The sequence below is a fragment of the Sylvia atricapilla genome, chromosome 16 (assembly GCF_009819655.1).
Source record: "Sylvia atricapilla isolate bSylAtr1 chromosome 16, bSylAtr1.pri, whole genome shotgun sequence".
Classification (NCBI taxonomy): Eukaryota; Metazoa; Chordata; class Aves; order Passeriformes; family Sylviidae; genus Sylvia; species Sylvia atricapilla.
This window is the reverse complement of record NC_089155.1, coordinates 13155760-13297404: the sequence shown is the minus strand read 5'-3', so window position 1 is coordinate 13297404 and position 141645 is coordinate 13155760. Positions and strand designations below refer to the sequence as shown.

The following is a 141645-nucleotide window of genomic DNA, read 5'->3' as shown; positions in this document are numbered from 1 at the left end:
TCGACTTTCGTGTGTGACACAGGAATAGGCCCAAGGTAATGTGAGTTTGTGGGGCTCTTAAAAAACACATTTTGTAGGAGCATCTTAGAGTCTCACTGAAAGCTGTTCATAATTTAATTAAAATCAGAGATGGCCACAGGAACAAAAGAAATATCGATGTGTTCACACCTCCACTGTACAAGCGGCAAGGCATCACCACACCCGATTCAGGGATGGAGAAAGTGCTTGGAAAGACACAGGATTTTCCCCAAGACACAAGAGTGGGACACAACCACTGAAGGCAGGGAATAAAACCTTTAAAAATACCATACAACAGCCATGTGACAGCCAATGAACCAAAGGCATGGATCTGGCAGTAATTAACCCAAGGAGAGGGAGAATGGGAAGATGCAAACCCCTGGGATTAGCAGGGCTGCTCCGAGCTTGGATATTTCCACACACCTGGAGAAAATGGAGAAAGTAATTTTTTGTCCTTCTTTCCTCATTCAAGAAAGATCCAAGGGCTGCCTTTGCCCCTCAGCTGGAATTTCTGGGTAAAGGAGCAGCACAATCAGAATTTCTGTGCAGTGACGTTGGGTGAATTTCCACACACCCCGAATTCCCAGATCTGTGAACGGATGTGGAGATCTCGTGCCGCTCTCTGGGGAATGTTGGATGTGTTTTGAGCACAGGGTGCTGCAGGGTTGGTTCACACAGCCCAGGTAGCTCAGGTGTATTGTGGGGTTTGTTCCCGGGGCCATCCCACAGCACATTTCCGTGCACGAGTTTCTGTGCAGGGAATCCCAGGCAGAAATCCATCAGCTCCTGAGCCAAGGAGGGGCTGAGTGGATTGGGGAGCTGCTGGCTGGCAGGGATGTATTGACTCGTGGCTTTGGAGACAATACCTGTCATCCTCAATGCCAAATCCCACAGGGAAATTGCAGAAATTTCCATTAACCACTCTGCTTCATTTTCCCCCCGTTCACTGTCCTGGATTTCTCAGACTGAACATACCCCAACCCCTTCATCCAGCAATATTCAGGAATCCCCAGCCAGGCTGTTTTCCTTGGGAAAAGCACAGTTCAGGCCATGGCAGTCAGATGCAGACAACCTAAATCCAGATTTTTTAAGCTAAATGAAACAAAGGAATCCTAATGCCATGAAATATTAAACTCTTATCTGGGAGTCTCTCATTTACAAGCCAAAGGTACTCAAGGAAATTCCATTATTTAAAAAAAAAAAAGATCCTTGAACTCTCAACTTTACAGGAGCTGCTCATTTACAACACAACAAAAATTGTCTGTAGCATTCCCAAAGTCTGCTCCAAGGATGTGTCTTGAACTGAAATATTTGTTCATACAAAAGTTCAGCCAGTCTGGACATGAAATGAATCCCAATGAAAATGTAAACCCAAGTATTATTGATATCATGCAAAACAATAGAAGATAGAAAGTGCAGAAAAAGCGAGAAATCACTCAGGAAAATATCTGTTGTTTCAGGACTGAGGTTGTGATGAATTCCTAGAATCTCCATCTCTATCTTGTCAATAGACAAGCGGTGAGCAGCACTAAAGCAGGTGTTAAAAGCAGTCACAGGAATTCAGGGCAGTTCACTCCAGGAGCTGAGAAGGATTCAGATGTACTTTGTATTTGTATTCCTCTGGCTCGCTTGGGCTCACTTGTAGAATTTTCTTCCCCTGTACCTTTTAATTTGCTAAATGATTCGAGAGAATCCAACGCACCTCCGTTTAATTAGCTTTATAAATCAAAGGTGACAATTCTTCAGGAACCTGTATTATTTCCCGGCGTGGCCGGCTGGAAAAACGCTGACAAACTTATTTCTTGACCTGTTGTGCTTTGCAAGGACGGCCAACGTGGTATTGATCCAGCCATCCCAAATCCTGTGGCACGGGCAATAACATCCCTCCACATCATCATTGTTCTGATATCCCCCACTCCTGAAAATGCAAATGCTCCCATCCCCCTCCTCTGGTTTGGGGAAGGATCTTTATTGTTGGGAATTAAAGGAGAGGAGAGCAGGAACCTTCACATTTCCTCGGCAGAGTTCGCCTCTTTCATCGGCAGTGCTCGTTTGGAACTCCGCTTGCAACTTTTAATTATTTCCTCGGTGAGCTCCCCCAACCCCCAGCACTGCCTAAATTCCCTTTGTGTCACCCAGGAACCCGATCCTGCAATCCTTCATGGGAAAACCTCCGCTGAAATCAGCGGGCTTGGCTCCACATTCCCTCGGGTCTCCTCCCTCCTGGAACACGTGGGGTTAAGGCAGATTTAAATATAATAATAATAATAACAATAAAAAAAATCTTAAAAGTCTGAATGCACAAAAGTCTTTGGGAGATCAGCATTTCCATCTGTAGCTCATGGCAAAACGAAACAAATAAATGAAGACTTCAGCATTTGACCTACTGGGATCCCTCACTTGACAATCACTCATGAGTCAGGGTGACAAGGTCACGTTCCTTATTCTTTATTCATTTAACCGTTTGATAATTATAAGTAGCGATGGAAAGCCAGCAATCCTCGCAGTTAATAATCTTCCCAGACCCCAGGGTACGGGGCTGGGAGATGGAGGGAACAATGGGGAAAAGTTAAAAATTGTTTCCATTATCTATTACCATCAGGTAAAGGAAAAAAAAAAATAAAAAAAAAATAAAAAGTATCTTTGGAAATACACATTCATTTACATTTCTAGCAAAACCCACCCTGAACATATCAGCCAGCTAAAAAAAAATTGAGAACGCACTGAAAATAGTTTGGAATATTATTACGACCTAGCTGATGTTCTCATTTCCCCATGTGCATTTTTATGCAAATGCTGTCGGTTTCACCACCTCCAACCATCCTGAATTCCCACTGAACCTTGGCAGAGCTGAAGATCTTCATCAGCACGCAATTTCATTCTGTATGTCCACAATTAATTTAGAGATTAAAGCACCCAGGCCAGGAGGTTTGGGTGCCAATGACAAAGGCCACGAGTCAGAAATCACTTTCCCTCCCCAAGACCACAGTTAAGTGCGTGACCAACTTGATGCATTCCCAAGTGTGGGCTCCACCAGGGATGCATTCCTGAACCCAAATCAATCTCTCCAAAATAGCTGCAGGTGAAAAATTCTTCATCCTCGCTGGCTGTGCACGCAGGGGAAAATGCCTGGTCATACAAGCACAGGCCTGTGCTGCCGTTTATTTCAGGCCAAAAATGGAAGTATTTCGGGTTTTTTTTTTTAATGTGTTCTGCAGTTTGAAAGCTGCCTCTGGAAAAGCAGGATATTCTCCTGACTGTTAGATGGGCTGGATCTGTAATGCTCTGAAAGGCCAGCAATTAAGAAGAATAAAAAAAAAAACCCACAACAACAAAAAAATCCCAAACCACCATTTCGAAACTAAATACAATTTTTGTATTTCAGACTGATATTTTTGTTTTCTAGGCCATTTCCTCATGAAGCCTGTCTCTGACTAATATGTAAATTTTCAAAGAGAAGAATGTTTGGATAACCTCCTGGTTTGAAAACAAGCAAAGCGAGGCGAGATCCACGCTGGGCACCCACAGATGGATAATATTTTGTTTTTCTTCGTTGAACGTCTTTTGTCTTGAAGCTGGTGTGAAAATCTAGACGAGGGCCCCACATGATTGATCGCCACAAGCATCAGAAGGAAATGATTCACCACAACACTGTAACTGAAACTGCTTCGACACCTGATTGCAAACTTCACACTGGGGGACTAATTAACTGCTGTACCTGCTCGAGATTGCCGGAGCCTCAGGACACCTCAGCCAGCAGAATTCCAGCTGTGAATACCCACTGCTCTGCCACAGAGCTACATGCCATTCACAAATGAATAAAGAAGTTAAAAATACAGATTTTATTTTTTTTTAATGATGATATGAAATTATAATATCATTAAGGTATCGTTAAAAAAAAAAAAAGTGTAACCTCAATATCTACCTAAAGCTAAATGTACACAGCTTTTTTCTTTCTATTTTCAGCTTGAGGGTTTCCCTACTTCTGTGCCATGAACTTCACTTCAGGTACGCTGTGAACATTTGTGAAGCATTTTCGATATTAGGACCATAAGGGTCATATTGTCTGAATTTAGATATAAAGCAGTACATGAAATTTCATCCAGCTCCTCGTGCATCGTGCTCAGAGCTGAGCCAACGTCTCGGCAGATTTATCAGCAGAAATACAGTCTGCAAGCACAGTGATGCATTTCCAGCAGAGCACTTAGAGAGTGATGAGAAAGAATGGAAAAACAGCCGGCTCTGAGATTTTTTTAGGGAAAACAAACCTATTAAATAATTGTTTTAACCTTACAAGAGTGATGTGGCTGCAAATGAATCTACTAAAACATGGGGTCTGATAACCAGTGTCCAGAAATGTGGTGTTGTTTTCCGCTACACTTGACAAATAAAAAAATTCTTCCCTTTTGCTTCATGTTACCACCACTCAGTTGAAATTGAAAACTATTTTTGAATACACTTTCAAGAGATTAAAGAAAAAATAGAAGTCTCACAGTTTGGCAAGAGTGTGGGATGGTTTGGCAATAGCCAAGACCCTCCTTTGTTCTCAATTTCTAAAGGATTGTGAGTTTGCCCTGGAGAAGAAGTTGGTGAACTCTTCAGGAAAAGGGACATAAAACCCCCCAAATTCAGAGTCACAGGGACATCAGTTCCACTAAAATAACCCCGAGCCCTCTTCAGCCTCAGCAGCAGCAAACTCCTGCAGCACCTGGAATAATTCCTTGCTCATCCTTGTTATTTTCCCTGCAAATCCTGTGGATCCATCACTTGGGATTCTCTGAGGGAAGATCTGGGTGTTTTTGGAGCTGCCCAGTGAAGGATCGTGGCTGGAAATTGAGATTTTAGCACTCGATGGCCTCTCCTCTCCCAACCCCTCCGGATAAATTACAGCTTGCATTGCAAATTTGCCCTAAACTGCTGAAATCTGGAGATGTTTCCCAACAGGCATTCGGCTGCATATTTTCCATGTAAATGAGGCTCGGAGCGCACCATTTTCTGTTATTTTGCCTTCTGAATTCTCAGCCACCCCGAGCCCAACAGCAACTGCTCATTTCCTAGTGGGGAATTCGTGTTACTGTGCAGGCAGTTGGTAATTTCATCTCTGTGTTCCCAGTATTAATCAGGAATTTACTCCCTATTGCCAGTGCTTCCTCAAGATTAAAAAAAAAAAATGCACATCTGAGATAGGACCCCTTCAGAGTCCGCTCTCACAATTCTGGGTCACACTTCCCAGCTATCTGTAATCAGATATTAAAGTTCTGCTTCATCTACTGGGAAGAAAAGCTAAAAAAAAAAAAAAGCCCTAGTACTTATTAAAACATCACAACCCGAAGAAATAAAGTTCTTCTCTAAAAATAGAGCAAGGAGGAAATGCCTCCTAACACTGAACACTTTCAGCTTTGACCTGCAAACAGCAGCTCTGGAAAGGTCAAATCCTGGTGGGTTTTTTTTTTTTCTGGATCTCCTCTCCCAGATTCCCTCTCCAGGTTCTAGCAGAGTTGGCCACACTGACGCAACAATTCCTGCAGCCACTAAATTAAGAGACCAATTCCAGCAATAGGTGACAATTTTCAATCAGAATTCCTCTGGGTTAGATTCACATGCGGTTCTTTTTCCCCAGCAGGCTCTGCCTGCCGTTGATGGTAAATGTTACATGACTCAGATGAAATGAAAAATAAAATCAATCAAACACAAAGCCAATAGCTAAGTAGTCAATAAAAGTAAGAGGAAAAAAAAACCCAAAAGATGCTTCGACAAAAGTTTTCTGAAAAAAATTATCATTTCTCAGGATGTGATTTTACTTTTTTTTTTTTTTTCTTAATCTCCACTATTTTTAATAGCTGTTAATCTACTGAAAGAAAAATGAGTTAAGATATCCACAAAATTACTAAGTGTTAATCTTCCTTTGGGTGGAGAAATACAAAATAAATTCTCACTGCTCTGCTTTGACCCCCCAGAGATGGAAGGACACAGGTTAAACACAGTGTCAATATTAAGAGGGGGGTTCAGCACCTGAACTCGGGCACATCTCAGTGGAGTTACTCTGTTTTGAAGGTCTCAGACTCAGTTTATGAAACCCATGGCTTCTGATGGCAGAGGGATATAAAATAAGGAATAAAAAATAAAACTGTGTGGAGCTGAGAACAGGGAGTGTCTCACCTGAGTGAGGAACGTCAGGAGGTGTCAGAGGAGCAGCTCCACAAACCAGAGCACTGCTCTGGGCACCAGATTCCTCCCGGGGAGGAGAGGGGAGCCCAGCACACACCCGGGCAGGGCACCAGGCTGGAGATCCCCGTGCCCTGGGAGCGTGGAAAAGGTGGATACCACCCCAAAATTTACATCTGGGGCAGGGCACACAGGGAAGAGGCTGATGGAGGGAAGGTGGCACCTGGCTCTTTGTCCCTGCAGGGCTGTCACCAGCCTCCTCGTGCCCTCCACTCTCCTCTCCATCCCTTCAGGGCTGTCACCAGCCTCTTCCTGCCTGGAACCAGCCTCCTCCTGCCCTCCACTCTCCTCTCCATCCCTTCAGGGATGTCACCAGCCTCTTCCTGCCTGGAACCAGCCTCCTCCTGCCCTCCACTCTGCTTTGTCCCTACTGGGATGTCACCAGCCTCCTCCTGCCCTCCACTCTTCTCTCCATCCCTCCCAGCCCCTCCTGCAGCTGCAGGTGCCCTGTCTCCACCCGCACAGCACCTCCTGACCACCCCTGGGCTGTGTTCAGATCCTTCCTGTCCCCTGTGTCCCTCAGCCCTGCGCTCCCTCACCCCCAGCCCCTCTCCAGGACGTGGTTTTCCATGGACTGGCAGCACACAGAGCCCCTTCTCTGTCTGTGGGGCACCTCTCACCCCTGACCCTCTGCAGATCCCGGGCCAGTCCCAGCTCCTCGCTGGTGTTTTACACCCAGCCCAGCCTCCAGCAAAGACCAAATAAATGGGAGCCCACTTAATGAGCTTTTCAAAGCTGTTCAGTGAATTCTTCATCCAGGGAAGTGCAGCCACTTCTGGAGCCGAATGCAACAGCTCATAAATAACAGGCAAAAAGATTTCAGTGCCATAGCAGAGGAAATTCTGGGTGACTGCAGTGTAATTTGTCACTCGTGGGCTAATGGAGATTGGGTGGTGACACACTCCTGCTTTTCTGCCCATGTTTGAATGAGCATCTTTGTTTGCCACGAATCCTCTCGTCTAAAATTGGTGTTCTCTCTAACAGAGGGTGACTACAGGAAAATACAAAAGATAAAATATTTAAAACCAAACCACAAAAGGACATTGCTGCATCTCAAAATGTCGTTCTAAATATACACAGGCAAAGTGCAGAAAAATCAAAGAAAATTGCAAAGAGCAGGTGGAGCAATGTCAAATTATTTGTGCCGCTCAGCTGATAGGTGTGCCAGGGTCAATAATTTATGAATAAGTGAATAAAGAATTTTTTTATCTGTCTATTTCCCGTATGAGCATTTTCTTGCTGCTAATGGTTAACTGTGGCTACTGGGACTTAAACACTGAACATTTTCCAAAATCAGGAAAAAAACCCATTTCCAGAAAGGCCAGGAGGAAATGGATATTTTCTGTATATTCTCATTGCAGAACTGTTTGTACATCTCTTTATTATTTTATAAATAATATTTCAAAGGCAACAGAAGTGATGTTTTGCACAGTGTGTCAACTCCAGGAATTTCACCAAGCCTGATAATATTGGTTTGGGTTTGTTTTTTTTTTTAAGATTCAGTTCTGGGAGGCAGAAATGTTCTCATGTGTTTCCATGAGAACTGCAAGTACTTTCTGGAAGTTAATTCTTTATTTCTCTTGATCTTTCTCAATGAAAAACAAAAGCTTGGAAACCATGAACCGAGAATACCCAAAATGTCAAAAATCCCACACAGATGAGATGGGGGCAGTATTTTTAAACCCCCAAGGCTTCGGAGAGTCACTCCCCTGACTATTTGCACCACCGTTGTCTGGCAACACAGCCCTGGTGGTGTGACACAAATAATGCACAGAGGCAGCAGCATTCCCAAATCTCTCCACGTGTGTCCCGGCAGCTCCAGCGTCTGCAGGTGGGGATTTGAACAGAGGAGAAACTCCTCTCCTTGAAACTCATCTTTACAGGAGATTAAGGTGGGGAATCAAAGGCAGAGCCCTTTCCTCAGCACAGGCACACACACAGTTGCAGGGGGCTTTGATTTTACATATCAAGGTGTTTTAGAGATATATATATATATATATATATATGGTTTTTTTCACTCTCCAAATATAATTATTCACTGGAAAACTGAATGCAACAAAAGAGCTTATGAGACAGGCATGCAGTGCATCTGTTCTTTTTTTTTTTTTTTTTTTTTTTTTAATCTAAAGAAAATAGAGCAAAAAAAAGTCTCACTCGGTATCTTGACAAAACACATTTCATCTTTGCGTGTGTGAGATCTTTCCTCCTGTAAAGAAACCTCTTCCTGCCTCCCTCATTCTCTTCTGGTATCATCTAGACATCAGCATATTTGTATCACCTACTTTTGAATCATCTTTCCCCCACTCTGCAATGGATTTTTCTTGTTCCCCTTTGCAAAATGCTCTGCTGACATCACATCAAAACGAACTGAAATCTTTTAGGTGGCAGAGGAGGGGCAGCTGAGGCTGGCTGAGATTATCCATAACAACAGTTTTTATGGGGCTGTGTAGGTGAGTGGATAAGGGTGTATTTGTGGATGCATTCTGCAGTTTGATTTAACAAAATCGTGATTGATCAAGGCCTACGAGTCAATTATAAAATCCCAGTTGACTTCAGTGGGGTTGTACCCATAATAATCAAGTTATGAAACACCCCAGGAGTGAGGCCAGAGCTAAAAGCTGCTGCCCACCCTCAGTGCAGGAAGGGTGAGGGCACCCAGGAGGACGTTCCATTGAGCACAGAGTCCTCGGGAGGATGCTGCAGATAAGAACAGGGACACTTAAGGAAAAATGCAGAAGTTTGGAGCTGTGAGGAGCAATGGCAGACCCTTGTGAGGGGAACTGTGAGGGGCTTCACCTCAGTGCCTGAGGAGGTGGGAGTGGTCACAATGCTCTGCTGCTGCCTCCCCATCCCAATCTCAATTCCATCCCAATCCCAATCTCAATCCCAGTTCCATCCCAATCCCACTTCCAATTCCAATCCCATCTCCATCTCCCTGGGACCAGCCTGGCCCTGTATTCCTGTCTAGGGCAAAACCAACCTTGTCCTTCACATTCCAAGTATTTCTGCAGCCTCAGGATGAAGCCCTGATTAACGGGGTCTTTCACAGCCGGATGTTTCCCAACTGAGAGGGGGAGGTTTAGATGGGATTTTGGGCAGGAATTGTTCCCTGGCAGGGTGGGCAGACCCTGGCACAGGGTGCCCAGAGCAGCTGGGGCTGTTCTGGATCCCTGGCAGTGTCCCAGACCAGGTTGGATAGGTCCTGGAGCCACCTGTGACAATGAAAAGTGTCCCTGCCATGGCAGGGGTGGCACTGGAGGAGCTTTAAGGTCCCTCCCAACCCAAACCATTCCTCACTGTGGGTCTGTCCTGACCAGGACACCCAGATGTGTCCAGGAGCTGCACCCAGAGCCTCTCCCAGGCTGCAGAAGGATGGACACAGAGCTGGACCAGCACCTCCCTGATGCTGCTGGCGCAGAGGCAAAGGCTCTGCCTGCCCTCAGCTCCCTGACACTCCACCGGAGACTTTCACTTCTCCCCAGCAAAGCTCCTCTCTTATAGGGGAGGTTTTCCCTCCACTGTAATTAGATTCCACGGATTTAATCCCCTGGGAATGCAGCAATTACCATATACCTGACAAGTGCTAAATGCTGCATTCCGGGGGGATTATCACCTCCGGCTGAACACTGAGAAAAGGGGAGGGCGGCAGAAATTTCCCCTTCCTCACGGGCTGCGGGGTGGGACGGAAAAAAGCTGATTTAATGCAGCTGCCGCCTGGGCCCGGGGAGATCGGGACACGGAGGGGGAAAGGCATTCCTGAGAGGGACCAGACAAAATGTTTATCTCTCATAAAAAAGAACACGGGTAACGCTGCACATCTGGGGAGCCCCCGCTCAGTTCCTGTGGCGCTCGCTCCAGCTGGTCCGTGTTTACAGAGGGATTTTTTTATTAATGCTGCTGCTGCGCCGAGCAAACGCACGGCAGAAGAAGTGAGATTAAGACAATTGCTTTAATAGGCTTCAGAAAGAAGTGCCATTAAATCGAAATCGTATGCGCCAGGGAGAGGCAAAGGAGAGGCGTCGGTGTGAAGTTTACGCACCTTTTTGAGAGTGATGCGCAATTTATTATCACAGCTTGTTTAAATAAAAAAGCACGGGGTTGGTATAAAGCTCTTTCTGCTCTTTTTGTATTCTCTCAGTTATTTACGAGATGCTCAGCGATGCTGTGAGGGCATCCTTCAGCGCTGGTAAACTTGGGGTGAGCAGAGGAAAGGCAGAATTCACCGGTGTGATGATGGCAGAGTTTACACGCACATCCACTCCATTGCCATAAAGAGTTTTGCTGGTTTTAGCAAACTGGAATTAAGGCAGATTTCTCTCTGTGGTCTAACCATAATACATTCGATCGGGATTAAAGGTTATCAAATAAAAGCATTTGATTTTGCCATGAGCGCCCTGCTATGGCAAAAATTGGCAGGATCAGCTCTGTGTTCCGTGGCAATGACAATATTCTGTCCCCAAGAGCTGGCTCCAAGCACTTGGGAGGAGGCACAACATGGAATGGTTTGGGTGGAAAGGGACCTTAAAGCTCACCCAGTGCCACCTCTGCCATGGACAGGGACACCTCCCACTGTCCCTGGGTGTTCCAGCCTGGCCTGGGACACCACCAGGATCCAGGGGCAGCCACAGCTTCTCTGGGCACCCTGTACCAGTGAGGAATATTTCCCTAATACCCAATCTAAACCTTCTGCCTGTCGGTTCGGAGCCATTCCTCCTTGTCCTGTCATTATGTGCTTTTAAAAAAAGTCTCTTTCCATCTTATTACCCAGCAGCGTCCTCAATTCCTGTCTGTGGCATCTCTATAATATCGGTATGTTATATGGGAGAAAACCCAGCCCTCTATATACATTTCCCTGTATTCCAAGGGCATGCGTGGGGGCCAAAATGGTATTTTGAAGATGTCAGGATATTAAGCCAAGCTTTTTGTTGTTGTTGTTGTTTTTCCTGAGATCCAAGGTCACAACGATATCCATTTACTGCAGGCTGGATCCACGAAGGTCGTGTGACACCATCTGCATTCTTCATCACATCCCAACCCATTGTAAGACTGGAATAAAGCAGGAGCAGGGTGTGGTGTTTCTGCATTTCCTAACTCATTAGCGAGTCGTTCGAGATGACTCCTGCCTTTCAGTGGCACACGGTAAACCAGTTTCAACAAACAGAGAGAAAAGAATTATTAATTGGCTAACAGCAATAACAGGCCGCTCAGATTTTCTTGAAGATCTCACTCCCAGGACAAATCCCTTGACAGCAGCAGCAGCGGCGGCTCTTGTGAAAATTTCATTCGGAGGAGCTAATAACGATTGCTGTGAGTGTTCCCAGGGACATGTCCCTGTTCCATCTGCTCTGGACACAGGTCCTCCTGCTCCTGCTCCCTGTGACACCGGCTCAGGGCTGCAGGGGACCGAGCCCTGAACGGGGCTGCTGGAGGCAGTGAAGAAATTGGATTCCCAGTGCTGATGTTCCTGCTGCTCCAGGAATCCCTGCCTGGTTTAGGCACCCGGGAATCACAAACCCCACCCAGAGCTCTTCCCTGCTCTGCTCAGTCCATTTCCACCCTCACCTGTCCTTTATCCTGGCCCTTCATCCCTGCAGCAACAAATCCCGGGCTAGGCTGTGCTGCTGAATGGCCCTGCTGTGATTTGGGGTTTTTTGGGTTCTCCAGGAGCAGGAGCCCGGCGGTGCTGTGGCTGCCTGAGTTCCCCAGCTGTCAGCAGGACACTGAGCCCCATCTGCTGCTCTGCAACCCCAGCTCTGCCTCTCCCCACAGCCACGACTGGTGCCTGTGGAAATCAGCCTGAAAATCAGCCTGAACCCTTTCAACTTGACTTCACCAAAAAGGAGGGTTCGCTTTGGTGGATAACGAGAGAAATAATAATAATAAAAATAAATTAAATTTAATTTAATAATAATAATAATAATAATAATAATAATAATAATAAAAAACAAACACACACACACACACACCCCCAAAAAAAAACAAAACTAAAACTAAAAAAAAAAAAAAAAAAGTAGGAAGAGCCCATTGACAATTTAATCCTCTCAGTGGCTCCGGGCTGACATTAAAACTGTTGCAACCAAACGCAAGTGGTTAATGGCACTTAAAAAACCTGTTCCTGTCTCTGCAAGCTGTCACGGGGCTTTGTCTTCCAACGGGGGGAAGAGACTCAGTGCTGGGGCAGTGAATGAGCCTCCCGCATGTGATCAGGGCGATCAGAGCATGCAAAACACATCGGGACAAAACACACACTGGGGTCAAAGCGGCAGAAAAATGAAAGCGTTTTGTGTTCCTCATTTGCCTGACTCACTGAATCCCCGGCCAGGGACGTGCCTGAAGCAGAACTTGGCTCCTCTGCTTTACAAACTCCGAGGTTGGATGTTCCACTCGGCACCTGTTCTGCAGTAATTCGGAATTAATGTCCCGGCCAAAGCCTCAAAGGGCTGAACAAGAATGCGAGCTGAAAACTAGTTGCTTCTAATTGTCATGAAAACAAATGTCAAAAGGAACATGTGGTTCTGCTTAGCTAACTCTGCTTACTAAGTTTGAAGCTGTTTTGTGTTAGTTTCTAGCGTTTAAATGAAATGTTTTGTCTCTGACATACTTGATGTGGCTTTAAGAAGCTGTGCTTTCCCCCCCCCCATCCCCCTTTATGAATCTTAATGTTTGCCTGGATTTGTTTGTAACATCAGACAAAAGACTGGCAGCCTGTGCCAGAGTGACATAGATTTTATGTTGAAACAAAGCAAAGCCGAAAAACAGAAAAAAAAAATCAATTAGGGGTCATTACAACCCAAAGTTGGTGTTGGTTGTTTTTTTTTTTTTTTTTTTTTTTTTTTAAATGAAAGAAATACTGTAATGGAATTGTAACACTTTGGGGGTTAGGAGTTCTTTTAATTCCTGAAAGAGCTCTTTTGCAGCGCCCCTCCTCCCGCCGGTGCCTGTGAATCTGCTGTGTTGCAGAATGAGTCAGCTCTGGAGCATCCCAACTCCACAGCTGTGCATTAGCATTTGGGGAAGAGGATCACTGCGAGTTCATCTTGGACATGTGGCACGGCGCTGCTGCTGCTTCCCAGCCGTGCGGGGAGAAGGGCTCCGAGCTCTGCCCGTGTGGATGCTGCTCTGCCCTCCCAGCCACTCCCCAGTGCGGGTTTTCCATGGATTTCCTTCATGGAGATGGAATGAGCACAGCAGGGGCTGTTAAAAAATTGCAATTTAGTGTTTGATGTAGTAAAATGTGGATGGCTGTTTTTTTTTAAAAAAAAATATTTTGGTTTTTTCCCCTCCTATTCCTCGTTCCTGAAGGCCGTCTCCTCACAGAAGGAACACTGCAGCTTTGTTTCCTAAGGAATGGAAGTTCAGCTTCAGTTCTTTCCATTGCAAGTGCATTATTAGAAAGGAAAAAAAAAAAAATCCTGCTAATCACAGCCCTTCTCCAGAGCAGGGCAGTGGGGTTCTGTGCACACCTTAAATCAGCATTTCCCAAGGCTGAGCCTGACACCCTGCTGGGTTCACGACCTGGAAGTGCAGGAGGAAATGGGCACACGAGGCTAGAACAGGAATCACAACCTGAGAGCTTGGCAAGTGCTGGTGTGCATGAACCCCACGGGAATCACAGCCACATTTTGGGTTTCCAGGTCCATAAATCCCACAGGACACAGCCACACTTTGGGTTTCCAGGTACAAAATCCCATGGGAGTCACAGCCACATTTTGTGTTCCCAGGTACAAAATCCCACAGGACTGAGAGCCACATTTTGGGTTTCCAGATACATAAATCCCACAGGATTGAGAGCCACACTTGGTGTTCCCAGGTCCATAAATCCCACAGGAGTGACAGCCACATTCTGTGCTCCCAGGTCCATAAACCCCACACTTGGTGCTCCCAGAGGATTCTGTCCCAGCTCGGGGCAGGCAATGGGAGCAGCACCAAGAGCAGGACCAGCGCTCTGGAAGGAGCACCCAGGGAGCCTGAGGGTTGGAGCAGAGCTGGGACAGAGGTTCTGGGGCTGGGGTTGGGTCTGGTGCAGCCCTTTGGGGTCCCACAGGCACCTCTGGCCCAGCCCTGGCCACTCGAGCCACGGGGATTTGGGGCAGGGAATGCTCACATCTGGCCTGCAGCTGGCCCTCTGGAAGTTTAGGCTCAGAAAACTCTCAATTTCTGAAACCTGTGTTGTGGCCCAGAAGCACAAGTCCTTTAGGATGGGCTTTCAAAGGAGATTGTCACATTGCCATAAAAATATCCTGCACTTAATAGGGGAATGAAGATTTGCAGCCATGGAGAATATGCAAATAACTCTTTTAATTATAGATCATTAAGATATCCAAATGTATTAAGATGTTCTATGCCCAGTTTGCGTTTGGGAGCCAGGAACCTGCTCCAGGCTGAGTTGGGAGCTCCCAAAACACTCATGGCAAACACAAATCCTCATCTCTGTTTGCTCAATAAATTTATTTGTGCGAAAGCCCCCCCGAGGAACCTGCAGGAAAAGTGGGAAGATCCCATTTTGAATGTGAGGGGACAGAACAACTCCACTACCAGCTACAATTGTTAATAATTAATATCATTAAATCCCTTAAAGCCTGGCTTATGCCACCTCCCTTTAAGGACCAACATTAGCCCGTTCTGCATTGGAAATTTTTAGTTCAGCTGGAATTTGATATCCTTAATTTGCAATTTATTAAGTTCTGATGAATGTGGTGCAAACCCACCCCATTTTATCCAGTAGGAGAACCACTCTGAACAGATTTTGCCTGGCTTGGGCTGGAGGATCAGATGTGCTCACAACATGATTCCCACCCGCCCAGAAACCCTCACACGAAATCTGTAACACCACCCACAGGTCAGGCAGCCCTGGAGTGAGTATACCTGTGGCAGGTGTCACCTGAAAGGATCCGAGAGAAAAGGGGAGATTTGGTGGTTCAGGCTGCAGGAAAGCTGCCTCCTGGGAGATGACACAGGTGAGGACAGGGATCTTCTGTGCACCTTCATGGCGTGAGCAATACTGCAGATGTCAGGTGGATTTATTTGGATCTGCAAGGGATAGATTTGTCTCACAAAGGCAAGAGGATTTAGCTCACACATCGAATTTGTCATGAGGGCTTGGGAGCCATTTTGAAAGTGGAACTGTGCTCTTTTTTGCAGTGTCTTCTTTTTTTTTCACTCCTCCTCCTGCCTCCTTGAATCTGGCACTTCTCCCAAAATGCACACCACATTCAGGAGAGGGAAAACACTAACCCTGTATCATCTGAATAAATGAGCTCTACATATATCACCACCACTTACGGTTCAAATTATGCAAAATATCCGAGATAAATGAGGCTGAGCATAAAAGGCCCTTAGTGTGTAATTATAAACACTAAAACGATGCGTTTTTCCACAACAAGAACTTTTTTCCTTTACATTTGCATACTCTGTCGACTTTTGACCCGCAATAAAACTGCAGCACAAGTTGGTAGGTGACTGAGTCAGAACAGGACCTTCTATTTGCATAATTCCTGCTGCCTTCTGGAGTTTCAGCCCTTAGCAATTGTCTCTGATTTACAGTCGTGGATGGAGCAGCTCCAGTGGGTGACCAAAAGCCCTCGTCTTGAGCCGTGTCAGCTGTTAGATTAAAATTCCTGGACTTCAGGATATATGCAGGAATTCCGTGGGTGAAGTTGTAGATAATAATGAGTGAGGATCAAACCTTGAGGTGCCTTTGCCTTGGCTGTGTTTTCCAAGCCCAGCTGGACCAAGCAGCAGGATGGCTCTCAGGGAAAGAGGGAACAACACTGGGATAAATCCAGGACTGAAGTTGTTACTGAGCTTAATTTCTGCTCCCTTCTGTCTCTATCCTGATCTCTAAACTCTCTGGATTGTTGCTAGAACAGGGAGATGCAGCGATGTTCCAGGGAAGTTGATGCAGACTTTGCCAGTTGTTAATCTGCTCAGATAGAAATGCTGAATCCTGCAGGATTTCAAAGCATCCCAGTTCAGGTCACAGCTTACACATTGGGAATTACTTGGATGATCTGGGACATTTCCAGGGATCCAGGGGCAGCCAGAGCTGCTCTGGGCACCCTGTGCCAGGGCCTCAGCTCTCTCCCGGGCAGGGATTCCTCCCCGATAATGAAAATAATGCAAATCCAGCACTCAGGAGGAGCTGAGGTGTGAGTGCGCCTGGAGACAGCTGCATTTCACCTGCTCACATGAGGGGAAAGAGCAGCAGAGTTGGGGTTGGAGCTGTTGCAGATCTGGAATCACCCAGCTCATTTCAGCACATTAATAACACCAAAATATGAAGGCTACAGGTGAGCTGAAAATTCAGCGTTTCTCTGACCTGCCCTGTTTCAGTAAATCATGCAAATGGCCCTGCTCACCTCAGTGGGTCCTTTTCTACAGCACAGGTCCCTGTGGACTCAACAGTAGCACCACCAGATCTGCTTCCAGTTTATATTTAAACAGAAAAAAAAACAACAAAAAAAAACCCTAGAGATGTCTTGTTCAAGGCAAGCCTGAGAACCACAGAGATGAAAGAGGGAAGGGGAAATGCTGCTGCAGCAGCAGCTGAGCACTGCTGAGCAGATTTTTCAGCCCAGCCAGGATTGCTTCAGCCCTAAAAGCCCATTTTTGCTTGCCCAGGGTGAATTTGGCTGCGCCAACAGAGCAGCCCAAGGGTTTTCTTGGAGCAGCCAGAAATCCCCATCCTGTGGCTGCAGCCTGGCCAAAAGCTGCCCCTCTGGAAATGAGGGATGAGGGGTGGCACAGGGCGAGGGGAGCCTGAGGATAAACCCCAGGAGCACAGGGGGAGGAGCAGGAGCTGCTCTGCTGCAAGGGCAGATCCCCTGAGAAGGCAACTCCAGAGTGGAGCAACCCTTGCAGTTCCCACTAATCACATTTCTGGCTTGTTTCCACAATTACAGAAGAGGTCAAGTGGATCCTCCATTTTAATGGGTTGCCTAAAACCTGGCAGTTTGTCCTTAATTTGTAAGTGCTGTGTGTTTTAGATCTCATCTTCCTCCCCCTTTGCATGGTGATAAACCAGCACCTTTCTGGGCAAATGCTGCCTCTTCTGAAATGTTGGTTAATTTAATTTCTGTTTGCTCTTATACGTTGTGGCTGTTGCCTTCTCTGCCTGTACATTGATTTCATTCTCTGCTATTCTCAGTTTAACTGATTATAACTGAGTGGGAAAGCCCAAGACCTCTGGTCGAAATTCAAAAGAAAATAAATGGATTTTTTATGGCCTGAGGAATCCATTCATTACTAAACCATTTATCTTTGCAGAAGGAGTGCCTATATTCAATATGCCTTCCTATTTCCCTAATTTCATTTCTCTCTCTAAGTACGCGCCGTGCTTGAAAATAAATCTCCATTGAACTTCCACGGAGAGGCTTTGCTGTTGAAAGCCACGACAAGAGCCTAATTAACCAAATTAACCACATCTCCGAGGCCGTGGGTGAAGCCTGGCCATTGCTGTGTCTTCCCTAAAAATGAAAACTTGGATGAAAATGTAAACCCGGAGTTTGGAGGGATTCTCAAAGGCACATTGGAGCAGCAGAGCACACACACACACGACCTTTAAACACACTGCTCGTGCTTTTTGGCTTCCTTCAAACATTTCTTAAGGGGACGAGAGTCATTAAGCAGGAGGGGAGGGAGGAGAGGCATTAAAGTTGTTTAAATTGCTTTTTCTTCATTCCAAATCGTCTTCCTCTGGTGAATCCTGAACTTTTATTGCTTCTCTCGCATCTCGGGGGCACCGCAATTACATTCTTACCTTCAACAAAGGCTGAACTTTGGACAGGGTTTCGGAAGGGTTTACAAATAAAGTAAACAGTTCTGCTGCATAAAACATATGTATGTGAGCAGGACTTCCTCCTTCCCAGATGAGGCACATTCATGTAAATTCATTTGTAAGCTTCCTCAGCTGCTGTTTGAAAACGTTTCCTTTCTCTCCGCAACAAACACAAGGTTCAAATTCACAACTTTCCCTCCCCGAATCGTTAAACTTTGGCGATTCTGTTAAAGTTCCACCAAACGCTGCCTTTTACCAGCTCAGATATTAAATATTGGCTTTCAGTTTCAACTTGAACTGCTGCCTTTGTTCAGGCTGGATTAAGCCCAAATAGGTTATCGAGTTTAGTTATTGCTGGATGGTTCTAGTGGGGCTTAACTGGGTGGTTTTATATTCGAGTGTAGAAAGCAGGAGGGGGGTGGATTTGCTAATTTTACATCTCCATTTCAAAAAAAAAAAAATTAAAAACAAAATCAGAGGGTTTTTCATGCCCAGGTTAAAAATTAACAAATCAGAATGTTGGACTTTTAACTCCCCAGCCAGACAATGCAAAGCTGGGCCAGATTTTAACTGCAGGATTGAAAAGGGAGCTGGAAATGGGCCACGTCCAGGTGTGACACCTCAAAGATGCCACGTTTATTGGAGGTGGCTTCTGCCCTGGCATCTGTCACCTCCCTGTCCCTGGCTGCTGCACACTGGGATCACCCAGAGCACAAGGAAAGGCTCACAAACATTTACAAAGTGCTTTTTTTCTCCCTCCACTGGGAGCTGTGCCCCATTTCAGCGCTGCCCGTGGCCGTGACCGAGGGGCTGTGAGCACAGACACCAGCCTGGGATGTGTCCATAAAGGAAAAATTACTATTTACTCTTTATTATCCTTTCACACTCTCATTATCCAGCCCCCAAAAAAGAGCCTTGTCATCCCAGCCGGGGCCCTGGGGACCGATTGTACGTCCCCAAAGAATGAATAGTGCAGGGGGGAAAAAAATAACTGGGGAACAATTAACTGCTTGAATTTGATTTGAATCAATAGTTCACTGGGAGCTGCTGATTTGGATTCTGCATCTGCACGTGAGCAAAGGCGAGAAGAGCCGTGCCCTGTGTGCAGCCCTGGGAGCCGGGCACAGGCTCTTCAAGCTCCTGCCTCATGGTTTATTGACTGGGAATGACTTTCCCAAGTGTTCACAAGGCAGGACCCTCTTCACCCTCACCCCCAGCTGGCCCAGGGATCATCCTGCTCTGTGAAAATACAATTCTTCGTTTGTTTTTTAAAGCTCTTTGGCAGCGTAGAGGTCTTAGTTTTGATTTTTACTTTCCTGTAACACCTGCAGAAATAGAAAAATATAAATATAAATATAAATTAAATATATATATAAAAATATATAAATACATAAATGAAATATAAATATAAATATAAATACAAATATAAATACAAATAGAAATATAAATAGAAATAGAAATAGAAAGATGTATTTTTTTAAAGGAACATAAAACTTTTATACTGATCTGCGGAACACTGATAAAAGGGGATTGGGGGAAAAAAGAAATAAAATAAAATAAAATAAAACAAAGTAAAATAAAATATAACAAAGTAAAATAAAATAGAATAAAATAGAATAAAATCAAACAAAGTAAAATAAAATAAAACAAAATAAAATAAAATAAAATAAAATCCAGGAACTTGTCAAGCACTAGGAAATGGGGAACACTCCTGCAGCTGGGGCAGGAGCTGTGCTGATGCTGCCAGTGGTGGTCAGCAGGATTATTGGCAGCACTGGACAAGGAATCAAAGAAGGCACGGGGAGAAGATGAGCAGGCAGGGGTTTGGGGTTCCTGCTCCCTGTGCACTGCCTGGGCTCTCTCTGCTCCCCACAATTCCCTGCAGGAGTAACTCTGAGGAGCCTTTGGCACAACCCAAACCCTTTCGTAGGTGTGAATTCTGCAGCTGTGCCCCAAGCTGAAGGAAACTCCTGTGCCCATCCCAGCCCCTGCCACAGAGTTCATTGGTGGGGGAAAAATAAAAGGGAAAAAAAGAGAGAAAGAAGAAAATAAGGAGGGGGGGAAAAGCCCTCAAAATTCCCCAAAAATAAAATAAAAGCCCCAAAAATTCCCCAAAAGCGGCAGAGCTTCTTCTCCAGAGCTGGCCTCTTGCAGAAGGTCACTCTGGATGTCACAGGTGCTGCACGTGCAGTGCAGGTCATTTTGTGGGGTTTATTTTTGGGGGGAAAATCCCAAAAGGCAGAGGAGGACCCCGGGCCAAAGGAACAGCAGGATGATGCTTTTAGGGACATTAAGGACCATCACTGGGCACCAAAAGCAGCAGAGCCCAGTCCCCAGTGCCCTCTGAGCAGATCTAATGCAACACTGGGGCTTCAGCAGTGCCGCCTTCCTCCTCCTCCTCCTCCTCCTCCTCCTCCTCCCCCAGCCCTAATTAGGTCTCTCTCCTTCTCCCTCCTCCCCTTGCGGTTGTTCCCAAATTTGCTGACCTCATGTAATTCCTAATTTGACAAGCTGCCTCCTTTCATTATATATATTTTTTCCTTTTTTTTTTTTTTTTTTTTTTTTGCTATTTTTTTTTTTTTGCTATTTTTGTCATGAGGAGTTACAAAAAAAAAAAAAAAAAAAAAAGACCCAGAGCAGCCCCTGCCCTGAGCAGCCTCCACTGACAGGAAAGTTGGGAGGTTTCACAGAGGAAACCCAGCTTTGTCTCCCTGCAAATAAACTCCTGCAAAGACAGCAAAACAACGGGAGGGGAAACTCCTTTCTTTGTGTTCCAAACAAATTTTTGCCAAGAGCACACACACACAGAGGGGGGAAAAATAAAAAAAGGGAAAGAAAAGAGAAGAGAAGAGAAGAGAAGAGAAGAGAAGAGAAGAGAAGAGAAGAGAAGAGAAGAGAAGAGAAGAGAAGAGAAAAGAAGAGAAGAGAGAAAAAAGAAAAGAAAAAAAGAAAAAAAAAGAAAAGAAAAGAAAAGAAAAGAAAAGAAAAGAAAAGAAAAGAAAAGAAAAGAAAAGAAAGAAAGAAAAGAAAAGAGAAAAGAAAAAAGAAAAGAAAAGAAAAATAAGGCACCTTGAGGAAACAAAAGATGAACTTGTTAAGAAGAGATAAGTTATTGGCCTTGCATTTCCGAGGAAAACAAAGATTCTTGGATTTTTGTTTGTGCTTTTATTTGTATTTGATACAGTTTTTTATTTGTGGAGCTGGGGCATTTCCTGCAGGAATATGAGCTGGCTGAGAGGCAAGGGCAGGAATTACTCCGATGCTGATGTGTTGTTTTGGATTATTCTGAGTGAAAAGTCTTGTTTGTTTTGGAGTTGGTTTTGAAGTGATTTTTTTTTCCTCCCGGAACAACGAGAACTCTGCTTTTGCTTTACTCATATCCTTGTTTTCCTGCTGACACTCATCCCCTTTCCCCACGTTAGTTGCTTGGTGACTGGTATTAATCTCCACATTCAACAGCATTTTTACAACCGCCCTGATACAGAAACAAAATTAGTCAGAAAATAACTGGGAGATTTTTTTTTTTTCTCTACTTATTTTCTTCTTTCTCTCTTTTTTTCCCCCTTTATTTTTCCCCTACTGTATAAAAATTAACCAACCAACAAACTCTGTGGCAGGGCCTGCCCAGACCAGTGAAATATTCTCTTTATCTTGCTAAAATTTACCAGGGAAAAAAGAACACAAGTCAATAAATATATGCTAATTTTATGAATAATCAAAGTTGGTTTTTGTTGGGTTTTTTTGTTTGGTTGGTTGGGGTTTTTTTTTTTGGTGTTTTTTTGTTTTTGTTTTTTCTTCGGGATTCTGAGAAGCAATATTTGAGCCCAGCAGGGTTTTTTTGCAGCTAAAACTTCAGCTCTTTAAGTTCTGCATCCAGCCAGTCCTTCAGGAGGGCAGCAGCTGCCATTCCACGGGGAAATAAAACCCTTTGGATGATTTTTTGTGCCTGAGGTGGTTTTTATTAACGCATTTATTAATGTCACTGTCCTGCTGCAGAGTTTGGGTGGCACCACAGGAAAACCCAAAGCAAAGCTGGAATCACGTTTCCCTTTAATCACCAGAGCTGGATGTGCCTGGAGTTTCCATGGGAATTTTGCTGGGATGAGATGGGATGGTTTGTATGGAGGAAAAAAAAAAAATAAAATAAATATGCTTTTCTCTCAGCTTTTCCCTGCAGAACAGATCTGGCTTAGCCCTGGCAGAGGAACTCCCTTGGACTTTGTAATTACTCATGTCCTGGCTTGATTTTCCCCCTTATCAACTTGTCCAGGAGATAAGAACAATGGAGAGAAGAAGGAGGAATGCTGAGTCCCTCCTGCCCCCTCAGCAGCACTGATTTAATGATCAGGGAGCAAATGACAACTGGCTGCATCCCTGCAAACCCAAACACATCCTGGGCCGTGCTCTGCCTTTGAACCTTTGCCCAGTTTCTGTTCGGGTTCTTCTGGTAAAAGGAACAGATTTTTGTATCGGTTCCAATCTGCTTCGATTTATTGGCGAAAATGGCTTTTTAATTCCAAAACATAAGCACGCTCTATTTTACAGCCCCGTGAGTCTGCAAATTGCAAATCATGCAGCCCCTTGGTGTTGTAAAGCCACAAAATAAAACTCTTAAATCCTAAATAGAGCCTCGAGATGCTGCAGAATTCCTGTCCCATGCTTCTCCCAGCTGCTCTCCTGAACCCAGGACCGGCTAAAACTCAGAAATCAAAGGCCAGAATAGTTCTGAAACCCGGGGAAATTGTGGCAAGGCTTTTGGAGGCTTGTTTTGGGGTTTTTTGTTTTTTTTTTTTTTTTTTTTTCCCCTGCTCCTGAGGAAAACTTTTCATTGATGTTTTTAACAAGTAGATGAATAACTTAATGGGTTTAATCCACACGGTTGGAGCACAGAATTGGAGTTTCACATGCCTGAAACTTTGAGTCTGGTTTATCACAAGATAAAGGTGGATAAAGATGATGCTGCCCTGCTGGTCAGTCTGTACAAAGCCAAATTTTTGCCCTTTATTTTAATTACTGGATGAAATTCCTCCCTGTGAGGGTGGCAGGGGCTGTCCAGAGAAGCCGTGGCTGCCCCTGGATCCCTGGAAATGCCCAAGTTGGAGCAACCTGAGATAGATCCTGCCATTCCCAAAGCTGAGGTGGCACAAAATCCACATAAATCAGGATAAAAAGCAGAGCATTCACCAAGCTGCTCGTTCATATGGACACTTTTCCAGGGGTTTTCACATCACACCTCCAGCTGCAGCACAGGGAATATCCCCGAGTATAAACACAAATTCATATATTCAGCTCTTGGTTTCTTGGCAAAAGGTCCATTTAAAGTCAAGTTTTCCTGCAGTGTTTTTGATTTACTCCTTCAACAGGGTTTGCTAAAGTGTTTTGGAAAACCTGCTTAAAAAAAAAAAATTAAGAATTTTTGCCAGCTGATGGTAATCTGCAGCATTTGATATTTGAAACGTGGCTGGCAGTTGGTTCAGTAAATCACCAGCATGGCAGGGCAGCTGGGATATGTGAACCACGGAGGTTCAAGAGACAAAAAAAGGCAAAAGAGCCAGAATTCATCATTTTAAATATAATTTTGCCACAATTCTGCAGGTCCCCACTTCAAGATTTTTGAATCCTTGAATTTGCAGCGCTGGAGCAAAGCCCCATGAAACTGTTTGTTGTCTGTTTGCCTCATCCAAAATCCTTTAAAATCCAAAGGGACAATTTCATTGACTTTTCTGGATTTAGGGGAAGAATTAAAACGCCAAAGATGCACCAAAAAAAAGTCATAAAGGAGAATAAGAGAAGGATTTTCCCCATCCAAACCCCCTGGTGCAGGCAGGGATTTACCTGAGCTGCCAGTTCTGCCCTGGGCAGGAATCCTGAGCTGGGGGGTCAAAGTGCACAAATCTCTGACACAAATACAAATGTGGGCCACTTTTAGAAACTTTGAACTTCTTCTCCAAACATTTGTCCTCCAGCTCAATCACACATATGTTCCCAGAAAGCAAAAAAGAGAGCCGGGATCCGAGCGCTGCCAAAGGGAACGTGTTCAAAAATTTCAGCAAATATTAACAGAACGTATTTATTTATTTGCAGTTCCTGTCTGTCTCGAGCATTAGCAGCAATAATCAAGAGACATTTCAAGCACAGCCAGCTCCTGATATCATATCTGCTTATCCTAATGTTTATTTTTTCCCATCCTTTCCAGCTCAGATTAATCACTCTCGCGTAGAAATGCAAAATGGACTCGAAATTACGCTCTGCCAAGAAAGCGACTATTTAAGGCACTTCTGTTACCTGTGCTTCACTTTGTTCTGGCTGGAGTGAAAACAAACTAGGAGAAGGAGCCAAGCTTTTAAAAATCCCCTTGTGCAGGAACAAGAAGGAGGAGTTCCCCCAGCAGTGGCAGCACGCTGTTTTCGTAATTGGGTGCTTTGCATACTGCCAGCAGTTCAAATCTGGTTTCAAGGAGGAAGAGTTTTTCTTTTCTTCTTCTTTTTTTTTTTTTTTTTTTTTTTTTTTTTTTTTTTTTTTTTTTTTTTTTTCATTTCCCTGCCATGTTTGGGGCATAATCTGCTTTTTTATTGATTGGTCATAGTGCTGCCTGCAAACTTGCTGCTGGCTCACCTCTGGGATTTTTCTTATGGGCCCTTAATCCCCCATAATTAACTCGTGGCAGCCCCGATTTTCCCAGATTTTAGGGTTTGTCAGGGGCTCTTCCCCGTCTCACCAGAGGGAAGCTGCACCCTCAGAGGGGCACCTGGAGTTCAAGGGGGTTTTATGAGTTCTGGAACATTGTAATTGGGTTTGGACTTGACCTGAGGGTTGTGTGGAACCAGATGAATTAATCCCCCCTGATGCCCCAGGTCTGAGCCTGGTGATCAGCCAGCAAATCACAAATCACTGAGTATTGATCATCAGGCAGAGGTTTCCCTCACTCCAGCCCTTTTTTATATCAAATGGATCAGATTCTGTGGGCCCAGAGAGGGATGGGCCCAAACAGCTGAACTGTTATAAAAATACACTTTTGTCTAAGGAGCTTCCTCGGGAGGGTTTTCCACTGAGCTGCCCCAAAGAATTCCTCCTGGGCTCATCTTGGGACTCGCTCTGTCCTCACATTAAACCCCCAAGAGATCTTGGAAATTTCAGTATTTTCCCCTCTTTTGTGAGCCTTTTCCTTAACATTACTAAAAAGAATCTGTTCACTCCTTTTTTTTTGTTTTGTTTTGGTTTTTTTTTTTGTTTGTTTGTTTTTTTGTTTTGGTTTGGTTTTTGGGTTTTTTTGTTTGTTTGTTTTTTTGGTTTTTTTTTTGTTTTGTTTTGTTTTGTTTTTTGTTTTTTGTTTCTTTCCCTGGACTTGCCCCTTCCCACCAAAGCCCAGAGGTGTTGGGGTGTCCAGGAGCCCTGAGCTGCCCCCAGAGCCCCCTGTGACCCCTTGGCAACTTCTCAGAGAGACCAGACTGTGGCTGATCAGCTCCCACAGCTCGGTGATTCCACAGAAACGGTTCTGGGGTACCCCAAAACTGTCCCAGGGTGTGAACCTTCCCCAGCAGCATCCTCATGCCAGCACAGCCCTGGCTCTCACAGATAACTGTGGTTTGCAAAATTGGTCGGGTTTGCTGATAGCTAATTGCAATTATTCATGGAGTTAAAAGAGAGCAGAGGGGATCCTCTGCAGCCATAAATATTCCTGGATTCCCTGAGTACCAGCCAGTTCTCCTTGCTGCCACCAGCCCAGGCAAAGAGCCCAACGCAAGGAAATATTTCCTATGGGATAGCAAAGCCTCTGAGAGGTGCTGGGGTGATCCCTGTGCCAGGAATAATGCCAGCCCAGGGTCAGACTGGGCTCCCAGCACACCAGGCCAGGTATTTGGTGTAAAAGGAATAAAATCGTCTTTTGGGAATAAAGAAAGAAAAGAAATAAATTAGTCTTTTTGTTGTTTTTTCCAGCACTGATCAAGCAAAAGGAGCTGGAGGTGGAATATTCCAACAGAACCAGATGCTGCTGCCCTGAGGGTCAGGGGGTGAGGAAGGAAAGGGAGGAGATGCCAGGAGGGTCACCTGGCACAGAATGAGCCAACAAGGCACAGGCACCTTGTACCCTCCAAAAACGTCCCCAAAACTGAGTGTCTGCCCCACGCTGCCCACGGACACCTCCTGTGCCTGGGTTTCACCCACAGACTCCTCTCCAAGCGCTGCCTGGGGCTCTCCTCTGGCTGCAGAACCTGCTGGGGCCATGGCAAGTCTGGAAACGACCCCGAGTGTGCCCCAGCTGGAGCTGGCACGGGAAAAGGGACGGTCACTCCTTGTCCCAGTGTCACCAACAGGTAAAACATCTCCTCTTGGGCAGCTGTGGGCTGCCAGGAATTCCAACCTGGCTCTGTGCTGGGACACAGCAGCCAGCTTATTTCGGTTTTTTCCTAAAAACCATAATTTTTGCAGGAGGCTGTGTCCTGTCTAATGCCAGCACGGGGTTTGCTGTCATGATTAAGCCTCAAGTTTTCTCACATCTGTGAGGAATGCTTAGACATTCAAGTTTAAAAATAAAAATATCACTCTGGGCAGGAATTTTAAATTTTTTTTTTTTTTTTTTTTTTTTTCTTTTCTGGAGTGTGGGATGATGGGTGGGTGGATTAGATAGTAATCAGTTGAATAAACTCAGCTGAGCTTTGAAAGTTAAACTTCAAGCTCTACAGGAAGATTTGCATGGTGGGACATAAAAAAAAAAAAAAAAAAAAAAAAAAAGAGTTTAATTGTGCCTGGCATGATGTGGCTTTATTAAGGTGTACCAGTAGAAGTGCACTTTCCTGCAATCATTTTTATGAGATCTCCAAGTGCTTTAAAAACACATAAATGACTTAATAATAAGCCTGAGAATTCAATTGACAGACAGGAAACCACAGCACAGAAGGGCTGGGTTCAGTGGGACTACGAGGGAGCAAATTCCACTTTGGGGAACGGAGGGAATGAAATTTGTCCTGCTGGTTATTGCCAGAGGAGGAGGAGGAGGAGGCAGAATTTCCTTCCCAACAGAAATGTCACCAGAGAACACAAATACAAAAAGTCGTATTTTGATGTGCTGAGGCATGTTTGCCTTTGTTGCCCGTTTTGCAGACAAGTTCTGCATTTGTGCATTCAGATGCTGCTGCTGCTGCTATTTTTAGCTCTCTTTTATCCTCCGCCCTTTTCTGCCTCTTGCCGCACGTAAAGATTCAAAGAAACATCTTTCCAAAGCCTGTAAAGAAGCAACTAATGATATGCTCTCGAGGAAAAGTGTTCTCCTAGAGGAGACAGTTTCCTTTCAGAGGCACTAAAACAAAACCTCTATTCAATTCTTGCTCGTTGCTTTTTTCATTATTATTATTATTATTATTATTATTATTATTATTATTTTAACCACGCTGAAAACGGCACATTCTGACGCCAGCCGTGCTCCAGCATTTCCACAGCCCAGCCTGGCATTTATTCCTGCATCATGGGCACAGATCCTTCCCAACCCCAGTGCTCAGAGCACAATTCACTGGGTCACTCCTCGGCAGGAATTTCTTTGTTCCGAAGGTTTTTTTTTGGTCTTGGAACTCCGCAGATGCTCCACAGTTCATTTCTCCCCTCCCATGAATATGAATTTATTGCTGAGGCTTCCTCCCTGCCACTGATGCATAATCAGGGCTGGTTAAACCTTCTGGCGGAGACAAAATATTCCAGGAATCTTGAAAACATTCCCTAGAAAGACAGAGGCTGAAAGAGCTTTTCTGACAGCGGCGAGAGGGCGGGCTGAGCTGATTTATAGAAAAATAAAATAAATTAAATATATATATATATATATTTGGGGTGCACGAATTAATAGAAATAATAATAATAATTTAAAAAAATAGAATATTTGTGCTGCCTGCAAATGCTGCGTTTCCCCGTGGCCCAGCCTTTGCTGGGGAAATCCAGGTGATGCTCGCAGCTGGCCAGATGTGGCAGGGCTGCTCTAAATGTTACAAGGCTCTGTTACAAGCCCTGCCTCGTGTGAACTTGTGGGGTTTTGAAGGCAAATTGGCCAGCGAGCGGAACCCGTGTCCTCTGTCTGTCAAGAATTCCTCGTGGCACTCCACAAAAAGTCGTGGCTCTCCTTTTTCCCCAGCCCCCGAATGCGAAGGGCAGTAAATCCCTCTTTAGCATAGAAAGCAGGGGACTTCAAAGCCCGGCAGCCTTTGCTCTGCACCTATGAAATTCCAGAGCACGCTCCGAAATCCAGGGAAATCTCCCCGTCCCTTTCTCCCGGCAATTCATGTGCATGTCAAAGGGATGCTGTCAGCTCGCTTGGTTCAAAAACCTCCTGATTAAAAAAAAAAAAAAAAAAAAAAAAAAAAAATTAGGGAAGCGCCTTTCGCACTCTGTGTGAGAAACTCCCCCGGAGCTGCAGCCCCAGAGCTGAGAATCCCTCCCCAGCCCCAAATGGGGTTATGGCTACATTTTCTGAATCCTAGTTCAATATTTTTCCCTTTTTTGCGAGCCTTTTCCTTGCGGTTACTGAAAGGAATAATTCCCACCTCTGTTCACTCCCACTTCCTTCTTTCTCTCTTTCTTTCTTTCTTTTCCTGAACTTGCCTCTTACCAAATCTAGCTTCGGACATTTGGAATCCCCACCGAAGTTATTTTTCCTCTGAAGTGCAGAGGAAAGGTTGTCCCTGTTCTCAGACTACAATGTGCTAATATTCATCTCATAGAAGATAACGTAATAATATATTATAATATATAAATTAATAATATAATGATAATATAAAATATATAGTTCTCCTTCTGTCAAAATAAACAAAGTCATAATTATTTATCCCAAATACACGAAACCCCAACTGCCTGCCCAGGTTAAATGGTGCTTTTTTATCCGTGTATTTGCTGGGGAAGGTTATTTGAATGTTTCCTTCAGCTGGAGCATTCACAGGACATTCCCAGCCCTTTGCCATCCCTCTCCTCTTTCCTGCCAGGCTCCACCACTCTAATTTCTGTAGATCCAAGTGTCTGTGAGATCCATAAGGTCGTGTTCTAACTCAGATCATCCAAATTACCATTTAAAGCAAAATTTCTCCCCTGAAATCCTCGCACTGTGCCCTGAATCCCCCCAGTGCTGCCAGAACCCACCCTGGAGGAGGAGCTGCTCCATCCTGGACTGAGAGATGGCTCCTTTCTGCAGCTGAAATGAATTTCACCCAGTGACTCCTGGTGATATCAGATTCCTCCACTCTGATTTTATCCAGTTCATTACCATGAGTCCCCTCCCGTGTGCTCAAGAGGCCCGGGGAGTGGAGGCAGCAAGAATTCCTGCAGTTCCACCGCAGGATGCTGTGAACTGCCCAAAGCTGGGCTTTTTTTTTTTTTGTCTGCAGTACATTAACCAGCCTCTCCTCTGGGTGTCCTGCCCTTTGTTGGATCTCCCCTGCAGCTTTCCCCAGGCCTTTGGGGAATCCCAAATCCCAAAGCCACCACCGCTGGAATCCAGAGGAAAACTCCCTTTGGGCTCAGGGATTTTGGAGCTGTGTGAACTGAGAGGCAGGGGAAAGACGGGATCATCATCACAGGGATGTGCTGCAGGACATCTTCTCCTGATAAAAATCTTCACTTAATTAAAACCCTTCCAAAAACAGATATTTAACAGGACCTGAGCTCAGCTTGGTTCAGCCTTCACCCGGATTTACTCAGAGACAAGAGTGTGATGTTAATTGTGGTAAAGAATTCCTACTTTTACTCAGGGGTTACACACAGACTGCTTCCTGAGGTGACCGGGCAGAGCAGTTTCAGAAGGATTATCACTTTTATTCACAAGTACCATCAGCAGTATCAGAACCTGGGCTAGGGGAAGGTCTCCCTGCCCAGGAGAGCTGCAATGAGACGATTTTTAATCCCTTCCAGCCCAAAGCATTTTGCTGTGGCTGCGTCCCAAGTGTACAGAGATATTTGCGCATCAGTGTGTGTGAAAGCGGAGCTCACAAGTTCACAAAATCGGCGAGTTTAAAGGTGCAGCAATCAGAGAATTCTCAGCCTTTCTCATGCCTCTCAGCCATCAGGCCGGCTTAAGTGCAGCTTAAATTGCGCTTCACTCGCTGCATATTCCAGTGGTGCAACACAAAGGGAGATGGGGATGGCATTTCGGCATCTCAGCATTTCAACAGCAGCGCCCTTCCCGCACCTCGAGGATGCCGCAGAGCATCTTTACACTTTACAGAACCTTCACAGCTCTCAGAGCCCCAGTTACCCAGTTTAAGCTCGGCTTCGATGTGTCAGTACGGGCTGCAGCAAAGCCCCGGCCCGAGGGGTGATGGTCACACAGATGGGGCTGCTGCAGGGGCAGGATCCACACGGGATTCACACGGGATTCACATGGAATTCTCACAGAATTCACACAGAATTCTCACAGAATTCTCACAGAATTCACATGGAACTCTCACAGAATTCTCACAGAATTCACATGGAATTCTCACGGAATTCACACGGAATTCTCACAGAATCTACACGGAATCACAGAATCACCGGGTTGGAAGAGACCTCCAAGACCATCCAGTCCAACCCATCCCTGACACCTCAGCTAAACCCTGGCCCCAGTGCCACATCCAGGCTTTGTGTAAACACACCCAGGGATGGGGACTCCAGCACCTCCCCGGGCAATTCCAGTATTTTATCAGCCTTTCAGTAAAAAGTTTTTCCTAATATCCATCCTGTGTTTCCCTTGGGCCAGCCTGAGGCCGTGTCCTCTCCTTCTGTCAGTGCTGCCTGGAGAAGGGACCAGCCCCACCTGGGCACAGCCACCTTCCGGGGGATTGTACAGAGTGACAAGGTCACCCCTGAGTCTCCTTTTCTCCAGGATAAACACCCCCAGCTCCCTCATTCCTCACAGGGTTTGTGTTCCCAGTCCTTTACCACCCTCGTGGCCTCCTCTGGATGTGCTCAGCAAAGTTCCTGCCCAGTTTGTCCCTGTCCCCAGGGCCCTCCCAGCACGGCACAGGTGACACAGGGTGACACAGGGTGGCACAGAGCACAGCCAGCCTCCCACATCCACCTGAGGTGGGCTTGGGGAAGGTTCTCCAGCCCAACCCAGCAGCTCCAGCTGCAGGAGAACATCCCCAGGTGCTTGCAGCAATGTTTGTCATGGACTGCCCACACTGAGGGTTCCTTTACGTGTTTGGGTCTGCTGGCAGCTGTCACCAAAAACCACATCCAAAAGGTGCATTTTCCAAGTGCACCAGCCCCGAGGTGATGTGGAGGCTCGGAGTGCTGTCTGGTGGGAGCAGGCTGGGGGTGACTCACTGGAGGTGTCCTCCCCAGGCTGCTGCTGCCGGAGGAAGGCACCAGCTGTGACTCACGGTGTCTGTGGGGACAGCTCATGTCTGTCTGTCTGTCTGTCTGTCTGTGCCTGAATGGGGACACAGCTCCAGCAGCACTCACTGACAGAGGCATCGTGGCCAAAACACTGAATTTCCATCCAGGATTTCAAATCCGAGAATTTCAATTCCATCCTGCTGCCTACCAACTTTTATCATTTCGCCAGGAGCCAACATCTCTTTGTAACCTCCATCTTCCTCAGCTACTCTTGCATTTGCTTTAGGGGAACTCTGAATTCAAAAACTCAGATTGTCTTTTTTTGTTCACCATCTCAATGATGGCGAAGATTTTATTCTCTATCCTATTATCTTCATGGTGTTTTTTTTAAGCAATAAATGTTTGCATTAGCAGATGGTGATGTTTTATCTTTCATCACAGGTCCAGGTCAATGTTATCAAATATTGATCCAAGATCCAAGATCAGTTCTAACCTGATCCTTCCCCAGACTGGGAGCTGAGCTCTGGGGAGCTGCTCCAGAGTTTGTGTCTGGGTGGGCACTGGTTGCCTGTTAATTTTATTTTTTTATTTTACTATCTTCTCACTGGGAAGCTGGGAAAGGATGCCCAGAAAAATCCACGCACACAGAGACCCAGAGTGTGTTCCAGCCTCTCCCATGCCAGATCCTGGTTTTTTTCAGCCCTGCCAAGGTGGTTTTACAGCGTTTGTGCTGCCTCAGTTTCCTCACAGGCACAGAACTGACAGGAGCAAAAAAAGCCAGGCAAGACCCTGGTGGGTTCAGAGAAGGATCTGCTGTTGAGTTTGGGGGATGGATGGCTTTGAGTCAACCCCACTGCCCACTGCCCAGCCCATGGGGGCACATTCCTGATCCAGGGGCTCTGTGCCAGCAGCTGAGGGTGGGCAGGGCGCTCAGAGCCGGGGGCCTGAGAGAGGAAATTTCCTCTCAAATCTGGATGGTGAGTGGGGCTCTGGAGCCACCTCGGCGCTGAAAATCCATGAAGATCCCAGCAGACCCTGAGGGAGAGGCCAGGTAACTGCAGCAGGTGGAGGAAAGCGTTACCTCTGGAGCTGCTGGTGGCTGGGGAGCTCAGGGGACAGTGGCAAAGGCAATCAACATTTTAGTTTCTGCGTGAAGGGAGATCAGTGCCGAGGAATGAGGAGACACAGGGCGCTCCTTTTTATCGGGGGCTCTTTGAGTTCTGCACAAAAACACCTTCCAAACATTTGGTTTGAGCTCGGTCCCCGTGGGAGAAGGGCAGATGTAAATAAAACCTCCTCAGAAATGAAAGTGTCTATTGGGGTGGTATTTGTAGCTGGTTAAAACACTTCTTACGTCGGTGTTTATTTGACTCCGACTCCAGGTGGATTACCAAGAGGAGCATTTAAATGACTAAAGCATTTGCAAAACAACAGCACAATTGCTGTAAACGCTGGAACACCTAAACTTGAATTTCTATTCTAAAATATCGGATTATTTTCTACTAAAATGTAGCAAGATCTTCTAAGGAAAGGTTCTCAAATAACAAAAAGCTCCAATAGCTGCGTTGGAGCTGCTTGTTCCTCCACACTCTCAGACAGGTTGTGCAGCTCCAGGGGCTCCCACATTTAAATATTCTCTGCCCGTGGTTGGTATTTCTCTGCCTTCGCAGTGTTGTAATGCTGCATTCTTTGGGGCTCACTCAGAGCTGAATCACTCACTCCATCACTTTCAGCAAAAGAACAACCCGGTGAAGTAAAAGGTGCCTTTGCCTTGTTCTAGACAAACAACTGCCGTGGAAGGATGAGAGGTTCAGAACACTGAGACAATGGAATGAAAAAAAGAAAAACAACTAAGGAGTATTTTTTTTTTTTTTTTACTCCTCTACATCGTATTTCACAAAGGAAAACAATCTCTTGTCCCTCCAAAACCCGGGCCCTGACTGTACACGTCCTTTCCCGCAGGAGCAACAGCAATCCTGGCATCACCCGAAATGTTTCTCATGCCGATCGAAACCCTCCGAGTTACAAGAGCTGAACAAAGACAGAGACTCACACTCTGACCCCTTTAAAAAACATCAAAGTGCCCCAACTATCAGCCCCGAGTCTTCCTCCCAACCCAAGCCTCGGCGATCGTGTTACAGCCCGGCCGGTGATTCATAATCCGGCCCCGAAACTACAAATTATTTCTTGATTTTGCTGGAATATTATCGACTTCTAAAGAATAATTACTGGTGTAATAGTTAGGCGGGTTGTTATGAGAATTGTAAGCCCTTTTGGTTAATGCACGGCATATGTCTGAGGCATTCAGCTAATTCACATATCTGTCTGCACTATTAATAGAGAAGGTTACATGCCAATTATCCAGGGTTCAATCAGCCTGTTAGGGCACAATAGCTGCAGTGTTCACACACTTGATGTGCCACATTCCTCACAGACATTATAAGCAGCTGGTCCAGATAAGACCACGGAGGATTTAATATTTAGGGATCACTCCTTCACCCAACCTGGATTGAGATTTTTTTTATTTTTTTTTTAATTATTGTTACTGTGGTTCTTTTATTACTTCTAATATCTGTTTATGGATTATTTTTAGATTCAGCTGCGTTGAAGTCGGCTGAGGTTTTTAGGAGGGGGAAGCAGATGGAGCAAAGCCAGGACACAATGGATTCAGGAGTTCTCCAAATTCCCAAATTCCCCCGAACCAGCAGCATTCTTGTGTGAGGAGGCATCACAACACCACCCCATCACCCAAACCTGCCAAAAGGAGCACGCTGCAAAGGCTGGCCCGTGCTAAAAGCTTCATCTCATTTAATTATTTAGCCTGCTTTGCTTAAAAAAAAAAAAAAAAAAAAAACCCACCCAATAAAAAAAACCCCACAAAACCACCAAAAAACCCCAACAATAACAAAAAAAATCCCACCAAAATAAAATTCAAAAACCAACAACAGGACAAAACAACCGCGTTCATTCGGGCTGTGGCTGGCTCCGTGTTTTTATCCCATTATTGGCATTTGGGAGAGGGAACTTCGGGAGAAGAATTCGGGTTCAGTTTAGCCAAAGGTGGGCAGCAGCGCTCCAAAAGGACCCAGTTCAGAGCGGCACCTTAGTGAAGACACCCTGAGCCCGACCGGGGATTTCACCACGGGAAAAGCAGACATTCATCTGTTCCCATGGAGATATTCCTTCTCCCAGTCAATCAGGGAGCTGCTCGGGTCACACAATAGGCAGTGGTTCCTTTTCTCATCTTACAAACAGATTCCCTCCTCCCTCCTCCCGCTTCTATTTGCGCGGAGTCGTGATAACAGTGAAACACCTACAAACCAGGCAGAAATATTGCCCATGATCAACGAAAAGTGTGTTGGCTGAGGCTTTTTTTTTTTTTTTTTCCCTCTTTTTTTTTTTTTTTTTCTTTTTCCCCAAGCTTGCAGAAAAACGAATTAAATAAAAATTAAATAAAAACGAGGCTGTCCTGCACTCTCCCACCCCACGTGTACCCTGAACTTTTTTTTTTTTTTTTTTTTTTTTTTAACCACTATATTCACAATATTTAAAGGGAGATAAGGTTATTTTCACAGGGCCTGGAGCATCCTTTGTTGCCAGGCCACTCCAAAAGCGCGTGGGATAATTACGTGCAACTTTTTTAATTGCCGGAGCAGAGGGAAGAGAAAAGCACCGCGGGATGATGCTGGGGAAGATGCAAAGTGCGATTTCTTCCACAGCCATTAACTCGATCCTAAAAATAAAGCAGCACGTGGAAAGCAGTTGAACATCACAGATCAGGAGGTGGAAATGATGTTGTTTTTTTTTTTTTCTCAGGTGCCCAGAGCAGGCTGAGGAGCACCACCCCAGGACATGTGGGTGGGATGGTTTAGAACCGTATTTTTGACAATTTAGAATCAGGTTTTTTGCCTCCCTGGCCCCAAAATCTGTGTATTTAAGTGTTATATAACTGCGTTTGTAAAATTTTATCTCTTTAGGCATGCAACTTAGGAAAATACAGGTGCATTTTCCGCTCTTAAAAAAATTCTTACCTTGCACAAGGTCGGGGGCTGCTTTTTCCTCTCCCTAAATATCTCTGTGTTGTTCAGCTTTGGAAATTCCCCAACACTTAAGGGGCAAACTCCTCCACCCCATGAAACCGAACTGTTGAACACCTTCCTATCCCTTACGGACAGTTTCAGACCCTTTTTGGCAGAGCTGCTGAAATTTCTTCATTAATTTTTGATTAATTCACCACAGCGATGATTAATCTTTTGGGATGTGAAATGGCCCCGAATTTGGAAGAGGGGAGAGAGAGAGAGCACCCAAACCCAGGGAAAAGGAGGTGAAATTCCAGTTTTATTTAACCATTAATCAGCACTTTCCTCCTGCAGATGGCAGATGGCAGAAGGGCAGACACCAGAGGAGGGATTGGGGTTTATTCCAGAGGGGGAACTGGAATCCTGTCTGGTGTCAAATTGGCAGAATAAAGGGATAAAATTGGTTTTTTTATGTAAAACTGAAGTTCATCAATTCTCCTCAGGAAATAAATCCCTCAAACGAGGGTTGGCGCTGAAGCTGGTGCCTGAAGGGCAGAGTTAGAGCTTGTCCCTGTTCAAAAGTCAAATTTCAGACACCAAGCCCCTGACCTCTGCCTGTGCCTGGTCCAGGTGATGCCAGGAGCAGCGCTCACTGAATAACCACTGATGCGTTAATGAACTCCCCAGATTAAAAAGGAGAAGAGAAACACGGTGATGCTCCCAGTTCCTTCCTAAATCCCACCTCTGCTGGGGCTGGGAGGCACCAGCCTCCGTTCCAGGGCAGGAGCAGCATCCCAAAACTCCGGCTGTTGCTTTTCCCTGCTTTTAGTCACCAAATGTCCTCTCCTTGGAGGAGGAATTCCTGAATTCCTGATTTCCTGCCCGGCCTCGGGGTGTTGGACCCCAAAGGAGCATCAGGCACACCAGAACTTCATTGACACCAGAACACAAAGTGTCTTTTTTCCTCTAAGCATCGTTTTGTGTTTTTTTTTTTTTTTTTTTAGTTTTTTTGGAGGGTTGGGATTAATTTTTCTTTTTGTGAGGGGGGAATTGGTGGGATTTTGTTGTTGTTTGTTTTTTTGGGTGGTTTTTTTTTGGTTGGTTGAGGGTTTTTTGGGTTTAGTGAAGGTGTTCTTTGAGTTTTTTTTGGGGGGGAGGTGTTTTTTTTGGTTTGGTTTTTTTGGGGGGAGGTTGTTTTGGTTGTTTTTTGGGTTTTGGGATTTTTTTTTTATTATTTTTTTCCCCCCAGCGTGGTCGCTCAAGAAAAGGACGAAGAAAAACCAAAAGAAAGAAGAAGATTTTTGATCCGGGATAAAACCTCCAGAAGTTAAAATAAGAGTTAACCTTCAGCTGACTGAATAAGAATAGAAGAGGAAACTGCAGATGGATGGACGCGGAGTGGATGTACGAGAAAGTCACTTTTTAATGAAGTCACTCGAGTAAAACCGAATGGGGAAAAAAAAAAAAAAAAAAAAAAAAAAAAAAGGCAGGAAAATCAACAGACTCAAACTCTCCCAGCTTTAAACAAGCCGGGCCAGTTTTGCGACTTCTCCCCAAATCACCTTTCCAGGGAGATTCCTGCCCCCTGAGCGATGGGAACAAAGAAAGGAGAGCTCAGGAAACACCCGGGGAAGGGGCTGTAAATGATAAAATGGGAGATGGTTAATAAACAAACCAAATAAACGGAATTTTCTGGGCAGAAGGAAGCCCTTTGTGGCCGGGCAGCGCCGGCTGCTCTCAGGGATTTCTCACCTTTGCAAGGTGTTTGCGGCGTTTGCAAGTGATTTTAGCCTTTGAAAGTCTGGGCTGCAGAAAGGGGACGATGGGCTGGCACCTGTCCTCACAGCGCTTTTATCTGTTCACCCAGGGCCCAGAGAATTAACCCATTGAAAGGCGAGTTCTGGAGCAGCGCAGTTGACCCAGGGAAGGAGAGATATCCCCGAGGGCTTTACATGGATTTTATTAAATTTATTTTTATTTATTTATTTATTTATTTTAAATTTAAATTTTATTTTTATTTTTATTTTTATTTTTATTAAATTTATTTTTATTTTTATTTTTATTTATTTTAGTTTTTATTTTAGTTTTTATTTTTATTTTTATTTTATTTTTATTTTTATTTTAGTTTTTATTTTTATTTTTATTTTTATTTTTATTTTTTAATTTTTTTTAATTTTTAATTTTTTTATTTTTCTTTATTTACATTTTTATTTTTCTTTTACTATTTTTAAATTATTTTATTTTTATTTTCCCCTTTGCTTTACTTGTAACTTCTGCCTCTTTACAAGAACCTGTGAGAAGCCCCAGGGCTCTGAGGAACATCCCGGAGCAGTTTATTCAAAGGCAGCGGCGGGCACTGAGCAATTCCTGCTCACATGTTCCTCCTGAATGCACAGAAATCAAACCGTGACCTTTGTCTTTGGGCAGATCCTGTGTCTGCTCCCACTGCCTGCAGCACCAGGGAAAAACCCGAGAAAAACATCAATTAACGATATTCGAGGAGATTCCATGATCAGATCAATGAAAAATACAGATTTTTTTTTTTTTTTTTTTTTTTTTTTTTTTTTTTTTTTTGGTGAAGGATTTCAAGTACGCGACGGTTTTACAGACAGCAGAAAGTGTTTAAGTTGTGATGGCAAAGCAGGAGGAGCTTCCAGCCAGAAAAAGGAAGTTGCATGTCATATTAAAAGTGAGCTAGAACTGTCTGGGGTATTAATAGACAGAACAAGGGGAAAACAGCAAATAAAACATTATCCGGAAAAAGGAAAATAAAAAAAAAATTACAGAGTTCTCAGACCAAAAGCAGAACTTTTGAAGGGTTAGATCCTCCATTTGTGGCTGTGGCTAAGAAAAGGCGAAGAAATCAGTGAACTAATGGATCCTAGAAGCAAAGTGAACCCTTTTTAGGGGCTTCAGGCTGCAGAGGAGGGTGAGGGAAGTCAGGCAAGGAAAAGCAGCAGGAGGAAACTCTTCCCCTCTCACAAAATCTCTCATCAGGGCTGAGGTGAAAATCATAAAAGAAACCCTTCTTCCACTTCAGGAAATAGCAACATGATTTTTTTCACTAAGATTAAGATCTGGACTCATTTCTGTAGGTCCTGAGGCTTTACTGCCTCTAGCATAGGGAAAAAAATAGTCATTTGTCTGCTACAAGTTGAACTGCTGTAATTCTTAACACTCAGCAGAAAAGGTTCTGTTTGCTGGAAGGAAACAGGAGAGACACCGAGCTGGGGTTTTACAGGTGCAGCATCTCAAACCATCAGTGATGTCCTGATCTAAAGTCACAGAAATGCAAATTCCCAGCCTGGAAACGTGCTCAGGGCACCCAGACCCCAGCAGGAGCCACAGCGGTGGAGCCACAGCCAGAAGAACACATGGATCACTCCAAAATAAAATCTGCATCTTTGTTTTGCCCCAGTGCAGCAGAAATGCAGCAGGAGGGTGGGATTGCAGCAGGGGTAAAACGGGGTGTGAACTGCAGAGCCCCCAAACCTCACACCAGGGAGTCACAGGAGTTAATTCCTGATTTCAGAGTTCCTGATTTCTTTATTATTTTATATGAGAAATTCTGGGGAAATCCTGGCTCCTTTGGTATCAGTAGCAAAATTCCTTCGTTTCCAGAGGACAGGGAGAATATTCCCACCAAAGGCCCACCCCCAGAGTTGGCAGGTTCCATCCCCCGGGCTGCATTTCCAGGATGATGACATTTCAGCTGAATTCAGACACGTGTGATATTTATTCGAAGCAGATGCATCCAATCCCTTACAAATGCTCGCAGTAACTATTAATCAAGTGTTCATAACTGTACACTGTAATCAAGTGCTCACTCTGCTTCACGTATCAAGAGACAGGGATTGGTTTTAAACTTCCTTCACCAAAAAAAGGGACCAAAGAAAAGGATGGTGAATGACCATGGAGCTCCCATGAGCCGTGGCACAGGATCAGCCTGGAAAATGCCCATGTAAAAGGAAATATTAGTGGTGAAACCTTCCGTGACTTGGGCAGTACAGAGGAATCCCAGAGGTGAATTATAGATGGGTTTGGGTTGGAAGGGAATTTAAAACAATCCTGTTCCACCCCTGCCATGGGCAGGGACACCTTCCACCAGCCCAGGGTGCTCCAAACTGGCCTTGGATTTGGAAGAAGGGAGAGAGAGAACACCCAAACCCAGGGAAAAGGAGATGAAATTCCAGCTTTATTTAACCATTAATCAGCATATTCCTGCCCAGGGCCTCCTGCAGGTGCCCGTGCCCAGATGGCAGAAGGGCAGACACCAAAGGAGGAGTTGGGGTTTATTCCAGAGGGGCAATTGGAATCCTGTCTGGTGTTAAGTTGGCAGAATACAGGGATAAAAGTGGGTTTTTTTATGTAAAACTGAAGGATTCCAGGGATCCAGAGGCAGCCACAGCTTCTCTGTGCTTCTCCCCACCCTCCCAGGGAAGGATTCCCTCCTGACATCCATGTTAAACTTCCCTTTTCCAGTTTTCCAATCAGGAGCTGGTGAGAATCCTGACCCAGATGAAAGAGCTCCTGGCCAAGAGACACCAGAGTTCCCAAAGCTCCAAATATAAAACTGCTCGTTGGGCTGTGCTTTCTTTAGGACACAGACAAGGAAACAACCCCTACAGGACCAACCACGCGCTGTCCTCACCCCACAGCTCCCAGCCCCATCCTGGAGGAAGCTGTGATGTCAGGAGCTCAGCTGAGCACTGTAGATACACCCTGCAAGGAAAATCAGGGCTGACACATCCCTTACTCACACCCCTTGTGCAATCCTGAACTTCACCTGCCGTGCCAAAAAAACAACACCAGCAAAGGGGAGAACGCTGCCAGGGATGCAGAGCACGGGCAAACAGCAGAGCAGGGCTTGGGCTGGGTTTAGAGGAAAATGTCATCAAAATGGTCATGAAGCCCTCAGTTTATATGTGTTATAAATGACTATTATAAAGTTGGCTTTTCGCAAGGTGTGTGCTCTACGATTAATAACTTTGTGGTAAGGATGTAAGTTTTTATTTCTGCTGTTAGTAAAGAAAATTCGGCATAGTGGTAGTAGTGATATAGTAATTGCTTAAACTGTCTCTTTGGCTAAAATAACATCCAATAAACATATAAAAAAGACTCTGCTATTGATACACCAGCTATCAGCATCTCCCATCTGAAGAAAGCACAAACCAAAGCCCAAACTGGAGGTGATAATGAGGACACAGCCAAGAAACACGCAGCTCTAAAAAGGCGGACCCAAGGAGGGGCCATGGAAAACAGTCCCTAAAATATAGAAACTAGTTTATGGAAAAATATGAATATTCAACAGACTGATACAACAGAAAGGGTATTTAAAGAAAGCCTATGAAATAGCAATTCGTGGACTTGGCTAAATGCCAAGTCACCCAACCAATCGTACTTTGCGTTTTTTTTCCTTATCTCCTAATTGTCTTATCTTTTTATTAAAACCTACTTCTTAAAATCTACCAAAAAGTAAATCTCATTTTTCACACGTGTGTTACCTATTTGCCTAAGCACCTCTTCTCTGTGCAGCAGCCCAAAGTTCAGAGCATGCAGGAAATCAAGAGGGGTTTTTTGGTTAGTTTTTTTTTTAAACAGGATGTTATCAGAAGGAAATAAAAGAACTCATTTGGTAGCTCTACATACTGCTAGCTGCTGTTAATTTTCCTGAATACAGCCCAGGAAGGTTTCGACACCATCCCTCAACAGGATGCTCTGACACACTCCCTGCTTTACTTTCAGGCAAAACAGGTAGTAAGTCTATAATGGGGCTAATTAGTGAGCTTAATTGTAAAGCAAGCTGTTTACATAAGGGCACGCTCACCCCGAAGTATAATGAATAATTGTAAATGATATCCACCAATTCTTTACAGCCAGACAAAAGCCTAAAGAAACTGAGGATACTGAAAAAAACCTCTGTATTTCCTCCCAGGCCACGGCCTTCTGGTTGGAAATGTGGAAAAAACCCCAATTTCTAAAGGAGTGTCTGTTACTGCAGCTGATAATGTGATTTTAGTGGTGCACAAGCACGGGAGCAGAAAGAGGAGGTGCCAGTGTGGGCTGCCTTTCATCACATGCATGAAAGTAATTCTTGGAATATAGCTTTGCATGAAGAAACGAAGATATTTCAGATGTGCCATTGATCATTTCATATCTGAATCCCAGTCGTTGCACCAAGGGATTTCTTTATTCTGATTAATTCGTTGCCTCATTGTTACTCCTTGGTTTTGTACTAAAAACAGAACAAAAAATATTATTGTTCTGCTGAGTTTTCTCCAGGTGACTCTTCACCCTCTGGGAGACGATTTGGATGGGTGATTTCTATTCAGTGGCTCTGGGGTGGTTTTTTTTGTCTAGTTTCTTTTTTTTCTAATTTACACAACTGAAACTGAGTGCATGGGCTGGTGCAGCCTGACTCAGCTGCCAGGTATGCCACTGTACCTTGGGTGTGACTGCTCTGCAGCCAATCTGGCAGAAAATTAAAAATTAACACCAAAGTGAGTGTGAAGGGCACTGCTGGGGGGGGGCTGGTGCAGAACGAGCCCGTTCCCAAGGGTCTCATCCCTGATTTTCCAGCAGTTTCCCCCAACCTGGCAGAACATCCCACTGGGCTGTGAGGAGCCAGACTCTCAGATCAGAGGATTTCACCAATAAATAACCACCAAGGGAAAGGAGCAGAGAGAACAAAGCCTGTTGAGGTGAAGAGGAATAACCTGCAGAGGCTCAGGTGCTGCTGTCCAGTGCCACACTCTGCGTTTGGGGTCATTTTTAGCTCCTTCCCCAGCAATGCCCCCATTCCCTGTGTCCTGCTGGGACACGAAGGATCTTCCCCATCCCCACCCAGAGGAGTGGGATCCAGCTGAGGTGGGGCTCAGAACATCCTGGGAGAGGCACTGACACCCTGCAGCTCTTGCAAAACAGTGAAGGAAACTGTTCTTCCTGTGGGGTTCACTCCTGGCTGTCAGAGGAGAATTTTAAAGTTCATTTCGCGGCAGAGAAAAGCGAACAGAGTCAAATAACCCTGGAATTACTTTACCTCAGACCTGCTTCGAAAGGCACAAACCCCAAATGGGATCACGACTTTTCATTAGCTTTGCTGCTGAAATTGTTCTTGATTTCTGGGCTGTCATTGCTTGGGCCCCTGAAAATTTGGCAGCAGGAAGAGCTCTCAAGGATATAAATTCCCACTCGTAGCAGGGCTGTGTGTGCTCCCCACTCAGAGCCCAGCCCAGAGCTCAGAGCACGCTCTGGATTGTCATTACTCTGTCATCAGGGCCTGCCCTGGGAGCTGCAGAGGGGAGACTGTGCCAATTATTCTCTTTTTTTCTGTTATTTTATTTAATAAAACCCAGCGAGCCATGTGCTTAAAGTTAAGCACATGTTTCAAGTGCTCAAGGCTTAGCACACGTCTTCGGAGGGGCAGAGCTGATAAGACAGATTGCAGTGTTACCACAGGACTGACACAGAAATGGACTGTAAACTTCCAAAAATGTTTTTAAACTCCAACCAGCTACAATACAATCTCTGTCCACACCAATGACTCCTGGTTTTGGAACAAGCAAACGGGGTTTTGATGATATAAATTTCCCCCAGAATGTTCAGCGTGCCCTCGTACCGTCTTTGCTCTGCTGAAAGCAAATCACAACATTTAATTTATATGGTTGTGACATCCCTGGTGCAGGGCGAGGGGTGACTTCAGCCCCTCATATCAATGCTGAAGAGTCATCGATGACTCTTCACTCTGGAGAACACTCAGCTCAGGCCAGTTGTGTAAAGACGTTCAGTAAAGCAGAAAAATTGCCCGTGGAGGCAAATCCAGGGGATTTCCATCCTGGCAAATCATCCCCCAGTGTTGGCAAAAGGCTTCTTGGGGAAAGGACTCATCCTTTGCTTTCAGCATTTCGCAGTGTCTAACTCATAAACTCCTGATCCGTGATGTGTGGATTAACTGGTGTTAATAATTCCATCATTAAGAAGGTCATTAGTTGGAAAACTGCAGCCAGTCCCAGATTATTTTCTATTATAATCAGTCCCAGATTATTTTCTCAGCCTGGAGCTTGGTGCTGGCACCTTCCTGAGGGGCAGCACTGTGGGGAGAGGGGCAGAACACACAAAATGAGGGATCACAGGATCACTGAAGTTGGAAAAGACCTCCAGGACCATCGAATCCAAAAGAGGTTCCCCCAAAAGAGCAGTGAAAGGAGAAGCCGTGATCCAGACCGAGCTGTCCTGTGTCCCTCACTGTCATCCAAAGCAAAATAGGAATTTACAGCACATCCTGGATTTCCTGAGCTCAGCAGGGCGTCTGGGGGGGCAGGTCTTCAAATTCCCTCCCCAAATATCCCAAACTGACCTCACCTAAGGAAAGAACAAGGTTGGGAGTGGCCACAGGAGCTTTCTGTGACCAGAAGAAAAGGAATAGCAGCCCCTGGCCAGGAAATCCAGCAGCTCAGCTCAGCCAGGGCAGCACATTTGTCCCCAGCCCGAGTCCTCCTCTCCTGCCAGCCCAAAGAAAAAGTCAGTAATAAAATTAGAGGCTTTTAAGCAACTTGGCTAAATTCATCCCCATCCCCAGCACTCTGCTGCTTCCTCGAGGGAGCCGTTTTCCCCTCGGAGGCTGTTGGTCTCCATCCATCACTCCACATTGGCCAACACCTGTTCAGGCAGCAGCTGATGGGACACCGGAGAGCTGTGCAACTGTCAGTGGTCAGCAGCTGGAAATGGTGATCCAGATCAGGCCTGGAGGAGCTGTCCGAGCCTGCTGTGAACCCTCTGCTCTCCTGGTGTTTCATCCCTCAGGAGCCCGGCTTTGGCTCGGCTTTGGGGCTGGAAGTGCATTCCTCATCAGATCCCAGGATCTGCAGCACCTTATGGCTGTGGTTAAAGCTGGAGGGTGATGCCCTGATCAGGATTACCGATCCTCTGATAAGGATTGCTGGAGGCTGGCTGCTGGCCCAGCCCTGCCCAGGGCACAGACACAGGTTGGGAGTTGCAATGGTTGAAAACCAGCCGCGGCTGGAGGAGGATGGTGAAACTGCCTGTCCTGGGTGAAAACGGTGCCCAAAACATCCGTGGGAACAGCAGGCAGCAAAATCCTGGGAAGAGATGGATGCAGGGTTCAATCCTTCCCCAGGAGGGTTTGGGCTCAGGGCTGGCTGTGCCAGAGGAGGGAACAGCCTGGAGGGAGCACATCCATCCCTGCTGGGCACAGCCAGAGCAGACAGGAGGGAGCTGCTCCTGCAGAGAAATCCCTGGAGCAGGGGCTCCTCGGGGAGCTGCAGCTGTGCTACAACTCCAGCTGTGTGCCCCTCTGGGGGAAAGGGGCTTGGGGAGGGTGGTGAGGGGGCAGCCCTGGCTCCCTGGAGTTCTCCTGACTCCCTGGATTTCTCCTGACTCCCTGGAATTCTCCTGACTCACAGGAATTCTCTTGACTCCCTGGATTTCTCCTGACTCCCTGGAATTCTTCTGACTCCCTGGATTTCTCCTGACTCCCTGGAATTCTTCTGACTCCCTGGAATTCTCCTGACTCACAGGAATTCTCTTGACTCCATGGATTTCTCCTGACTCCCTGGATTTCTCCTGACTCCCTGGATTTCTCCTGCCTGCAGCTCTGGCAGGGATTTTTGTCCAGAGCTGCTGAGGCTCACAGGAGTTTTCCAGGCAGTTCCTCAGCCCTGGCTGTGGAATTCAGCTCTGCCAAATCCCTCTGATGTGGCAGCACCCGGAGGAATCCGTGCCAGGGAATGCTGCCAGGGAAGTGACCCCGGGGCTGGGAATGGGGACACCCCTTCCCTGTCCCTCCCTGTCCCTCCCAGCACTGAGCCCACCGGGGATTTGAGGATGAACACGGTTTTGTGCCAGGCTAAAACACAGCCCAGAGCCTCACCTGGCATTGATGCCACCCAAAAATGTCACCACCTGCACTGCCAAATGTCCCTCCTAAAGCCCTGCCCCAGACCTTGCAAACAGCAAACGTGAATTAACTGAATTCATCCAAATCTGGAGATGGTGTGTTCTGCACTGTTCATTGCCCAGATCAAATATTTATGAGCAGGGATTTTATCACTGCATTATCTGTTTTTATAAGGCCTAATTTGAAGAAAGCAACCCACAAAAATAGGAAATTACATTTTTAAGCACGCTCCTTTAGCAAGGACAGTAAAGAATTGAGGATTTTACCTTTTAACCAATGATACATTTATCTCTACCAACACAAAGACATAATTACCAGCGCAGCATTGCTCGCCGTCACTTTCACACTAAATATTGTTAATTTAAATCCTGCCTAATTAACTGAACGTCATAAAATTCATGCTCCAAATAACTGTGTTGTCTAACATCTTTAAGCTGCACGTCTTCTTTCTTTCTGCCTCTCTCTTCCCTCCTACTCCAGCAGTGTCAAATTGCATTGAAGTCAATTAAGAACTGCTCATTTATTATACACACCTTGTTAAAGCAAGCAGGATAATTGAATGCCGAGCCTCCCTTCCCTTCATGGCCACGACTGAAAGTAACACCAGAGGTAATAAGGATTTTTGAGATTAGGTGGTTTATAAATAGATGCACAGGAGGGTTTTTTTTATTTTATTTTGAAACTGCTCCGTTGCTTTGATTTTAACTATTGAAGTGTGCCTTAACCTTGTGTGGGGCTGATGTCGCAGGGGGATTAAAGACTTTTATTTTATTTTTTTTTTCTGAATTTGTCTAAGTGAAAGGTTTTATTGGTGGGGGGAGAACAAGGAGGGTGGCAGAGGCAAGAAGGCAGCTGGGGGCTGGAGGATGAGCAGAGCCCCTTGTGCCACCATTTGGTTTCCAGCACGGGGCTGCTGTGAAATGGTGGCTGTGGCAGCAGGAAAAACTCCCAGCTGGGATCCCTCCTGCTGGAAAAGGTGCTGGGAAAAGGAGAGAGGGATAAAATAATAAAATCTCCAAATCAGCTTTCTGATAATAGTTTCTTTACTATCAGGAATGCAGAATGAAAAATGGACTTCTCCCTTTCCATGGGCATGGCTCAGCCCATCAGGAGCCAACCAGGGTGAGCTGTGGAAAAGTCTCATCTTGTTGCAATTCCACCTCAATAATTCGATTATTATTATTCAACAGTAACACTTCAGGCATTCTGGAGTGCTGTCCTGGGCCCAGACAGCCAAACTCACGTTTTGTTTTAGTGGGCAGCAAAGGCACAGCCCTGCTGAGATGGAGGAGAGCTGCTCGTGGGTTGGCAGGAGGAATTACGAAATTTTGATTAAAATCTCCTTTTATCAAAATCTATTTCACAAGTGCCTTTTTCCAGAAAAGAGGAAGAATTTAAAAATATAAAATATAGGCACTTCCTCCCCCTGCCAGTGCCTTTTTTCATTCTGCCCTTTCAGACCATTTTCCTGTAAAGCAGAAATTGCCCGGTCCCTTTTCCCTGCCCAGGAATGTCCACCCCGAGCAGATCAGGAGATTCCATGGCTGAAATCTGCACCCATAAATCACAGTGCACACAAAAAAAACCTCTCTGAAAAAACATCTCCTTAAATGTTCCTTCCTTCTAAACAGGAGCAGCCCGGTTCACTCCAGGTGACTCATTTAAATACATATTTAAGGGCAGATGTAATTCCTCTGATTTATTTATTAGCTGGACACAAAGTCCTGAAATAGAATTTTAAATCCCCAAACTGGAGGGGTTTGTGATGCACTCAGCACAGATTTACTGTGTTGTTGCTGAGAGTAGAAATGTGCTCCAGGTGTGGTAAAAATTAAATTGAATAATAAATGGGATGAAATGATAAATGGAATAAAAGAATAAAATAATAAGTGGAATAAAATAATAAATGGAATAAAATAGTAGCATAATAAATGGAATAAAGTAATAGAATAAGAAATTAAATTAAATAATAAATGTAATAAAAAAAATTGAATAAAACTAACCAGAACAAACCAAACTAAACTGAACTGAACTAAATGAAACTAAACTAAAATAGAATAAAATAAAATAAAATAAACCAACTTTCTTGAACAACCAGTCACCATTTCTGCATATCAGCTCTTCGGTAAAGTTAAATAAGTTGGATTTTTTCCAACCAATAAGAAGCAATTAGGCCCGATTGCGGTTTAATGATTCTCCAAATGCCTTTTTTTGTTGTGTCTCTTTGTCCTGAGGGTTCTTCCTCTCACTTCAGCCCCAGCCGAGGGCGGAGGATAAAGTGCCCAGGTTTGGTTGGGAGATTTGAATAAAAACTCTTTCCTAGCAGCTTCTTCTGCTCAAGGAAAGAAGGGTATGAAACAAATTTAAAAAAGAAAAAAAATAAGCAAAGAGTTTAAAAACTGATTCTAATTTTCTTGAAGACAGTAGAGCTGGTTGTTGTCGTTTGGGGAAAAAATAGTAATAATAGTAATAGTAATAGTAATAATAATAATAATAATAATAATAATAATTTTCCTATGTCACTGATCCCAGAGAGCCCCTCCTGGGCAGCAGGACGGTATTAAAGGTTTCCAATGCTGGTATTTAAATGTTTCCAAGGAATATTTTAATTCCAGTGGCCAAGGCTCCTGCACTCTGCCGAACGTCGTGCATTCAGCAGATCCTGTGAGGTGATGACAGCTCACAAGGAGTTGATAAACGCCATTCCTCGGGAAGATAAATGTAAACCAAACCCTCAAACCTCTGGCAATTTATTCACAGATCCAATTATTTTACACCAGCGTTGTGAACTGAAAGGGATGGGGGATTTTTTTTAAAGAGCAGCAAGGTCTTGGGGCTCGACTTTTATTTATCAGCACTGAAAAAGGTGAGATATAAAATCCAAAAAAATGAAATAAAAGGAGGTGTGGAGGAAGGTGTTAATATTCCCGGGTTGTGTGGATGCTGGAAGGGTGTCCCTGTTCGGGCTTGGAATACCCAGATCCAGAAAATCCCGATTTTTTCCCAAGGGTGGCTATAAAAGATGTGCAGGGCAGGATGGATTTCAGAGGTGGTGCAGCTCCAGGGGCGCAGCACAAAAGCACTCACACAAATCTGCTCCCAGATCCCCGGGTTTGGGAGCCCAGGGAAAATCCCACTTGGTTGGGATGTGGTTTTGTCACAAGTTTGGAAAGAGCAAACACTTTATTTTCGGGAATATTTTCAGGAATATTTTCCCTAGGGAAAAAAAAAAAAAAAGGCCACTACATAAAGTGATCTTGAGAACGATGTTCTTAATTATAAGAAGGATTCCTGTGTTTGGGGATATCAGAAAGGAAACTGGGGAGAATTAAGACTCGAGATATCCATGAGTGAGTCTTGAGCCACAACGATGCATTAATTTGATGAAATTAAGGAAATTACAGCCCAGATACACTTGGCTCATCGTGAGGATCCCTGCAAACTCTCCCACTGGTGCTGAAAGTTCCACTTGGATGTCAAACACACCATCCCAACACCCTCAAATCTGCCCTGGGCTCTTTTTTATTATTTAAAAACCACCCCTGGAGCTACGCCTTGTCCATCAGAGCGTTGGGAAATCTGTGACACGGCGCTTGGAAGGGACAGTGCTGCTGGAGCCCTAAAAAACTTCCTTCATCCAGGGGATTAATCCCCCAATATTCTTACCCCTGTTGTCCCAACCAGCAGCTCTGTTCTCGGCTAAAATTCACTTTTTACTGCTTCCCCGAAGGAAAAACTCACAGAACTGCCTCTACCCCTAGCAGAAATGCAGAAGTGCTCAGGCCGGCACCACGTGAGGCTCCGACAGGGAAAACTGTGGGAATTGATAAACTCAGCCAGGAGATCTCTCGCCCAAAGCAGAACCACATCTAAGGCGCAAACATCTCCCTGTGATTTGGGGAAGGGGCATGTGACAGAGCATCACTCGCTCCGCGGAGTTTGAGCTCCTTTGGTACCAAACTCGGCCCTGGCTGGGCTCTGAAATGGTGCAGGCTGAAATAGGTGAGTGCTCCTGCCTCTGATCCGTGCCACACATCGTCTGAAACCCCTTTTAGACATTCAAAACTTCCTGCTTTAGACATTCAAAACTTCCTGGTTTAGACATTCAAAACTCCTTTTTTTTTTTTTTTTTTTTTTTTTTTTTTTTTTTTTTTTTAAATTCTCCACCTCTCCTCCATCAGCATCATCAGCATCATCATCAGCATCCTAATGACTCACTCGGAGCGCTTCTTGCACACAAAAGCTGCAACAAAACCCCCTGGAGCCACCACTTACAGTAAAAATGTTTGGAGTACGTGTCAACGATTGCAGCAGAATGGGCTCATTGAAATTCGTCAGAAGAGCCGGGGCAAGGTTTCTGCTATTGCTGTCTGAAATATTTTTGGGGGTATTTTTAGCTGGGAAAATCTGAATTATTTGTCTTATCGTCGCCCGCATCTGCCCACGGGAGGGAAATTTCGTCATCGCCGCCGATGTTACAATTCGTTCAGCTGCGAGTGTGAAAAGTGGGAGTTTGGTTTGGCCGGAGCTCCGCTGAATTTCAGCGTTTTTATTCCACATCAGCTGCTCTGACCGCTGCAGTTCCTCAAAAGGTGCTGAAGCGTTTGTGTCCAGGAAGGCACCGCTGCTCCAAAACCACCCGAGAAAAGTCGATTTTTCCCAACCTCACCGCTTCACTCAGGGTCACAGAGTAGGAGAAATATTTCCCAGCTCTAATCCAACTCTGCTGGAGCGGTGTATTACTAATTATTTTTTAATTTGGTGTGTTCCAGGCGAGCATTTTAAGTTCTGAATTGGGTGTTGTCCCAAATTCCAGCTGAATATTTTGTCACACTCAGGGCACATCTCCCTAAACCCCGAATTTCTGCTCAGATCTGCTCCACAGGGATCCGATTCCTAAATATCCACCCTAGTTCTTCGTTACAGCACCCAAATGCTCTGCAGTTGTAACCACCCTATTTTCTGACTAATTATTCTTCTCCCCCACATATTAACACTTCAAACTAAGGGAACTTCTAGCAAAAATTAACATTGATGCCCTGATTTATATCCTATTTTATTGTAATATTGGTAGAAGAATAGAATAAGAAATAGCCATATAAAGAAAAATTAAAGAAAATAAAGAAATAGCCACATGACAGCTGTAAATTTTACGCTATTTTATTTTATTTTATTTTTCATAAAACCCTTATTTATGATTGCCCCAAAAAAACTCCTTCACGCGTAAATATTTCTCAGCCCAACTGCGCCTCCAGAAAATATTTATGGAAAAAGTTCTGGTTTGAACTAGGAGCGATCCATGACTTTTGTTTCCTGGCATTACTGTATCTAATACTGTGGCTGTTTAGGTCTCAGGCCACGGAAAGGAGAGAAAAGGAGATATTTCCATATCAATGGAACGCTCTCCTCAGGAGTCAGGCGACGGGAACAATATTTGCATCTCCAGTTTGTTAACAGCACGGGCAAAACCGCCGGGGAAAAAAAAATCCTTAAATTGGGGTTTAATGGGATGGTCTGTGTTTGCAAGAGAGAAACAAAAAGCCACCACGAACCGCATGCGCTCAGGAGTGGCTGGGTCTGTGTAAATACCACCGTAAATCACCAGCGAAGAGCTGCACCCCTTTTGGCTGGGCAGAGAATAAACTCCCTGGATAAAATAAAAAAAACTTCTCCAGAGCAGTCCCTTTGCAATCCTCCTGGGCTTCCAGAGGGGAATCAAGCAGCTAAACGGAACCAGATTGCTCAAAATGCGCTAAATTCAGTGTATTTATCGAGGAAATCGCTGTTTCACAGAGGTACAGAAGTCAGCATCCCGAATAAAGCTCAGCAGATAAAAATCTCCCCCGGTTCAAAGCTCCAGGATCCTGCAGCAGATCCCATCTAGAGCAGAGCTGTTTCCAGTTATTATTTTATTCTTTTATTCCATTTATCATTTCATTCCATTTATTATTTAATTGAATTTTTACCATACCTGGAGCACATTTCTACTCTCAGCAACAACACAAGAAATGTGTGCCTTGGGAAGCTGCAATTCCTTTTCTTGCCCCGTGGCTCTTTCTGATACACATCTAACTTTTTCTCTTTGGCTTCCAGAGCATCTCGTGATAACGAGTCCCGTGGAATATTTGCCTTGCACTACAGAAACAAATTCCTTTTAGCCCGTTTTAAGCACTTCATTCCTCTCTTAGCCACACTTATTTCACAGGTATTCCTTGCTGAAATAGGGCTGAACCCAGCATTCCAGCTGACATCACAGCATCACCATTTTCTGCTTTATTTTCTAGCATACAGTTGAACATTTTAAAGAAGAAGTTGGAAATCCTGACTGCTGAACACAGGTCCCATCAAAAACGCCTGTGTGTTTTTTCACACTTCAGAGCTCACTGGGAAAAAAAATAAAGAGACCTTTTCAATGGAATTGTGAATGTATTTGCTATCACTAGTCATATTTAGAGATATTGTCAGAACGAAAACAAAAATCAGAGCTTTTCACAAAAGGGAATTGATTTCTGTAGCACCTTTGTCTTCCAAATCGTGATCCCCTCCTTAGGGCCAAAACAAACCCAGGAGCTGAAGGAAATTCAGTATTTCTGAAGTCATGGCCACAAATTCAGGAAAATAAATATAGAATTAAGGGACTGTGCATTGCCAGTGGTTTCTGAAATCCTTTAATTGGGTGATTTTATGTAGTGCCAAGAATGCAGCTAAAATTTCAACTTTCAAAGCACGAGTTCAGGGCCCAGTGCTCAGAGTGATGAGCACACTCAGGTTCTACAAAATCCACTGTGGGCTATAGCACTTAATAAAAATCAGGCCCCTTGCTGTTTATTTTATTCATTTTTAAAAAGATTTTCTTTGCTTTAGTCCACTAACAACTAATTAGGCTGCCTCCAGATTAAGAGGCCGAGCCAAGAATTACAGGATATGCCACATGCTTTCTCAAGGCAAATATTTACAGTTGTTTGTTGGGTTGATGTCTTTGACATCCATCTTCTACACACACACACACAAAAAAATATATATGTAAAAAAAAAAAAAAAAAAGACATCACAAAAATCACCACATGACACGATGTGAAAGATTTGCTTTTTGAAAAGCAAGATGCACTCGACGCCAGCCCCACAAATTGTTTGGCAGATGCTGATTTCTCTAATGCTGGCATGGCTCCTCCCAGAGAGGGGGGGCTGAGGCGAGAGCAACATAAAAGACTCCAGATCAAAGATTCTTTTTTGGTAGGCAAAAGGCTTCTGCCTTCTTTTTTTTTTTTTCCTAATAGGAACAGTTTGTGATATCAGAGGAGACCGCACATCGAGCAGGGTTGTGCAGCCCAGCTTTCCCTGATTCCTGCTCTGCCTCTCCCTCGGCGCTCCTGGGGCCTGGGTGGGATGGAGCACAGGCTGCAGAAATACACATTGGGGGATTTGTTTATCACTCCTGCCTCACAAACCACACACAGGCTGGCTGGCCTTGAGGAGAGCCCTTCCTGATGCTCTCAGGAATCACAGATTTATGTCAGAGTGTCATGAAGGCAGCTCTGAGTGGGAAAAGCCCTGCCTGTGCCTTCCAAAATCCTGTCTGGATCCAGAACTCAGCAGGGAGTGGCTCTGGGCAGAACCAGGCAGTTCTGGGGGGAGCAGGGACAGAGGGAGACCTGCCCAGAGCATCCCTCAGTGTGGAGTGGTCCAGTTTGGGATAAACCTCCCGTTTTCCCAGTGTCCATGGAAGGAGTCGGAGTTTTCCCAGCAGGTTGCAGCCCTGCAGGATGGGACAATTCCCAATCCCCTGGGACTGCAGGCAGCTCCCCTCACAGCCAGCCTGTGCCTCCCCAGCCAGCCCAGCACATGGAACCTGGCAAATGATATCAAACACCAACTTCAAAATCCCTCCCGGGGAGGTGGTGACAAGGGAGGGCACCAAGCAAACACAAGCTGACAGTGCAGACCTGCTCAAGGGCTGGAAGAATTGTGGAGAAGATTTTTCTCTCGCTCAACCCCGTGATTTTCAAGTGAGGGTCTTTGAACTTCTTTTTCTGAGCGCTTATATTTTTATTACAGGAAATTAAGAGGCAGAATGATGTGTGATGCAACTGTGGATCCCTGGACATGAAATGGAGCCATAATAAAACATTTTCACATGAAATCAAAACCAGAAACTGACTCTCTCCTACTTCTGACCTCTGCTCTACGGCCATGGCAGGAGCCAACAACTGCTTCTTGGAGTGTTGCATTAATAAGTCTTTAGATGGGTTAAATGCTGCTTTAAATTATATTATTGACCATGGAATCCCAAAGAGCAGAGCCCTGGAGGCCTCCCAGGGATCCCTGGCAGTGACAAGGCAGGACAGGGATCACCTTTAGCACCTTTGTGCCTGGCTGGACTTCAAACCCAAGGCTGTGAGTCCCACTCTGTTTGTTCACTTGGCCTCCTCCTGTCACAGTGAGATACAGATTTTGGTCTGTCCTTTAGAAGGGCAAAGTCAAGAGATGAGGCCAGGCAAGAGAAGGTTGCTTCAAAGGTGGTTTTGGCTTTGAAAATTGCTACTCAAGAAGAACAAACGCAGCCACTCGGTGTCCTGCTGCTGCTGGCTGAGCTGGCAGGGGAAAACCTGTGAGAACTGGAAGCAGGAGGCAAAGGAATCAAACTGATGCTCTAATCAAGCACAGCTCAAATCTGTAATGCCCAATAAAAGACAATCAGCACAGTTGGGACCCTGCCAAAGAACCCAACAATGCAACTGGAGTTTTCCAGGGAGGGCCTCTCCTATTAAACAAGGAAAATGAACAAACAGTGCAGTTACAGCTAAAGCAGCCCAGGTCCCATCCCCTTCCCTGTGCCAGCACCTCCAGCCACAGGGATGTGGCTCAGGAGCTCAACCAGCCAAACCCAAACCCAAACCCAAACCCTCAGGCTCCATGAAGTGACGGGGATGAGTCTGAGGGGAAGGAAAAAGCAATGATTTCCTTCAGCTCCCTCCTGCCAGTTAAACAGGACACCGTCTTCCTGCTCCTCACTCTTCTTTTGGCATCCCTCATCCTGCCTTTCGTGCCACATTTCTGCTCTGCTCTGCTCCACACCCAGCACCAGATCTTCAGGGCAGCCCTCTCCATATTTTGATGTTGAAATGGGATTAAGGGGGAGGAGGAGCACCAGTGTTAAAGCAGCTTTATGCCACTTGTGCTGGAGTCAGAAAATCCTGGTTCCAAACGCTCAGGACAGAAGCCACTGCCTGTCACTGTGAAATGGAGCAGTCACCTGGGCACACCTGTAAACACAGGTGACGTGGGGACAGGCTGAGGGACAATTGTCCCTCACACAGCTGAGTGTGCACTGCCAACACTGCCTGGGCTTCGGGGAGGCCACAACACCAGATGTGTCACACCTGGGTGACAAAGGTCCCTCCCCTTGATGCCTGAGGTTTGATCTCTCCTGTGTTTCGGGTTCTGTGGTGCCCAGAGGTGAGCTCTGAGCTCACAGTCAGTGTCACTCAGCTCCGCACACAGCAGGGACACAAAACAAATCCTTCTCCTGCTGCACACCAAGGACAACTTTCAGCCCCAAAGCACAAACAAGGGTGGGCTGGAGGGAGGGACAAGGATGGGACCTCACAGCCTGGGGCTGGAATGGGACAATTCAACCCCAATGCACCAAAACTTATAAAAGTGTGAGACCTGGTGACTGTGTGTCTATTTTGTGACCATTTTGGGTCCATTTTGTGACCATTTTGGGTCCACCTTGGGTGCAGCCCTGGCCAGGCTCTTGTCCTGCCCAAGGTGGATCCTGAAGGCCTTTTAATAAATTCTTACTTTATTCTCCAGCTCTGTCCAGTCTCTGTTCCAGCTCAGCATCACCCTGTGCACGAGGGACACAAGTGGATCAGCCCTGGAGAGTGGGACCCAAACAAGGCAGGACCAACACAAGGAGAAGTGAAGAGACACAGAGACAGAGGAAAACAAAAATAAACCACAAAACCCCGAAGGTTCTTTGTCTGCTGCTCAAATCTGAGGTGAAGGATCTGTCCTGGTTCTGTGTGGTCACACAGAAGTGTCTGGAACACTCAAATTTGGGTGTCTACTCAAACACTCAAACACATCTGAGCGTCTGGAACACTCAGGCAGAGGGTGAGAGGATGACAAGGACATGGGGACAGGGACACTGGGCTGGGGCAGCACCTCAAACTGGGTTTTCCTGGTTTGTGACCGTGGATTTGATCTTCCAGCACCCCCAGCACCAGCTCCAAACCTGCAATCCTTGGCTTTTTATTTCCATTTAGAAGGATGTGAAATGCACAGAGCAGTGTCAGAGCAGCAAGGCCGAGGAGGAAACCAAAAGGTTCTGCTCGGATCCTTCCAAAATAGGAAGTGAAAGGCTCAAATAAATAAAAAATAAAGGCATAGCATTGGTGTCTGCCAGTATTTGATGAGATATTCGAATGGGAATGGTGCAGTTTGAGTTTTCTCCTGAGTGTGGGGTCACCCACACCTCCACTGAGGAGAAGACAGCAGGATGCAGGATTTGCTGGAGCTCCACTTGGAAAAGGCTTGGCCATCACTGGTGGTTACAAACTCACACCTCAGGTCACAGCTTTTGCCACAACAGCCTCTAGAAACCCTGAACTGGCTCGAGCACAGTCTGAGGCATCCCAAATCTTCCACACTCCAGGTGAATGACTTGCAGAGAAAATCCAGACACCAAATATTGGGGCAAATCTTCTCAGTTCATCAGCAAAACATCTCCTCACCTCAGCCCGAGTTATTTGGGTTTCCAGGTCCCTGATCTTTCCCAAGCACCTCTAAATCTATTTGCACACCTCAAGAACAAAACAATGAGGATGATGAGAGCTGAAATAAGTTATTTTTCCTGAATTTTCATGGATACATGCAAGATACACGGGCTTTTTATCTATATTCATATAAATATTTACATTTGTACCAAGGGCACCTCTAATTTTATTTACAAATGCAGCTCCCAAACACAGACACTGATAGGCTCAGCCTTAGCAAAATAACAATGTCACAATAATCAAAAGTTTAAGTCGAGAAGGGACTTTTCCATATGCAAAAAAACAAGAAATGGTGGGATTTTTTTGTTAAACATTAAAAAGAAAAATAAGTCATCAACTTACATGTCAATGGTGGGATGTTTTGGCTCTGCCCAGACTTTCCTGCCTCTTCGAGTGATGCAAGAAATTACGGGAAAAGTTTTCACCCTTCTTCAGAGAGGATGAAATCCCTGTTCCTGTTCAAAAGAAAATCAAAACAAAACCAGAAAAGATCAACAATTAAAGGCAAAATGCTTCTTAGAAGTGCCTGTTTCTCAAAAGAGACAGAAAGTAAGGCTCGACTACCCTCCTTTTGTCACTTCCAAAAAATTATTCTAATTGTAAAATCACTGATCTTATCAGAGTATTTTCAGTCATACAGTATAACCCCCCTGAGAAATCTCTTCCATCTTTACTTGGGAAGCATTTCTGAGGTTATTTCTAGGAAAAAGAAACTAGGAAATTACAATATTTGCTGTTGTTTCACTACTGGTTTGGGGTTTTTATTTTTTGTTTCCTCCTTCTCCCCGTGTAGTCATCCTGAGATGACTGGAATGTACAGGAACACCCCAATACTTAGAAAAATAAAGTCCAGAAATAATTTTATTACAAAACTCAGGGGATAAAAAAAATAAAATAAAAATAACAAAAAAGCAAGGCTGGTAATTTTTCCTAATTCCTCCTGCCACGAAATAGAAAATGCTTTCTGGTTCATTGAGCAAATTGGTGGGTCTGAATTCCAGAAATTCAGATATCCTCACAAAGGCAGCATTATGAGCAAACAGGTTCTGTGTTGGTAACTCTGGCCCGGCGCCACTTTGTTAATAAATACAAGTGTTGAATTCAGCTGGATTGAAGGATTGTGTTCTTGGCTTGGGCAAGGCTGAGAGTGTAAAGGAGTTGTAAAATTATCGTGGAGTGGAGCTTTGAAACTTCAAGAGATAGCAGAGCAGATAAAAAGTGTCTGATGCTGCAGGGAGAGGGAGAAGGGCAGGGCCAGCAGTGACCAAACTGCAACACAGGGATTGCATCCCCTGGAGCAAAGGGATGGCTCAGATCACCTAAAAATATATATTTAATTTGATTTTTCATGTTTTTAATTCGAGTTTCTGTGTTAGACGACAAAGCAGCAAAGAGCTGGATTAGAGATCAGAGCTGGAATTGTTCCTTTTTGGGTTTTCTGTGCTCTTCTTCATTAGAAAGAATTTAATTTCTTCAATAAAATGGGGAATATTCCATTATCAACAATGGCAACCAACCAGAATGTCAATAAAAATGGCCCAGCACCTGGGGCTTTGGGGGTTGTTCTGTTGCTTTTTGGGTTTTGTTACAGTTGATTGGCTGCTTATAATAAATCATGTCCTAATCACACAGGATAACATTTCTATTTTATAGATACAATGGTAATTATCAGAACTGAGTAATTCCAGGCACATGATTTTTCTTCCTGTCTGCTCCAGTTCAACACAAAATTAAAAAAAATAAAAAAAATAAAAAAAAAAAAAAAAAAAAAAACCAAAAAAAGAATTACTCAAAATACATTTATTTTTCCACGCGAGCCAGGGAGCTCAGTTTTCAATCAGTGCTTCCTAACTAGAAAGATGTTTTTATTCCTGTGTTCACAGATAAAAAGCTGGGGCACAGGGAGGCACCTGAGGCAGCCCAAAAGCAGCAGCAGTTCTCAGCAGAGGGTGGGCAGGGTCTCTGCAGGTGCCTGTCACAGGCATTAAAATACAGCCACACGCGGATTTTTTACAAACACCCACCTCGATCTCTGCCAGCACTCAGGGTTTATCAAATTCTCCATGGGCAAAACTGTTCCCAACCCACATTTGGGTTCATTTCCTTTTTTAATATATAAATATATATATTTTTAATATTTATTTATTTTTTTATTTCCTTTTTCTTCTCACAAGTGAGACCCAAAGAACTCTGTGCACTTAAGGAATTCTTCCTTCAGTCTGCAGGTGGGTTGGTCCTGGCTGCTTTATTCTACTTTTCCTGAACATTTGAGACTGAGCTGGGATTAGCAAGAAAGAGAAACTTCTCCTCTTCTCTCCCACTTCTGGTACAATTTGAGATTTAGTCCCGAGTGAAAGCCTCATTTCATGAGAAAAACAATGATTTGATTTGAGATTACTCAACTGACGAGTCGGTTTTGAGTGGCTTTGGGGACAATTCTTCATAAAATCTTCTTGTTACTGGCAAAGAGAGTGCAGAATTAAAACAAAACAAAACAAAAAAACCCCCCTAAACCCCTCAAAAAACCTCGAAAACACCAAAACCAAACCAAACCAAACCAAAAAACCCAAACAAATAAAAAAAACCAAAAACAAAAACAAACAAAAAAACCCCAACCAACCAACAACAACAACAACAAAAAACCCAAAAAAAATCGACAAAAATCCCAACAAACACAAACAAGCAAAAACCAACCAACCAAAAAAAAAACCCACCCCAAAAACCCAAACCAATCAACGAAAAAACACCCTCCAAAAATCTCAATAAACCCCCGGGCTGTCACTGTCTGCCAGGGATGTTTGACACGTTTGCCTCTGAGCACAGAACCAGTTGGGATGGTGGAAGGTTTGAAGCTCCATGTTCCATCCCAATCCTGGGATTCATCCCGGGATCCACGCCCCGCAGCTGCTCTCAGTGGAATCTTTAGAGGCCCTGAGTGGAAAATTCACAATTTCCCTGATTTTTCCAAACCTTTGGAATTCTAAAACATCACAAGAAGAGATACTGATCATCTCCCAGAAGAATAAAATAAAACCTCCAGCATGGAAAGGGCTCAGTAATAAGGATCTCGCTTTAATATTATTATTATTATTTCCTCTAAAAGTGTTGGAAGGGTTTTAATTGCAGCAGCCTAACGAAGCTCTGCCGTGTCCCTTTGCCTCTCCCCAGGGCTGGGACACTCGGGGCTGGGGCAGGAGGAGGGAAAAAAGCAGGAAAATAAAACTTTGTGAAATGCTTCTCATGACACCGCGCTGGCTGATGGAGTCGAAATAATCCAAAATATCCCCTGAAAGGGATGAGAGGCTGCACAAGGAAACCTGGCAAGGTGTTGGCTCTCCTTTCTCCTGCCACCCTTTGGAGATTTCCAACTCTTTTCCCCCAAACTGAGCATATTTAAAGGCATAATTCCTCTGGCTTAACCGATGCTCCATGAAATCCACGCGGGTTTTGTAAATAAAAGCGCAGGAAATGCCCCTGTGCCCAAATTTCCACACCCCTCGAGCTTTGCAGAAGTGCAGGCACGTGTTTGTTGAGGGTTTTTAAAATTTTTTTACCAACTTATTTTACTTCTGTATTTGTACAGCTCAAAAAAAAAAAAAAAAAAAACTAAGAAAAAAAAGGAACAGTGCAGCTCGAGCGGGGTCGTGTTTATTATTTCCATTTACTTTATTTCTTTATTTCTTTTACTTTATTTCTTTTACTTTATTTCTTTTTTTTTTTTACTTTATTTATTTTATTTGTTTACTTCATTTATTTACCTTATTAATTTGCTTTATTTCCTTTACTTCACTTGAGAGATGCGTTCTCACGACTGAACACGTTGAAAAGGCATTTTTATCCTCTCAAACCTCACCCCCGAGATCTGTGTCACCCAAACGTTCTGTGAGATCAGTCACCAATAATAACTGCTCTGATATTTCATCGACGTCGAGGTGCCCCCTGGATGTTGGTGCCTGTTCCACATCGGGGATGTAATTCCCACATTAAAAATAAATGGAGAGAATTGCTCTGAGCTGGAAGAAAAAAAAAGCTTTTAATTGCTTTACAGATGACTTGACAGCGCTCACCACATCTGTGGGCTGAAAAAAAACCCCTTGGTGCACTGACAGCTCCGTGTCTATTTCTGGTCTGAGACACACCTGAAGCTACAGGGCAGAGTTTCAGCTCTTGATTTCCGTCTCTAAATTGGCCTTGTGCTGCTCAGCCCTCGCAGAACTGAACAAGGATCCAGATATTCAAATATTCCCGGGTGGAAGAGTTTCGCTGGGTTGTGCCTTTAGATAGAAGCTTTTATGGTTAACCTTCAAAAAATCTCTCACTTTCTCCCCAGTTCTTATCCTAAAGGACGTTTTCAGTCTGAGCACGGCTGGTTTAATTGCTGTAGTCAAAACAGAACCACAAAGACCTTAACAGGGAGCCCAAAGAGTGGTCCTTGTTCCTCCTCTCACCTCAGCATCTAAGTCATAAAATGTCCTTTTAATCTAAAATAAAACTCCTCAAGGAGCATTTTCGGGGACCCAAAAATGTCCTGAGGTAGAAACACCTTTTGCCCGCTCTCGAATTGAGAAGGTTTGGATGGAATTATTTCAATTCACTGTGAGAAAAACGGGTTTTGCAATGAGTGCACTCGTGTCAGAGCTGAACCTCTTCCCCAAAGAACTCTCTCACCAGAGCAACCTCCCAGCTCAAGCCTGACACTTCCTTCTATTTACTTTTTGCTCCTTCCCTCCACTTTTCTGCTGAAATTTTACCCTCTAAACCCACACAAAAGAAACAAAATGATTTAACTTTTGAGACTTTTACCAAATAGAATATGAGATTAACCTGTTTAATATTCAACCTGTCTCCCAGCTGAGCACCAAACTCATTTTCTGCTACTTTTTTTTTTTTTTTTCTTCAGGAAGTGCAGATTTTCAGCTCTGGCAGATAATACACAGAGCCAGGGTTGAGTTGGTTTTTTTTTTTTCACCCAGTGATAGAAAGGAAGTGGTTTGGCTGCTCACAGGTACCTTGCTTGGGATATTAAGATAATGAGAGTTTCATCACTGCAGACAAATTGTAACTGCTGCCCGTCGGATCTGACCCCAAACCTGAGAGAACTGCATTTCCTAAGCCTCCAATAAATCAACCCCACCTCCCCTGAGCTGTTAGAACTTCGACAGACACAGATTTAGAGCAGGAAGCAACATCAACAACAAAAAAAAATCTGTAAGAAAAAGAGGTTTCAATGGCGCTATCTGTGTGCAAATCAAAGGCCGGTTCAAACTTTAATCTCATTCAGCTTTTCCTTCTTCCAGCGATTTTAACAATCTGATTTTAACAATCTCACTCTAGAAAAGAATCCCTGGGGAGAGAGATATCAAGAGGTGAATTTACCCCAAGAGATAGGAAAAGGTCACACACTGACCCCTAATTCTGCAATTTCTGCTGGGTCTTTCACCAGATTTTAATCCGGTATAAGGAAATATCGAGATGTGAGCACGTGTTTTAATCATAACAACTGAATAAACACCAACAAAAGGCACTCCTGGCTCTTGCAGGCACACCTATAAAAGGTCTGCTCGACAGGTAGTATTTTTGGAGTTCTTTGGCAGTGTTTAGTGCCTGTGAGTGAAACAGCATAACCGGGTCACCTTGCTGAAGACACTTTCCCTGGAAGCTGCAATAGACACTTTTCCTGATTAAAACAGGTTAAAAAAAAAAAAATAAAAAGAAGGAAAGAAAATAATTTATGTCAGTGGTTAGAGATTAAATAGCCTGCAATACTTCAAAAGCCTGTTTACCTGTGATTTAAAACCAGCACCGTGTGATGAGGGAGATAAGCTGTCTCCACTGCTGTCTGCTGATCGCCCCTTTCCTAAGGCTTTTCCCCCCTGGAATCGGAGTTTTCCTCGCGTATGAAAAGTTCCAAGTCTCGGCTCTGTCCCTGCACATTTCCACACGGGTTTTTGCTGGGCTCCATCACCCTGCACGGCAGATAATGTTTCAGCAATTTAAGATTTAACAGGAGCTGCACTTGGATAAGCTCAGGGCTGCTGCTGCTTTGAAGTTGCCAAGTGGCAATAAAAGCCCAGAGCTCTGAGTGCTGCCTTTGGGGTTATTACCAGTTAATGGGAGATCTTTTTGGAAAATATTGAAATATATATTGAAATATTGGGGTAGATTTTGGCTCAAATCAGCTGGAAGCAGCCAAAGAAAATTTTATCCTTAAGGGCAGCGTGGAGTAGAAAGGGAAGGGATGAGTTTGACCTGACATCCTTTGGGGTTTGGTGCTGCAGAAAGAAGCTCAGGGCCTGGCAGCCACCTCCTGAGAGCAGAGAAAATCACCCACATTCACTGCAGGTGGTGTTGGGACAGGGGATGTGAAAAACAGAGCTTACTCTCTGGGTAAATTTTGAAGAATATGTTATAAATGAAATTATAAATTTAACTTTATTTTTTAAAAAATTTAATTTAATAAAAATCAGAATTTTTAATTTTAAAATTAAAAATTTAAAAATTTTAATTTTTTAAAATATATCTTAATATAAAAATTATTATTATGGTTATAATTATATATTATATAATATATTGTATTTAATATTTGATATATTAAATATTCTATATATTATATAATATATGAAGTTTATTATATATATTATAATTTAAATTATAAAGAATAGGTTTAATAATAATAAAAATAAAAATAATAATAAAAATAAAAATAAAACTAAGACAATTAGGAGACAGACTAAACAAAAAGGAAGTATGGCCAGGCTGGATGACGTGGCATTCAGCTGAGCCCACAACCCGCTATTTCAGAGGCTTTTTTGAAATACTTTTTCTATTGTATTAGTTTGTTGAATATTCTTTTTTTTTTTTTTTAATAAACTAGTTTTTATATTCCAGGAACTGTTTAGTGTGGTCTTTCCTGGAGTCTACCTTTTTAGAGCACGTGTGGTTTTTGGCTGTGTCTTCATTATCACCTCCAGCTTGGGCCTTGGTCCATAATTTCTTTAGATGGCAGATGCAGATATTTGGTATATCAATACCAGAGTCTTCTTTACATGTTCACTGGATTTTATTCCAAACAGACATTTTAAGCAATTACTATATTAACACAACATAACTTTCTAATATAACACATACAGTATTTATTTATATCATATAACACATACAGAATTTATATCAATATTTGCAAAAAGCCAACCCTATAATGTATATTTATGACAGAGGAGCTCTGATATCACAACTCATTTTTCTGCTCAAGTGCTAAAGAAGAGCTGGGAGAACCTCCCCTGCAGGACAAATCCCAGCAGAGGAGACAAGGAATCCAGAGCTGGGGGAGGATGATGCAGTGCCTTATTTCCTCCTCGAGAGAAATACTTCTCTCTGAGAGCAACCAAGAATTTGTTAAATGGAAAATGCTGAAGCTGAGCTACTGAGGGGATGGGGGAGCATCGACACTGCTAAATATTTACTTGAAAATATGGGCTGAGTTGAAAGTTAATTGAAATGCTGAAGCTTTGTTTGCTCCCCCCCTTCAGCACAGCTGAAACAACAAAACCAGTCAGGCAACTTTTATTTTTCTTTATTTTTCTTTTTTTTTTTTTTTTTTTTTGGTCAGGTATGTGCCGAATTACTGAAAAAAAAAAAAAAAAAAAAAAAAAAAAGCTTTGGGGTTCCCAAAAGAGCTGCGACACTCCCAGGATTTCGGATTTCTCCCAGCTCCAGACAGAGTGACTTCATTAAATACCCTGGGTGCTCTTTGTGTGCAGCTGGTTTGTGGTCAGACACAAAATTCAGGGTGAAAACGCGGCTGGGACACTCTTGCCCCAAACATTCAAAGCTTTACAAATGGGAGTTGAAGGTTCTCATTTGTGAGGCTGAAGGGCCTGGGTTTGTTTTTGCTGCACAAAATGAGGAGATAAAAATTGTGTTCTTTTTTTTTTTTATTTTTTTTTATTTTTTTTTTCCCCTCCACTCCCTGCTCTGTTTGTCTTCCGGATAAAATGAAATCGCTGAAATTCCACGGTGGGTTGTAACGTTTTGTAGAACGCTCACGTTTAATAACTTGGCTTTTTTACATATTTAAAACCTTTTTTTTGGTTTTTTTTTTTTTTTTAAGCTTTTCAAAGAGCTGCTGTTAATCCCATGAAAGTAATTCCATGAAGTGCTTTCACACCTCTTCTGCATAAGGTTTTAGTGCTAAATAAGTGCCACTGCCTTCATTTTACAGCTGGAAAACATCCCCAAAGAGCCCTGCAAGGCACCTGGACATTGATGTTCCCACCCACAGCCCGGGCTGTGAGCTGGCAGTGGGCAGGAAAACCGCCCTGAGCTCATCCCATCCTGCCCTGCCTCTTCCCTGGGGTCTGGGGCAGAACCCCCAGGACACAGGCGGGAGAGGAGGTGGGAAGGAGAAGGAACAATAAATCAGAATATCCTGATTTTTCTTCCTGATCACTCTTCAGGTTAATGTCATTTTACCTGAGTCACCTGAAGCAAAGCCAGCAGCAGCTGCTATATATATTATGCTATAATACACATAATACCGTGTATTTTATATAGATATATACATAATACCATGTGTTTTATATAGATATATACACATAATACCGTGTATTTTATATAGATATATATACATAATACTGTGTATTTTATATAGATATATATACATAATACCATGTATTTTATATAGATATATACATAATGCCATGTATTTTATATAGATAGATATATGCTATATATAACACTATTCTTCCCTCACTCTGCTGTAAATACAGATGAAGTTCAAAGTTAAAATCCTGATTATCTTGGCCCAAAGGAACCAAACAGGACAAAGCCCAGAGGTCGAGATTCACGAAAATGAAGAAACCCAAATAAATGAGCTGTTCCCATTTACAGGGACTGTGGTGGCAGGAGAAGGGGGAATTATTTCAGACTCAAAAACCCAAATAAATTAACTGTTCCTATTTACAGGGACTGTGGTGGCAGGAGAAGGGGGAATGATTTCAGACTCAAAAACCCAAATAAATTAACTGTTCCCATTTACAGGGACTGTGGTGGCAGGAGAAGGGGGAATGATTTCAGACTCAAAAACCCAAATAAATTAACTGTTCCCATTTACAGGGACTGTGGTGGCAAGAGAAGGGTTTCAGACTAAAAGAGAGGAGGTTTAGGTGGGATATTGGGAAGAAATTCCTGGCTGGGAGGGTGAGGAGGGGCTGGGCTGGAATTCCCAGGGAAGCTGTGGCTGTTCTGGATCCCTGAAGTGCCCAAGGCCAAGGTGGGATAATCTGGAGTGGTTGGAAATGTCCCTGCCATGGCCAGGACACCACTGGATGGGCTTTGAGGTCCCTCCAACCCAAACCCTAATTCCCAATATTCCCAAACTGATCTGAGGTGAGGGCAGAGAGCACCATTCTGCTGAGAAAAAGCAGTTTTTAAAGAATAATTTGATCTGAAGATTTTCCCCCCACCCACATTAAACAGCCTGAGGAACATCCCATGTGCCACAGAAAGTTGTATTTCAGAGAAGTTTGATGTAGGATTTTTCCAAAAAGGTCTCTCACTCCACCCTTTTCTGTGGAAAAAAAAAAAAAAAAAAAAGGCAGAAAACAGAAATCATTTCCCCGTGTGTTTCTGACAATAAGTAAAGACTCTCGTGTGTGTCACACACAAAAGGTGGTGATGCATTGCCAGGATGTGGCTGACACAAAGGCTCGTGCTAATATCCAAAAAGTTACCTGTAAACGATGAGGAAATAAAATTGGCAGAAATGACACATTAAAAACCAAAAAATCCTAGAACTTTCATTAGAAATCCTCACCCACACAAAACCAGCCAAATATTCCTGGGGGTTTTTTTTGCCCATTTTTCAATAAGATTTTTTTGTTTGTTTGTTATTTTGGTGGTGGTTGGGCTGGTTTTTTTTTTTTTTTTTTGTTGGTTTTTTGTTTGGTTTTTTTTGGGTTTTTTTTGGGGGGGGGTGTTTTGGTTTTCGGTTTGATTTTGGTTTTTTGGAGGTTTTTGTTTGTTTGTTTGTTTTTGTTTTGTTTTGGGTTTTTTATGTGGGGTTGCTTTGTTTTTTATTTTGCTTTTTGGTTTTTTGGGGTTATTTTTTTGGTGTTTGTTTGATTTTTTGGGGTTATTTGGCGGTTTTTTTTGTGGGTTTTTTTTCCCTCTGTAAAAAACTGTTTAAATGGCTGGCAGAATAACAACCTGAGTGTCTCTTTGATTGCTGTTCCATGAGCTCCCAGGTAAACTTTCCCCACTCCCTGCAGCACAAAGGAGCCATTCAGGGCCACGCTCAGAACAAACCCAACCAGGAAACTTTGACCCCACAGCATGAAATCATAAATTGATATCATTTAGGGACAAATGCAGCATCTTATCCCACGTTTATTGCCTCCAAGAGCAATAAAATAAAGATAAATGGGAGGGATGAAAGGCTGCTGCTGGGGCTGATCATATCAACACCTGAGTGTCAGATAGAGCCCAAAGAAAGCAGAGTCCAAAGAAAGCTCAGCCCAGGGCCTGAGGGACAGGGACGTGTCATCTGCCTTCTAGACAAAGCTTGGAATAAATTAAAACCACTTCATATTAAAAAAAAAAAAAATACACCTTTTAATTCTCCTCCTGAGGCTTCCTGTTGAGTCATTCTCATCCTCCAGCTCTACAACCCTGAAAAGTGAAACCACGACATGGCTGCTATTTTTGGGGCTGTTTTTCAAGAACTCACAGGTTGTTCTGGGAGCAGCAGAAACTCGAGGCCAGGTCTGCAGAGCTCTGAGTTTCTCGGGTTGTGTTCTCAGGAGCCTTCAGGAAGTGGAACAAGCGCCTTGGCATTTTGGAGAGCGGCTGCAGAAACCTCCGGGCGTTTCGATTGGCACAAATGGGTTTTGTTCTCCACCTCGAAGGGATTCAAGGATTTTTGGAGAGGGTGGGAATGGCAAATTTGTGAGCAAACCTCTTTTCCCCATCCACCCAGCCTGGCTCAGAGGTTTTGTGTAGCACAGTGGGAGATTCTCCACCTGCAGGTTAAAAACTCAAGGTAATGAGTGAAAAAAAAAAAAAAAATGGGTAAAAACCCCTCAGTGTAAGCACTAAACTGCAGAGAGTCCACCTTGATAAGGAAAAGCGAATCGAAAATCCCATTTCAGAGGGATAAACCGTGCAATCAAGGAAAAAAACTGTGTTGCAACAACTGGGATTTTTATGTCCTGAAGACATCAAGAAGAGAGGATGAGGAGGGCACCTAATGATTTATTTTCCTAATCTCACAATGTGCCTTGCACTTTCTTTTCCCCTGGTGAGAATCCATTATTAATATTTACAAGCAATTCCCCGGTAACCAGGTAAAGGCTCATAATCAAATCAAATTACTGTGCTCCTGATGGCACTCCATGAGATGAGCACTTTATTAGGGAACAAAAGCTTCCAGAGAGATTATTTAATGAGAGGTACATCAGTTTCTTTAATACTTCCATGGTAATTGCTAGTGAGACAATTATTTTTCCTTGCCCAGTGATTCTCCCTCCCCTAGTGAGCACTGTGGTACTCAATGCTTAGAGCATGAGGTAATTACTCAGAGTTCCTTAATAGACAATATTTCTTGTCCTTTCATTAAACCAGATCTGTGCATCTGTTTGCAGAGGAGTGTATTAATCAGCAGCCCTGCGGTACAGAGTTTATATTATTTTGTTTAACTGTTCAGAACAATCTGAGCCTGGCCCTCTTCAATAAACAGAGGGAACCTGACTCTGGTGGTGTGAGCAAACCTCCATCTCTCAGCACATCTGCCCCACTGCACTTTCCCACGAGCCAGGCGAGGACAGTAATTCCCCAGCCTCGTGGGGAGCTCGGAGAATTTAGTGCTGAGCAATAATAAATTACTGATGCTTTTTTTAAAGCCCTGCCAGGCAGTGCTGAGCTGTGATAAGACACGATGATAAGGCCAGAGGGACAGAGGGACAGAGGGACAGAGGGACAGAGTGACAGGTGCCTCTGCAGTCCCAGGGGCTTTTTGGTCCCAGAGGAGAAGAGCTGTGGCAGAGGGTTGGAATTCTGGGCACTGAGAATTCCAGCCTTTCTGTGCTCACAGGCACTGACCTCTAGCAAACACTGCAGTGACCTGAGGCCGTGGAAAAGGCTCCAAAATTGAGTGACAGCCCTGGGATTGTGGGTGTGGAGTTTGGATAGAAGTGTGGGATGTCACAGGGTGGAAAACTTAGAATTTAAAGTTTTAGAATACAGTAATATAGATATAAAGAAAGATGCAGAATTGAGGGTAGAGGCCAATCCTTCCTTCCACCTTCTTCTTCATGGCTCTGGGTGGTGTTTGTAATTGGGTAGAAAAATCCTCATTGCAGCCACAGGTGGTTGGTTATTGGGTTAAAAGAAAAATAATTTCATCTTTGGACAGTTTATCCTTAAAAAGCCTTGTAAAGAAAGAGATGGAGCCATTTTTTACTTTGTCAGCCAGAACTCACAGCTCATGAGACTGTAACAGAGATAAGGGTTAATAAACACCTGAGTCTGAACACAAAACAACGTCCCTCGAGCATTTAATCATTATCTGCCAGGAAAAAGATAAAAAAGCAACAGCAGTGAGCAGCATTCTGGGGTGTCTTTTGCCACCCTTTCCAGCACAGGACTTCTCTGAGAAGTCTTTCCAAGTGGAAGCCAAGAGCTCCTGCAGGGATTTACGTGGCAGGGAAATGTTTCTCCCGCTGCAGCCACACTCCTGCTGGGGGATGTGAGGTTTGGACGAGGCCAAGGAGAACCAGAAAGGTTCAAAAGGCAAATCCAAACAGGAGAATCAGGGAAGTGCCCCCATGGGTAACAGAACACAGCATCACCCACACAGGGAGCTGAAGGCACCTGCTGCACCCTGAAATACCAAAGCAGCCCTGTCCCCTTGGCTGAGCTCTGCAGATCAGCAGTGACCTCCCCCTGTGATTAAAGACAGCGTGCACCAATTTCTGCAAAACCTTATAACTCTCCTCAAGACAAATCTCCAGTTCTGAAGCCCTTTGAGCCCCATAAAGCCTCAGCCCTTTTTCAATTCAAGCAGCCAGAAGGGTGGGAAAAGCAGCGATGATGCTGGAAAATGGGGAATTTCTCCTCAGTGTTCCGTGTGGGGTCAGGATTTGCTGCCAGTGAGGAGAGAAAAGAAGGTCCCAGCTCCCTCTGCAGCAGGATCACTGCACAGAGCACTCTGAGTTTCCCCTGGTTGCTTTTGCATGCGAGGGGCTGATAAAGATCTTTTCCTCCAGTTTCATGTTTGCGTGGTATTCTTGTGTAATGGCCAAACCTGTCTGGTGACAGATCCCTGGGTCTGGCCTGGTTAATGCCCTCCTCTCTGGACCCCAGCAGGGAATCTGGGAAGCTTTTGGTGCTTTTTAGGCCACTTGTTGCATGAGCTGGGCTGGCATTCTCTATTTCAGCCGTGGATTGCTCAAAAGCCAGCGGTCTGTGCATTGCTTAAAGTTTTGCTCAGTTTCTGTGTTCTCCAGAGCAGCTTTTCTCTGAATTGCTTCTGAAACCAATTTCAGGAGTAATCAGCTGTTACAAGAGTTTCATGGAGAAATCCCACAGTCTCCTCAGCCAAGGAGTCCAAGCTCTGTGTGTGCAGGGAACCAGGAAAAGCAGAGCTGTTACAAACTCCAGATAATTGGGGCTTGTGAACTCCTTATCAACCTTTCCGGTGAACAGGAAAACTGGGATGATTGTCCAGGTTTAAAAGGAGGAGACAGCATCCAGTACCAAGAGGAGAGCAGAATGTGCCAGGATTCCAGCCCCAGTGAGAGGCAGCAAAGTCTCTCCTAGGGCACAAAGTCACCCCCAGAGTGGTTGGGTATCCATTAAATCCCCAGAAGATGAAGGAAATGAGCTCAGCACAAGGTGAGTTACACCTGTCCTGTGGAGCTGCTGCAGCCAGGAGAAGCTGGGCACACCAGACATGGAAAGGTGATTAAATAAAGTCACTTGGATGTGACATCCCCATAGAGACTGTTGCTGCAGCAACAAAACCTTTAGTTCCTCGAGTCACTTAAAGATGAATAATACCAGCAAAAAGAGATTCTGCTTCCCAAACCCCTGTGAAATGTCCAAAAAAGCACAATTCACCTGAGGAGAACTGGGGAGGAGTGGTGCTGTGCGCATCCAGCCGGTGCACAGGGCTGTGATCATAAACCACCACAACCACTTCTTTACTTGACCCTTGTTCTGAGGCAGCTCATCCTCCTCTCCACCACCACCCACCCCTAAAAAAACACACCAGAGGAAAAGAAACCAGTGCATCATTTGGCTACAATGCACTGTTTTGAATGGCTGATAGAGAAATGGGGGTGGGAAATGAAAAGTGTATTTATTGCTGATTCTCACGATGAGATTTGACAGATAGCATTTGCCTCCAACCTTTCAAGCCAGAAGTGGAACAGATGTTCATGAAAAGCCAGTTAATTTCCTGCCATTTGTGAACTGATTAGAAACTGAAACATTAGCACACTGACACTTCTTTATTTTTAATCTTGCTCGTGTTTGGAAAGGAAAAGAGCCACCGGGAGCTAAGGTCTGGTTTTTCAGACAGGAATAGCTGCACATTTTTATTTCCTCTTTTAACCCCAAACCTCGTGTTAAGGAAATGGGAAAAAGCCAACCTGAGGCTGCACAGGCAGTCACAGCCTGGTGCTGGTCCAGCTTTGCCAGGGAATGAGGAAGAGGAGGAGGCTGAGCTTCCACACACCCCCAGCTCTTGTTACAGCTGCTAAGTCCACGTACAAAGGCTTTACAACCGGTTTCCAACAGCGAGTAAACAGGCTGGTGTGCTCGTACAGGTCACTGTCAAAAACAAAGTGTTCTGCCCTGCAGGGAGGAACGAGGAATGAGGAACCCTCCTGGTTTTAGTTTTCAGCAGTGTTGTCACTGAGCCTCTGCTCTGAGAGCTCCCAGACCAGAAATTCAGGCCCAAATACAAATATGGTAAAAGCAGGTTTGGTTCTATTCTAAACTGAACCATGGCTCCACATCTAACTGAAGGAAAAACAACATTTATGGACTGCTCTGAATCCCAGAGGGAGAGGTTTGGGCATGAATTATCAGTTATTGATACTTTCTCTGTCCCAAGAAAGAGGATTTTCCTCTCTTGGCTCAGATGGAGCACGTTACTCCAAAGTAAAACGGGGCAGAAAGTTCCTGACAAAGCAAGGTTTTGTTGGGCAATCACGACTGGGTTGTGATTGCCAAGGCTGGGATCTGTTATTTCAAACATCCTGGGTTTGCTGGGGCTGGGGCAGCTGCTGGGCCACTCCAGGTCCTGCCTTTTCCCTGCTGTCCTTGTCAATATTCCTGGAGCACTGTGGAGCTGCTTTACAGCCAAATTAAAACAAAAAAGAGACAAACCTTCATCTTCCCGGGACCCAAAGCGAGTTGGAAGTGAGAGAGCAAACAAAAAACAAAAACAAAAACAAAAACAAAAACAAAAACAAAAACAAAAAAAAAAAAAAAAAAAAAAAAGAGAGAGAGAGAAAGGAAACAAAGGAGGGAAAGGAAACTTTGTGAATTGCAAACCTCGTTTTCCAAGGCAGTAATTACATTTTTCAAGGAGTAATTACATCCAAAGGAAACAAGATCTCTGTGTTTAAAACCAGGATTTAAAAGAGGAAAATCGGTCAGGAGAGATTCTGACCAGTGGTCAATATTGTGTCTCTTTTTCCAAAGCTGCACTTGCATCCACAGCTGGAAAAAGCACGTGATTTTCAATCGTGGAGCACAAACTTTGCTCCTCAGCAGCCTGAGCAGCCCAAAGGTGCTCAGACAGAGGGTTCAGGCTGAGCCCAGGCTGGGTGTGCTCCTGTGTGCTCACACGTGTGTGTGCAGGAATCACAGAACCGCAAAGCTGGGGCCTTCAATCCATTAAAAAAAAATTAAAAATTAATCTATTAAAACCCACAAAGTAGACAACAAGAGAAAGGCTGAACGAGCATGACTTGACCCAAAAAACGTGACTAAGGGAGGATATGACAACAACTTTGCAGTGGCAAAGCTCCACGCTGGAAAACAAAAGTTGTGTCCGCTCCATCCTTCTCCCCGAGGTGAACCTCTGGAAAAGTCTGGCTGTTTTCGCTGCCTGAGTTTCACGTTTTACTGACAGCTGGTTGGGTTAATCCTCAAAACCAACCCTCAGCGCACACACACACACAAAGCTGGGCTGATTCTGAACGCTGCTTTTGCTGCTCGGAATCGCCAACACGCCCAAGAGCTTAAAGGTTATGAAACCTCAGCGGTGAAACTCTGCTGAGCAGTGGGGATGTTACACAAACCATCCCCTCTGTGCTTTATCCTGAACCTCCAGGCCACACCCTGGCTTGGAACCAACCCCAGGAACCCAGATGGTGTCAGCAGGACAACGCACATGGAGTTAAAATTAATTGGAATTAGGGTAAGTGGCTCGCTGAACGCAAAGCTGTTGTTATCTCCTGGAATTCAGCCCTCTTGTTAAAATCCCAGAGTTCCCCTTTAAATTCCTGCCCTTGCTCCTCTTTCAAGTTTTCTCTTTACTTGTTTCATTCCTTTTCTTCTTCCTACTTCTGCCACCGCTCCTCTGCTTCCTCCCTCTCCTGGGGGAGGGGGAAAGGGAAGAATAAATGCTTTGTTGTTGTTCCCTTCCCCCAGCCTGTAAGGTTTGCGTCTCATTTCCCCCTGGAAAAGTGCATTTTCCCCCTGGAAAACTGCATTTCCCCCTGGAAAAATAGCCTTTTCTCCTGGAAAATAGTATTTCCCTATGGAAAACTGCATTTCCCCATGGAAAAATAGCATTTCCCCCTGGAAAAATAGCCTTTTCTCCTGTAAATCAGCATTTTCCCCTGGAAAACACCATTTCTCCCTGGAAAACATCATTTCTCCCTGGAAAACAGCATTTCTCCCTGGAAAACATCATTTCTCCCTGGAAAACTGCATTTCCTCATGGAAAACTGCATTTTCCCCCTGGAAAAATAGCCTTTTCTCCTGGAAATCAGCATTTCCTCCTGGAAAACAGCATTTCCCCACAGAAAATTAGATGGGCAGCAGGACCCTCGTCACTCCCAGCGGGGACAGCCCAGTGACCCCAAACCACTGAGAAGTGACAGGAGCCACCTCAGCTCCATCCTCCTCCTCTGGAGGCCTTGGAGAGGTTTTTGCTTCTCCCTGCGGCAGGAATTTCCCATTCCCGGTTATTTCTGGAGCCATCAGCTGCTGAACAATCCCCAGGGGCAGGAAAGCCCCAAATCCATCCCCATGGGTGGGTGAAAATCCCAGGCAGCCTCTCCAGGGTTATCTGCTCACTCCTGTGCCAGCCCCAGCTCCTGTCCCAAAGCCAGGCGGTCGTTTGAAAGGGACAATTTATTGTCTCACATGGATCATAAATGTCCTCGAATTAAATCACCATCGGAGAGACCAGGACAAAAAAAAAAATTAACAGAAGTCATTGATTAATTTTAGAACTGTTCAGGAGCTCTTTTTTAACAGGATTGTTTAAAAACCCCACAAAACTAACAAAAAAATCACACAACCCCCCGCCCTAGGATTAATTTGCACAACTGTTGCACTTTTTAGACAGAATTAATAAAAACCCCAGTCTTAACACTTCCAATTAAAAATACTTCTAATGTTTCTATATGAACTCAATTTGATTTTTAAAATTTCCCCCTTCCTCCCCTTTAATGTCCATTTGTTTATAAAGCTCTATTGCTAATCCAGGTGTAGAAAGTAAATTAAGTTAATTAATCTATTAAAAAGTAAAAAGAAGGCAACAAGAGAAAGGTTGGATGAGTGTGACTTGACCAAATTATGACTAAGGGAGGATATGACTCCAACCTAGAATATTTGATGTGTCTCAAGCTTTAGAGACTGGCACAAGATTTATTCTGGTAATAAATTCTGATAATAATTCTGAAATTCCCTGAAGTGGCTCCAGCAGGAGATGAGGGAGATGCTGACAGTTCCTTCTGCTCCCAAAGTGCAACCAACTCACTCCAATGAGGGAGAAAATAAAGAAAAAACAACAGCCAAACACCTCAGAGACCCAGCTCCTCCATAAACAAAGATCTTATCCCAGCACAACTTTGATCCTGAGATGCAGAAATGATCCAACACTCAGAAATCCACTGCAGGCTCTGCTTCTGCCACACACTGACCTCAGAGCAGAGCTCCTCACTCCAAAAGTGGAGTTATCCCACCAGAAATAACAAATAAATCTTTCCTAGGAGTTGATTTTCATATATAAATGCTGTCACAGGTTCGTTGTTTTCCCAACTTATCTCATTTTAAATTTAAAAACAGAATTTTAAAATTGTCCCTCCAGTTAAAAAAGCTATTTAAAATCCGGGTGTTGGATGAACACGAACGGAGGCAGTTACTGATTTACACCAAGTCTGTGTTTATGTCACAAAATCAAAGTTTGCTGGCATTGTTTTGTTATATTTACGTTGCAGAAACCCAGCCTAGTGAGAGAGATTTATTTTAGGCACTGCAGTTTCAAGGGGTTGCATTTTCTTCTAACTGAATCACAACAAAATCCAGTTCGTTCTTTCCCCCTTCCCAGAGCCACCTAAACCACAAAAACAAAACTACAATGCTGCAGAAAGTTTGACTTTGGATTGAGACACTGAACTGCTGGATCTGTTCCAAATGGTAAAAAAGTCTCACGTATCCAGACTTGAAAACTCTATTTATTTTTTTTTCCTTTGAAGAACTGATAGCACTGTAGTCTAAACTACAAAACAAATAGACAAAACCAAATACCGAGTGGGTTTTATTGCTAAAACTGGCCGAAATGTCACCTTGTCAAACCTCTGTGGGTTTGACCTGGGCACAATTCTGGTACAGGGGTGTGATTCCATCAAGCACTTCAGCTCCAAGTCCTGCAGATAATCAGCTCCTGGTTTTCTCTGGGTGAATTGCCCAATTTGGGGATCACCTCCAGGAACAACCCCGAGAGAGCACTCTGCCTGTCCTGCTTTACTGCTTCCAAGCAGGAATGTGAAGGGAATTTTGTGTTATTCTCATAACCTATTCCCCATGATGGGTTTTTCTTTGTGTCTCCCCCGGCCCCTGAATTCCCAGAGGAACCTGAAAGTGGGCAACAATCAGCCAGCCCAGTTTCAAACCCCAGAAACTGCTTGAACATTTGTTTTTTTTGCTAAACATCCTTTACCAGAATGTCTTTTAGGAGCTGGCACCGAATCAGTTTAGTGCCCTTCCTTTTCAGGGTGGTCTCTGCTCTTCCATTTCAGTGTGAGGTGATGCTGAACGCTGTGAGCTCATTAAAAGCAGGGTTCTGTGAGCTCCAGGGAACGAATCCCTTCCTCAGCCATCACCCATTTGTGCTACTTCTGTCTCATTTTAGCTCAGTGACTGACTGACAGCAATGCCAGGGCCACGACATCCCCTATGGGAGATAAAGGGGCTGTGTTTGGGGTGAGGTGTTCTGGGGCCTTGGCACCAGCAGCTCCTGCTCCAGGTGAGGTTGGCCTCACCTGGGATCCTGCACCCAGCTCTAGGGTCCCACATGGAGCCACTGGAACCTTTAATGAGAGGGTGGGAAGGGCTGGGGTGGAATTCCCAGAGAAGTTGTGGCTGTTCTACATCCCTGGAAGTGCCCAAGGCCAGGCTGGAGCAGCGTGGGGCAGTGGGAGGTGTCCCTGCCATGGCAGGGGAGGGATGAGAAGACCTTTGAGGTCCCTTCCTGCGGCCCTGATATTTCTGGGGCTGAGAGATTTCAGCTGCTGGCAGCTGCTGACTTTCCCCAAAGAAAAACTTCTCAAGGAAGTTTCTCCTCAAAACAATCCTGGCAGACAACTCTCCTTTCTCAGAACAATCTTTCTCCAGGTGGTGTTTTGCTGTTTCTCTGGTTTAACCCATGGGATCAGAGAGGTGTCGTTCCTATTCCCCAGCCATGGTCAGTCTGTGTGGGAACACCTTATAAAAGGTAGTAAGAATTAGACAATAAAAGCCTTTTTTTCTGTGCTCTTTGCCTGCTGAAATATTTGGAGTCTTTCTTTGGTGTCCTACAGTGCCACCTTCCAACCCAACCCACGCCGTGGTTCCACACTGGTATGTGAATTCAGGGCTAAACATCCCCAAAATATCCCTGGAGCTGCTTTACACGGGATCCTCAAACTGCTTCTGCACAGGGAGACAAAAGAAACTGGCCCAGGACACTCGAGATGAAGGAGATAAATCAAACAAACAACTGCTCAGATGGAGCTTGAAACCAAAGGTGTGGAAATACAAAAAAAAAAAAAAAAAAAAAAAAAAAAAAAAAAAAAGAAAGGTTTGTGCACTGCTGCTCTCCAGGACCCTGAGGAAAAGCAGCTCCAGCAGGAGTTCCTGGACCCAAACTCATTTTGGGTGCATCAGTGGGCAAGGGAAAGTTTTCTTGGGTCAGTTCTCAGAAGCTGGGGGTTATTTGCATAATAGATCAGATAATATGCAAGGCCTGCAAATCTCTTATTTCTGTCATCAAACAGGAAACAGAAATAACAGAATGTGACTTTGTGGCAGATCGTGTGACCAAAAAAACTGAACAATGTGAAGCTGCTCCTGGACCGTCTACGGAAAAATCACAGGGCAGGGCTTGTTGGCACGAATGATTTGACAAATCTTTGTGAATAAATCAATTTGAATCAAGTGATTTTAAATGGAAAAAAAAAAAAGGGTTAGGTTATATTATTCATGATGATTGTGTCAATAATTTATTTTTTTTTGGCCTTATTCTGTAAAATATTGTTTTTCATCTGAACTACCCAATGCCTATATTTAAATCATTTAAATATGAAATGGTAAAGTGAGGCACAATGAGTGAGATTTTAAGTGAAGAAGACCAATGTTTGGAGCCTCTTGCAGTTCAGATTTGGGTCACTTCCTTTACTCAGCCCAATCTGCTCATTCCAAACCCAAACCTGACTCTCCCTGACATTACAAATGTCCCTTCCCCTACTGGTACTGAGGTTATGGTAAGGAGAGAACTACCTGGAAATTGCCATTTTTCACTGTCCTATTAACCACAACTTTTATTCTGTCTCCTTTTACTACACAGGTGCATCACCAGTGAGGGCAAGCACCTACACTGGATTTATTCTGGCAATAAATTCTGATAATAAATCAATACCTCCCCGTGGAACCAAAGCTGGAAGCGGCTTATCACCAAATCAGGTTCTCCATCACCAAATCAGGTTCTCCATCAACAAATCTTGAGAAGTTTCTCCATCCCCACTCAGCTCCTCACTGCTGCCAGCTCAGAATTCGCTCTCAAACTGCTTTTTATGGTCCCCTCTGGCTCATTTGGCCCGAAATCAGTGAACTTGAAGACAAAATTGAGGAAAATTAAGGACCTCACAGAGCAGCCACGCAGCTCCCTGACTGTTGCCTGGGCTGAGAGCACACACCTGACTGTACGAGCGGAGATAAATACATTTATGGCCCATAAATCACACGTAAATCACAAAATCACACATGCTTCCCCATGTATCATCATCAGCCACGACTGGTCAATAAAATAAAGATCAACACGATTTTTATTTTGCAAGGACCCCCCCCCCCCTCAGTAATTCCCAGGGGCTGGAGCTTTCCCTGGAGGGTGCAGTGGTGGGGATCTCACACTGAGGTGCTGCAGGGCTGGGGCAGGTTACAGGCAGCTTCCTGAGGAGGTTCTGCTGAGAACCAGCAGCAGGTTTTTTATTTCAAAGCCCTGTGGTGAGGCTCAGGTGAGCACGTTTCCTCCCCACCACGGGCTTTGTCCCTGTCCTCAGCAGCAGCCTTGGTTGAATTTCACTCTGAGTCGGAAGGGGACGCTGAGAGAAGAGCAATAAATGCCACATTCACAGCGGCACAAAAAGTGATTTCCGTGTTATGGCATCGCCCACGCCTCTGCTGACCTTTTTGTTTCTTCGCCGTTTGAAAGACAAAGGCAGAACGGAGCAGGGGAATATGTCTTTGCATATACATCAGCCACTTATTCTCATTTATCCCCTCTGCTTTTAATTTAAAAGCATTTCTGTGGTGCTTGCTTAACATTCTGTCACACTGTGCAGAGTTACATTTTTACATTTTTAGTTTTAGTTGCCTTTTTTTTTTTTTTTAATGTCCTAAGCATCTCAGTTTTTGCAAGGATCAGCCTCTAATTTCCCCTTTATCATCATCCTTTTCCCGGCACTCCTTGGCTTTTGTTTGCCCCACATCAGCTTTTAACCGGTGGGATCCCAAATGAAATCCCAATGAGGCCCCAGCAGTGGCAAACAGCAGCTCCCTGGGCCAGAAATTGGGATCCTGCATCCTGAACTGGGATCCTAAACTGGGATTCTGTGTCCTGAGCTGGGATCCTGCCTCCTAAACTGGGATCCTAAACTGGGATTCTGCATCCTAAACTGGGATCCTGCATCCTAACCCTAAAACCAGGATCCTGCATCCTAACCCGGCGTCCTGCAGGTTGGGATTATTGACTTCTTTGGAACGTGAGTTTTCTCTCCACATTTCTATGAATGCGACGACAGGAAAAACCAAAACCAAAACCAAAAACGACAACCAAACCCCCAAAAACCCGTGAGTGCAGCTGCCGGGAGAGTCTCAGAGCCCGAACCAGGGGAGAAATTAAATCCAAGTGCCCTCTACCGGCCCCGGAGGGAGAGAGATGGGGCTGAGTTCGGGAACTCAATGCTCAGGACATGCCAAAAAACCATTATTAGTAAAGAACATTTTGCTGTGCGAGAGCGGAGCCAGGCGGGGTGTGGGAACTGCCTCTGCTTCAGGGATGGGGAGATACCAAAACTCTTCTTGGTGTCGTGTCTCGAGAATATCACTCGCTTTTTTAACATTTAGAAAAAAAAAATTGCCTTTTCAATTTTTTTCACTGGAAAAATTAGCGGTGGAGGCAAGGAAGTAGAAATCTTTTTGATTATTTAGCACTTTGTGTCGTTATTTTAAAGCTGAGTTGTGTAAAAATGACATTACCACATGAATCCTGGAAGAAATGATATCATCTGTGCTTATGGGAACTTAATCCCTGAGGTCCCAGGAATGGGGAGTGTGTGCACAGAACACTTCATGGAAAATGTGTTTCAGGCAGATATTTCTGCATAGAACAGAAATTTCTGCGTAGAACAACTCCTCCCTGCCCTGATAGAGAAGCAGCATCTCTGATTTTATTGCTGACACAGAGTTTGCAGGATGAAGAATTCCTGTGTCAAACAGAACTGTGGGGCACGGAGATTTGACTGAGCTCAGTGATCCACAGGATCCTCTCCACTGCCTCCATAAAACTTCAGCCAAACTAACATTGTTATAGAATTATAGTGTAGGTATATATTATATATTGACTGCAGTAGCAACAGGGCTATGGTTAAAAAAAAACCAAAAATTAAAATATTAAAAAAACAAAGCAGCAAACTTCAGTAAACAGCCCTGAGATTTTATTGAGCTTGGTGATCCACAGGATCCTCTCAACTGCTTCCATAAAACTTCAACCAAACCAACATTATTATAGAATTAAATTATAGATATATACTATATATTGACTGTGGTAGCAACAACAGGGCTATGGTAAAAAAAAAAAAAAAAAATTAAGCAGCAAGTTTTGATAAACAGCCCTGAGATTTTCTTGAGCTTGGTGATCCACAGGATCCTCTCAACTGCCTCCATAAAACTTCAACCAAACTAACATTATTATCGGTTATGAATTTATATTATGGATTCACTGCAGTACCAACAGCAGGGCTGTATAAAACAAACCCTGGTGGTTAAAAATAGATATAATTCCGGGGGAATAATTCCCCAGCCGTGTAATAACAGCAGTGACGTTTGTCAGAGTTTGTGCTGGGGATGGAGCCCAAACACTCCCAAGCCAAAGGCAGAGCTGGACGGGGCTGGGAATCAGCTGCTGGACTCGGGAAGTGATATTTTTTTCTGGGGTTTGTGGCAGCAGACAGGGAGGGCAGGAGGTGCCCTGCTCAGCCTGCCCGGCACTGGGAATCCTCCCTGCAGACCTGTGCCCTGCTCTGCCCAGCAGCAGCCCCACACTTGGCACATCCCCAGGAATTCAGGAAGCAGCTGCAATATTCGTCATCCTGGGAGATGACAAACCTGCAGTTGAATTTGCAGTTGGATTTGCAGCACTGCTGCTGTTCTGTGCTCTGCTGGATTCAGTTCGGGGAATCCTGGGGAACATCCATTTAATGGCAATAAAAGCAAACTGTTTTTTGATATCTAAATTATCCTGCCACACTCCCAAACCTGCCCGAAAGAGTGACAGGACTTTGTGTGAGACCAGGTTCATGCATTAGACTTCTACATGAAAAAGAAACAAAAAAAGGCAACTGTATTTTGCGTTTGTTGGACTGGAATTTGTCAGAATCCACAGAATTCCAGGTAACCAGCACTGGAGCAGCCTAAAGAAGCTTCAAATCTTGCTGACCTTTGTGATGTAACAATAACCCCAAGAGTTTCTGTGCTCAGCAGTGAGCTCAGGGTCTCTTTCTGCCCGGAACACAGGTTGGTGTTTGACTCCTGCCTTTAAAGGTGTCCATCTGTGCCGGGGCTGCCCTGCCAAGGGCACACACACCACGGCAATAATCTGATTTTCAATAGCCAAGATTTCGCTTTCTCTGCTTAATCTTTCCCATTTTACTGCTGCCAAACAGGTCCTGGAGCAGATCGTGTGCTCAGGGTGGACACCTCCCTTTTGGCACCTCGGCTGTCCCACCTGAGCTGGGCTTTTCCACCCTGTGCGTCACCTGGCCCAGCCTAAACCTCCCCCTGGGCCGGGTATTAAACCAGAAACAGCTCAGGATTGCTTCTGATGATGAAAGTTAAACGTGCAAAAAGGAGGAAAGTAAAAGAAGAAAAAGAAGAAGAAAAAGAAGAAGAAAAAGAAGAAGAAAAAGAAGAAGAAAAAGAAGAAGGAAAAGAAAAAGAAGCCTGTCCTGCCTAAGTGTGAACATCTCTCACCTGAATGGTGAATCAGAGCTCTGGCTTGTGGAGAAACAGCTCAGGTTTAGTAATAAAGGAAATTAATTTATTCATTTCCTGGGAAAAGGAAAATCAAACAGCGGATGTAGCTCTCTTATTGTCTCTACATCTCTGCCTTGAATGTAAAAACAACCAAGCAAAGACATCCAAGAAGGACAAATAATGTAGGAAGAATAAAGCATTTTCCTGGAGGTGTCTGATTTGAAATCAACACTGCAATAACTTGCAAAAACTACCAATTATTTTTTTTTTCCTAGAGACAACAGCAAAATCTAAATTCAGGCTAACAACTGGAATAAAAATCTCACTTTAAATATCTGAGATGGCTGTTGGTGATGACAACTAGGCTGCTGCATTAGGTTTAACTATCTCAGATTGCAGATTGAGATCTTTCAGGAGTACTTTGTGTTCTCTTGTTGCCAGGGCAGAGCTCAACTAAACGTTGAGTCCAGATATAAAGAAGTCAGATATAAAGAAGTACTTAGATTAATGTGGCTGATACGTGGAGTCCAACAATAAATTGAAAACAGACAATATTCCTCAAAAACTGTGATTTGTCCCCAAACTCCCAAACCCAGTTCCAAACTGACTTCACATTTTTCACCCTCCACAGGAACTGACAGTACAATCTCACCGAGAGTCAGCGAGGAGGAAATTCAAGGTAAAGGAGAAGTTGAAAACGAGCTGACAAAGTCAATTTGGGGTGACCTCCACCACATCTCTCTTCCAAACGATCTGCATCTATAAAATATTCAGTTCTTGGAGAAATTACGGGCAGAACCCCCCAAATTTGAAGCCTGTTTAATCAGTAGTTGCTTAGGAAATTCTTGGCAGGCTCGTGCCCATAAGAACAAAGCTACATCTGTGAACAACGAGCCTGAGGAACACGTTCTGCAAACCCCTAAATTCTATTTCCAGCCTCCAGCACAGACATTTACAAGCAATTCTGCCAGGAGCCAGCCAGTCATTTTTAGTGCAATGTTTGTTTCCAAGCTCTTGAAAGCACCTACTCTGTGTAAAGGGCTGGGAATAGCAGCTACCATCTTTACCCTGTCTGCAGAAATTACATTTTTTTTTCCCCCCTCCTTGAAGCTCAAAAAAAACGAGGCACAGACTGGAGGGAAAGTGAGGAAATTTTTCTAAATTCCTCCCCTTTCAGCATATGGTTCAGTTTGAAGATTTTTTTTTTTCCCCCAAGCTAGAACAATATGCTGTACAGGAGACAAGATGATGAATGCTGAATTTGGGGCTCAGTTCAAACAAACAACTTTCTCTAAAAAAGCACGTGCTTGTTCTCAAAGTGACGTTTGGTGAAAGGCTCCTCGGTGTCCATGTTGTGTCACATCACTGCAGGTCAGCTCCTGACTGACACACAGGACCAGGGGAGGAAAAAAAAGGAGATTTCCCTTAACCCTCCCCTCGCCACAGCCCCTGTGTGCTCTGAAAGCAGAATTCAGGTTCCTTTTACACCATTCCTTAACCACTCTGCACTAATCAAGGCAATTACAAATTTAAATTATGCTGAGAATTTAGTTTTTTGAGAATTAATAAAACAGAGACAATTCCCCACCAAGATTCACCAAGAAGGAATTTTTCACAATTTCCTTCACCAAGAAAGCTTCTCTGATACTGGAATTCAGGTTCTTTTCACACCATTCCTTAACCTCTTCGCACTAATCAAGGCAGTTACAAACTTGAGAGATGCTGATATAAATAAACCAGAATAATAATAAATAAACCAGAAACAATTTCCCACCAAGATTCACCCAAGAAAGTGTATTTCACAATTTCCTTCACCAAGAAAGCTTCTCTAATACTGGAATTCAGGTTCCATTTACACCATTCCTTAACCTCTTTGCACTAATCAAGGCAGTTACAAACTTCAGTGATGATGAGAATTTTGTCTGTCAAGAATTAATAAAACAGAGACAATTTCCCACCAAAATTAACCCAAGAAAAAAATACTTCTCAATTTTTTTTTTCCCCAAGAAAGCTCTTCTGATACTGATGTGCCAAAATCCATCATCATAAAGAGAATTTTTTCTATAACATCTAAGACTGGTTCTGCTCCGTGACTGGGGTTGTGAATATTGATACAGCTTTTTGTGGCAATAAACAGGGAGTAATAAAGTAATCTAGCCCTGATTACTGAGTTTGATGAAGGATTCCTGAACAGGGCATTGGATAATTACATGCTTTTTCAATATGTGAAGCAGTGGTTAAAAATAAATAAAATTAAAAAAAAATAGGAAAAAAAAAAAAAAGATTGCTTCAGCTTAATTTTACAAGCAAAATTTTCACAAGCAATTCTTTTCCTTCACTCCTGGCAGCCATTGCCAGGGCTCAAAAGCTGCAGAGGGAAACCTTCCTGTGATGACAGACTCCTGAAATTCTTGGCTGCTTCAGTTTAACTCACCAAAGTGATAAAATTTCAGCCTATACCAGCTCCGGATCTATTTCTCCAATAGACCTGAAACTGCTGACAGCAAAAAGGAGTGAAAACTCTGCAGCTTAATCCCCACTTCCCTTCCGTGTTCCAAACAACCGCAGGGAAATAATCACAAACATCCCTCAAAGATGAGTCTGCACTTTCTACTCTGTGTTTTAAACGCCTTTGTGCCCAGGGTTTGTTCTTTATCAATCCCCGTGCCCGGAATAAAGGACTTTGCTGTGGGTGAAGGGGCACTGCTGGATTCTGCATCACCTGCGATGGGATAAAAAAAGGAATTTGGACTTTGCCCCTTTCCGGTTTAAAGTCGAATCTCTGGGGCTTCCTGTGCAGGAGGTTCTTTCCTCTTGCCTTTCAGCAGGTGACAGATTGAATAGGAAATGATTTAGGAAAAGCAAAGAGTGGTGATAAAGAGGTTTATTCTTGTCCGAGGGTTTTGATGATTTGTTTCCAGAAAGTGGCACTTCTTTAAGGAATTCTTGTGCATCTTCAGCCTCCATCAGGGCTGCTGCAGAATTTCCTGTTTTTGTGTTCTCAGAACTGCTGAGCTGCTCAAGCTGCCAGTAAAGCCCAGGGTGTGTTATCCAGAAGAGGTGGAGCCTGTAACAAATCCAGATTCTTGGTTGATATTCTCAGTGAGGGTGTGACAGTGCAGAATTCGGAGTTATTCCACCTCCAGCCTCAGCTCAGTCCCCACAGCCACAACCCCGAGGTGTTTATCTCCTGGCACATCATCCTGAAAAAGGTATTCAGGTGCTCTTCAAACACTCTGTGGGTGCAGAGCTGTGGGACCCAAACCCTGAGGTCAGGTCCTGGCTCCGAGGGAGCAGACTCAGCTCCTGAAGGGAAGGGTCTTAAACTTCCAAGGGGCAAGATCCTGCTGAGATTCCCTGCCTGAGGGTGGGCACAGGTCTGCAGGGTCAGCAGGGAGAGATTTGGGGGTTTCTGGGCACTCTGAGAGGAGTTCATGGCTCTGCAGCCCTCCCTGGGAATGCAGAGTGGGATCAGAGCAGGATGGACACAGAGACAGAACCTCCCCGGGACCTGCTCTTCCTCAGAGGCAAATAAACCTCCATGGGCTCTGAGCCAGCATTTCTTACACAAAAACTTGCAATTTTTTGAGCCATTCTCTTTTATATTTATCAGATGCTTCCAAAATCCCTCAAAATGCCCACAGGGAACACACCCCGAGATCCTTGACTGGTGTCAAGCTCCAGTTGTGCCCCGAAGATCCCGAGCATCAAACCAGAGCTCATTTGTTGACAAGGGGCTCTAAATTCAATGTATTACCCTGGCTGCTCTTCTCCTTTGTCCTGGGCTGCAGCTCTTCCAAGGCTTTGATTTCCAAATGACTCATTAAGCTTTCCTGGGCCTGGACACCAAAGCTCCACTTCAATGGTTTTTTATATCACTTTAATGGTTTTTATATCACTTAATGGTTTTTTATACTCTGCAGAACTGGGGGATGCTTCTCCTAAAGACCTTTCCTGCTCTCCACGTGTGGCTGTTTTCTGGGAAGGCTGAGTGGCTTTTCCAAAGCTGCTGGTGCTGCTGTGAGCAGAAGGAACCCACCAAAACTGGGCAGATTCAGTGTGGAGGCAGCACCAGCTCTCAGCGTTATTTAATTCCATTTAATTTCATCTGCAATGACAGCCCCGTGCCATAGTGAGCACCCACAGCCACGACACTTGCAGGAACAGAACAACACAAAAAAAGCACAAATTCCTGATCATTTCTCTGCCAAGAGCATTTCCTGACCCTGGAATCAGCCCCTTTGCCGAGGGACAGGGGCAGGACACGTGGGAACACGGAGTGTCCTCAGCACAGGGCTGCTCCCAGAGTGGGAGAGCTCCAACGCTCCAGAGAAAGTCTGGTCTGTCCAAAAGATAAGACTAATTAATATCTACGCAGTCTGAAATATGGTAATATATTAATATATATAATTAATATATAATTATATAATATACGACCAATTATATAATTATAATACATCACTATATTATACAGTACTATATTATAATTATAATATATTAATTAATATATATTACTATATTATAATTATAATATATCACTAATATTACTAATAATATAGTGATATATGGATTTATTCTGTATTTTTAGCCTGCAAAAGAGAAGCTTTGGGGTGAGCTCAGTGTGGCCTCGCAGGACCTGAAGGAGCTGCAGGAAAGATGGAGAGAGGATTTCCCAGGGCTTCAAACTGCCAGAGGGGAGGTTTAGGTGGGATATTGGGGAGCAATTCCTGGTTCTGAGGGTGGGGAGGAGCTGGGATGGAATTCCAGCTGTGGCTCTTCTGGATCCCTGGAAGTGTCCAAGGTCAGGTTAGACATCCTGGGACAGGGAGAGGTGTCCCTGCCCACGGCAGGGGTGGGATGGAATGAGCTTTAATGTCCTTTTCTACCCAAACCCTCTATAATTCCATGCTAATATAATTAATCACGATCGTAATTTTTTATTTGAGAACAACTGAAATATTCTCTCTGAGGTAACCAGAGCAGTGTGAAATCAGCAGCTCACACGCCTTGGCCCTCTGCTCTCAGAACAGCCCTGTGTAACCAGGAGTTGTCCCCCTGACTGTGCTTTATTCAATCTCATGGCAGAGATTTCATTTATTTCTCTTAATTAATTAATTAATTTATATTTCTTTTATTTCTTTCCTTTTTGTGGAGCAAAGCTGGGTGTAACAACCCCAATTCTTCTTTCACACTGGTCCTGCCCAGATGGACAAAGAGGGGGTCATGGATCAGGCTGGAAACCTGAGCACTCACCACGGATTAATATTCCTTTATAAGGCATGGAAATGCCAGGGAAGGGAGCAGAAAGTGCAATTATTACTAAAGAACCTTTGTTCTGTGCTCCCTGTGCGCAGAATCAGCAGCAGGTTTTGTGGGTTTTTTGGGTTGGGCACGCCAAACCTGCAGGTTTGCAGGAGAACCCAGAGCAAAAATCCCGCTGAACTTCAGGAGTTTTTCCACCTCTGTCCTCTCTGATTAGTTAGGAACAGAATTCTGCAGAATTTACAGGATTCTCCCTGGCTTTCCAGGTGTAATCTTCACTCAGATAAAGAGAGGGTAACAACCATTCCCTGCACAGGGAAGTTTTGTCTGTGCTGATTTCTGCCCTAATGTCACATCCACCACCAGAGCACAGGGATGTAAACCACAAACTTTGTCTGAAAATTGAAGCAGCAACAGAGGCTTTTTTTTTTGTTGTTGTTCCAAAGGATAAGTATTAGTTTATTTAAAGATAAAGATGTCAAAATATACAGCAGTGTTTCATTAAGATCAGCGTGGATTAAAATGTCAGGCCCAGGGTTCCCTGTACAGGCTAGGACTGACCCAACAGAAACCTTAATTTTCCGTAACATTTATTAAGTACAGTTATTACAGGAGTCTTGTGAAGCAGAGAGAGCTGTCCGAGGGCAGCTTGGATTTTGGTTTTTTTTATTAGGATTAATTACAAGTACGGATACAAACAGATATCAGGCTGAACAACTAAGTTTCCTATGACCTAAGGACCATTAATTCCCGGCTGGCAGGCACAGCCCGGCCTTAGGGGACGTGGCTGCCCTCTTGTGTCCTAGTAGAACCTTAAATAGCTTTTAATTTGTTATCCCACCTCGCCCGGCCGAGAGAGGAGCCGCCTCGATCACGTCAAGCCTTCGCGGTTTAGTTTTTAATTCACATTAATAAGGGGCAGGGAGCGGGGTTTGATCGCTGTCGGGCCGAAGGGCTCAGCTCGAACTTCAGCTCTGTCCAAACAGCCCCCAAAAAGTGACTGGGCTGTGTTCACATGGCAGCAGAACCTTTCTCCAAGGGGATTTCTGGGTTTCCCGGCTGCTTTCCAAACTCTCTAAAGCGGAGGATTCCCCATCCCTGTCCCGCTGCTTTCCTCGGTCACATACTTTTGTGGTTTTTTTCCATCATTTATTGATCCAATTCTCTGCCGCCCTCATCCCTGACTCCTGCCCGCTTCAAACCCTCCGCGCACCTCCTGACTCCAAACGCATCCCTCGGGGATCTTCAGAGCTGCTTTCTTACAGGAACAAACCGGAGACAACCTGCGGTGACACCCCTGGGCTGTCTGGGGAGGAAAAAGAGCCATTTCTGCTGCCAGGAGCCCCCGAGAGCTGCCGAGCCTCCCTCCAGCGGCCGGGCGCTACTTGGATTTGGCGGCGGGGAGGATGGAGACGGGATCCGTCTGCACTTCTGCATCCGACATCCTTTTGGAGCCCTGCGGGAACGAGCGAGACACCTCCTTTAGCAACTTCTCCCAGTGTTTCAGAACGGTCAGGGAGGGAATTGTGCTTTTTGCTACCGGATATATCTATATCTATATCTATATCTATATCTATATCTATATCTATATCTATATCTATATCTATATCTATATCTATATCTATATCTATATCTATATCTATATCTATATCTATATCTATATCTATATCTATATGTGTGTGTGTGTATATATATGTATATATATATAATATATATATATATATGTGTGTATATATATATATTTTTTCCCCCCCCCCCCCACTGATTTAATCTCCTTGCTTCTCTTTATCCGCCTTTTATTTAACGTGAGCGCCATCTGCACCATGAGAACCACACCAAGGTGCCGCCCGTGACTCTGCCGAAATGTGGGGGTTAGTTTAATAGAATTGTCTCCATTGGCATGGAAACGATTGTTCTCGGGGTCTGGGCTCACCCAGCAGAGCCAGGCTGCTGCCTTGCTGTAGTTTTGGCCTCTTGGCACAACTTTCTGTAAAATTTCCCTGCCCTAAACGCTTCAGTGCAGCCCTGCTCAGAGCCCTTGAGGCGTGATGAATGGTATTAGAGCCAGCCCTGCTCTGCTCTAGGTTAAAGGAACATTAAATACTTTTATGCATGACAGGTATTCCACAATGTTGGAGTGATAAAGCTTTTTTTTTTTTTTTTTACACTGCAAACCTAATTCTGGGTTTGGAGCCGCTCCAAGACTCTAATCCAGCTTAGGTGAAGGAAATGTATAGCTCTAACTATACCAACTGCATTTTTCACTAGCTGATAAAAACTCGGCTCTGGTTTAAGGCGCTTGACCTAATTTTGCTGGCCTTGAAGCTGCCAAAACTTCAGCAAAACGGAGCCACAAACCGTTTTTTGAGGTCGCTGTCACCACTGCGGGGTGTCGGTGCTGCTGGTAACCCAAATCATGCCTTGGTAAGCACAAAATGCAGCGTGACAAAGCTAAAGGTGACTCTGTGTTTTCCCTGGGATAGGAACCGGGCAGAAGAATGTGTGAATTGTCCTTTCCTGGAAACCTGAGTCACCTTTTCGGGATGATTCTGTGTTATACACGGAGAGTGAAAGGTCTCGAGTTCCTCATCCCCTCCAGGGAACTAAAACCAGCGAGGTTTTTACACTGATTAGGCTCCACCTCACTGATCTTCTTTTAATGTTTCACCTTGGAGGATCTAAATATGAAAAAGAGCAGCCAAAAATCATAATGGGCTGAAAAATCCCATCTGAAACGGATTGTAACTTTGGGCAGCTCAGGTGGCTGCAGTGGTTTTGCTTCTGCTTCCCCTGATGTTGACTTTGGAGGATGCTCTAGAGCAGAATAAAATTTAAAAAATAAATAAAATAAATAAAATAAATAAAATAAATAAAATAAATAAAATAAATAGAATAAATAAAATAAATGAAATCAAAGGCTTTGGCCATTTACAGGTAGCAGCAAATCCATCATTTATCCATCAACCAAGACTGAGTGAGATGCTCATTCCAAATTTACCCAGAAACCCCGAAAAACCTCCACATCAGGTAAAGATTTCCCCCACCACAGGAGTGATGAGCTCTGCCAGCTCCAGCTCCTGTCTGAGCACCATGAAGTCACTTCTAACCTGAACTGGGGAATAAAATGATCCAATTTGCTTTTCTTCCCATAAGAGAGTGGAGGGAGGAGACAGGAGAGGAGAGAATTCCCACTTTGCCTCACTTAGCCCTCATTTAGCATGGCTCACGTTATTGGCTCACTGCAGTCTCCTGCTGCACCCATTTTCAGGGTGGTTGCTGATTAGAGCAGGAAGATCAGACTGGCTGATGATTCTGGTTGAACTGGAATTTCCAAGCCCGGTGTGGCAGAAGGAACTTTGTTCTGCCCTTTTTTTAAGGGAAAAATTCCAGCTCTGCCCTGGGATCCAGGAGCTCAGATCCCAGCAGTTGTGACAGTGATGGTTTGGGCAGAGCATTTTAAACTGCTCACACAAAAATATCCAGGCACTGGAGTATTTTTTTTTCCCCCCAGATTTTGCTCAGGAGAAGCCTGGGTCAGTGCATCACACACTCTGATCAGAAAAAATCCCAATACTTCCCACATGCTGAGCACTCCCAGCTCCTGACAGCTGGACTATGAGTTATTCCAGCTCAGGAAACAATGTTATTCATCTTTTTTTCCCCTTTTCTTCTTCTTCCTAATCTAATCTTTGAAAGACTCCCAAAATACATTTGCTACAGCTTATAAATTAATCTCTTTTACCACAGGAACAACCTTATCAGTGCTCAAACCCTGCAGCCAGGCAGTGATGCTGTTTGCTTGCATCAATGGCTCCAGTGGTAGCCAAAATTCCAGCGTTTGTCGCCAAAATTCCAGCCTTTTTATCCCAGCTGGGAGCAGAGGCTGGAGCTGCAGCGTTCTAATCTGCATTCCTGCCCTGTGCCATTCCCAGGGGAATCGGGGTCCAGGAGAGGGGCGTGTTAAAATACAGAATGGGAACCTGCCTGCTTCGACCAGCTGAAAAATGACCAAAAAAAAAGGAAGAGAAATGAACGTACAAGGCCTTTAAAGAATCCTCCAAGGGACTGCCTCTTCTCTGTCTTCTTGTAGGAGGGTTCCTTGGTGTCCCCACCGTTGTGGACGGAGTCGGGGTCGGCTGCTGGTGGCTCCCGGGGCTCTGGCTGCTCCCTGCCCTTCTGCCTGCCCAACTCCACCGTGGGCTTCTTGTCTTTGGAGCCCTCTTTGCTCCTTTGGCCCCCGGGGTCACTCTCAGATGGGGCAAGAGGCTTCTCCGTGGCGTTTAGAGTCTGCGGGGGTTTCAAACGGGGGTTATTTGTAGTGAGGAATAGGATGAGTTCCGACAGAGATCAGTAAAAATTAAAACAAAAATAAAATGAATAAAACAAAACGAAAGGGTACTTGGCAGGGAGGAATCCTGCTGCCCCAGAAGGTGTTCGTTTTGCAGGGGTTGGGATGAGCAGTGTTGGCTCAGGGAAAGGCTCCCAGGGAGCTGCTGGAATTCCGTGAGCAAAGACTGCGAGGTGGGACCATCCCCGAGAGGAGCAGCTTCACTGAAGTGTCCACTGGAGCTCCTCGAGGAGGCAAAAAGAGTCACTGAGAGCCCCACTGAAACACCCCCAGTGTTTGCACCCCAGGCAGGGCAAGCACCCAGAAAGTGCAAAGCAAAGATCTGAGAGAGGACAAAAATCAAAAGACCCCATAAAGCAAAAGATGAAAACAAATTCCCTAAAAAAAGCAACGAATCCCCTGAAATTCCCCGAATGAGCAAAAAGTGCAGGGCAAAGATCTGAGAGAGGACAAAAATCAAAAGACCTTATACAGCAAAACGTGAAAACAAATTCCCTGAAATGAGCAACAAATCTCCTGAAATTCCCCGAATGAGCAACACTCAAAAATTTAACGACGCAGGGTTTGGCTGTGGAAGGCCAGAACATCATAGAAAAAAAAAAATTAAGTGCAAGTGCAAAAGAAGAGACAGGAAATCTTCCAAAAAAACTCACAATAACAAAGCACCTGTCTAGAGCAAAGGGGAAGGTTCTGGATCTCAGAGAAGTTCAGGATCTATTTGAAGTTCACACAAGAAAAATCGTATCTGGCAAACAAAGGATCAGACAGTGAAGTTGTCACTGTGTGGAAAGCAGTAAATGAGGGTGGGTTTTGCCAGGAAATCTGTTTGCAAATAGGATTTTCTTTTTTCTTATTATTAAAAAAAAAAAAAAAAAAAAAAATACCCATATGGCTTTATTTATTACCATCATTAAAACAGCACAAATTTACCATGTTGAAAAGCTGGAAATCTCACATCTGCCCTCAGGCCATGGCCCAAGCTTCATGCTTGTGTATTTTTCCAGCTCTGGGAATTTTACCATTAGTTTTGAAATACTTGGTGTTCTTCTGAAGGCCTGAGGGTTGTGTGCTCACACGCCAGGCTTAGCTTTCATTCAAAACAAAAACATTTTTAGGTCTCATGATTTCAGAGGAAACTCTAGAGAAACAGGATGCAAATACACCTCTTGGAGTTAAAAATAAAAAAATGTTCGAGCCTGCCTCAGGACTGTTCTTGTTCTGGGGAAACAAGAATGAGAGGGGACAACAATCCTGCTGCTTGCCTTTTCCACTCTATTCACCTCTCCTTGCCACCCAATCTTAAAAAAGTTCCATGTTTAAATCACAGAACTCATTTAATACATTCAGGCTTGACCAGGAGACTCAAGTCCTCACTAAATATGAGCCTTTGGAATGATTTCTTTACCCAGAGACAGATACACGTGGGTAAATAGTTCCTCACATTTTATGGATTTCTCTGCTGCTCCTAGACTTAAAAATTCCAGTCAGCAGCTTGTCTTTGTGCAGGAGAACGTGAAGGAGGGGGATCAGTGGATTTATAGTTCATATTTATATTTTACATATATATATTTATATGTAAAATAATATGTATATACACATATATACATATAAAATATATAAAATAAATAGAGTGCAAAATATATGTAAAATATATGTAAAATATATGTAAATCTATGTAAAATATATAGAGTGTAAAAATATACATAATATATAATAATACATTTTAGAATATAGAATATAGAATAATAATATGCATTATAGAAAATATAAGAGATTATATAGAAAATATAATAGATAATTTAGAAAATCATATAGAATAGAATAGAATAGAACAATATATTTATACATATATATATATTTCATAGTTTATATTTTAGTTTATGAAGTTGATAATAGAGTTGATAATATAAATGATAATGTAGTTTACGGTTTATAGCCCATCCAGGCAGACTCAGTGAGGTCAGAGGAGGGCAGAGGATGGCCTGGGGCTGCACAAACACCTCACACACCCCACCTGTGTCCTGTCACCTGGGCAGTGACACTTTGCTGTGCCCAGGGGATGCAGGAGCTCTCCCAGTACAGGGACGGACACAAAGGATTGACAAAAAACCAAATTCATGTTGTCTCTGGGAGCTCTGAGCTGCTGCTTCCCAAGCAGCAGTTGGCTCCCAAGACTTTCCTCACCGGGGTTTGCCTCAGCTCACCTTGGGAAGGTAAAAATGCCAAGGCTCACTTTGGCAGCAGCAGCAAGCCCAGCCCTGGGGCTGAGCCCAGACACAGCCCAGAGCGGCCTGGAAGCCTCAGAAACACTCGCTGAAATCTTTGGCTTTGCTCTGTGCGGGTAAAATTAGAGTTTTCCTCCCCACACGTGCCTGAGACAACGCTGCAGCCAAGGCAGAGCAGTGCCCATGGCTGAGAGCAGGTGGGGCCTTTGATGTCAGCCAGGCAGACAAAACACTTCTTAAAAAATATTCATAATACATTTTCCAGGCCAAAAATTAAAAAAGCAAACCCCAAACCCTATCAGATAATCTTTTGGAAGTGTTTCATATGAGCCTTGAAAGGCAGGAAATTGGCAGATTTGATATGGACAGGAGCAGCTCAGGGAATGCAGAGGGAGGTCTGTGAGAAATGAAAAATATTGATGCTCCTTGTTCCAGAGGGGAGCTGCTCTGCCTCCCTCAACATCAGCAGTGCCACTGAAATAGAAACAAGAAAAATGGGCAGTGTTTTCCCTGTTATCTTAGAGGAGGCCTTGGCCCAAGGCTGGTTTTTAATCCCAGGATTTCTGCGGGTTTCGGGGCTGAAATTTCTGGAGGGACAAGGGATGGGAAGGGGAGAAGAATCCCAACATTCCAGAGACACCACGGCATAATTTAAGGAAATCTTTTCAAAGAAATCCCCAAAAAAGGAAGAAGTCAGCAGCAGATCCAGTTTTCATTGGGCTCCTCTGTGGAATAAAACTGTTCTACTTTACACCAGGGCAAAGGAGAGAGGGAGAAAGAACAACAAACTGATTTACAAAAATGGAAGAAAGCTGGCTGCTCATTAAAACATTAAAATAAATGAGCTGGCTGCTCATTTATTAATAAAGTAAAATAGATCCAGGGCTGACACTTTTGGTGTCTTACCAAGATCACAAAAGTCTTGTATGAAATAAGGATTAAGTGTCACAAGACAAGGCCCTTCTATATTTAGGATGTTTTTAGAGACATAATTCATGAAAATTAACCTTGGTGTCATCAGATGTTGTGAAAAGAGGAAGAGAGAGAGATAATTTTACAGCCATTTAAAAAAGGAAATTCTGAAATGTCGGTTTTGAATGCAACTTCAGTTTTCCTCTAAAAGGAAACTCTGTAGACAGAACCTTGTTTTATGTCTCATTACTGAGAGATTAATTCTTCTGGACGTCTTCTCTTGCAGCAGATGTGGGTTTGGCTCTCAAATTAACAGAATTTATATTTCTGATGAAAATATGATTTTTCTGAAGCACTTTGAAAGCCACAGAAGAAGAATAGAATGCAAACATCACACCCAAAGGTTGGGTTTAGGTTTTGCGAACACAGAACGAAAAACCAGAACAAGAAACAAACATTTTCACGGCTTTTGTTACATTGCGCTGAGCAGTTTTCATTCTCACTTTCATTTCTCTTCAGCAGAGTTTCCACCTAAGTGATCCTTTCCTCAGAAGACAAGTAAATCAACGAAATAAAAAGAATTCTGAGTGCATTTAGTTCCACTGCCTGAGTACTTGCAGAACATCAAAATGCAGCAAGAGAGAGGAAGAAGACTGAACATAAACCTAGTAATTATTTTAAGGAAAGGAGCACACCTGGAAAAAGATTTTAAAAAAAAAAATTGTGTTGACTCTTTAAAATATGAATATTATGACTAGATAAAAGAGACACAGAAGTTATGTGCAAATAAAGGAAGCTCAGCGAGTGCAGCACTTTTCTCTCAGTGACTTTTACATTTCAAGAGGTTTTGCTGTGTGGAAGGAGGCAACGAGAACCCAACACCAGAGGATGAAAAATCCAGGCCAAAAATAAAAAAATCCACTTACGTGGGGTCTGGGGCTGGGCCCATCTCCCTCTTCTGAGCTGGGGGTGCCTCCATCACCCTTGACTGACTAAAATAACAAAGGATTCCTGTTTGAGGCATTCAGTCAGGATGAAAAGCCACAGGAATCGAGGTCTGGAGGCACTTTGGGAATATCCCCATCCCCGGGGTGGATTTTGCTGTGGTTCTGGGGGTTTGTCTCTTGCCAGGCAGGTTTCCTGAGCAGGGATCATTCCAGGCACTGAACACCTCACTGCTGCAGCCCTACTGCTGGAATTTTCCAGGAAAGGGCTTTCCCGTGCTTTTCAGAGCCAAATCTCTCCTACAACACCTAGTGGGACTTGTTCTCTATTTATCCACCCAACTCAGTGCTTGTGCTGTGAATAATTAAAGCCCATTTGGCTTTAGAGGGATGTTTTTATATTTTGCCATCAGCATCCATTTCATCCTGATTTTTGCTTTTCCAGTTGATTCCTGCAGCCCTTAAACCTCTGAAGAATAATTCTCCTTGGTTCCCACTCTTCCCAGCCAGGACAATCCAAGCAGAGCCCGAGGCTGCAGCCCTGGAAGGTCACTCAGAGCAAACCTTGACTCTGAAATATCTTTTTAAGGTAAAAATCCTCCGTTTCCATCTAGATTTAAAAATGAGAACTCTCCCATTTGACCAACCTGAGTAAACAGCACAAGCTTTATGAGAATTAGGTTAAGTTGAAATTACAATTAGTGCTACAGAAGAGACAAGAAGAAGGAGTATTTGTGTTTAAAAACGTGTTGGAGGGTTCCTTGTGCTCTCCTGGGTGCCACTGCAGGCACAGAGCTCAGCAGCAAAGCGTGAAATAAACTCCAGGATTTCAGAGTGCCCAAATTTAAATGTCATCTTTCATTGCCGAAGTTCAATGAAAACAATGAGAGGATGTGACTTTTTGTTCTAAATTTATCCGGGGCAGAATTGTGGTTTGCTGCAGCTCTCTGCATTTGTAACGTGAGGCACGACAGCAGCAGCTGCTCCCACAGGTGAGGTTACTGCACCTCAGAGCCTGATTCTCCTCTAAAACCACAACAATCGATACCTGGCGGCAGCAGGAGAGGAGAATAAACCACCCCAGGACAATTCCTGGCTTTTGTGGGGAAAATGCTGCCCCTTGGAGGGGCCACTCCTGAGCCTGGCCCGGGTTTGTGCAGGAGTGGAGGAAGCACAGTGTGGTCTGTGCTGGGGACAAACCCGGTCCAGAGTGCACGAAGATGGGCTGTGATAAGATCTACTGTGCATCTGTGTTTTACAAGTCCTCAAATGCATTTAGAAAAAAAAAAAAAACACCAAAATTCTGCTCTGACAGCCATCAGTGTTACCTTTTCCCCTATAAATACCCCAAACCCAGATAAAAATCGCCCTGCTTTAGCCAACCTCTCTAACCCACCTCCTATTTTCATTTATTTATCATTACCATTATTGTTATTATTTTGAACCAAAAATAACAGAGTAAAGGCCTTGGGGTCTAGCCAAAGCTCCCCCTTGCTGCCAGAGGGACGAGGATGAAACAATCCCAAGGATTTCTCTCCAGAGCACTGCTGACCCCTGATCCTTGCCTCTGGTCCCTTGCTGCTGGCCAAGGCTTCCCAAAAAGTTTCCTGCAGCGAGCAGAGGGGATTGGGGTGTTTTTAAACAGAGCAAAGTGGGCACAGCCAATACCCTGCTACATTTTCCTCAATAGTTGTGACAACATAAACCAGTGATTCTCGATTTTAAATGCTATTTTTAACCTAAATTTCGATGATGTGGGGAAGTAGGGCAGCACAGGCACTGATTTGGGAGGAATCTTCCTCTGGGAAGCAGGATTGGATTTCACTTTCTGCCTTTCCTTTTCCCCAGCTGATGGCCCTTTGCAGGAGTGACTGCCTCCTCTCCTTTCAGTTTAACCTGACCTACATCAACTGCCAGAAAAACCTGTGCCACCGAAAATACAACTCCTGGGAGGCAGGGCAGGACTGGACACTGCACGGGGAGCTGGGACACAGCCACGGCCAGCGGGAGGTGGGTCTGGAGATGGTTTGGAGGTGGGTTTGGAGAGAGTTTGGAGAGGATTTGGAGAGGGTTTGGAAGTGGGTTTGAAGAGGGTTTGGAGATGGAACATCCCGCCGGCGGTGGGTTTGTGGAGCGCAGCATCCTCAGTGTCGCGGCCCCTGGAGCCCCCGGGGCCAGCTGGGAGGGGACAGGGCCAGCGGAGCCTTGGGGACGTTCCGGGAGGAGCCGCGAGAGGGAGATGCAGGACGGGGAATGGGCGGGGACAGGCGGGAGAAGTCTCAGCTGCGCACACCTGGGCACCGCGCGGCGCTGAGATCCGCTCATCCCTGAGCACCCCTGAGCATCCCTGAGCATCCCTGAGCATCCCTGTGAACACTACTCATCTCCTGAGCACCCCTGTGAGCACTACTCATCCCCTGAGCATCCCTGAGCACTCCTGAGCATCCCTGTGAACACTACTCATCCCCTGAGCACTCCTGAGCATCCCTGAGCATCCCTGAGCATCCCTGAACATCCCTGTGAACACTACTCATCTCCTGAGCACCCCTGAGCACCCCTGTGAGCACTACTCATCCCCTGAGCACCCCTGAGCACTCCTGAGCATCCCTGTGAACACTACTCATCCCTAAGCACCTCTGAGCATCCCTGTGAGCACTTCTCATCCCTGAGCATCCCTGAGCATCCCTGAGCCCTCCCAGACAAAGGCGAAGTGTTTTCCCAGCCTCTCCCCCGAGCCCCCCGAGGGATTTCCAAAGGGAAGAGCTGCCCTCACCAGCTTGAAGAACTTCCTGAGGTTTGCCTTGGGCGTTTTGCTCTCGGCCCCTCGCGGTTTCCCCTCGGCGCTCTCGGCGCTCCTGCTCTGGTCCCTGTCGGGAGCCGCGGCCTCGGGAGCCACCTCTGCCTTCTCATTGCTCACAGCCTCTGCCTCTTCCGAGGAGTTCTGGGGTTGGGGAAGAAGGTGGGAAAGACATTCAGACTCAAGCCGTGAGGAGGTGGTTGATTTTTTAAAAATTTTACAATCAAACGCCATAAAAGAGTCCTCAGCTTCACGGTGCTCTTTGTGTTGCTTCAGGAACTTGATTAATCCCAACTGAAAAGAAGTAATAAGTGTTAAAATCCCACCAGTTTATATAAATCTGCATTTGCTGATTCACAAGAATCTAGCTTTGATTACAATGTGAAAAGAACGAAAATTAAATTACACACAGCAGTGTGCATCCTGAGGAGATGAGGCTGAAATAAATCCAGTAAATACAAGAAAAACCATACTCAAGATTGCTTAAAGATTATTTAAAACACACCGTGGACACTATTAATTGCTGAAACCTGGCCTTGGACACTTCCAGAGACGGGGCAGCCACAGCTTCTTTGAGAATCTGTGTCAGGACCTAGCCTCCCTCAGAGGGAAGAATTCCTTCCCAACACCCCAAGTAAACCCCTCTGGGTCAGTTTGCAGCCATTCTCCCTGTCCTGTCTCTTGTTTATTTTAATTTGTCACCACGTTCTTTTATTTGGGCTCTGCCACTTTTGTTGTGAGCACTGATATTTCCTGTTCCCCTTGACAGCAGTTTTTTCTGTGTGCTGCTGCCATCTCCCTTTCTGAGCAAATAAAACCCCAATTTATTCAGAGCTTCATACAGAAGCCATCCGACACATCCACTCGGTATTCTATCCCACCTTTTAGTTCTGTCATGTTTTTAAGTTGCAGGTAACTCCACATTCAGGAAAGGGACTCACCATGAACTCCTACAGCAGCAGGAGAGATTTTGCTTTGTTCCTCACTCCTCTTTTGTGGGAGAAACAACATTTTGGGGGTGGAGCAGCGGGGAGAAGAATGATGAAGGAATAAATATTTCTTATCCCCTGCTGCCTGGGATGGCTGCAGCACATCCCACTTCCCCGTGGAATTGCAGGTTTAATTTATATTTATGAACATCTTTGAGATAATCAATCTGCAATAATTTTCCTCTGGATCTCTGCCTATTCACACATCCATATCATCAATTCCCCATCTATTTGCTGGGAGGAAATGATTCAGAGCAGAGTGGAAACAGTGGCTCAGCAAAGCAGAGCTCAGCTCCTGGGACCTCACACTCTCAGGAGGCAGCTTGGGATCACACTCTGCATCCCAAAGGAGTTTTGGTTCTGCACTGGAATTGGTGGCACAACCAACCAAAACACCCTGGGACCAAATGCCAACCTCCAAAAAGCACTGTCCAGTTAAATGAGGGTCAGGCAGCTGATCAGAGATTGAGGTGTTTAAAGTATCAGGGATTTTTTTTTTGCACGTTTCTTCAGGAAATTCTTCCCCAGGACAAGGGGGAATGGCCTCACACTGAGAGAAGGGAAAGGGAGGTTGGGTATACAGAGGAAATTCCTCCCTGTGAGGGTGCTCAGGGCCTGGCACAGTTTCCCAGAGAAGCTGTGGTTGTTCTGGACCCTTGGCAGTGTCCCAGGCCAGGCTGGATGGACCTTGGAGCACCCTGGGACAGTGGGAAGTGTCCCTGCCATGGGACTGGATGGGCTTTGAGGTCCCTCCAACCCAAACCATTCCAGGATTCCATTTTCTGCTTCACCCAGGAATTAACCAGTTTGCTGTGTGCACATCAGTAAAAAGAACACGATTTTCCTGCAGTTGCGTGGCAAGGGTTGCTTAAAATTCAAGTTTTTAAAGCAAAAAAAATTTTGCTTTTAAAACCAGATCCCAGAGCAGTGTAAATAACACTGCCTTGATCACCTTCCACCCTGGCCTGGGCTGCTTTGATCAGATAAATGAGAAGCACCATGTTTCTCTGCCCTGATCAGATATCTACAAGGCCTCCAAAGCAGCTTTCCAACACAAATATTGGAAATTGCCCACTGTAATTCCCTATTAGTATTCCTTTTGAAAAAATAAAGAAAAAGAAAGAAAAAAAAGGAAAAATGCTGGCACAGCAAATATTTGAATAACGGTTCTGAAAACTCTTGTGAAGACTGATCAGGAAATGGGGCAAATACAAAGTGGCTCCCAGCTGAGAAGCTGAATAAGGAATTTTGCATTTTCCTTTTCCATATTTATTCATGTGCAGGCAAAGCAGCAGCTTTTACTGCCACGTGTTGACAGGCACTTCATTAGCTGCACTTTGAAGTGAAAGCTCATCAGAAGATGGATATTTAAGAGACTGCCTGGAAAGAGAAGCTGGAGCTGGATCCTGGAGCTATTGAGTGTTGTGGTTGCTGTTTGTGAGTTCAAAAGCAAAGCCACTCCTGACTCTGAGCTCTCCACCTATCTGAGGTTGGATTCTCTGTCCCAGCAAAAGGACAGAGCATTAAATGTGTCAGGAAAAGGTCAATGCACGGCAGAACTACCCACAGAATCTTCAAACCAAGCTGAGCTTGAGGCCAACCTGTTTTCTTTTGGTTTTTTTTTTTTTTTTTTTTTTTTTTTTTTTTGTACATCTCTCCTCATGTTCTTTAATTTCGAGCTGACTGGGTGTTTGGAAGCAGCAAATTTCTGCGATTTCAGCTTGAGCAGAAGCCCTGAAAAGCAGTTATTCAACATCCAGTGACTCAGTGAAGTTTCATACAACCCTTCCATGAAATGAAATGAAGAATGAATAAACTCCAGCTTATAAACCATTAGGATTGTGAAAAAACCCCATGTTTTTAGAGTTAGCCCTAAATGTAGTTAAAATCATTATTTGACCTGAGGAACAATTGAGACCTGAAATTTAAATCACAGAACATTTTCTGTTGAGTAAGAACTGACCCCTCTGATCCCAGCTTTCCAGACACTCAGAGCAAAGAAACAAAATGGTGTTTTAGAGCTTTCACTCCATTCACCAAAAACTTCAGTGAAGAATCTAATCTAATAAGAAAAATAATCTAATAAGAATATCTTGAAGGTCGCTTCCGACCTGCACATTCTGTGATTCTGTGAAGAATCGCTGTGATCTCTGGAGGATATTTAACAGAAGCATTGAACAGAGAAAACAACATTCCTGATCCCATAAAAAACCCAAGAAAAATACCCCAGATAAATTCCTGCCTCATGATTTCCATGATTTTCATTTTCATGAAGCATCATGAATTCCTGAGCTGCTGCCCGTGGTGGGTTTGGCTGGTTTGCTGCATTAAATCCAACCCCTGCAGGGATTGATTTCCCAGCTGGCAGCTCCTGTACCTTTTTCCAGAAGAGTTTGCTCAGGGGCAGAGGAGTGGCCGAGCCCTTGTCCTTGGTGGCCTCCCGGGGGGGATCACTGGTCACTCCCTGCGGAGGCGCCGCGGCCTCGGGCGCCTTCGGGTTCTGCTTGGGTGGCTCCTGGGCAGGAGGGACATTTCTGTCTGCTTTTACACAGGTGACAGCAGCCTGCTCGGGGCTCTGCCAATCCAAAAACAAAAAAAAAAAACTGAGAAGTGTGAAAAACGAGTTTCGCGCTCTTAGGAAAATTTGTAAGTTTAATGAAAGTTAAAAATAGACAATTAGGAGAGAGAAAGGCAGAAGGTCCAGGTGGGGTGCCTCAACAGGGAGCAAACCCTTCTGGCCTGGGTTGCAGTGTAGGAGGTGCACAAAGTGTTCTATCACCATCTCCATGAGCTGATGGATCCAATTGGTGGGGCAGTGTTTTCCCAAACCCCACTCCCTCTGGGTGCCCTCTGTTCATGGCCCATCAATGCCCTGCCACGACTCACAGATAACTCTCTTTGGAGTTATCTCTCTTTAATGGGCCATCAAGGACCCACTGCATGACTCAGCATCCCATTGGAAGATGCTCCGCCCACGGGGAGGAGCCAAGCATTCTCACCTGGATATAAGCTGGGATTTGGGACAGTAGAAGCAGCCCTTACCCACTGGATTTCCAGAGGACTGGAGGTACCAGACCTTTCTATGGGATCACTCAGGAAGACCACCTCACCTGGACTGCTTCCATCACCCTGATCAGGGTGAATTCTGACTCTGTCAGTGGTCTTTTGTATTATTCCATTTATTTTATTTTATCTTTTTTCCTTTTTCTTCTTATTAAATTGTATGTCTGACTTGGAGCCTCTCACTCGTTTTACTTTCAAACCACTACAGTGCCTCACCAGAAAGCACACCCTTCTCTTTCAATTACTGTGTTTTAAGGATTGCTATTTTGCATATTCAATAGATATTAATGCATTCTTTTCGAGTTTTTATCTGTTTCAAGTGTCCCCAATCATCTTATCTGATAGATTTATTTGTGTGTGGCTCCGCTCTGTCTGGTAACATGGGTCTTATAATTTTTTCTCTTGAGGTTTTTGATTATTTTGATTAAAACCCCAGAAAGTTAGCAGTTTTAATGCAGGGTTACAGGGTGACAACCTTTCTCCCATACCTTCTGGTTTGGTCAGTTTAGGTGTTACAAAGAAGAAAAAAAAATCAGTCTTTTTAGTATTTACACTACGTCACAATCAGAAAATACATTCTTCACTTTTCTAAACTCTATTAACAAACCACAATACAGTACAATTATTCATGTAGTACTCATTCTAATATTTGGGAAAAGCCAACTTTATAATCTGCATTTATAACAACAGGGACGTTGTGGAGAACAAATCCAGCACGCCCAGGCATCACCTGGGGCAGGTGAGCACCACCTCTCCCCGCTCAGCTGCATCCCTGCCCCTCCATCCCTGCTCCAGCAGAGCAAGGAAAAGGTCCAGCAAACCCAAACCACTGATAAAGAAATTAAAATGTTTAGGGACTGAACGTGCCAGTGAGAATTCCCGTTTTTCCTGCACAGATAATTCAACCCCTCCTACTCACTTTGGTGTTAGTTGTCTGCTGGGTTTCTTTCGCAGCCTGCAGGGAAACAAAACACAAAGATGAGTCTGTGTGAGGCGCCGCAGCTCCACAGGCCAGGAATTGTCTGCGACACCAATTATTTGGTTTTTAGTGAATGTGTGTGCAAGTCCTGGCTCCTGCAGCCATGGAAACTGATCCCTGGAAGAGCGGAGGGAATGCCAGGTGCCATCCTTGTACCTGCACCAGCCTGGTGCTGCATTCTTTGTGCTTGTAGTCTTCAACTTGGTCTTTAAAAATTTGGGTGTTCATATTTGTATGGTTACATTCACATTCCCATTCAGCTCGGGTAAATCATTACAGAGAATTTAAAGAGAATTTAAAGGCATTAACAGATATTTCTGTGCCTGCAGCTTCCAGTGCTGGGTGTTTCCCATGGGAATCCCACACCATCACCAGGGATGTGCTCCCAGCACCTTCCAGCAGGAGGTTTGGATTTCTGCGATCCCAAACATGGGGAGAAGAGGAAATCCTGGAAATTTCCCTTTGGAAAATTCCTGCCCTGCCTTTGGAACTCGGGCAGGAGCTGCAGCTCTGCAGGTGCTGGAGGTTCCTTCCGCCCATCCTCTCATATTTTTGGGCATGGGAGAGGTGGGATTTCTTTTTGTAAAAACATTCAGTGATGGGGCTCTTGATTTCATCAGAATTTACAAACCCAGGAGGAGATCCAGTTAAATTCCTCCTCGGCCAGGGATGTCACCCTGCAAATCTGATCCCTCACCCAGCAGAGCTCACACTGAAGAATTACCTGAGCTGTACAAAAAAACCCCCAAAAACAAAAAAAACCAAAACATCCAGCCACAGCCCGAGGCCAGGTTCCAGCAGCCTGGGAAGTTCCAGCACTTTGGGAAGTCCTGGACAGAACAGCTGAGATATTTTCAGGACAGCTGAGATGTTTTGCAGGAGCCAATAACTTTTGTTTTGTTTTGTTTTGTTTTGTTTTTTGTGATCAGCCCTGACAAACAACATCCAGAATGGGAGGTGAGAACAAAGGTGAGGATGCCACAGACTGACTTCAGCACTAGTGCTGGAATTGAGGGATTCACCCTTCTCTTCCAAGGGAAAATTCCATAAATCAGCACAGTTATACCTCAAAATTAGAATGGAGCAAAGGGAAATAGGCATGGATGGGGAGAGCATCACAAGCTGCTTCGAAGTTAGGATTTTGTAACGCAGAAGGCTGAAAAACAATGTTTCTGTTAACTATTTAGGTAGAGAAGTGTATTTTGGACATGCACAGAAAGCACTGTCAGAGGAGACAGTCAAGTGTTTAAACACAAATATATCTATTAAAATGATCATTTCAAAAAAAAGGAATTGGTTATCTATTCATCCAATTCGTACAGCATGGAAAGCATTGCAAATTTAAAGATATAAACTATAGTTTTAATTTTTTCTTGTTTTACTAGAAGTGGTAACTCCAGGGCCATTCACATCCCTGCTCTGAGTTGAATTCCCACTTTTGATCAGCCTTAAAAGCAAATTGTTTAAAAATTTTAAAAATTGTTTACAAATGCACCATTTTAATCCCACTCCTTGATCCCTAATAGGTCACAAATGATATCTCAGCTCCTGCTTCTGTATTTTGCACGTGGAAAGAAAACTGTGAAAATAAATGCAGAAATGAGAAAAAGCTATTTTAGAAGTGACATTTTATTAAAAATATTTTACTGGTGTAAAAACCTACTGCTCTTGCATTCCTTCAAGATAAGTGTTGTCATTCCAGACAAAAAACTCTTTAAACTTCCATTAAACATTCCAGGGAATTTTCTCACTACAATTATTGCAAGATTAATTGTTGGAACTGAATCTTTAAAAATGACAGCCAGGTTTGGCTTTTACCAGGAAGCCTCAACTCATTATGAACAAGCAATTAATACTTTAATTTCATTAAGAAATGAAGCTGATATCTCACATTAAAATTTTTGGCAAGAACTGCACACTTTAATTCATTTGGAATATTATTATTCCTTCAGTAATATGCAGATGACTTTTTCTTTTTCTCAAAAATGAGATAGTGGAAAGAACATTTTTGGTTTTAAAATGTATTAAAGAATGGCAAATGCCCTGGATTATAAAGCCCCCTACTCACCAGAAATTCCATGTGGGTGTCTGGAGGGAGAATTAAATATTAATTATGTTCCTCCCCCACTATAAGGGTCCTGTTTCTGCATTCTTTGGGTTAAAAAGCTGCAATTCTCTGCTTCCCTGCCGTGATTATCTCCAGAGAGTGCAGAAATCCCCAAATGCAGAGTTTGAGACCAAAATTTTTGGTGATTTCTGGGTTTTGATATAAAAGCTGGCATCCTCGGAAACGTCCATTGGCTTGACCGTGCATTTTAAGCACTTTAAAGCACCCATCAAACCCAGACTTTTTTTCTACTTCAAACTAAAGTAGGACTAAATGGACTAAAATAAATTAATTTTCTTGTTAGCAGGGAGAAATCCTTATTTCTGCAGGAAATTCCCCGTTCCAGCTGCTGGATCAGACACCCCAAAATGCTGATTTTAGCCAAGTTCTGGTGCCCATCAGTGACAGAAAACCTGAACTGTGGCTGGGCTGAGCCCCCAAACCTCTCTGGTTCCTGGCTCTGATCACCTCTGCACAAATCATTGTTTGTCAGCACCTCTGGTTTGATTTTGGGTTTTAGTGGCCAGGGGGGTTTTAGTCCGTGTTAGTAACTGGGGCAGGAATTGTTATGGGAATTGTTATAGGAATTGTTATAGGAATTGTTGTAGGAATTGTTATAGGAATTGTTGTGGGAATTGTTATAGGAATTGTAGGAACTGTTATAGGAATTATTATAGGAACTGTTGTAGGAATTGTTTTAGGAATTGTTTTAGGAATTATTTTAGGAATTGTTTTAGGAATTCTTCCAGGAGTTGCTGCAGAACCCCGAGCTCACAGAGGGCCCAACGAGAGGAATGCTGCAGCTCAGAATGGGGATTTCCATCCCCCCCAGGCAGAGAAATTCTTTTCTGGGGATCTCCAGAGCTCTGCACCTCTGCCCAGATGTTGGGAAAGAGCTCCTCTCTCTCAGTGCCAGCAGCCAGCTGTGATTTCTCAGGGTTCTGCTCCTCCTGGAGCTCCATACCGACCTTGTGCCTAAAGAGTTTGCTAAAGGTGCTGTGGCCCAGCTTGGGGCTCTCTGCCTTCTTTTTCTTGGCTCCTTTTTTTGGGGACTCTGCCGCTGCCTTCGGGCCAGGCTGCCCCCCAGGGCCCTTCTCCACCTTGTGCACAACAGCAGGTGCAGGTGAGGGTTTATTACAGGTATTTGCTTCATCAAAGACATTATTCCATCACTCACACACGTGGGGTTAAAGGAAAAGTTTCCCTCTCAGCCCTGGAGCAATCGTGGTTTGTTTTTATTTTTCCTGAGTGATTTCTCAGCTCTCCTCAGAGTTTCTTTCACACGAGCAGCAGAATAAAAGCCAAGACAATCCACCTGGCTCCAAATCAAACCACAACTTTCCTTCTAAAATATCCACCAAACTGAAGCCTAAATCCCACCAGCTTGTGTCTTTTCAACTCATGAAGAGGCAATTTAGGATTTATAATTTTAAACCAGGCAAATATAGAAATCTTTGGAGGAACCTTCAGTCTTTTTATTGCAGCATAATAGGGACTTTAAAGCGTTTTATAGAATGCATTATTTAGGAAAAGGGCAGGGTGAATATTCATGATACACACTGCCTGAAATATTTCAAACTTGCATAAATGTCCTTGAAATTAATTAATTAATTGTCCAAGATCTCAGGTTTTAAAGTAGGAAGGTGCCTTTGATTACCTGTCACAGAGGATGAAGGAATATCCCTTACTAGTTTTTACAGGAAAATTGACCCTTTTTCCTACAAAATTCTCACAATTCCCGAACACAGAGTGATACGGGATCAGCTCAGGGTCTGCCACAGGAGGCTCAGGGCAGTGATTTGGGGCAGACCTTGGCCAAAGAACCTCTTGGTTTGTAGGAAATGCCTGAGGAGGTGTGTGTGTGCCTGATATTTCTGGGGCTGAGAGATTTCAGCTGCTGGCAGCTGCTGACTTTTTTCCAAGAAAAAATTCCTCAAGGAAGCTTCTCCTCAAAACAATCCTGGCAGACAACTCTCCTTTCTCAGAACAATCTTTCTCCAGGTGGTGTTTTGCTGTTTCTCTGGTTTAACCCATGGGATCAGAGAGGTGTCGTTCCCATTCCCCAGCCATGGTCCGTCTGTGTGGGAACACCTTATAAAAGGCAATGAGAATCAGACAATAAAAGCTTTTTTCTGTGCTCTTTGCCTGCTGAAATATTTGGAGTGTCTCATCTTTTCTTTTTGTCCTTTAACGACCCAGATGGAGGGACAGGCACCGAGGGTGTGCCCAGTGCTGGCAGCACACGTGGCCCTGAAGCTGATTAGGGCTGGAGCCAGAGCTGATAAGAGCCTGACCCTACAAAACCAGAAGGTTCCTCCCCTGCAGAGGGTGCTGAGGAACTCCCCAGGGATTGTTCCCTGCTCCAAACCTCCCAGAGCTCCAGGAGTGTCTCAGTTGTACACCACAATGACACAGACTCCGACTTCAGGAGGCTGAGAAGGTGACTCCTTATTTTCGAGAAGCATTTCCCTTTTTATACCATTTTACACAGACCAATCTGATTGGTGACAAGAAGACAAACCTCTTCACTCCCATTGGTCAGAGCAGAGGGACATCAAGAGAAGTCCCTCCTTAGAGAAAGACTGTGAGAGTTCTTGCTGTTACCAAAACATGTCTCTTGTTTACAGAAAATTCCCTGGGAAAGGAATTTCTGAAACCAAAACATGTCAGGCATGATCCAGTGCTACAGGGGAGAAGCAGGGGGCCTGTGCAGGGTTGGAGGATCCTTTGGATCCTTTCCAGCTCCAGGATATTCCATGATTTGAAGGCACAGCAGCCACCCAAGTGGCTGTTGCCCCACTTGGGAAAACTTCACCCAGCAAAGGTTTAACCCACAGGTTTGTAGCCCTGGTTTGTGCCTGAGATGTTTCAGTTTTCTGAAATTCTTTTCCTGAGGAATTTTCTGTCAACAAGAGATGTGTTTTTGTAGTTGTAACTTTGTTTTCATTCCTTTCCCTAGGAGGGACTTGTCCTTGATGTCCCTCTGCTCTGGCCAATGGGAGTGAAGAGGTTTGCTTTTGTTTCACCAGTCAGATTGGTCTGTATAAATAGTATAAAAGGGAGACACATCCCAAAAATAAAGAACTAATTTCAGCCTTCTGAAACTCGAAATCTGTGTCGTTGTTGTGTAAAACAGCATCACAATTTGGGGCTTTTTTGAGGAAAAAAACCCCAAACAACTACCATTATTTCCTCTCAGCCAAAAAATCTGCAGCTTTTCTATCTGGAAGCTGATAAATCAACCTCCTAAACATATTTCCCCATTGTGAAATGCCGTATCAGATAAAGGAATTCCCAGTAAAAGAGAACTCCCAGTTAATCTCCTGGAAGGAGTTTGCACATCCTGCAAGTCACCTGGATTTGTTTGCCCAGCCAAAGGTGTGCCAGCAAAGCAAACCCGCCCCGAATATTCCTGTCCAAATTACAGCAGCAGCAGTCACCTGGCACAGGGACAGGTGACAGAGTCAGGGATGGAAACGGGGTTGTTTCCATCCAAACCAAATTGGTTCAGATTGTTCACCACCTCTGGGAAGAGCTGGAAGTTTGATTGAGCCTCAGGGTGCTTTAATCGCTGCATTTTCTACATAGCTTCCAGGATCTTCACCCCTATTTGATGTTTTTATCCAGAATTTTTAAGAATAATTTTCAGGGTTATTCAGAATTAAATCCCTCCTGGACTCACCAAACTTGCTGTAAAGTCTGATAATTGAATAGGATAAAATAATATAAAAATAGCAGAAAACACAAAAAAATGTTATGATTTTGGATAATATCTGCATGGAAAAAAACCACTTCCGTTTTAGGGTTTTATTCCTTGTTTCTTAATAAAATTTTTCAAGGCCTAAGGAAAACCTTTTTCTATGAGCAAACGGATTTTTTTTCGTGGACTCAAAGTTGTCACTGAAATTTTAGATCAAGGACAAGTCAGAGAAAGAACCAAAAGTGTCAGCAGTCATCACCAAGCTTGCAGAAAACACAACAGATTTTAATCATAACAGATGATATTAAGAATTGCACGGTTTAGTCTCTTTCTTTTCAATTTATCCCAGGGAAAAATAGTTGAAATTACCTCAAATTATGATATCAGCTGGGGAAAAAACCCAACAAAATGAAGAGGAAATCCATCTGTGAAAAACACAGAATGAGCAGCGAACAAGAAAGTGCCTACCTTGTCTTCAGAATCACTTTTGGCTTCAGCTTTGCTTGGGGAGACCTTAAAAGAATTTGAGAAAAAACAGTCGCTCAACCCAGCCCTTCAAAGGGTCAAAAAGATACATTTGAAATCAGCAGGGGATTTTTTGCACAAAGGGAAAATAAAAACATCGCTTCCCTCAAACGGGAAAATTTATAATACAGATATTCTTTGAGAACAACGTAATGGCTCAAATGAAAAACGCCTGGATCGAATATTTACTGTTCCAGCTTGTAATCAATTAATAAAAATGAACTTTTAGGGGTGGTACAAAAGGAATATCAAGCAGAAAGTCTTTGAGACAGTTCAAGATCTGGGAATATCCGTGCAGAAGTGGAGTTGGCAGAGCAGGTGGTGCTCACTTTATCATTTCACTTTTCCATAACCCCTCACTCATCCCTCCAGTGCCCTGCACACAGAAAACACTTCACATTTATTTAGCCATTTTCACGTCACTTATACAATTCATTCAATCCCTCAGGGGGATTTTTGGAAGCGATTGAAACACGAGGAGATGGAAAGGCTGAGGCAGAACTTACCAGCGTCTTGAGGAAGCTCATGACTGAGCCCTGTCCTGCGGCAGCTGCCTGGGGACTGTCCTGCTGTGCCTGTGCCCTGGCAGGTGCTGCAGCAGCTGGACCCTCTTCACCTGCAGAGTCCTGCCCAAGCTCCTGCTGGCTGCACTCATCTATCTCCTAAAAAAAAAAAAATTAAAAAAAATCAAATAAAAGAAAAGGGGGTTTATTTTTGCTGGGTGCCAGCTCGCCTGACTCCCGGCGGAATGTAAAAGTGACTTTTGTGACTCGCTCGGGAGTCACAGCAGCAATTCCAACCATTCCTGCCCAGCCCACGGGCTCGGAACAATCCAGCATTTATCCCTGTCCTTGCCCTCCTTCCTCACACATTCAGCACTTGCTGCTCTTGGGGGGATGTTGTTCTCGGCCACAACAAGCGCAGGGCGAGTCCCCAAACTCCACTTTTCTCTTTTCGAGGCTGAGCTTGTGACAAAGGGGAGCAGATGTTGAGATTTTGGCCGCTGCCAGCCTCGTGTCTGAGCGCACCATACGAAGGTGGCTTCTGATTCTCTGTTTTGCCACGCCAGGAATCATTTTTATCTATCAAACATCATCGTGACATGCATTAAAAGAAGGAAAAAGGCAACAAATCAAAAGAATTCCCCTTAGTCAGATGGAGCTGCCTCTTCTCTTCATGGATTTACAGGTCCCAGAGCCCCAAAAGGTTTTCCAGTGCTCAAGCACTCACAGGTAGGTAATATTAAGATCCTTGTTTTCTGTTTAGACACGTGGACAAGGGTCTGGTTTTGACAAAACACTTCTTGAACCAGTTTTGGAGAGTTTGGCACCTCTCACACTGAATTTACCTTCCATTTTGGCCACCTTTGCCTTGAGCCTGCGCAGGAAAACTCAACACAAGAGTGGTGCAGCAGAGAGTGACACCAAAGAGGGCCTGAATGACATCAAAGGGTTTTCCTCTAACCAGCCCGTTCGAGCTCAGTGCTTTCTTTGAGTGGGAAAAATCAGAATAAAACATTCTAAAGAACCTTGCCCTGCCCTGGGTGATTAAAACAGCACAATAATTTTATAATATGGGGTTTTTTTTATGCCACCAGTGGAAGGAATAGACTTTAAATGCTTCAAGACTTCAGAGGGCTGAGGACAGTGGGGTGGGCAGTGCCAACAGAACCCAGGGAGTTAAAGTGCACATTGAAATGCCAGAAGGGACTTCAGTGTCATTCCCCACCCACCAAGTTGTCCAAGCTGGCCCAGGCGGCAGCAGGGCAGTGCTGGAATGCTCAGCAGGCTGCTGAAGGCTCTCACCCAGCCCTCGGTGCAGCTGCCAGCCCCAGAGTGACCCCAGGAACAATCTGTCCCGTGTGGGACACGCGTGGCCACGCCAGGGGTGGCATCCCCAGAGCTCTGGTGCCATGGAAAAGGCTGGCCCTGCTCCAGGTGTCAAAGGGACAACTGAGGCAGCAGCAGCAGGAGGAGGAGGAGGAGGAGGAGGCTGATGTGTTGCTAAACAAAACCAGCTTCAGAGCCCGAGTGCTTGGTGCCATCCAACTCTTTAGTGCTGGATGCTATCAAGAAAAATAAACAGATTTTATTTCTATTTATTTATTTTTTTAATTATAGACAAGCCCAAGCGCTGGCTTTGGGATGCACACAGCTCTTTCCAGCACCTCTGGCTGATCCAGGACATCTCCCTGAGGATGTCACATGGAAGTGAAAGCCGCTGCAGATCCTGAGAGCTCCAAATCCCTGAACTCCAACCGCAGAGCTCAGGTGAGCCCCATTTGATGTGCCCATTTCAATGTGCACTTTAACTCCCTGTGCTCTCCTGCCCACCCCACACCCAGCTGCCCTGATCCCTCTGAAGTTTTGGAGCATTAAAAGTCAATTCCTTCCGCTGGTGACATAAAGAAATCCGTGTTATTCAATTATGGTGGTGTTTTAATCACCTAGTACAAGGAACAATTAAAACAAGGGCAGAATTCATGAATTCATGCAGCATTTACTATGTAAGCCAAAGAAAAGGTAAATTATATGCCCGAAATGTTTCACTGAGCCATTTTCAACGCTTTTATTCTAATTTTTTTCCCACTAAAAATGACGCTGCCCTGCTGGAGGATCCCTTTCTGTGATTCCCAAGCTGAGGTTGCCCTTGGCCACAAAGAATCCCACAAATTTGGCCTGGGAGAGACATCCCATGGGAATATTCCTGTGGGAGGAGGCCAGGCTGGGGCCAGCAGCACAGAAATGGGGCACAGAGGATGCACAACCTCACAGGATCACCACAAAACCCTCTGTGGCTGCTCCCTGCTCAAAGCCCCGGGGGGAAAATAATGAAAGAAACCCCCCGGAACAACAGAACATCAGTATTAGGAGTTAATAGATGCCATGTAAATGTTCAATTCATGCCTTTGAGAAGTTAAATTTGGGGGTAACAAACACCTTAAATGTATACTGTAGTTTCAGTTCAGTCATCAGGGAAAAAAAAAAAAAAGAAACAAAACCAAAAAACCAACCCCAAACATATCAAAAGAATGTATTCCTGCCAGTACTTTTGTTTGCATGAATCATGGCTCAGTGAAACATTTCAGGCATATAATTTATCTTTTCTTTGGCTTGCATAGTAAATGCTTCATGAATTCATGAATTCTGCCCTTGTTTTAATTATGCTGCGCTCTGAATGTAGTTTTGTAGACCACAAAAATAAAGAGTGGCTCAGCAAACACAGAATGTTTGTGCAGCTCTTAAGCTACAACTGTGGAGCCTCTCTCTTACTCACCAGCAACGCTGTTTGTTTTGTCTTGGCACTCAGTGCAGGGAAACTTTGCTTTTAGCATTTACAGATACTACAAGCCATAATCCACAAAGAAAAAAAAAAAAAAAAAAAAAGACACAGAGAAAGAGAGAGAAAAAAAAAAAAAGAGCTGTTGGCAGCGATATCTTGATTTTTTAGTATGATTATTTGCTAACAGTTTGTAGTTACTACAGTAACAGTAATTAAATTAGGCTTGGTCATTCTCCCATCCAACGGGAGAATGGGAACTTCAGAGGGAACAGAAGGCGACTGTGCTGCAGGGCAGAGCCACAGCCTTTGTTTTAGAGATTGAGTTAAATTTGGCAGCACGTTGCAGTGTTTAGCTGAGGCATTTTCCCCAGAAAAGGTGCTTAATTCCTCTCTGCCCCCAACATATATTCCTTTTCGTGTCTGAAGAGCCAAAGACAAAGCTGCAGCCCAAAAATTCAAGCAGAAAGTTAAAATTCCTCTCCCTGTGATCCAGATTTGTCATTTATTTGCAGTGAACCTGAGTTCTGTGAGTCCTCAAAGATCTCCACGGTGCAGCTTTAAGCACACACCTAAGAGGTCAGGAGCATTTTTGATAACCAGAGCTGCCCTCAGGAATGTTCCTGGGTTCCAAAAAGCTGCTGGGCTCCTGCAGACACTCCCAGACAGACCCAACACCACCCAAAGCTCAGCAGGGCCCGGGATTTCCAGGTTATTCCCAGCAGCCACCTCCAGGATGTGGATGGTCCAAGGGGAATGGAGCAGAACTGGCAATCAGTAGGGATTAATAAGAAATCCAGGGGTTATTGATCTAATAAAGATTGATCTGGGTGAGCAGTGCTGCCCTGTTTGAGCTGGGAGAATGATTTCAATTCCCTTCTGTCCCTGATCTCACTCATCCAGCGCTGCCTCAGCTGAGCTTTCAACGGGACTGTTTATTCCCAGCAACGTTTAACTCTGAATTTTAGTTAAAACTGCTCCAAATTGTTCTTTTCTTAGACTTCCACACCACTCCTCCAGCAGCACCAGCTGTGACCTCCCCACTCTGTGAACGAAAGCAGCGACAGCAAAATAGGAAACGGGAATTTGGCGTTTGCTGGGAAAAGAGACAATTCCTGCAAGCCACGGGGGAGACTCATCCTGTGTGACAGTCAAAAAATATCTGCAGGAATTTGGGGTGCTGAAAAGCTTCATTCTGAGAGGCTGAGCACAGAAGTGCCAGTGTATCCTGAACAGAGGAGTCATTTCAAATGATCCACCCTGTTCTGCTGAGGTGCTGAATGCCTTCATGGGTTCTTTAAATGTGCATCCTGAACTGAACATCCCACACCAGGGCTGGGAGCACTCCTCAAGGGCAGGGCTGAAAAATGAGACTGTTTCTTTTTTTTCCTTAAAAATGAACCCTAAGGAAAATATCACAACGGGTAAATGTATACGAGAAACGTGATCTTCAAATTTGAGAAGGTCTAAGATAGAGAAGACAAAGATGAAAAATCAAAGAATTTTAGGGCACCTTGCAGTGCTGGCAGTGTAAGCACTGAGTATCTCATGAGTTAAGTTCAGCACTCCCCAAGGCATCAGTGAGCACAATTTATTTGTAAGACTGAACTGGCCAATAAAGCAGTTACTAAAATGGTATTTACACATTGTTTTTTCCTTCCTCTTCCTGACAATAGGCAGGGTTTCAATTTGTTCACCAATTCCTGTGTCCCACCTCTCCAGCCGAGCTCAGTTACACCATTATTCCCTTTCAGAGGATGGGCTTTTTTCTGTAGTTAATCCCCTAAAAATTAATTTTATAATGCCCTTGCTGAGATCAGACTCAGCAGGAAGTGCAAAATCTAAACTCATATTAACTTTCAGCTCCTTTGATCAGAGTGTTCATTAGGTTAAGATCCATAGTTTCTTATATCACATCCTCATCCTGTAAAACCCTTTCCAGTGAACCACTTTTCCTTGACTAAAACATCACAATAAGCTGGAGGACAAAATCTTTTCTGCATAATATTCCTTTTTTGGGATATTCCTCTCCCTATTTTGATGACTAGGATATCCAACATCTATTGCTTGGGAAGTAGGACTATTTTAAAAATGGCACAAAATGCACCAAAGAACTTTTAGAAAACCATCCCTTGTCAAACTCCAAGGTCCTAAAGCACAAAGAAACTTCAGGTACTTTTGCTTTCATTCGCAGCTGGCAGCTGCTGCTCCTGGCAGCTGGAGCTGTGTTCCCAACCCTTTCGGGGAATTATAAATCAAATTAAACTGGAGGTGATGGAGTCATGAGGCAGAGCTTCACTCACTGGCCACAGGTTCATCCTCCACACCCCTGGGGTGTCACCTGTGCTCATTTTCGAGTGAAACACTGATTTATTCCCACCCCCACATGGAGTTTTCCTGTTCTAACGTGGCAGGGGTTTAAGGGTTCCCACATTATCCCACCCTGCCACCATTCCCAAGAGGCTCCATCGGCAGAAATTAAATTAACAGTATTTAATGGCAGCACGTGCCTTGCCCAGCATGACCCCGTTGTCCAGCCACCCCTGGGGTGTCACCTGTGCTCATTTTTGAGTGAAACACTGATTTATTCCCATCCCCACATGGAGTTTTCCTGTTGTAACGTGGCAGGGATTTAAGGGCTCCCACATTATCCCACCCTGCCACCATTCCCAAAAGGCTCCATCGAAGGAAATTAAATTAGCAGTATTTAATGTCAGCACTTGCCTTGCCCAGCGGGACCCCGTTGGGCGTGCCGGCCTCCGCGATGCTCCCGTTGGGAACGTCCGAGCCCTGCCTCCCCTCCTGAGGGTCACCTCGTGTCCTTCCCTTGCCTCTTTCCACCTTGAAGATCCTGTCGAAGAGCGTCGTCACTTGTTTGGCTTTTGGGGCGGCCTCATCCTGTCGCTCAGGTGTCCCCGAGAGCTCGACGTCCTGCAGCGGAGCCTGGCCAAGGGTTTTATGGTTTCCCTGCTGCCCCACAGCTGCCCCGGGCCCCTCAGTGCCCTCACTCGGGGCTTTGTTCAGCTCGGTGGCATCAAGAGCGGCCTGCGCGGGGGCTGGAGATGCCGCTGGCTGCTCGGAACGCCCTGGTACAGCCCAGGGAAAGGGCAGTGCAGAGCGGGGCTTGGCAGCTGGCACGGCCCTGCTGGCAGTGCTCCCACCGCTCTGCCCGCCCGCCCCAGCCCCGGTATCCACTGGGGACACGGCAGCCTTATCCCGGTGAGCGGTGTGCCCTGGAAAAGGGAGAGAAAGGGAATTATCCCACAGCAATGGGACAGCCTTATCCCGGTGAGCGGTGTGCCCTGGAACAGAGGGAGACAGGGAATTATCCCACAGCAATGGGACAGCCTTATCCCGGTGAGTGGTGTGCCCTGGAAAAGGGAGAGAAAGGGAATTATCCCACAGCCATGGGACAGCCTTATCCCGGTGAGCGGTGTGCCCTGGAACAGAGGGAGACAGGGAATTATCCCACAGCAATGGGACAGTGTTATCCCGGTGAGCGGTGTGCCCTGGAAAAGGGAGAGAAAGGGAATTATCCCACAGCAATGGGACAGCGTTATCCCGGTGAGCGGTGTGCCCTGGAAAAGGGAGAGAAAGGGAATTATCCCACAGCAATGGGACAGTGTTATCCCGGTGAGCGGTGTGCCCTGGAACAGAGGGAGAGAAAGGGAATTATCCCACAGTACTGAGACAGCGTTATCCCGGTGAGCGGTGTGCCCTGGAAAAGGGAGAGAAAGGGAATTATCCCACAGCACTGAGACAGCGTTATCCCGGTGAGCGGTGTGCCCTGGAACAGAGGGAGAGAAAGGGAATTATCCCACAGCAATGGGACAGTGTTATCCCGGTGAGCGGTGTGCCCTGGAAAAGGGAGAGAAAGGAAATTATCCCACAGCAATGGGACAGTGTTATCCCGGTGAGCGGTGTGCCCTGGAAAAGGGAGAGAAAGGGAATTACCCCACAGCAATGGGACAGCCTTATCCCGGTGAGCGGTGTGCCCTGGAAAAGGGAGAGAAAGGGAATTACCCCACAGCAATGGGACAGCCTTATCCCAGTGAGCGGTGTGCCCTGGAACACAGGGAGAGAAAGGGACTTATCCCACAGCAAAGGGACAGTGTTATCCCAGTGAACGTCTGCCTTGGTGTGCCCTGGAACAGAGGGAGAGAAATGGAATTACCCCACAGCAATGGGACAGTGTTATCCCGGTGAGTGGTGTGCCCTGGAAAAGGGAGAGAAAGGGAATTATCCCTGAGCAATGCAGCAGCATTATCCCAACCAGTTCCCTCCTTGGCATCCCTCGGAGCAGAGGGAGAAAGGGAATTATCCCACAGCAATGGGACAGGCTATCCCAGTGAGTGGCTGCCTTGGTGTGCCCTGGAACACAGGGAGAAAGGGAATTATCCCACAGCAATGCAGCAACTTTATCCCAGCCAGTATCTTCCCTGGCATCCCCTGGAACAGAGCAAGAAAGGGAATTATCCCTCAGCAATGTGTCTCTGCCTGTGCTGAGCTGGTTCTGAGATGTGCAAGAGCAAACTCAGGAACTCCAGTGTTGCTTCTCACCCCCCAGAGCTGATTTTTGGCTCCCCTGCCACCTCTCACTGAAATCAGTGAAAATTTTACCCCCTGCTCATCCCCCTCACAGTGTCAAAGTCAGCTGCCAGCCCCATGGACGGCAAATTAAAACAGTGATATCCAGAATAAAACCACCCCAGTAAAACCCGAGATTTATATAAAATTTTACCTCAGTAAAACCCGAGGGTTATATAGCAATATATCACCCTCTCCTCTGTCAAAACTAAAGAGACACAAAGAATGGAAAGCACCAGGATTGATCCCATTTCCTGGCTCCTGCCTGCACTTCTCCTTTGCCTGCAGGTTATTTTAAGCCTGATTTGAATACTGATCAATCACATCTGAGCCAGGTTTCTTATCCTTACATTTCTCTTTACATTTTGTATTTCTCCTCTTTACCCACAAACCATGCTTCAAAATCACATGTACATATGTGGCTATCACACCTTAGATCCAAAAACCCTTTTGATTTAAAAGCATATTTTATGATTTTATAAAACACAATAGAGGGGAAAACTCCTGGTATGGGATTCACAGACAGGAAAAGGCAGCTCCTGCTTTACACGAGGCAAAAGAACCAAGAGACAGAAGAAAAATGATCTTGCTTGGATCTGTTTTGTGGCTGGGAGGCAGAACCACAGATGATGTGGTGTGAAACCCCAACAAGAAAGGGTCTTGTCAAGAGGTAAATTTTACAGCTCCCCCTGAGCTTCAGCTGCTCTTCCCTCCTTGGACTGGAATATGGATCTGATTTCCCTGTCAGTCATCACCACGTTGCAGGGATGAATTTAGATCTATTTAATTATAACCGTGGAAAACTGACAGGCTCACATTGACTTGCTGAATTAGAACGGGAAAATTGTCAGTTTCAATGCAAAATTGAAATTATTTCAAATTATAATTGTAATAGTCTAGTCAATATTATGCCTTTCACATTTTCTTTTCAGAGAAAGAAAACCCCAGATACCAAAAAAACCTGACTGAAACACGCCTTCCACATGGCACAGACCTTCAGTTTGAAATCCTTTGAGATTGGGAAAACAGAACAATTTTTGATCCCAGCTTTCAAAGGTACCTTTTGGCTTTTCACAGCAAATTTCCTCCAGCTTCCCACCTCCCCAGGGATTCTGGATAACCCCACAGAACATCTGCAGGTCCTGGGCAGATGTGTCTGTGTCCATCAACTTCTGTCCTCCCTTGGCGGCACCCCGGGATCCTGGGCACACCCCTTGGACCCCCCAGCAGCAGAGCAGAGCCCAGCCACGAGATTCCATGTTTAATTCCATGGCTGAGTGTCCCCAGCTGGATTATCCCCAGGCTGGTTCTGTGGGATTTTCCATAAAGCCCAGGCTCATGGAATGGTTTGGGTTGGGAAGGACCTTGGGGATCATGGGCAGGGACACGTCCCACTGTCCCAGGGTGATCCAAGCCCTGTCCAGCCTGGCCTTGGGCACAGCCAGGGATCCAGGGGCAGCCACAGCCTCTCTGGGAAACTGTGTCAGGGTCTCACCACCCTCCCTCCCAGGGAATGATTATTCCCTAAAATTCAGTCTAAACCTATTTTCTTTCACTTTGAAGCCATTCCCTGTGTCCTGTCCCTTGGAAATCCTCTCTCATCTTTCCTCTTGGCTCCTCCAGGCCACCCTGAGCTCACCCCAAATCTTCTCCTCTCCAGGGGAACAGCCCCAGCTCTCCCAGCCTTTCCTCCCAGCAGAGCTGCTCCATCCTCTGCTCATCCTGGAGCCTCCTCTGGGCTCTCTGCAGCAGCTCCAGCTCCTCCCTGTGCTGGGATGCAGTGGGGCAGTGCTGGAATGTGCCAGCATCACCTGCAGGGACTTCACCTGAACATCTGCCAGCTGCAGAGGCACAGCTGGGACCATCAGGGGTGTGGTGACAGCAGCCACAGCTTCCCTCTGCACCCCACAGCTGCCCAAGGACCCCACCGCAGCCCCACAGCTGTCCCCAGAACCCCACAGCTGCCCCCAGCACCCACAGCTGCCAGGACCTGCCTCCCAACTCCTCTCCTTGGATCATTTTTAATGTGCCTTTTGCTCCCTCTCTGTGTTTCAGGCAGAGTGGCCAGAGCTCCTCACACAACCTGTTCTGGCAGGCAAAGGGATTTCCACTCCCTGGGCATACATGGATTATTTATTTTTTCCCTGGATTCTGCTGTTCCTGCAAGGAAGGAAATCCATTGGCAGAAATCCATGGCCAGCAATATCGTCCTGTGATATTTCATGAGTTTCAATTTCAATGACAATTTCGGTTTCAATTCATTTTCAGTGAATTTAGTTCACTGAAATTTGAATTTCAGTGCCCCGTTTCAATTTCAATGTCCTGACAGGCGCAGCAGAAGTACAAATTCCAGCTATTCCAGCACCTATTTAGATACTCAGCTGGGACCACTGAGGATCAGCTGTAGTCTCCTGAGCCTCCTGCAGTAATGTTTGAAAAAGTTCTAATTATAGCTGGAAACTTGGGAAGGAAACAAAAATCAAAATCAAGTCAAGAATAGATAAACGATATCCATTGGAAAATAATCGTAAGAGATGCTGAGCTTCTGCTTTTTGTAACAGATAACAAACGAACCACAGGACAACTGGCTTCAGCATGAAAAGAGGGAGAGAAGTTCAGCATTAAGAAAACCAGCAAAACGAAACAAGCAGCAGCTCAGGAACCTACAGAGCTCCTTTTATCTGGAATTATGGTGGAAGGAATGGGAGCCCTGGCAAATGTCACTGCCACGGGCTCTGTGTGTGTGTGTGTGTGTGTGTTGTGTCAGGACAGCTCCAGCTGCTCCAAGGAAAATCTGCTCAGACAGAGGCAGAGCAGATCCCACCACCAGTGCTGGGCTGGGCAAACTGAGGGAGAAAAGCCTTGGAATTCCAGTATTTAGGTGAAAAGTGCGCGATATTTTTGTTTTTAAAGGCACACAAGTAGCGTTTTTCCCTCCCCAGATTTATTCCTCAATCCAGAGGCAGAATCGCAAAGATAAGCAAAAACCTCCCCAAATTCTAGGCCAGGTCTTTGAGCAGATCAAAGCTGTTTGTTGTGACTGAGATTAAAAGCTGCTCTGAAATGAAAATCAATACACAATTTCCAGGCTGCATTTGAGGCTGCTCCTGCTCGGGCATTTGCCTTTCAGCTCTTTAACAAAAGGCAGTCACACTCCAGCAGATTTGTCTCTCCCCTTCCCTTCACCAGGGTGTGTTCAAAAGGAAATTTTGTGGCTACAGAATGTCCCTGTTCTGTAAGAGCACAGTCAAGGAGATTTTTGTTTTCTGGAATTTGGCAAATTAGACCAACATTTTTTTTCCTTGATTTAAGAGAAAAAAAAAATTAAAAATAGAGAAGATCAATGGTTAATGCAATATCACAGAATGGTGGAATGGTTTGGGTTGGAAGGAACCTTAAAGCTCATCCCATCCCTTTATTTTGAGTACCAGCCAGCCACAAACAAATATTTTGCTTAGCCATGGAATTAGAGCCGCACAGCACTTTTTTTTTTCTCCCCTGGTGTTCAGATAAACGTGGAGAAAATATTTTAATGGCCATGAAGAAACCATCGAGGGCTCCAAGGCAACATTTGGCACCAGGAATTCCAGCAGTGCAAGGCAACACAGGCTACAACAGCCCTGGATGAATTTCTGCAGCCAATACTAATCCAAAATAAAACATTTCTTCTTCCTTAAAAAAAAAAAAAAAGAAAGAAAGAAAGAACACACTACTATCCTTTTGCTGCCTTGTTCTACCACTCCATGCAAATAAAGTTTATGCTTTAAGAATCATCCTGTTTCAGTAATTTAACTTGCATTATTTACCTAGAGATTTCCAGAGATTAATGGAGATGGGGAGAGAGGAGCCAGCAGCAAGAATAGCAATGCTCATTCTCTAAGAACATCCCTGAAATATTTCACATTTCAGGCCCTATGGGCACAGGGAGCTGCTGAAATCAGGATTTCTGTTGGGTTTTGGTTGCCAGCAGGATTTGCTGAATGGGATTTATCCTCTGGGACAAAGGAGCTGCACCTTCACTCAACTTTACTCCTTTGTAATCTTTTTAATTCCTCTGTAATTCTTTTTAGGAGCAGGTGGTTGTTTCCATCACCTGATTGTTCCTGTTTTGTCCTCCTGCTGCATTTCTGCTCCATGTAGTGCAAATCAGAGACACAAAACTCCAGTTCCCACCTTCCCCTCCTTCACCTGTTACTCACCAAGAGCTTTTTTTTAATAAAAGTACAAAAAGGTTCCCTTTTTTTCAGCTCTGGCTCCCCCCAAACCCTCACTTTATGTCCCCCAAAAAACTCTATTTATTGAAGTATTTCATTTCAGAACTATGAATTCCGTAGTGATAACTTCTATCACTTTTATTTCTCCCAGACCTGGAGAAGAAAACATTGCACAGACATGGAGATTTCAATTGTATCTCCATGATTTAAACTGCTTTTCAAACAGGAAAAAAAAAGTTAAAATACAAGAAACATCAACACAGAAACGTCTAATTTTTCAACTTGCTACTTAAACTGATTTAGCAATTACATTAATTAGGTAATCCATTTAAGTAAAGCAGTCCCATATGCTCCATTTTACGTCTGAGGAAAGAAATGTACATGTATTTTCCAGGTCTTCAGGCAGCGTAAATCATCTGGCTTTTATTTCCTCCTCAGAACTCTGCTGATTTACACCAGAAAAAACACACAGAGAGAGGCTTTGCTGGCAGGCAAGTGCCTGAAGTGACTTATGGTGGGATGGCACTGGGAAATTCGGGAACAGGAACTGAGCCCTTATCAGAACCATCTGCGGATCCCTGCACCAGCCCTGGATTATTTGAACCTAAATTTAGAATTTTTTTCAAGCGCCTGTGACAGACCGAGAGGCCTCTCTTCACAACAAATCATAAAGTATTTTTTCTCAGCATCAAATTATACAGTTTTTTTTTTTTTTAATTTATTTCCTTATAAGATTGCAGAGGAATTTGTTGGGTTTTATTAATTCTGGAAGGAGGAATTAATGAGGTGCTGAAAAGCAAGAGGAGCCACGTGGCTGTGGATGGGAGTAATTACCCTTGAATACGTGGAGATAACCTCTCAGAACTACTTGGAAACGACTTTTGGAATGCTCTGGCCGTGTGGTTCTCAGCGGGATTTGGAGGTGGCAGCCCTGAAGTGGGGCTGAGGGTCCAGCTGCACCCTGGGGTGACCAAACCCAGTCCTCTCTGAGCCCACCCAAACTGGGCTGGAATGGGATTAACCCACGGAACAAAGCTCTACTCACCCCATCGGCTGTTGCACCCTCATAGTTCACCCAGAAAAGGGACAGAATTTGTTTAATTAGTGAGTAGGGAAAGAATAAATTATTATACTGTGTTGTAAATTCTCTAGGATTCGAGCTCAGGAGCTGAATTTTGTTAAATTTTTTTAAACAGCTGAATTTCATTACAAAGCTCTGAACTGGAGATTTTAGATGGACTCTGCTCTCTTCTCTGTGCTCTCCAAAATGAGAGCAAGGATGGTTTGTGTACATTAAATACTCACTAAGGGCCAGCTCAGGATCACAAGGGGCCAAATGTTAATTCTGATTTAACAACCTCACTGCAGCTTTAATGCCTGCCCCTTTCAGGTGCTTTTCCCGGCCAATTGCTACATTTAAATTAAAAACAAGACAGAAAAATGTCCCTATAAAAATGTAATTCTGAATAAATAACTACTCAGTATCTTTCAAGTCAAAGCAATGCCCCTGCTCAAGAGCACAGGGCCAGAAGAGAGACAATAAGAGAAAACGTTCAAATGGATGAGGATTCTATCATGAATATTTCTGCAATTTCTATCATTGGAAATTGCTGCTGAAGAGATCAGAAATATGGGCCGATATAAAAAAAAACAACAGAGGTGTTTTCTAAGACTTTATCATCCTGTGGATAAGCCAGGACAGGGATTTTCTAGCCCTTTCCAACACAAAAACTGTTCTCTTCTCATAAAACATTTCCTGGCATCCCCCAGCAACCCCAAACCTCCCTAAGAGCCCATAATCCCCCTGCACTGCTGCCACTGCTGCCTTTTGTCCTTCCCAGGAGCCTGAATTTGGGCTCCCTGCAGCTACAATTCCCCCAGGGCTTTTGTTGGAGACACGAACTCCATCAGGAATTCCCAGAGCTGGGGCAGAGTTGTCACAAACGTGGCAGGGCCCAGCACCAAACTTGTCTGGTGATGCTCCACACAAAGCCCTGCCCTCTGAAAATCCACTTTTTGGGGGCCAGGGCAGGACCAAAACCCCAGAACTATTAACTATAATCCAGAGAACTTTGGAAAGAACTCCTCCTTTTTCTTTTTGTTGTATTTAAACTTTCCAGCTCCTGTAGGACCATGTTTACAAGTAAGTGGAGCATGTATATCCCTTAATTCAGAGCTGGGCATTAATATTTATTGTGCCTTCAGGACAATAAATACTTCCAATCTGCCAGTCCTTACCTTCCCCATTCCCTGCTGGGGGAGGAGGGTTCTGAACAAACACCACAGACCCGTTTTTAATTCCATCAGGAGACTCGGGGAGAGGCTGGAATAACAAAGAGAAGAGTTTTTAGGACCTCAAGGGGATGGCAGCAGCCAGGGGAGAGGTGGGAATGAGGCTGCTCACCTGGTAACTCTTCACTGTGCAGGTGTTGTGGTCCTCAGCCTCCTCCGGCACACCCGGGGTGTTCCCCATAGCTCCTGGGGGGCGCAGGAGAGAAAAACCCCAAATGAATCCTTTCTCTGTCATTAATACCAGGCAGCCAATGGGGACAGGCTGTTAAAATCCCTAAAATCCCACCTGCCTTCCCAAGGCACCTGCTCCATCCTCGTCCTGCTGCTGCTCCCCAAAACCAGCACAAACCAACAAACTGCTCTGGTCTGTGGCGACAAAGTGGCTGCAGCGTCCCCCGGGGCTCAGGGGGGAGCAGCAGAACCAGGCTGAGATCTGGGCACGGGTTACCACAGCTCCTGTGGTTTGGTTGGGGGTTATTCCGTGGAAGGGAGAGAGAAGGAGAAAAGCAGCGTGGAAAGGGATCACACGTGGAAACGCTGAACAGCAGCCTGAGTGCAAATTCACACAAATCTTCTGGGGGTTTTTTTGGTTTTACTTTGCTTTTCCTCCTAATTTCAAATCTATTTAGGGGGTTTTTCTTTTCTCGTATTTTCTTTTTTTCTTCTTTTCTTTCCCCCTTCATTTAAAATACATCTATTTTAATCTATGTACCCTCTACATCTCTTTTTACATCTATTTTACATCTATGTACCCTCTGAGCTTGCCTTGTAAATTTTGGGGTCCAAACATCCCTGAAAAAGGGTGGCAGGGCGAAGCAGAGCCGAGCCAAGGGAGGAGTTCCTATTGACTTAGGATATAAATGTGTGTTTGCTGTTAAAGCACCCAAATAAACAGAGGGGAATTAACAAAGGGAAATTCTCCCGAGCCACACCTGGAGACAGGGAGGTGCCCAAGGAGCGGAGGCTGGAGCTTTGGGATGTCCTGCACACCACCGTGCCTCCCAAAAGTTATTATTGCTCTGCTTCCTGACATCTCCTTTATTCATATTATATTATAATACAGCCATTATAAATTATTATAAATTATAAATTATGAGTTGTCTGGAGCTGACGCAGAGCAGGGGCCACAGGCTCTGATCTCTGGCAGGTTTTGCTCCAGGAGAGCTCAGCCATTTCCTAAAAATCCAGCTTAAAATTCTCCCAGAAATAAAACACACACGGCGGCCATGTGGAACTTCCAAACATTTTCACTTACAAGAACTTTCTCAGTGAAAGATGGAGATGGAGATGGAGATGATGGAGACGAGATGGAGGTGGAGATGATGGAGGTGGAGGTGGAGGTGGAGGTGGAGATGATGGAGATGATGGAGATGGAAGTGGAAATGGAAGTGGAGGTGAAGGGGAGATGGAGATGGGAAGATTTCTTCCTAAAAATGGGAAAACTTGCTGCACAATCCTAAATGTGATCCCAAAACACCCAAGTGCTCTGTGCTGTGCACAAGGAGCAGAGCAGCCGTGGGTGCTCCACCCCTGGCAGTGTCCCAGGCTGGGCAGGGCTCGGAGCATGGGATGGTGGAAGCTGGGACAGGATGGACTTTAAGGTCCTTTCCACCCCAAACCACTCCACGACACAGAAAACATCCGTGTGCGCTACTTCTGCCCGATTTTAAGGAAAAATGTCGGGTCGCTGCCACCTACAGACAAATGTGAGCAGCAGCAGCAGCAGCGATGGCACAAACACTGAAAACGGAACGGGGCTGGCAGCGGTCCCAGGCGGTGTCACAGCTCTGCCCTTCTGCCAGCACAGCTCCTGCAGCTGATTGTCCCCAGTCAGAGAGCTCCAGAGCGCTGCAAACCAACAGCCCCAGCCCTGACATCCCCATGGAGTGGTTCGGCTTTTCCCAGAGGGCTCAGACCTCTGTTTGTGTGGTCAGACACATTTTTCTCTTATTTTTCTCTTGATTGAAATACCGTGTCCTGAAGCTGAGGCTATTCAATGCCAGGGCAAAGAGGTTTTCTGGGAGAACAAAGGGAAGCTCTCCCGATGTGTTTGTGAAGGAGATGATCAGGGAATGGCAGAATTTGGTTGGAAGGGCTCTCTGGAGATCACCCAGCCCAAGCCCTGCCCAGGCAGGGCCACCTGCAGCAGGTGACACAGGAGCTCATCCGGGTGCCTTTGGGATGTCCCAGACAGGGAGATCCTTGCCCTCCCTGGAGCTGTTCCAGCTCTGGGAAGGAATTCCTCCTCACATTGTGAGAGAAAAATTGACAATTTTTATAGGAGAAGAAGAATTTGGAGGACTGAGGGGGGAAAAGAGATGATTCTGATACAACAACATTCTTCAAGATGAGAGGAAAGCCCTTAAAAGCCAAGAGGAGCTGGAGTAATTCCTGTCCTTAGGTGTCCTTTCTAATTACAGCTTTTTCACCAAGTCCCAAGGATATTGTCCTTGTGGGGGCTCCTCAGGCCACCTGGAATCCAGCCTGGCTGGTTCCAGAAGGAACATGATCTACCAGCTCCTACAGCTCTGAAACAATCCCTTTCCCAAGTTATGCTGCCATTGTAACGCAGAGAATAATTGAGAAGGAAAATAAATGCATTTTTAATTGGTTTTAATGTTACGTGAACCGTAGTGTGCCAAGTTCAAGGCTTGGGAAAATCCTCCTTTTCCACTCTTTCTCTCTCTCAGATAAAAGCTTTGAAAATCTGAGAGAAAATTACAGCTAAATCCCTGATTTGCTGTGCTCTGCTAAAGGCAGCCAAGCCTCACCTTGATGTATTGACCAACCCGGAATATTGCAATTACCCGTGTTTATTAACACCAAAATCCACAATTAACTCCCCACCAAACCCACCATATGCTGTATTGACCCACCAGAGACAGCAGCCCGTGTCCCTGCCCCGGGAACCCGGGTGAGCTGCAGCTTTTCCACAGCAGAGTTTTCAGCTCTGCTGGACGCGGAGAGAAGAAAAGGCCCATAACTTTGCCTTTGAAAAGCGCAGGGTTCAGAAAGTGAAATTGTGCTTACCTTGAGTGCAGCTCTGCCCTGTCCTGCAGGAAAAGGCTCTGGACACGTGCTGGGGCTGAGGAGAGCAGGGCCAGGTGGCTCCGAGCCCTGAGGAGGAGCACTGGGGACACAAGGGACAGCAGGAGGGACAGCAGGAGGAAGGCTTGGGATGAGTCACCTACAGCAAACAAGGAACACCCGAGAACGCCTCGAATCCAGCCTGGCAGGGGCTGGGCACGCAGGACATGCTGAGTTACAGTCCTTAAGGCTCTTGGGACAGTCTGATAGAATTCTTTCAGCCACTCCACTCCGGAGCCAAGTGGGAAAAAGCAAAATAGTTCAAACATTCACGCCCTCAGGGAGGGGACAGCGCCACAATGTCACCAGGTGAGTGATCAACGCCAGGCTGGCTGGAGGAAAGGCAGAGCAGGGGCTTGACAGCCCAAAGAAAGAAAATAAAACTTGCAGGAGATCCCGAGATCCTCCAGCAGGAGAGCACAGACAGGACAGCTGGAGCAGAGCAGCAAAAAGTGAAAATGCAAAAATTGCAAAAGGAAAACACAGGAAAAACCCAACCAGCAACAGCAGAGCTGGCCTTTGGGGGAGGAAGGATGGGGAGGATGGAAAGAATGGGAAGGATGGGAAAGATATGAAGGAGTTACCTGGGGCAGAGGGGCTGGGACAGCCTCTGGGAGCCAAAGCTGGTCCAGGTGAGGTGCTGCTCACCCAGCCCTGACAGCTCTGCCCCGTCCCTGCCCCTGCCCCTGCCCCTGTCCCTGTCCCTGCCCCTGTCCCTGTCCCTGTCCCTGCCCCTGCCCCTGTCCCTGTCCCTGCCCCTGTCCCTGTCCCTGCCCCTGCCCCTGTCCCTGTCCCTGCCCCTGTCCCTGTCCCTGTCCCTGTCCCTGTCCCTGTCCCTGTCCCTGTCCCTGTCCCTGCCCCACACTCAGCCCCAGGAGCGCTCACAAACACTGGGTGCAAACGCAGCCAGGGTGGAGCATTCCCGTGCCCTCCCCAGCCCTCTCCTGGTGTTTTCTGTTCTCAGCCCTCTGGCCACCCAAACCTGCTCCAAGGCCCTTCTGGACCCCTGGCTCTGGGGCAGCCCCTCCCCACACTGCTCTGGGAATGATGACATTGTGCTGGACACACACAGACCCCTTCCCAAAGCAGGCTTTTCCCAAAACGCAGAGAAAACCCACAGTTCTTCAGCTGACACGACTGTTTGCTGTTGTCAACGCGGCTCCTAATCCCCCTGCAAAGTGTGCACACTGACTAAGCGCTGATATTTTGAAGCATTGTCACGATTTGCTGCTCCCTCAGGTGAGTCACGGGGCCCACGCTCCCACTGGGGGTGTCTGAGCTTCGTGTCCTCAGCTCTCACTGCCAATAAATCCTGCCTCTGCAAAGGGAAATTTCCACAGGCAAAACACCGAGAAAAAAAATCCCCAGTGTTTCAGTTTGGAAGGGCACCATCCCCATCCCCAGGATCAGTTTCCCAGCTGATTTTCCTGCATCATCCAGCTGGCACTTTTATTTCGGGGTTGCTTTATGGGTTTGGGTACAAAGCTGTTATTAACATGACAAAGAAAGGAACAGGGATTTGTCACCAGGGGTGTGCTGGCTCTGGAGGGTGGCAGGTGTTTCAGGGGTGATGAGGAACCCGTGAGGGTGGGAACAGAGCAGGAATCTGCATCCAGCCCCTCAGCAGGGCGTGGGAAGGGAGATCCTGATTCCCCCAGCACTGAATAAAGCATCTTTCTCATCTTCTCCTCGGTGTAAATCCCTGTCTGCTACGAGCTCAGGTGATACCCCACACATTCAGTCTCAAAATTCCATCCAGAGACAGAATCTGATTTAGGAATGGTCTCTGGATTGCTCACGTGAGGCTGGGAACAGAACTTACGTCTGTGCTGAGGCACAGACTCCCAGCCTGGCTGTGAAACCACTCACCCAGGCAGTAATCATGGACTAATGGTCTTCCTGATTTTTTATTTTTTGGTTAAAATATTATCGTGAAGTGATTTTGAAATGCAAGCTAAAAATACTTAACTCCAGAAATCCCCCATTTCTGTAAGAAAAGGTCATTAAATGCACTGTAAGTTTGCACCATATTTTGCCTTTTGTGCATGTTTGCTCCTAAAATGTCTTCAAATTCAGCCTTAAAACCTTAATATTCATCATGAAGGAAGCAATTTGGATTATCATGTCCTTCACCTGTGAATACAAGAATAAAAGTGCTCCTTTTCCTCAAAAAGAGGCTTTTCCTTGAACTGAGCTATTCCAGTGAGCTTTCTCCTGATTAATTTTTCCCAGTTGTGTGGAATGAACCACTGAACCAGCCATTCTTTCAGGTGTTTTTTTACTCTTTAATATTCTTTTCCAATAATCTCAAAGCCATCCCATGTTTTTATCAAGGACAGACCAGAGGGGCACACGGTGAGTTTTGCTTTGCCAAAATGGGAATTATTTATCTGTTGGCAGCCACAGAAAATCTTGACCAAAGCACACGAAACTGTGCTGCTTTCATGATTTTTCACCGCACAAAATGCTATTTTTTTTTTTTTCTTTCTAAAAAATCTCCAGCGAAGCTGTCACCAAATAAATCTTCCTCTCCTGCAGGAAATGCTCAGCTCATGCATCTGACAGCTGCACAAAACTTCCTGCTCATTAAATGGCACAGAGCTCCCAACAATTATCAATGATTAACCAGCTCCTTTTATTACTGTCCAGAACGAGAGCCAAGAGCATTCAAATATTGACAGTCGAGGAGCAGATGACTCCTGGTCTATATTTGCATCTGCCTTTGCCACACGTGGTCTGGAGAGGGGCTGGTGTGTGGCTTTGAGGTGAGGGTTTCCATCTGGCTGCTGCTGTGGTGGTTTATTCAGCAGAGCACGAGGGACAAGCAGCAAAACCTCCCCTGGCAGCACGAGAAAGGGAGGGCAGGAGGAACCTGCAGGAGAGCAGCTGAGCAAAAAGCTCAAAATGAGGTAAAACTCCGGTGGAGTGTCGCCCTGATCTTTTTTCAGCCTTCTGGTGTTTTGCATTTTTATAGGGGAGTTTCTCATAAGTGAACAAAAGTGATGATTTAAAAACTGTTCTTTTTGTTCATCATTCCTCTCCGGAGGGAAAACAAGTGATGGACTTGTGGTTTGACCAATGTCACCAGAGAGCTGAGAACCTCATTCTCCAATCCCTGGTCATTGTCCAGGGCCTATAGAAATGGAAGTCAAAAAATAAATTTCTCTGTTTTTGCCCTGACAACCAACTGTGTGTGTGTCCTTCATTTCGTGTGCTCTAAGCCCAGTGGAGTTCTGACAGTTTGGAATGAAATAAAAACGAGGTTTGGACTCAGCTTTGATGGTTCACTCCGAAGTGGATGGATTCTGTCAGATGAGGAGCCCAAACTTCTGTGTGGATTGTTGGATCCTGGATCCATCAGGGAGAGCTGTGGGAGCCACCAGAACCCCAACCCTGGGCCTCTGAGATCCACAGGGTTTGGTTCTTCACATGGAGCTGCATCCCCCAAACCCTCTGGGGGCCACATTGCCCAGCTCAGCCAACTCAGAGTAGGTCTCAGAACAATCTGAGGCAGTGCAGTGCCTGCTGCTGTCACACAGCTGGCGCTTCCACATCTGGCACAGCCCAAAGCAGGGTGCTGGCACTCCTAAATCCCTGATATCCACGGCAAAATCCAGAATCCTTGGGACAGACCTGAGCTGGGAAGCTGGCACAGAGGTGAAGTCATCCCCATCGCCCCAACACCACAATCACCCTCCTCTCTGGAGGAGCAGGAGCTGCTTGGAGCTGGAAAAGGAAAACACATCTGAGCTCTTGTTCCTGCAAACCTGAAAAAGCCTGGCTCGGGGTTCCAGGCAAAACTGGTTCTGCTTAAGTTCTGTTTGAGTTCTGAACTTCATTGGATCTGGCTCCTCTACAGCTGGTGGCTCCTGGTCATTGCCCAGGGCTGTGTTTTCAGGGATTTCCCCGTCTCGGAGTTCCCATCAATTCTGTCTCGTGTTTCACCAGTGTGGCTGGGTAACGAAAGGAGAGAATAATTGCTGCAGTGCAGCGGCTCTGGGGAAACAGCAGCATCCCTAATCATTCCCACCCTGCCCCTGGATGAGGCTGCAGCCCGATCCTGTGGTCTGCCTCTGCAGCAGCTCCACCAAACCCAGAGGAATCCCTGCAAACCCACACTGGCACAGCCTCTGGCTCACACACTGCAGCTGGAGCTCAGTGGGAAACATTCCCTCATTCTGCTTCCCAGAGCTGCCTGAGCAGCGTTTTTGGGCTGATATTTCAGCCTCGCAGGAGCTTCTGCAGACTCTGAGTCACGGTGTTGGTGTAGGAAGGGAGCTGCTGATCTCTTCTTCCCCCATCACAAAATTCCCCCAGGTTCCTGCTGCCACTATCCTTTCATTTTTTAAAGGGGGAGAATTACAGACTCTACACCAGCTATTTCTCCACGTGGGAGCTTCTAGAACAGAGAGAAGGTTCCTGTGGCAGGATTGAGACAGAGAGTCATTGTCGACGCGGTGCCTCAGTGGGTGGAACAGGCATTTGAGCCACAATTATTCTCCTGTAGGAGCATTTGAAGTCTCTATCAAATATGCAGCGATGATAACAATACTATGTCAAACATTCACTTCCTTCATGCAGCTTCTGCACCACGACTTTCCTCTGCCTTGAGCCCTGGCTCTGCTTCCCCGTGTCAGTGCTTCACCCTTCCCCAGCCGCAAATATGGACAACTGGAGGAGCTGCAGCTACTAAAAATACGTGGAAAAAAAAAGAAAAACAAAAACAAAAATCAAAACCTCTTCTTGTAAACTGTGTATTTAATTATTGAGTTTAGCGAGGAAGTAGCAGGTTGATGACATGGAGCTGCAGCAGGGTGATGATTTGGGGGATGTTGGGTCTGTGTGGGTCAGGTGTAGGATGTTCTCCTGGCCCGAGGAGGCTGAGCCTGCTCTGGTGGGATGCTCAGGGCTGGGGGTGAGAGTCCCCACAGCCAGGGCAAATTCCTGCTGCCAGCTGGACGAGGAGAAAGTGATGTCCACACTCCTGCCCTGCTGTCAGGGGCTGGTTTGAAGCCTTTTTTTCCCCTCATCCCCTCGTGGCTTTGGGCTGAGGGAAAAGTCTGAATTTTTTTTCTATTTTCTTTGGGCTTGTCCCAAGAAAAGGCATCGATGGCCTGGAGCACCGTGTCCTGATGCTCCCTGGGAGAAGCCTCTCTGCAATTCCAGCTGGGAATTCCTGCAGCACAGGGTTAAAGCTCCTCTCCAGCACAGGAGACACCCCTCAGGTCACTGCAGGATTTGGGCAGCTGGAGCCAATTTTTCTCCCTGGGAAAAAACCCCCAAAACCAGATGGTTTGCTTAACTTCTGCTGAATGAAAAGGCAGGAATGGATATCCCTGATCCACTGAAGGGGATGAAATCTCTGCAGCTCCGGGGAGGAAACCTTAATCTTAGTGAGGGATGGGAATTTGATATCATTTTATTGCTGCCACTGGAATATCCGACAGGAGCTTTGTCCCTTCCCCTTTCTGAACTCATCCGACCCCCATCAGATTACTCAGCAAATTCTGAGAGGCAAAACTTTAATCTGGGAGGATTCCAGAGCTCCCTTTTATTCCGGGAGGATTCCAGAGTTCCTTTTTATTCTGGGAGGATTCCAGAGCTCCCTTTTATTCCGAGGAGATTCCAGAATTCCCTTCTATTCCAGGAGGATTCCAGTGTTCCTTTTTATTCCGGGAGGATTCCAGTGTTCCTTTTTATTCTGGGAGGATTCCAGAATTCCCTTTTTTTTCTCAGGAGGACTCCAGGGCTCCCATTTTTCCCAGGACTCCAGGGTTCCCTGTCCTCCAGCACAGCTCCCCGGCGGGCAGAGACATTGCACCAGCTCATCCTGGGGTGACACCAGCGAGGGAAAAACAGAACAGGAATTTCAGGCAGCTCAGGGAGATTTGGGAATCCTCCTGGTTGGTGAAACAGCTGGTTTTCATGGGAATAAAAAAAACCCACCAAACAAAAAACACCCAAAAAATTAAAAAAAAAAAAAAAAACAAACAAAACAAAACAAACCCCAAAAAACCCAAAAAAACCCCCAAACCAAAAAATACAAAAAAAACCAAACAACAAAACACCCGCCCCAAAGAAAACCCACAAAAAATCCCCCCCAAAAAAAAAAAAAAAAAAAAAAAACTCCAACCAAACAAAAAAAGAAACCCCAACCAAAAACGACAAAAAAAAAAAAAAAAAAAAAAAAAACAAAAAAAAAAACCCTGAAACAAACAAAAAAAACAACTCCCAAAAATCCCACAAAAAATCTCCAACAAACAAGAAACAACAACAAAAAAAAAAAAAAAAAAACACAAAAAACAAACAAACAAACAAAAAAAAAAAAAAACCAAAAAGAAACCCCAAACCAAACCAAAAACCCCAAAAATCTTCTGCACCTGGAGATTTTGTTGTTTTATTGATTCAATGATGCCTGGCTTTGAATGCCTTTAGAAGTGTTTTGATAAGTTTGGGTAAAAAAAACAAAAACAAAAAACAATAAAATTATCAGGGTGAAAAATTTGTCAATATTGGAAAAAGATGCGAAGAGGAGTTATCAGATATTCAGAATTCATACAGCCTGACTTAACTCACTGGTAGTAACATCAATAATACCCAAATCCAGCAATAATTTATAGATTTGAAGGGGATAATATTTTCAGGGAGGAACTTCGTGCCTCAGTTAAATATTTAAAAGTGTGAATTCTCAAGAGCAGAAGCTGGAGCTGTGCTTAAGAATGCGAGGAACTAAAACCCCTCATTTTTACTCATCACATCTGAACTCCAAATTGATTATAAAAGATTCAAAATATTAGAAGGCTTTTAGAGCTGATGCAGCTTGGAGCAGTTGCTCCTGGAGTCAAACCAACCCCAAAAATCACTTTTTGAGCTTAAAATGGAGAAGATTCACCTCGTCTGGGTCACTGCAGCAGTGACACTCCTGAGCAGGACCTGACCACGGCCAAGGCTCGGGAATCACACATCCCACAGGAACTTTGACTTCTCCCTTTATTTTACCCACTCGTGAAAAGCAATCACAGCTTTAAATGTGATCACATTCAGCTGGCAGAGACGGCCGGGGATGCTCAGGGATGCTCAGGGAAATTCAGGGATGCTCAGGGAAGCGCAGGGAGGTTCCTGGATGCTCAGGGATACCCAGGGAAGTTCCTGGATGCCCGGTGCTCTGTCAGCAGGTGGCGGCCTTAAGCCGCTCTCAGCGAGATGGATTTCTTTCCCTTTCCTTTCCTTTCCTTTCCTTTCCTTTCCTTTCCTTTCCTTTCCTTTCCTTTCTTTCCTTTTCCTTTCCTTTCCTTTCCTTTCCTTTCTTTCCTTTCCTTTCCTTCCTTTCCTTTCCTTTCCTTTCCTTTCCTTTCCTTTCCTTTCCTTTCCTTTCCTTTCCTTTCCTTTTTTCTTTCCTTTCCTTTCCTTTCCTTCCCTTTCCTTTCCGTTTTCTCTTTCCTTTCCTTCTATTTCCTTTCCTTCTTTCCTTTCCTTTTCCTTTCCTTCTTTCCTTTCTCTTCCTTTCTCTCTTGTTCTTTCTTTTTTTCCTTTCCTTCGTCTTCCTTTCCTTTCCTTTCCTTTCCTTTCGTTCCTTTCCCTTTCCTTTCCACTTTCCTTTCCTTTTCTGGTCATTTCCTTTTCCTTTCCTTTCTTGACTTTCCTTTTCCTTTCCTTTCCCTTTCCGTTCATCCTTCCTTTCCTTTCCTTTCCTTTCCTTTCCTTCCTTTCCTCCTTCCTTCCTTCTTCCTTGCCTTTCTTTCCTTTCCTTTCCTTTCCTTTTCCTTTTTTCTTTCACTTTCCGTTCCTTTCCTTTCCTTTCCTTCCTCTTTCCTTTCTTTCCTTTCCTTTCCTTCCTTTTCCTTTCCTTCTCCTTTCCTTTCCATTTCCTTTAACCTTTCCCTTTCCTTTCCTTTCTTCCTTTCCTTTCCTTTCCTTTCATTTCCTTTCCTTTCCTTTCCTTTCCCTTTCCTTTCCTTTCCTTACCTTACCTTCCCTTCCCTTCCCTTCCCTTCCCTTCCCTTCCCTTCCATTCCCTTCCCTTCCCTTCCCTTCCCTTCCATTCCCTTCCCTTCCCTTCCTTTCCTTCCCTCTGCATTGATCTATTTCCAATTTTTTTTTTTTTTTTTTTTTTTTTTTCTTAAATTAAATGATAAATGGGCCGATTTGCCCTTGTCCTGACAGAAGGGATGTCCCCAGTCACTGGGAATTCCTCCTGGGAACTCCACCAGTGAATTTGGGGAAAGCTGTGCCTGGGGCAGCTGGGGCTGTCTGAAACCAGACTGAGGATTTTTGGGAATGGCACTGTCACCCTGCAGAGCTGCAGGTGCTCGGAGGAGCTGCTCAGATTCCTGGGGTTTGTGCTGGCTGATGGGAGGGAAGCAGCAGCAGGGAAAAGTGGCCATCAGCGTTTCCCAGGGATGCTGCAGTGACTCACCGGGACACTCCGCCCTCCTGGCGCTTCACTTTCCCCATCCAGCTGATTGCCAAAGTCACCTCACAGGCCACGGGGCCGGGAATCACACCAGCACTGCTCGTGGATCGGGGTTTTGGGATTTAATCATCGCAGCTCTGCCCGGATCCTGCAGTGACCTCATTGCCCTGCTTTACCCCGATAACCTGGAGGCTTTATCACTTTGGTCACTGCTCCTCCTCCTCCTGCCACACCTGCCTCCTTCACCCCTTCACCCCTCACACTGCCAGGTCTGACATTTCCTTCCCTCAAATGCTGTTTTCCAAATTCCCCTTTCAAACCTTGGTGAGCTCAGTGACCAACCCCTGGCAAAGCCTGAGCCACACAAAGGGGACAAATCAAATATTTCAGACACCTCCAAAGGACATTGGCCACCTGAAAAAATCACAAATCTGGGAGAACAACAGTTGCTGCTGCTGTGCTTTTGAAATAACATTAAATAAATTTTAGCACTTAAGAAAATCTCTCAGTAAAGATTCAGAGACCCCCCCAATAATGGGTTTGGGATCAGCTGAAACCACTTCTCCTGCCTTGCTTTGGAAGTCCTGGGTCACTCCTGGAGCCAGCAGGATCCTCTGGTCTCACCTGGAATTACAATTCCACAGACTGTTCAATAACTGATGGCATCCAGGTAACTGTAGGAAAAAAAAGATTCCCAGCAACCAACCTTGGAAAATGGTATTCCTTCACATCATTTCTACCAGATGGGATTATCGTATGCACCAAATTTTCCATTATTGCAGCAAGCATCAGTTTGGTCCATGATTTGGCCTTTCCTTCTAATCCACGTTCAGATTCCAGCCCTCTCAGCTCATCCTGAGGGGATGGCTTTGGGAATTTGGCTTTCCAGATGTGTTTGGTCTGGCTCAGAGCTGCTGTCGCTGTGTTTGTCTTTGTGCAATTGCTCTCTGCTTTCTGTTGATGAATTCGGGATTGGAGACAGCTCCAGGGAAGTCTGGTTAAACCCAGCAGATTTCTCTGACCCCTGGGATTTGCATCATTTCCCCAGCAGAAACCTCCTCCCAGCCCACACCAAAAGCCAACTGGAATATCAGATTTGGGATTATTGGAAGCACAGGTTTGGGCTGCCCAAAATCCCTCTGGGACTTCACACCTTGCCACAGGATCTTGACCCACTCAGCAACTGTTACAGGGGGGTTTGAAGGTGATTTTTCTTCACTTGTCCTCAAATCCAAGGCTCAGCAGGGGCTTGGACATTATTTACCCAACTCCTTCTGGCATCTGTGTCCTGCAACTCCCAGGGCTGGAAAACACTCCCTGCCTGGCCTTTTCCTCCTGGGAGAGGGTGCCACAAGATAAATCAATCTCAGTTTGAAATTTCTGACCCTTTTCCTCCTGGGAGAGGGTGCCACAAGATAAACCAACTTCAATTTTAAGTTTCTGATTCTTTTCCTTCTTGGTAGAGGGTGCAACAAAATAATCAGCTTCAGTTTTAAGTTTCTGATTCTTTTCCTCCATGATAGAGAGTGACACAAGATTATCAATGTCAGTTTTAAGTTTCTGACCCTTTTCCTTCTCAGTAGAGGGTACCACAAAATAATCAACTTCAATTTTAAGTTTCTGATCCTTTTCCTCCCTGGGAGAGTGTGCCACAAGATGATCAATCTCAGTTTTAGGTTTCTGGGGATTTGGGACTCCAAATGAGGCTCTCTCAAGCAGCCTTGTGCCTTCCAAGCCTTCCCAGGTACTTCCAGCCACTTTTCTCCTCCTGCCAAGGAATTTTCTGTCTGTTCTCTTCCGCCTTCAGCCAAGGGCAAACCTGGCTGATGAGCTGCCCCTGTCTGTGCACATTTGTGCAGCTCAAACTGGAAGTGGCATTTCTGCTCTTTAATTGCCTGCTCTGGAAAATAAAGAATAATCTTTTCAAGCCCTCTGGGTTTCCTCTGTGCTGCTACAACACCGAGTTGTGTTGTTAAAACAGAGCGGCCGTGGTGACTGAGGGGAGAGTTTGGCTGCACCAGAGCTGTGCTTGTCATGACAGACTCATGGGTAGATTTGGTTTTTAGCATCTTGAGTAAAAGCCCAAGTCCCAGCAGTGAAAATAAAATGTGGGAGTCGACAGGTCAAGGACAGACTCCTGCATCCTTTAAAAAATTAGGTTATAGTTATTGTCTTTTAAGTAAAGAAACACAACGAAGAGAAGTGGATTTGGACGCTGATATTTGGGTAATTAGGAGTAACTTAAACATTTCTTTAACTGTCAATTTTCTCTCTTTAGAGAGAAGCAGCTGTTATGATTGACTCCTACTCCAGCTTCATCCCTTTGTTCCCATTTTGAACAAAACCCCCCAATTTAGGTTTGAAAAACTCCCTCCTGAAGATGCCTCTGGTGCAGGCAGATAAATGCCAGCACATGACTCAGGCTGTTTGCTCTGAACCAGCCTCATCCTAAAGTTAGCTTCATTTTTTTCTTTTTTTTTTTTTTGTGCTCAGATCAACTTTTTGTGTTGTTAAATTTGTTCCCTGGGGTCAGAGAGTCCAGTGCTGGTGTTTTCAGGTGTGGTTAATGATTTAAGGTGACTCATATGTCAGGACTCACACACTCAGGCCTCACAACAAAGCCAACAGTGACTCAGGGAGGGTTTGTGTTTTTTTAATCGTTGTCTTGAGATGATGTGTGCTCACGGAATTCGAAAAGAAAGAGGAGGAATAGATATTCCAGCAGGTTATTTTATTTTTTAATTTTTTTTTTTTTTTTTTTTTTGGTGTTCCTATTATCTACCTGTAACCCTGTGAGGGGATTATCTGCCCTTATCAGGCAGAACCCAGATGTCCCAGAAAAGAGCTCAGGGCTCCTGCAGCTGCTGCAGGGTTGGGTGTCCAGAGGACAGCGTGGTTAATGTTTTTGCAGCTGGCATGTGACTTCAGAGGGGACACGGCGGGGACAGGGGAAAGGAGATCTCTGCATCATGTGGCACCCTCGGGGTTACTGAGTGCAGGAGGCAGAATCCTTCCAGGTCTCATCTGAACACGTCCAAAACCCCAGGGAAAGGAACCCACCCCTTTTAGTCAGCTCTGGAAAACACCTTTAATGTGCGCAGAGAGAACGTGGAGCACAATCACGGGATGAGGGCTGGGCTGGGAAGGACATCAGAGCTCATCCATCCTCCCATGGACATCCATCCTGCCCATGGACAGGGACATTTCCCACTGCCCAGGGTGCTCCAGGACACTTCCAGGGCTGGGGAATTGTCCTTGGACATTTCCAGGGCTGGGGAATTGTCTTTGGACACTTCCAGGGCTGGGGAATTGTCCTTGGACATTTCCAGGGCTGGGGAATTGTCTTTGGACATTTCCAGGGCTGGGGAATTGTCCTTGGACACTTCCAGGGCTGGGGAATTGTCCTTGGACATTTCCAGGGCTGGGGAATTGTCTTTGGACATTTCCAGGGCTGGGGAATTGTCCTTGGACACTTCCAGGGCTGGGACAGCCACAGCAGCTCTGGGAATTCCATCCCAGCTCCTCACTGCCCTCATGGAGAGGAATTCCTTCCCGAGCAGGGACCACAGAGGGAATGATTTCCCCTGCAACAGAAGCTGAGTTTTTGGTCAAAAATAAAGAATGAGCTCGAAACGTTGAGTCAGACCAGAAATCCCAGAGGGAAATCGTGGGCGCGTTCCGTAAAATGAGATTTCTTCCCCAAGAATCAGCAACAGCCTGAATATCCTGCTCCAGAAATTTCACTTTTTTGTTTTAAATGCTGGGGAGAGATTGGGACTATTTTACTGAATTTTTTTTTCCCAGGATTTTTTTTTTTTCCCCCGGGGGAAAGAAAAAAATCTGTTGGGAATTCTAAAAGCATCTTTCTTGCATTTTTGTGTGTCCTGCAAATTCCCCAGGCAAACACTTCCGGCTGCTGGAGCTTCCCTGGCTCCGGATTTTGGGGAGTTATAAATAACTGCCAGGAAGTTCTACACGTCCCAGTGCTTTGGGTAATGTTTAATGGAGGTCAGTGCGCAATGAACTCCTCAGGTAACGGAGTGCAGTGGACAATTATTGCCTGACACTTCAGTTTTCTATTTGGGATCATTTGACCTTTTAATTGAGCACTTAACCTGAAAGTTTACACAGTTTGAGGCCGCTCTCAGGGGAGAGAAAAAAAACAACCACCAAACCACTATTACACATATTCTTCTCTAAATTTCCAATTAAAAGGAAAACATGACAAAAATGTAATTTTCCCCTGGCTGCTGGCCGGTGTTGGAGCTCCCAGGAGGAGTTTTTGAGGTGTTTGAGGGGTTTTTTGGGGTGTTTGAAGCCCAGGGATTTCCCCGTGGGGCAGAGTGGGTAGGGCTGGGATGGGCTGCACTCGTTGGCCTCTCCCTTATCACAGGAGGGATTCCTGCTGCAGGTTTGCTGGGGTGAGCTGGGTTTGTGTGCACACTCACACACACAGAGCAGGGCTGTATTCCCTGTTTTCTGTGCTGTTTGTTCACTCAGCAGATCCTCCAGGGCTGGGGATTTCTCCTGGCACAGCCAGAGCTGGGCTGGTGTGGGGTCCAGCCTGTCTGTGTGCTCCCTGTGCATTCCCTGATGCTCCAGACACTGCCTGGCTGCACTCCTGAGGGATTCCAAAGGAATTCCTGCTGAGAAACCAGTGAGAGAAGCCACACCATGACAAAATATATGTATTTATACTTCCTTGTGACATTTCTGCAGCTCTGGTGGATCACCCAGCTGCTAAAACGGGGCTGTAACACTGCCAATGAAGCAGCTCAGAGATTCAGAGACCTCAAATTCCAATTTTTATTTTTTTCCCCACCCTTAATAGCGTCCAATAAAAGATAAAAAAAAATGTGGGAAGTGTTTTGCTGCAGATCCTGACTGCTGAAAGCCAGGGCAGTGCTGTTACTCACAGGCAAACCTGATAATCCCAAACTCACTCATCCATCCTCCGAGAGGAATTTATTCCAGCCCGGATCACGCAGTTCATTGCTGCTGACAAGGAGCAACAACCTTTTGCAATAAGTTCCTCCTGGCCAAATCATCCTTTGCTCCTGTTCTTTTTTTTTTTTTTTTTCCTCCCAGGTTGCCCAAGAATGTTAAAGAAAATTCAATGAGATTTCTTTTCACACCACTGACTACCGAATGTTTTCATTGGCAACAAAACCTGGGCTTGAAAGTTTGTGCAACGTGGAGATGGGATGGGTGGGTGGGGGAATAACTGGAGATGTGAAAGGAAACTCAGGGTTCAGGGTGTGGGATTTGGGATGATTCTGCTTTGGGTGAGACAGAGAGGGAGAGTAAAAGAGAAAGGAATTCAGCACAGAAGCAGCTCTAGCTGAAAATTTTCGGTGAAATTGTAGAGAAGAAATGGGTTTGGGAGATAATTTCTCTAAACTCTTTCATGGCTAAGGAAAAACAGTGGCTACAAAGACTTTTACATTCCTGAATATTTTCTGGGTCCTCTGTGCAAACAAAGTGGTCTTGAGTCAAGCCCTGCAGGACAAAATCTCCACAATTTTCCTTGTTGACACTTCTAGCTGAAAAAACCCCGCCAATTAACACACAAAATTAATGAGAGCTTATCTGATAGAACAAACTCCTTGAGGTAAAGGCCAATGGGGCTTTAATGACCTCTCTAGAAAATGGAAATGGTCATTTCCAGCACAGCCAGCTGTTATTCCAGCTTTTTTTTCCAACCCAGGAAATATTGTTGTGCTCTGAGCTGCTGAGAGCTGGTGGAAATCTTGCTCTGAGTGAGCCTCTGATAAAGAATATTTACCTTGTGAGAGCAGGGAAGAGCAACCAGTCATCCTATTTGGTTTTATTTTTTTTTTGTCTCGATTCCTTTCCAGTTTGGGAAACGTAGAAACAAAGAGCTCTTTATTTCTCGTGTTATCATAAATATGGATTAAACCTCTCGACCTTACAGGAAGGCTGAGGGTGCTGCAAGATCCAGAAGAGGGGAAATCCACATTAATTTGAGCAGTGCTGGCATTTCTCACCAATAAACCCGCTGAGCAGGGCCATGATCAGAGCTGCTGCATTTGTTCCAATATTGTCCTTGGAACGGAGCCACGACCACTCCGTTTGTGACTGAGCTCTTCGAGTGAAAGTCTCATTGCTCACGGCAGTGTCTCACACTGCTCTCCTGGCCTGCTCCTCCTCCTCCTGCCCTGCCCCGAGGTCGCTGGGCTGCCCTGTGCTGGTCACCCACACTCTGACACTGGCTCCCACCCTGGCAGGATTTTGGGGTCGCGTCCTGACCCTCATTGTCTTGACAAAGCCTCTTAACAGGACCTGGATCTTTTATTTCTTCTGGCACCAGCATTCTGCCCTGCTCCTCAGGCTCAGAACGGACCCTAACGTGGTGATATTTGGGAAATCTGGGGGAAGGTGCAGCTCTGTGAGCCTGCATCCCTCCTGAGCCTGTGTCCCTGCTCCTGGAGATGTCCTGAGCACAGCCCTGGGCTCCCCTTTCCTGCATCCCCTGGAGCCCTGAGGGAGGAATCTGGGGGTAGTTTGGCCACAGCCACACAGGTAGTGTGTCCTCCAGGCCACAAAGGGGTCACCCCAAAGCTTCTCCAGGCTGAAAATTCCTGATTTTCCCAATCTTCCCTCAAGCTGGGGGAGTCACCAGTGCCAACCCCAGCTCTGCCATCAGGCTGGGAACATTTCCTGTGGCCCTGATATTTCTGGGGCTGAGAGATTTCAGCCTGCTGGGAGCTGCTGAGTTTTTCCCAAGGAAAAATTTCTCCAGGAAGCTTCTTCTGAAGACCATGTTGGCCAACAACTCTCCTTTCTCAGAACACTCTTTCTCCAGGTGGTGTTTTGCTGTTTCTCTGGTTTAACCCATGGGATCAGAGAGGTGTCGTTCCTATTCCCCAGCCATGGTCAGTTTGTGTGGGAACACCTTATAAAAGGCAGTG

The 141645-nt window shown here is 45.0% G+C and overlaps 1 protein-coding gene across 1 annotated transcript; it reads right to left on the bottom strand.

Annotated features, from left to right (window-relative positions):
• Nucleotides 1-87604: 87604 nt before the first annotated feature.
• BCAS1 (brain enriched myelin associated protein 1) lies at nt 87605-123402 on the bottom strand. The gene is made up of 13 exons (XM_066330986.1): nt 123326-123402; nt 123160-123244; nt 119353-119361; nt 114845-115353; nt 109348-109503; nt 108785-108829; nt 105585-105716; nt 102450-102485; nt 100845-101042; nt 97455-97622; nt 94664-94729; nt 90291-90539; nt 87605-87708 (listed from the first exon to the last, which is right to left on the bottom strand). The coding sequence occupies exons 1-13, from the start codon at nt 123392-123394 to the stop codon at nt 87634-87636; spliced, it is 1797 nt and encodes a 598-aa protein (XP_066187083.1). The 5' UTR covers nt 123395-123402; the 3' UTR covers nt 87605-87633.
• Nucleotides 123403-141645: the final 18243 nt, after the last annotated feature.

Coding starts and splice junctions, on each gene's coding strand:
- BCAS1 (XM_066330986.1), bottom strand. CDS start 123,394: ATGGGGAACACCCCGGGTGTGCCGGAGGAGGCTGAGGACCACAACACC. Junction 108,830..109,347: donor TGAGCTTCCTCAAGACGCTG/GTAAGTTCTGCC, acceptor AATTCTTTTAAG/GTCTCCCCAAGCAAAGCTGA. Junction 87,709..90,290: donor GAGGATTCTTTAAAGGCCTT/GTACGTTCATTT, acceptor TCGTTCCCGCAG/GGCTCCAAAAGGATGTCGGA.